Below are 144,179 nucleotides of genomic sequence, written 5' to 3'. Positions count from 1 at the left end.
TGTGTGTTTTACACCTTTACGCAAAGCAACAGCTCGTTCAGTATCTAACGCTTTCATCAAACATTTTCTTAAAGAAGTTGGTCATGTTGATAAGGTTATATCAGATAATGGATCACAGTTTCGTTCTAAAATTTGGCTTCGTACTCTACAGCGTCGTAAAATTAAACCAATTTTCATTTCACTTTTTCACCCTCAATCTAACGCTTCAGAGAGATGGATGAAGGAAATCAATAAATTGTGTCGTCTTTATTGTCATCAGAATCACAGAACGTGGGATCAGTATCTTCACATTTTTCAAAACATTCTGAATGAACTCCCTAAGGATTCAACTTCTTTACCGCCTTTACTGATATTAAAAAACAAAGCACCGACAAATCGCATATCTGAAATCGTTCCTTTTCCGCCTACATGGAAACTGCGGCATTCTGAAGTTGTCAACCTGGCCCTACAAAATATTGCATCTGCGGCTGCTAGAAGAGAGAGATCAGCTAAACGTCCTGGTCGTTTAAAAATCTTGTCAGTTGGTCAGAAGGTGTTAATTAAGTCTCATCGTTTGTCTCACAAAGGAAAAGGCTTGTGTCGCAAATTTTTTCTGCTTTATAACGGTCCATACAGAATTCGCAAAATTATACATGATAACACTGTTGAAGTAGAAACTCTTAAATCTCGACGCTCTAAAGGAATACATCATATATCTAACGTAAAAATTGTTGTGGAATGACATACTTTAGAGAAACTCACAGCTACATGTAAACATGCGGAGAGTACAAGGATACCGCGCTGTGTTTTGGCGGCGGCACATACTCAAAGCAACAGTCAAGTCTGCGCGCCGCACAAGGCAGTCGTTGACCGCGATCAATTGCTTCCTACGTCACGCGCCTACAGCTGATCGAGTGCTCAGTGCGAATGCACTGACAGCCGTAAACAAATACACAGTTTAATTTCTCCGACTAAATTCAGTATAAAGCTATAGTGACTTGATGAATTATGTTATTAACATTCAGTATTTTTCAGGATACGGTTCTATAAAATATTTAAGAACTTCAGGTAAATTCTGTGTGTCTCCGACGTTAAGACAACCTGCTATTGAGAAATTTTCAGGAAGAATGTAATTTCGAAGAAGAAACTAATAAACTAAAAAAGGTAACTATTAATTGAGTTTATTTTTCAGGCAACGTATTTCCACTTAGGTACGTACTTTAGACGTAATTTGCTGCTCGCGATTACGTGATTCATACTTTGTGCTAATTTCATGTTCTATGAATTTACTTGTGAAGCGACGTGCTTGCGTACGTTAACTGATTTTGACAATGATTATTAATGAACTGGGTTGTAATTTGTGTATATTATGCATCGCTTGGCTGCAATGCTTTTTCGCTGATGTTATATTTTTTTTTTATTATTTGCCTGCTGTGGTTATGTATTTAAATTATAATTGTCACCTGATTAGTTGTGCTGATATGTATGTAAGTTATACTTCGTGATTTATCTGCTTGCGCCTTCATGTTTACTTATTAAGATTACATATGAACATTTATTTGCTTATGCTGATATGATGCTAATGACCTGTTTATTACGTAAGATATGTTTACTGCTATGCGTATGGATTGCAAATTTATACATTTCTGTTTGTCGTCACAACTACTCTTTAATTTGGTATATAGCAATGCTGATGTACAGTGTACGAACATAGAGTTTAAGTTACACTATGGTATAGGTTACAGATTGTTTGCTTGGCAGAGCCTCGTTGTAAGGATTGTGCTGCATCCACTTGTTGACATTCTGTTCTCTACTGGTATATTTACTCGCTATTGTTTGTTTTGCTTACGCTCAGTGCCTTATATTTTTAAGGTAAGAAAATGAACTGCTATATTTCGACGAACGACATTGGTACAAGGAACTTCGTTGAAGTCACATGAGCTGGAGGTTTTATGGAAGCTGTATAACTTTATGCTAATAGGAAGGAAGCTAACGACATGACATACCATTACTAGGTTTAGACCATTAACAATTATTACACTGCATTGTTCGTGAGCAATTGAAATAGGAAGTGACACTAGACACAAGAAATACTCCACATGTTTGCTTCTGCCATAATTCTTGAAGTGGTGTACACACTGTGAAATATTATGATTATTCACACTCCGTAGTCGTACTTAATTACTGAGAGTTATTCGAAGTAAGTCTGTTAGAGGTCATGTATGCATTTCTTTTGTTTATAATTCATAATGAGTAGAAGATTTGAGTCAGATGGATTACACAGAGGTTGTGTGTTGGCAATGTGTCTTCGGATTGTATGGGATGATGAACTGAAGTTTGCACTAGGATTTTATCTGTACTTGTTCGAGGAGACTGACTAGAGGAAAGAGTTGTTATGGAAGTGAGATGATATTGGCAATAAGGTTTACATGTGTCGACGTATTGAAGAGATATTATTGCGGTATTGAGATTATATGAAGTTGATGATTATTGGAGTTTTTGTGGACAAGAGGTAAGGTAAATGATATTGATGATAAGATTTATATGTATCGACGTAAGAGGTATTATTGAAATATTGAGATTATGTGATGCTGATGATTATTGGAGTTTTGGTGTATAAGAGGTAGAGTAAGTGAGGAGCATATTTTTTTTTTGTTGGTCTTATGGAACAAGGAGGATGAAGATAGCAGACTAGAACACTAAAGTAGAAGGAAGATAGTCTATACACACACTTTGTTAAATCAATAAGCAGTATATACTTTTTTTTGGAGAGAGGAAGTATTTGCATATTTTGGCTCTCTGACAGTTGTTCAACAACAGTACATTTGATCTGGCTTGGCAAACATTGGTCTTGACATGATGACTATGACGTTGACTTAACTATTATTGACTGTTATACATTGCTGCCACTACTACTTGATACACATGATGAACATCAGATTTTGACAGAATTGCATTTACACAGTTAACACTATTCAGTTACACAGTAGTACTTAATGTGGATGAAAGATGAGTGAGTGTGTTTTGTGTGTTTTCCTTTCCTAATCCTACCCACCTATCTCCTAAATATTATTTTATTTGTTGTAGTGGCTTGCACTGACACCCATAAATATTATAGGTTTACTGATATTTGAGTATTTGTAATAGTTAATATGACAATTATCTGATATCATTTGTGTGTTTATTAGAATTTATATGTCTAGTGTGTAAAAGCATTTGTATGTGTATTCAAACTACTGTTCATGCCTGAACTGTCTGATTAGTGATGGTGAATATTATGAACTGTTACCTGCACCTCTTCAACATAATGGGTGCCACTTAGAAACGTTTTATTTCTGCTGATGAACAGTGTGATCAGTGATAGTGAATATTATGGACTGCTCTCTGGACCTGCTCATCATTGCTAGGTGCAACTGATGGACTGCTATTATTGAAATAATGTCACTTGTTGGTGTCCGCACCTACTCAGCATTGCTGGGTGCCACTAATGGAACTGCTTCTACTGAAATGAAGTCACTTGTTGGTGTCTGCACCTGCTCAACATTACTGGGTGCACAGATGGAGCTACTTCTATGGAAATGATGTCACTTGTCGGTGTCTGCACCTACTCAGCATTGCTGGGTGCCACTAATGGAACTGCTTCTACTGAAATGAAGTCACTTGTTGGTGTCTGCACCCGCTCAACATTACTGGGTGCACAGATGAAGCTACTTCTATGGAAATGAAGTCACTTGCCGGTGTCTGCACCTACTCAGCATTGCTGGGTGCCACAGATGGAACTGCTTCTACTGAAATAATGTCACTTGTTGGTGTCTGCACCTGCTCAACATTACTGGGTGCACAGATGAAGCTACTTCTATGGAAATGATGTCACTTGCCGGTGTCTGCACCTACTCAGCATTGCTGGGTGCCACAGATGGAACTGCTTCTACTGAAATAATGTCACTTGTTGGTGTCTGCATCTGCTCAACATTACTGGGTGCACAGATGAAGCTACTTCTATGGAAATGATGTCACTTGCCGGTGTCTGCACCTACTCAACATTGCTGGGTGCCACTGATGGACTGCTTCTACTGAACTAATGTGACTTGTTGCTGTATGTACCTCTTCAACTTTACTGGGTGCCACAGATGGAACTGCTTCTACTGAAATGATGTCACTTGTTAGTGTCTGCACCTGCTCAACATTGCTGGGTGCAACTGATGGACTGCTTCTACTGAAATGATGTCACTTGTTGGTGTCTGCACCTGCTCAACATTGCTGGGTGCAACTGATGGACTGTTTCTGCTGAAATGATGTCACTTGTTGGTGTTTGCACCTGTTGACCATTGCTGGGCTGGAATGATCAACTATTTGGTTTTTTTTTTTTTTTGAATAATTAAAAGTATTTTATGTGAACATTTGTATAAACTGATTTTCTGTGTATTGTGTGAACTCTTATGTAAAGTCACATGTATGAAAAGAAGTTGTATTGCTTACTGTATTTTATATATTAGGTTATTGAAAGGTCAGTGCAAAGCCAAAATTTTAACTAATTATGTGATATTTAGGTATTAATATTATCTTTTATTTTTGTCTGTATTTTTGTGGACGAATTTGGTGGTATTTTCACCACCAATGCTGGCAAAAATACCATCAAATTCTGGCCTGTGGAGGAGCGGCATATGAAAGGTGGCTACACTGAGCCACTGCGCCAGAGATTGCGCCAAAGAGTATTATTAAGCCGCCTCCACAGTGCTTGTCGAGAGCTCGTGGTAGTCAGTGCCTGTCGAGGACTCGTAATAGTCAGTGCTTGTTAAGAACTCGTAGCAGAGTGTGTTTGTTGAGATGTGCTAGTAGGCAGTGTTTGCTGAGATGTGATATTGGAGAGTTCTGGTTGAGATGTGATAGTAGAGTGACGGTGTGAGATATATTGTAAGGATTAGAGTGATTTTCATCAATATAAATGAGGCAATAAACTCCGTTTCCTTTTATTTCAGTGTCCTAAATAATGCGTCATTACAGGTTCAGTCAACAAAGCATCTGGCGTGTGTTCTTGTATTAGAGTTTAATTCTGCTTTCTTGCGCAATTATAGTATTTCTAATTTTCTTTTATCACGTCAGTATAATTGGTATTTAAAAATTCATGTCTTGTTGAAGAAGAACCGTGCCAGATGTGCGTTGAGTCATACTTCCACATACAGAACAGTTATACTTGTGCTTTGGTTTAGTAGGTTTTATAGTTGCTGGGGACTTAATTAATTAACTGTGTTTACGAAAATTTTCTTTCATTGTTTGTTGTTATTCTATGCAGTCAGATTGCGTAATAATACTAGTCAGGGCCAACCGATTACGAGACACAGCGTAATCGGACATACAGCTATTAAAAACTAAAAGTATTTTCAATCATATTTAATTAAGCCCCCATGCAGATGATAGGGCGCCTGATAATCATCAGGGAATGAGTCGCATGGCACTAGATGGAGTTACAGAGGGTAAAAACTGTAGAGGAAGACAGAGATTCGAATACATCCGGCAAACAATTGAGGACGTGGTGGGTCGTATCATACCTGTCAGGAGATTGATGACAAAAAACATTATAGCTGTAGCTTCGTTTTTAGGTTAGTTAGTGCATCCAAGTACATGTGGCAAGAGCATGCCATCAATATTTATGTTCCGTTGGGTAGCAGGGCATGTGAGGGAGTGTTGATGCGTGGACGCAAAACGGTTAGTCCATATTGACAGGAGTAGGCCACCTACTGGTGCAGTTATGACCGTGCAGAAAACGTCAGGTAGTAGATTATGTGACGTGTTTGCTGGAAGACTGTTAGACGCAGATAAAAAAATCAGCTAACACACTGACATGGGAACAAACTCGTGTTAAGGTACCAGTGATACAAATATCTGCACTTACATCCCAAACACCCTATATAGGTAAGCAGCGCTTGTAGTTGTCTTCCGTAATAACTCCCCAGCAGTTCAAGGAAGGCCACGTATATGCAGTACCATACTTTAAGCATTGGCAGATACGTCATCATCAAACCTTACTGCTTACACCACGCAAGCTCTCCGTTTTCACGTTATTACGCAGTGTATGCCACTAACGACAAAAATATTTGTTTGTACAAATTGAGACTGTAAGACGCAATTTATCACACCTTGTGACAGCATAGTATGGTGTCCGCATTCAATGCTCGAATTTATATGTCAGATGTTTTATTTCCGAGTAACCCATCCCCACCCCTTCCTTGTTTTCGCTGCGCTTTACCGTCTCCTGGACATAATGTTCGTAGTGGGATTACGTTCGTAGTGGGTCGCGTTCAGTTAAAATGGTTCCAGTGGCTCTGAGCACTATGGAACTTAACATCTGAGGTCATCAGTCCCCTAGAACTTAGAACTAATTAAACCTAACTAACCTAAGGACATCACACACATCCATGCCTGAGGCAGGATTCGAACCTGCAACCGTAGCGGTCGCGCGGTTCCAGACTGAAGCGCCTAGAACCGCTCGACCACTTCGGCCGGCGGTCCGGTCGCGTTCAGTGTATGGGGCTGTATTTTAAGGCATATAGTCTCATACGAACAGTACTGAATATTAACCGTCTTTCTCCAATACCGTTTACCTATTTATGCTTATGATTTCAAACATCATGCACCACTTTACGCTGCCGAACGAATTTTGTAGGTCAATACATCCTACAGAATTGGGTTGACTTTTCTGTAATTATGTTGCGTGTATCAAATGGCTCTGAGCACTATGGGACTTAGCGTCTCTGGTCATCAGTCCCCTAGAACTTAGAACTACTTAAACCTAAGGACATCACACACATCCATGCCCGAGGCAGGATTCGAACCTGCGACCGTAGCGGTCACGCGGAACCAGACTGAAGCGCCTAGAACCGCACGGCCACACCGGCCGGCTTTGCGTGTATCAAGTGCAACGTCAGCACTGCCTTTGCCGCTTGGGAAGGGAGGAAGGGAACGGAGAAACATTTACCTTGCATGGATGGGTACGATCGTTGAGGCTTGTTTTTTTTTTCTTTTTTTTCCAATACCAAACATGATCCTTGTTTCAAAACGATAAGTATTACTGCAATGTGCTGCAGAGCTAAGCAAAACCCAGGGACTCCATAAACAAGTTTGGAAATTATTTTCCTTCTGTCACAAAACATTGACATGAAACTGTTCGGTTATTTGTGTTGACTTCTAAAGTAATTTCCATTCTGTTTGACTGAGTGCAGGAGACGAGAAATATCAAAGGCGGGATACTTTCATGTACATATGTCCGCGTGACCACTATTCAGGTATGCTACTGGAAACGAATATTTACTTTGGTTATAGGCCCTGTGGTACTCGAATATACACATTCAATTTGTTTATTCGGATTTGTTAAGAAAAGGAAAACTTTATAGTTAAACTTTTAATGGAAGATCCGAGGCGATGTCAAATCAATATTTATTCGTGCGAAGTCACCCACATACAGAAATAAAAACTTTTCGAAGCCCTATATTCATTAAAGACAAGAAAACATCATTTCTAAAGCAAATCAAACTGATCATCTGTGTGGGGGACAGAAGAACGAGGATGATGAAATGATCGTTGCTCGTCCCATTCTCTAAAGAGTTGACAGCGAAACGACTGATTTAGTTCTACACGTCTAGTAGTCAGCATACATGTCCCATGTGGCTGAATTCATAAGGGATCGACAGTTAATTCGTGTGAATTCTGCTCGTGGATAACTGCGTATGACCTGGTGGAACTACTGAAATCATATTGAGAAACAAAAGGATCACTACGGAGTCCTATCTCACAGCCGTGTAATATTCTTAGGTCTATCTTGTACCACGTGTGTCGAAATGACAGGAATAAAATTAAATCACACTTCACTCAGTGTACAAAGACAATACTGTTGACGATCTACTTAAGACGGTGAGGTGCATGGAGCAAAATCCATCACCAAGTGGAATCAGTCAAAAAGAAAGCTAGCTTAATTATGAAGAGCTTGCATATCAGCATTATCGGAACTGTTAGAAAATGCTATTTAAACAATTGATAAATTTATATCGAAGGGGAGATAGCGTCTGTGTTTACGTAACACCATAAGCTGCATGAAGCACTACGTGGTCCCACGAGAAATGACTCGCTATATTACGAAAATTAAGTTCGCGAATTATTAGAGATGCAAGGGAAACATTATTTAAGCAAATATATCCGACAGGAAGAATTTTAGGGTTTGCCTGAAACTACACCACAAGGGCTTATTAGCCCCTTTAGAAAATATCTAGTATATTCAGCAGGAGAACGTTTGACAGATTGAAAAATATGCCGGTTACGTATTCTCGGTTTGTCAGACATCCAGATGAGGAAATATTTGCTTTTCATTTTTCTCTTAGGATCCAGATCATTGTGTGAGAAATGGACTTAAAAATTACAATTTGGGATTTTGTTTCAGAAAAGATTATACGTGCGAAGTTAAATTTTTGTAATTCTTGGGGGAGTTCTTACGGGAGTTCAGGGAAAGCTTAACTATTATTGAGGTTTCATTAAATTTTATCAAGTCAAATGATATATTAAGTTTATTTAACGTAGAGTCATTGTCCTCATCCCAAGTGTTAGTTAATTTTCAACTTATTTGAAACTATTATTAAAAATTATGAACCAAGAACGATAGCAATGTTGTTAGAGAACGCATTTTACCTTTGTGTATTTCAGTACTTAGATTTTGCAGCTTGGTAGTTACGAGAGTAGTTTGCGTGGCGTTATGCAGTGCAACCCAGGTAAGACAAATAGTGTAGAAAACAGATTCTTTCTTTAATTAAATTTCACGGAGACTACCTTTAGTTTCAAAGTAATCAGTATTTTATCAAAGTTCATAATTAAATTTTTGCAACAAAAGTAAGTTTCAGACAGGGCATGATTTTCTTAGAATTCTCGCAGTAAGATCTCTCTCTCTCTCTCTCTCTCTCTCTCTCTCTGCATTCTCGCAGTTTAATTTTGTCAACAACGGTTAGTTTAAGCAAGCTATTAATTTTACGGTCGATAGTACTGAATAGGAAAAAAGCTTGCATTCCACTCGGGTTCCGAATATACCTAATCAGGATGAAGTTCGCATACGAATTATTGGGAAATTGCAATTGCAACAGACGAAAATCAGAATAAGGGAAAATTTGTCGATAGAATTAACGTTCCATCGATGACGTGATCTTTAGGGAGAAATCGTAACTTTGTAGACAATGTACATGGTGACGGAAACTGGTCACGCTCTGCCCAATTACAATGTTGGGTAGGCGTTTCCGTTTCCTTTATTTGAACACAAACATTAGTTACACTTTCTGCGCAGGTTAAGAGTTCAGCGCACAATGGAAAGCTTCTTGGTAGCTGCGGTTACACCGAAGATGCACGCTATGAAATACTGGAAGTCCTCTAGTAAACCTCAGGTGCGTATTAGTGCAATGAGAAATCTAGCCAAACACCAAACAGAGTCTGGTTTTGCAGTGAATCTCGTCAACACAGTGGTAGCTGGCACGTATCTGGTAAGCATGCTTGTTGTCGCTGTGCGGGCAACGGTCAGAAATGGAGCGGGGTACGAGTCCATGGCGATGCGATCACTTCTTTATTCCTGAAGCATGCAGGAGTGTAAGGCTAGTAGCGACTTACTGCTAGTACGAAAGAAGAGTACACGATCTTGCTGCTACAAAGTAGCACTGACAAGGTGAAACGACCAACTGCCAGGATCAGATGGCCTTTAACGCAGGTCGCTGGCGTTGGCAGAAATGAAAAACTGGCGAAGTCGACATGAAGTGTTTCGGACTAATCCAAAATGTGACGAAATCGAGCGTGCAGTTACCGTTGTTAGCAAACTGGTCATCGCCAATCGTGAAGGTGCATCGTTTTCCCTTCCGTTCTTGCTCTAAGGGAGAGATGCAGGATGCTAGCTTGTTGATATACATAATATCTAATAATAAATCAGTAGTTAAATATACAGAAGTAAAACCAGCAGAACACTTACAATATGTAGCAGATACTTTTTATAGGCATGTACGTCGAGATTTTACAGTCGTTATATCAATATGTTTGTCAATATATCAAGAGATGATAATCATATTTTTTTAAATGTCGACATATTGGATACCAAATATTTTTTAATAATATCAACAGTTCTAGTGGGAAGAGGATTTGGACCCCGCTACTGCTGAGTGTAAGTGTGGCACTGTGATCACTCTACCACCTCCCTTTATAAGGGAGAACAGCAAAGCAAAACAAAACAAAAAACACTGGGATGTTTATTGCAGTAGAGTTTGCAATAAACGCAACTTCAAAAGAGATATATATAACTGAAATTAACCTTACACCACGAATTATTTGTGCAGACAATGCCGAAATTATTAAGATTATGTATTTTACACGAACTTTGTTTCTGAGAAATCAATGTAGCGCGATGCTGCAAGTGTTCGTGTAACAGTGTTTGAAAGTTACAGCACCTAACAAAAGATGATCCAAAGGCCAACAGTGCTTTGCACAGGACTACTTCAATATCTAATTCCTAAACTGTATTCTACAAATCACTGTCAGATTCATGCAAAGGTGTTTCTCATTTTACCACACCATCACCATCATCATCAAAGTGAACAGTTTCCGGCCCCAGGCTGGGAATATAAGCCTTGCGATCCAGTCCACCACTTTTCTGTGATCGCTCTGATCCAGCCCTCACCTCTTTTCTCAACATGTAAACAAAAATGGCTCTGAGCACTATGGGACTCAACTTCTGAGGTCATCAGTCCCCTAACCTTAGAACTACTTAAACCTAACTAACCTAAGGACATCACACACATCCATGCCCGAGGCAGGATTCGAACCTGCGACCGTAGAGGTCACGCGGTTCCAGACTGAAGCGCCTAGAACTGCTCGGTCACACCGGCCGGTCCTTCGCGTCTCCATTTACATATCTTCTTAGGAGTCCTCTTGTTTTCCATTGGCTTTAAGTGCCCATACCATCTTATCCATGGCTTTGCACTGTGATCGAATTGCACCCTACGAGTGTCCAAGCAATCAGCCGTGTTAAAATGTTCAGGCACAATTCCGTCCCATTACACGAGAAAGCCAGGACAAAACATAGATTCAATAAAATTGGTAATTACTTGTGGTAAGGCGCAATAGACTTCTGTCCAACCTCTCAGAAGAAAACAGGTTCCGAGAAACACTGTACGAGTAATAACCTGATAAATAGGTAATCATATGCTGTATCGAACTGGTAATTCTATCTCCCGACGCTAAAGCATACCTTCGATTAAATGAATCACCAAAAAAGGACCCTCAGCATAACACCTTTCAATTTAACCGTTATCTGTTCAATTGTCTATATCTTATCGCTGACTTGAGCGTGCTTACGCTACTTAATAAATGTCAGAACTAACAGTACAGCTTTTACTTTCCTTTTCAAATTCTTCTTTTTTTCAGTTAGACGCTGAATTTTGCCTTGAATAGGTGATAACAGGGGAGTAAAATTAAATTTTACAAATGAAGGTTTACTTTTCTTTCGTTTTACAATAACCAAATGTCGATTCTGAATGAGTGACTGCAAAAACCTAATATCCTCGCACTAAGCGACATGAACAATATACAAAAAACAAAACAAAAGAACTCAAATTGTAGGTGACACCACCACTTTATGTCTTAACTTAAAGTTCAGGTTTTCAAAACATCAGCCTCTTCAGGTATTGGCCTCTTGCGTAGCCACCACTAAATGTAATTCTCACTCATCACTTTCACCACAGAAACAACGGTAGCAGTTGGAATTTCCTCTCTTATATGGTTCACCGAGGGTAATGTGCTTTCAATGGTTACGTCACTAACAATACGTGCGGGTAAAAACGCTGCCTGTAATAGTTTTCCTCTGATCTATGTATATCTATGCTTGGTTCATCGATCAAGAAAAGCTTCGGGAATAATGCTCGACAAGCAATTACTCCACATACACAATAACGTTCCTACCTTGTAGTACGACTCTATACTGAAAACACTAGACTCAGGGCAGAAACTCGACTACCTTAGAGTGTGCCTTCTTAAATCTCCCTTAACCATTTGCAACACACAAATCCACTGAGGTGTGTACTAACTAATATCACAGGGAACACTACACGGACCACTTCAGACAGAATTACTGATGTCATAACTTTAGTATCTTACTATTTTGAAGACTCACGAATTCGTATTACCTTATACCAACACGACGTACAAGCCACTCTTGACTAAGCCCGTACCAACATAAAACCCCTTGACCTTTCGTAAAATGTCATTCAAATTACGAGGAATCCGACTCTGACAAAATTCAGATAATGATTATACTCATCATGTCCTAGATCAATTACTGCATTCTCCTAACCTTGCATTTCAAATGCAACTCAGTACATGAACGACTTCCTATACTTTTTCAACAAAATAGCACATTTCTCAAAACCATTATAAAGAACATCAAACGTGCACTGACACTTTTGCGTTATCAATTAAAAGAGATCATGTAGCAATATTAATAAATCAAAAACCAGTTACATTTCACACTGCAGAACAAAAAAAAAAAAAAAAAAAACAAATATTCTAAGCCATCAAAGATATATGTACAGAGTAAGTGAAGCAGAACGAACGAAAGAAGGAAAAATTTTCTCTCTCATTATCAGCAATTTCATGAAACGTCGAAGGTGAAGACATGAAGCAAAAATGAATGTGGGTGGAGTGCAGTAACGTTCAAGTAGTCCATAACCGTCATGGTGCCTTCGATAACGTCGGCAGGTGACAATGAAGTATAGGTGAATAGGTGAATATCCCCCATTCCATAAATCTGTGTATATTTGTGTGCACACCTGATAACGAATATTACGGGAACAGGTTTGCAATGGGTGCAGCGATGCAATGCACTGTAAGTACCAAAAACGTCATGAGATTTCCGTTTCGCAAGCGTTTCGTTACCGATTACTAAATTTCCGTCACTGTCGACAGCACCATCACCACAGCGTCGAGCTAAACTTGGTCCACGACACACGTTTATCTGACGATGAACCTGCAGTGGCTCGACAACTTGTTAATGGAACAATAAATCGTATCAAAAAAAAAAGCGCTGGTTGCATATTTATACTCAGATACCTCGCCAATTTAAATCACAGTAGCAGTTCGTCACCCGTAATGGATACAACGGAACTGTCTTATTCACCACTGATGCTATTGTCACTGTGGACATCCTCGGAAAGGTCAGGTCTCTGGTTTGCCATTAGATCCAACATATTTCCGTAATGAGAGAACATCCTATCTCTTCTTGGTAGTTTTCAGAGGAGGCATTTATTATTTTTCACGTTATGTTTTACCATACACGCCACATACAAAACTCTAATTATTCGATTTCATAACTGGATGATTAATAAATTGACGTTTTCGGCTACATCTGACGGTGAGTATGGTCATGAACAGAAAGATTCAGTATCAAGTTTATGCCCATCCTCGATTCTGAGTGTTGCCCAAACAGTCTCGCATGGAGCTTCAACTTCTATCTTGGTGGATTTGAGTTATAGCAAGTACACCACCTCCAATATATTATTTTGTTTTTACGATACATTTCACAGTGCTACATTGTAGTGTTGTGGAATCCGTTTGGAATTACGTAATAAAAATGAAAGAACATGATCTCCGTGGACAGTTTGCCTTTTTATCCAAACGGCACCTCCATTTCTCATTACCCTATTCTTTCGATGTACTCATAGGTCATCATCATTATCACCATCTTCACATCCAGGCGTTAGGCTAACTGCTTGTTCCGTCTTCAAAGGTTATTGTTCAGCTAATCTCATTTTCGCCTGCCCATGCTACACTTTTCCTCTCTGCTTGTATCTCAGCAGTTGCTCCTTCAGTCTTTCTTCTGGCTGTCTGCTCACGTGCTATTTCGTCCTTTCTTTACTGTCTAATTTGTTTCTTCAACCTTAGGTTCTTCTATAAATTTTGTTCATTCCTAATCCAGTCTTGTCCCGTGCAAGCTTTCGCTGTTTTTAGGAATCTCATTTCAGTTGCCTATATTTTGCTCTTAGAAACGTTGTTTAAGGATAGGAAAATGCAAATAGACATAATAACTGAAACCAAGAACAATCTGAAGGTTACAAGAGAGGATAAACAACGATACACAGCAGTGGTAAGGTGGATATACAATTAGATTTACTAAAAAAGAAATCTAACTGTTGTCAATGACAGGTTGCAATCAGTTTCCCGTACCGATAATACTATCAGACGAGCTTCACTGCACCTTAAGAGGGCTTCAAACCCTGGCATTTTTTGAAAATTTTTCGGCAGTTAATCACTACGATTTTAATAATCTCTTCTGTGGTGACTTTTACTTTGTATCTTACACTAACACTTCAGTGTCTTCTACAGCTACCATTATCTAGACTAGACGGAAAGCCGCTTAATCTGGTCAATGTGTGTTCGCCAAAAACGACCAATTGAGATTGCTTCTTTATGTGTATGAACAGCCGTACAAATGGGACATCTGTACTGGACGTAATGATCTGCCCTCCATATTCTGGTTTTAGTTTGCCTTTGTTAGGTGGCCAGTTTTCTCTGAATATGTCACGCAGCAAAACCGACAACACACACCTTACTATTTCTCATCTCATGCTGCTCCTTTCAGCTCCAACGAGAGCTTCTCCTGGATATCGTAGCACATATCCCTCTATTCTATTTTTGTGATAGGAATCTTCTATAGGATTCGCTCTTCTACCATCCTTTCTAGTAAGTCATCAATTTATTCTTTAGCAGTTGACTCATCTTTTAACATCGTCTGATAGCACCACACTTCAGACGCTTCCAGTTACTTCTTCGTTTCACTTGCGACGGTGCGCGTTTCTCTTGGATAAAATGCTATGCTCCAGATACAAATTTTCAGCAAACTTCTCCCTTATTCTCATATCAATATCGGATAGGAGAAGAGTTTTCCTACTGCCTATGCTACTTTACATCTGACACCTTCCTTACCTCAGCCGTCCTGTACTACCATGCATTTTAGGTGGGAGAATTATTTCACTTCATTCACTACTGCTTTGTTACCAATATTTGATTGTATGCAAGTTGTTATTCTGTATCACACTACTCCTTATCAACTTTTCTATTTTTCTAATCGTAAACAAGATTTTTGATGAATATGCTGCTGATTCGTTTTATTAGGTCTTCTAATTCATTCTTACTTGTTGCCAGAAGCTTTGCGGCTTCTGTATTTAGTATATGCAGCACAGTTATTTGTCATTATACAGTAGAGTCTCGATAGTTCGAGGTGAGTGGGACCGGAACCACCTCGAACTATCGAAAACTCGGACTATCGAAATTTAAATGGGAAAAAGAAATATTATGATATTGTGAGTAATACAGGTCCAAATATGAACTTTATTAAAATAGAAGTATTTACACATGCATTTGCATTGGCAGAATAACAATAATTATTTATTTAGACAAGTAATAGTGAAGTGTCTTTTGTTTGGCGAAGCTGCCACGTTTCCTCGCGGCAATGTGACGCCACCGTCTCAGGGGCATTAGGTCAGCTGGTGTCGCCTCAGGCTGTTGTTCCGCGTAGCATATGGCGGCCTCGAGAGCAGCGTAGCCATCGGTGTGACTCAATCATCGGTGCAGCCTCTGCCTCGTCACTCTCACACTGCGATGGAATGTTAACCATGTGAATTATAGAAGAGTCTGACACTTCCAACTGTTCGTCCGAATTTAACCACTCGCCTACTTTCACCTCCTCTGCCTCTTCACACCCTGGCAATCTTCTGACTAAGTTACACAATGGTTGATCGTCCTCATCTGCTAAATCTTCAGTTTCTGTGTCTGGCATACTTTCCTGTAGAATTTTCTCCATGAATTAGAAACTGTGTCTGACTTTATTTCGCTCCAAGATTCGCTAATCAAGTACACGACGTCCTTCAAAGTCACTTTCTTCAAAGCTCCTACAATGCTTTCGTTGTCTTCGGAAAGCAGGATTGACTGTAGCAATCGCCGTCGATACTTTTTTTTAGACATTCCAGAACACCCTGATCCATGGGCTGAATGAGACAGGTAACGTTTGGTGGGAAAAACAAGGCGCGGGTACCGTCCCACTGCAGTTCTCCTGCACTTGGATGAGAGGACGCATTATCCATGAGTAAAATTGCTTTGCATGGCAGTCCCCTTTCTTTTAAAAAAATCTTGCAGTCAGGCACAAATGAGTTAAAACACCAGTTCTTCAAAATTTCCTGATTCATCCAGGCATTATTCTGATGTGTATAGACAACCGGAAGAGCTGAGATGGATACATTCTTGAATGCTCTTGGCTTGGCAGACTTCCCAATCACTAGTTTTAGTTTGTGGTTTCCAGCTGCATTTGAAGCTGTCATAACTGTGAGCCGGTCTTTGCTTTTTTTGTGCCCAGGAGCACTTTTTTCTTCACAAGAAGCAAGTGTTCTCGCTGGTAACATTTTAAAATTTAGCCCAGTTTCGTCACAGTTATATGTTTGTTCATTAGACAAACTTCCGTCAGTTATGATTTTTTAAACTCGACGATAAACTTTGAAACGGCCTGAGCGTCACCAGAGAGTTTTTTTCCACATACATCTAGTTGACGCACTCCATACCTATACCTCTTCTTCCAGTTGTCGAGCCAGCCCACACTAGCGGCGAAATTGTCACCTCCTTTCTGCAGCTGGTTTCTGAAAAACAAAGCTTTTTCTTGCTAAGATTGGGCCAGAAATCGGAGCATCCTTCTGTCTCTGTTGGGTAAACCACATGAACAATGCCTCACTTGTTTCTTCGAAGTCTTACTTCTTTATACTTCTTCGACTGAGAGATTCGTGTGAGCATTTCTGTGAAGAAAACTGTTCCTAATTAAGTCGGTTTCTTCGCCAGTCACCAACAGTAACTTCACTGACACCATATTCGAGAGCAAGTTTTTTTATTGTTTCTCCTTTGTCAAGTCGTCTTAGTGCTTCTAATTTTAGATGCAAAGGTACAACTTTCCTCTTTTTTGTTACAGCACTCACCTTTGTAAGGTGTACAACGGAACACACACTCAACAAAGAAAACGACACACAACACTGTACAGTACAGGTACTGGGAACTACAGCAGCGTATAAACTCCCCAGTTTTGATCGGTTGCCATACTGACAACAGATGTTCGTGCAACAGAGCAACGAGCTAATCGTCGGTGTTGATTGCATTGTTGCCTGCTTTGTCACTGAACTGTACTCTCCCTATCTATCTTTTGCAATGATGTTTTCATTATTTATCATGTCAGTAAAAAAAAGAAAGTAGATCATTGCAACCTTTTTTTTAAAAAAAAAAAAAATGTGGCTCGTATTATTGGAAACTCGAACTATAGAGACTCGAACTATCGAGACTCTACTGTGTATAAATTAAAGGGGATCAATGCTGTCAGCTGCGGCGAGACATTAAGCAGAATCAGCGGCAACAAGTGAAAATGTGTACCAGACTGGGATTCGAACCCGGCGTATCCTGCTTACTAGGCAGATCGGTTAACCATTGCGTCATCCGGGACTCACGTATTAATGTCATTGCCACGTGGATGTAAAAGAAAAATGAAAAAACTATTACCACAAATTTGGCAGTTACTGTCGGTTGTTTCGATGTATAATCGTCTCCTTGCAGTTATAAATTTTTACTACTAATGGATGCTTTTGCAGATGCGTTTGTGCTTTCCTAAAAGAAAATTGTTGGAATCCAGATAAACATCGTAATTAAAACAAACTAACACTACAGTTGGAGACCTTCTATTTTCATCTTAATACACTACTCGCAATTAAAATTACTACACCAAGAAGAAATGCAGATGATAAACGGGTATTCATTGGACAAATATATTATACTAGAACTGAAATGTGACTACATTTTCACGCAATTTGGGTGCGTAGATCCCGAGAAATCAGTACCCAGAACAACCACATCTGGCCGTAATAACGGCCTTGATACGCCTGGGCATTGAGTCAAACACAGCTTGGATGGCACGCACAGGTATAGCTGCCCATGCAGCTTCAACAGCATACCACAGTTCATCAAGAGTAGTGACTGGCGTATTGTGACGAGCCAGTTGCTCGGCCACCATTGACCAGACGTTTTCCATTGGTGAGAGATCCGGAGAAGCTGCTGGCCAGGGCAACAGTCGAACATTTTCTGTATCCAGAAAGGCCCGTAGAGGACCTGCAACATGCGGGCGTGCATTATCCTGCTGAAATGTAGGATTTCGTAGAGATCGAATAAATGGTAGAGCCATGGGTCGTAACACATCTGAAATGTAACGTCCACTGTTCAAAGTGCCGTTAATGCGAACAAGAGGTGACCGAGACGTGTAACCATACCTTCACGCCGGGTGATACGCCAGTATGGCGATGACGAATACACGCCTCCAATGTGCGTTCACCGCGATGTCGCCAAACACGGATGCGACCATCATGATGCTGTACACAGAACCTGGATTCGTCCGAGAAAATGACGTTTTGTCATTCGTGCACCCAGGTCCCTCATTGAGTACACCATCGCAGGCCCTACTGTCTGTGATGCAGCGTCAAGGGTAACCGCAGCCATGGTCTCCGAGGTGATAGTCCATGCTGCTGCAAACGTCACCGAACTGTTCGTGCAGATGGTTTTTGTCTTGCAAACGTCCCCATCTGTTAACTAAGGGGTCGAGCCGTGGCTATACGATCCGTTACAGCCATGCGGATAAGATGCCTGTCATCTCGACTGCTAGTGATACGAGGCCGTTGGGATCCAGTACGGCGTTCCGTATTACCCTCCTGAACCCACCGATTCCATATTCTGCTAACAGTCATTGGATCTCGACCAACGGGAACATCAATTTCGCGTTACGATAAACCGCAATGGCGATAGGCTACATTCCGATCTTTATAAAAGTCGGAAACGTGATGGTACGCATTTGTCCTCCTTACACGAGGCATCACAACAACGTTTCACCGGGGAACGCCGGTCAACTGCTGTTCGTGTATGAGAAATCGGTTGGAAACGTTCCTTATGTCAGCACGCTGTAGGCGTCGCCACCGGTGCCAACCTTGTGTGAATGCTCTGAGAAGTTAATCATTTGCATAACACAGCATCTTCTTCCTGTCGGTTAAATTTCGCGTCTTTAGCACGTCATCTTCATGGTGTAGTAATTTTAATGGCCAGTAGTGTAATATGAGTGGCGTTCAGTAAGTTATGTAACACATGTTTTTCTCGGCCAATTTCGATTGAAAACATGTGGAATTTGTTCTTGGACGTCGTGGAATATTTCCACTTCAGCCCCTATTCTATCACGAAGTTCCTATTGGTGGCGGTGCTATACGTAGGCTTCAAAATGGCGTCTGTAACGAAGGTGCGATCCAAGCAGAGAGATGTGATTGACCTTCTTTTGGAGTAAAACGAGCGCATTCCAGGTATTCATAGGCGAGAATGTCTACGGAAATCTGGCAAATGAAAAAAAGAATGCTGAGTCGTTGGAAAACGCTTCTGTTATCACAGCTAGAAGGTCGCGCAGACATGTCCGACCTCCCGCGTGCCAGTCGGCCGCACACAGCTGTGAATCCTGTAATTTTGGAACGTGTGGACACTCATTTGAGGTGATCGACTTACCACGTCAAACAGCTCGCGGCACAATTGGACGTCTCCAACAATAGCGGTGGCACACTCGTCCACCAGTTGGGGTGTCGCCATTGGGTTTCTCGCAGCTTAACAGAAGACTAGAGAGCAACGAAGGATCATCTGTGTGAAGTTGCTTGCGCGTTACACTGCTGACCGTGACAGTTCGGTTTTTTTTCGAACATCGGCACAGGCGATGGAACATGGTTTCGTCACTTGGAACTGGAAACGAAACGGAATCCATGGAGTGGTGCCACACAACCTAACCTCAGAAGAAAATGTTCAAAGCTGTGACCCCATCCGGTAAAGTCATGGCGACTGTCTTCTGGGACTCCTGTTGATGTCCTCCTTCATGGTGTAACGATCAACTCGGAAATGTACCGTGCAACGCCCTCAGGAAATTGAAGAAACATCTTCAGCGTGTTCGCCGCCACAAAAATGCAAACTAACTTCTCCTTCTCCGTGACAAAGCAAGACCTAACATAAATCTGTGCACCCGAGAGAAGCTCACAAAACTTCGTTGGACTGTTTTTCGTCATCCACCCTACCACCCAGGTTTCGCACCTTCCAACTCCCATCTGTTTGTTCCAATCATGGATGCACTTTGTGGTATGCATTAAATAGATTATAGGGAGGTTACTGCTGCAGTAAGACGTTGGCTCTGACATCGACCACTGTACTGGTACCATACAGGTTCTCTCAGGAAGGTGGTGTAAGGCCGTCATATAGAAAGTATATTATGCCGAAAAATAGAGTCCTTATAGCCAAAATAGTTGGTGAATGATATCGTGTACTGGAATCCCGAAAAAAATCGTTCTGCATTCAAAAAAATATATGTTGCGTTACTTATAGTACGACCCTTGTATTTATTTCCTCTGGAGATACAATGAACGTAAATGAATTTTAATAGAATTGCTTGTAATTTTTTTGTAAATTTCTGGAACACAGGGATCAAACGAGCTTCACCCTACAACAACCAGACATTATACTGTATTGTAACGACACGTAATCCATCCCAAAGACTAAACAGCTAATATTTATTGTCTATATTTATAAATTCGAAGTACCGAAATTTATGCCTCCCTCTCAACAATAAATTGCTGTTTCTAGTCAACCGTCAATAATATTTTTAAAAAAAGGCCATAAATGCCGTGCGGAAAGCACCGCGATGTCTCAAAGTGGCACAATGTTCAGGCTGTATCACACATAGATACACATACGTCAGTAGAAAGGTAGAGCCCGCGCGGTATGTAAGCAGGCACGTAAAGATCCTGTCACGGTCGCCACATCGTCCCTCCTCCGCCCGGCTGCATCGGCCGGGCCATATATTTCAGCGAGCCGCGCCAATACGGCGTAACGGGCCGATGCACGCCGCACCTCCGCTTTCAATACTTTATCCTCCCCTGCCGATATCAACAGGTGGCCTCTTCCGCCACAGCGCAGCCGCAGCCCGTTCGTTCGGCCGACCGACCGATCGGCTAGAGGGAAATTTTTTTCCGTCCCCTCTTTTTCAGAGGCCGGAGTTTTCTTTACTGCCGCGTTTGAAAGGTCGGCGAGGGTGCGGCCGAGCCGCTTCATGGGCCATTGGTCGGGAACGCCGCAGACCACCTCGCCCCACCGGCGGCGGCCTTTCTCCCCTCTTGTGCCTCGAAAAAGATGCTTTTCCGATCAACGGCGCGCAACAGGTGCCTATTGAGTAGGCCTCTGGCCCGTTTTTTCCCCGCTTTTGTGCGTGTAGCCACCAAAGGAGAGCTGTTATCAGGGAATTAAAAGGGTGAAAACCTGGTGACTAATTACAGAGGCATCGCTAAACGAGCCCAAAGAAAGTGCGAGCAGTCAGAATGCCCCTATTTCTTTAAAGTGAATTATTGCAACGAACTGCTTCCAAACAAATGTCGTTTCAATTAATCATACTGCGCAGTAGAAAACCTCTGATTTCGCCACATATATGAAGTATGTTATGAATGACTGTGCGGGAAAAGATGCGAATTAAATTTGAGATTGAACTACTGTATCAAAACTCAATATCAAATCGCGATTCACTAATGCACTTGCTGATATCACCTAACTAGAAACATCTGTCAAGGAGTAAATAACACGTTTCTTGTAACTCGTCAGGCTTTCCCGGCGATCTAATGACATCTTGGGTTGTCGGGTGTTCTGCCGGATATCAGCGTCGTACTTGCACGATATTTCGGTCACGTAGCTCGTGACCTTCATCAGGTGAGACCTGAGACTGCTCCTCGAGTGGACCTGGTCCAGTATTTATGTCTATGCCCTTCCCCCTCCACCAACGGCAGCAGGCGCTTCCTCTGTGGTCCGCGCCCATTCCCTGCGACCTGCTGGAGCGTTGCTGCTCCGTAGTCGTGGTGAGCGGGCGCGGACCGCAGGGGGAACGCTTGGTACCCCAGACCGTAGATGTAACCCCCAGGAGCGGGTTTGGTGGGCGCGGACCGCAGAGGGAACACCTAGAACCGCAGCGGACGGAAAACGGAGCAGCAACGCTCCAGCAGGTCGCAGGGAATGGGCACGGACCACAGAGGAAGCGCCTGCAGCCGTTGGTGGAGGGGGAAGGCCATAGGCATAAATATTGGACCAGGTCCACTCGAGGAGCAGTCTCAGGTCTCACCTGATGAAGGTCACGAGCTACGTGACCGAAATATCGTGCACGAACGATGCTGATATTCGGCAGAGCACCCGACAACACAAGATGTCAACACGTTTCTTAATTGTTGTGAAACGTCCCCTTTGAACAATTCTACAAGACTGTGCTTAAACTGACACACAATATTTTGTTAGCGCAACGCAATCTGACTTTCGAAATTCCCTACAAAAGAATGGCCCTGACTAACATTAAACTATACCTTTCACAAATCACTTACCTCACAAAAATCTTCGCTGCTCAAGCTACTGCAATACAGCGAGCGCCACTACTGCCAGCTAAATAAAAGATTCAAACTACTGAAGGCACTAACTACTGATAGGGATAGTTAGCAAAATGAAAGATATTAATAGAGAACAAACAATGTATTTACCTTGATATCATCATATACAAATATAGCAGTTCATGACAAATTTCAAAACTCCGCCATCTCTCTCTCCACATCCACCACTGCTGGCGGCTCACCTCCAACTGCGCAACGCTACGCGCTGTTCACATCCAGCTGCCGCTGCCCAACACTACAATGGCAGACAACAATGCAAACTAGCCACAGACTGCACACAGCACAGCCAGTGATTTTCATATTGAGCGCTACGTAACGTTGCCAATAAGAAAACATAAACAGCCTACTTACAGTTGTTGTTGTGGTCTTCAGTCCTGAGACTGGTTTGATGCAGCTCTCCATGCTACTCTAACCTGTGCAAGCTTCTTCATCTCCCAGTACGTACTTCAGCCTACATCCCTCTGAATCTGCTTAGTGTATTCATCTCTTGGTCTCCCTCTACGATTTTTACCCTCCACGCTGCCCTCCAATACTAAATTGGTGATCCCTTGATGTCTCAGAACATGTCCTACCAACCGATCCCTTCTTCTAGTCACGTTGTGCCACAAACTTCTATTCTCCCCAGTCCTATCAGTACCTCGTCATTAGTTATGTGATTTACCCATCTGATCTTCAGCATTCTTCTGTAGCACCATATTTCGAAAGCTTCTATTCTCTTCTTGTCCAAACTAGTTATCGTCCACGTTTCACTTCCATACATGGCTACACTCCATACAAATACTTTCAGAAACGACTTCCTGACACTTAAACCTATACTCGATGTTAACAAATTTCTCTTCTTCAGAAACCCTTTCCTTGCCATTGCCAGTCTTCATTTTATATCCTCTCTACTTCGACCATCATCAGTTATTTTGCTTGCCAAATAGCAAAACTCCTTTACTACTTTAAGTGTCTCATTTTCTAATCTAATTTCCTCAGCATCACCCGACTCAGTTCGACTACATTCCATTATCCTCGTTTTGCTTTTGTTGATGTTCATCTTATAGTCTCCTTTCAAGACACTATCCATTCCGTTCAACTGCTCTTCCAAGTCCTTTGCTGTCTCTGACAGAATTACAATGTCATCAGCGAACCTCAAAGTTTTTATTTCTTCTCCATGGATTTTAATACCTACTCCGAATTTTTCTTTTGTTTACTTCACTGCTTGCTCAATATACAGATTGAATAACATCGTGGATAGGCTAGAACCCTGTCTCACTCCCTTCCCAACCACTGCTTCCCTTTCGTGCCCCTCGACTCAAAAGACGAGGGCTAGTAGAAATCCCTGGGTGACAGAAGAAATACTGAATTTAATTGACGAAGGGAGAAAATATAAAAATGCAGTAAATGAAGCAGGCAAAAAGAAATACAAACGTCTCAAAAATGAGATCGACAGGAAGTGCAAAATGGCTAAGCAGGCATGGTTAGAGGACAAATGTAAGGATGTAGAGGCTTTTTTCACCAGGGGTAAGATAGATACTGCCCACAGGAAAATTAAGGAGACCTTTGGAGAACAGAGAACGACTTGTATGAATAGCAAAAGCTCAGATGGGAACCCAGTTCTAAGCAAAGAGGGGAAAGCAGAAAGGTGGAAGGAGTATATAGAGGGTCTATACAAGGACGATGTACTTGAGGGCAATGTTATAGAAATGGAAGAGGATGTAGATGAAGATGAAATGGGAGATATGATACTGCGTGAAGAGTTTGATAGAGCACTGAAAGACCTAAGTCGAAACAAGGCCCCGGGAGTAGACAACATTCCATCAGAACTACTGACAGCCTCGGGAGAGCCAGTCCTGACAAAACTCTACCATCTGGTGAGCAAAATGTATGAGACAGGCGAAATACCCTCAGACTTCAAGAAGAATATGATAATTCCAATCCCAAAGAAAGCAGGTGTTGACAGATGAGAAAATTACCGAACTATCAGTCTAATAAGTCACAGCTGCAAAATACTAACGCGAATTCTTTACAGACGAATGTAAAAACTTGTAGAAGCCGACCTCGGCGAAGATCAATTTGGATTCCGCAGAAATGTTGGAACACGTGAAGCAATACTGACCCTACGTCTTATGTTAGAAGCTAGATTAAGGAAAGGCAAGTCTACGTTTCTAGCATTTGTAGACTTAGAGAAAGCTTTTGACAATGTTGACTGAAATACTCACTTTCAAATTCTGATGGTGGCAGGGGTAAAATACAGGGAGCGAAAGGCTATTTACAATTTGTACAGAAACCAGATGGGAGTTTCTTCATTAGCAGTAACTTAAGACAAGAACAGTTCTCTAGTACAAGTCTGAATAAGTACTTAGTAGGGAATATGTATACAATGGCTATGCGGAACGTAAGGCCCTATCTGTCGCGAAATGGAAACCACAGTGAAAATAAAAGACGTTTTATGTGCAACATTTTGCCACACGTTCCAGCTGCATCGCTGCACAATCGCCACTCAAACTTTGAAATTTGTCCTAGCGCTGTTCAAACTTTCCAAGAACCTCCCCGCCTGTGTTTGCCGGCGCTTCCCTACACTGGCTGCAGTTTGTTGTCTGTGCTAAAATGTTGTCTTCATAGCTGGCGTTTCCAGTGGGCAAAGATGAAGATCAGAGGAAGACAAGTCTTGTTTGCATCGTGGGTGACGAAACACTTCACATCGGAAACGCTGCAGGGACGTCCTTGTAGCACCTGCACAGTGCGGCCGAGAACTGTCGTGAAGAAAGGAATGCATGACAGTTACATTTGGAGGGGTTGCATGAAATCAGGCGAAACCTCTCAGCGGGCACCCATACTTCGTGCGAGACACTATTGTTCTAGGCACCCTTGCTAGCTTACTGCGTGCTCAGAACCGAAAAGAGCGAAGTGATGTGATCGACAGGCGTACTAAAGACACTGTCCAACACACCTGTGCTAAGCTTCATCGCATATTCACTTTCTTATCGTTTTTGCAACCTATCGAACGTTAGTTTCCGATAATCCCTCGTATATTATCAAGTCGCGACAGAGGAATGTCTGTGAATTTGTAAGTTTAAAAACTAGTGTCACATACTTCTGCAGAAGATAGTATTAAACAAAAGTTACTATAGTGATATGTCCGGAAATGAGTTCCTGTTCTGATATGGGCCGCTGCTCCGCATTTCACAGCCTGGCTTCTGTTTACAGACCAGGCAGCATTCACAAGCGTTGTCGTAGTAATTTACGCAACGTGCATATGTGGGCAGATGCAAATCCTGCAGCGGTCGAGGAGGTGGGGCATCCCGATCGCTTCAGTTTCAACGAATGGGCAGGAGTTTCGGTGACACGCTCTTAGCTCCACCTACTTTACAAAATAGATTAACAGGTGCTGCGTATCATAGATTTCAGCACTACTGAATAAAGTTATTCTTGCAGAAAGGCAATGGCTGCGGTTTATGCACGACGCGGCGCCAACCCATTTTCTACGGATCGTGCGACGGTACCTCATTGGAGCGTTTCAAATGGCTCTGAGCACTATAGGGCTTGACATCTGAGGTCACAGTCCCCTAAAACTTAGAACAACTTAAAAAAAAAATGTTCAAATGTGTGTGAAATCTTATGGGACTTAACTGCTAAGGTCATAAGTCCCTAAGCTTACACACTACTTAACCTAAATTATCCTAAGGACAAACACACACACTCTTGCCCATGGGAGGACTCAAACCTCCGCCGGGATCAGCCGCACAGTCTATGACCGCAGCGCGGTAAGACCGCTCAGCTAATCCCGCGCGGCGAACTACTTAAACCTAACTAACCTAAGGACATCACACACATCTATGCCTGAGGCAGGATTCGAACCTGCTACCGTAAAAGTCACGCGGTTCCAGACTGAAGCGCCTAGAACCGCTCGGCCACCCTGGTCGGCTTAGCTCCTCAATTGGAATAACTTGGCTCGAGTAGAACTGGTAGAATGGGCTCCTCGTTCAACGGACCTGAATCCACTGGGTTTTTCTCGATGGGGACATTTAAAGCCATTGGTGTGCGCCCATCCCATAGACCATGTGCAGACGTTACAGGAGCGTATGACCAATGCATATGACCCAATCCCAATGGCATGCTTGAAAGAGAGCCTGATTCACTGCGAAAAGGGGCAGAAGGAAGTGTCAGGATGCATAGTAGCCTCATGCAACAAAGCCTATAATTACTTTTACACAGCAGACAGATGGGAATAATAAGACAAATTTATTTATATGGCCTGGAGGTACTATTACGGAAGTTTTCGTCCAGCTTTTACCAACACTGCCTCCTATAATATGCGACATTTTTAAAAAAAGTCCTTCAGATCTGAACAGATCACGTTGTCTATTAAACCTGCCCACGGCCCATAGATTACTCCGAATCCCATTACGATTTCTCGTGGCCTATTTTCCTCGACCAATGAATTGCCGTTACCAAGCCAATTAAAAAATGCTTCAAATGGCTCTGAGCACTTTGCGACTTAACTTCTGAGGTCATCAGTCGCCTAGAACTTAGAACTAATTATACCTAAGTAACCTAAGGACATCACACACATCCATGCCCGAGGCAGGACTCGGTTCCAGACTGTAGCGCCTAGAACCGCACGGCCACTCCGACCGGCAGCCAATTACAGAGGGTGGAGAAAGGGAGGGGCATGTAGGCGTGATCTAACGTGGATTCCGAAACACGTGAACAATTTAGAATTCTTCAACATACACACCGAGCATGGCCAGGAGTTACATAGAGGTACGGAGGCATATAACCGACCGTACGGAATCAAGGACCTTATCCTGATACACCTTGTGACTGCCTCGTCTGTTGACAGCAGTTGAAAACTGGTCTTGGTTTCTTGTGTTAGCAACTGAGCGGTGTAACAAGTATTCTTACCATTGTCAAACTTCATTTTTCAAACGGACTAAGATTCTGCTCTGAACGTAGTATAACGAGAAATTGTTCCTTTCATTCCCTTGAACTTGCGCAATTCCTGTCATCATTTAGCTGAAAATGCTAGGCAAGTGGTCTTTAATAGGCCAGGCAGTCTACCCACAATGTGACACTACCTATTTCTACGTCAACGTGCAATAACCACTCACAGACGGCAGGTTGCGGCACCAACAGTGGTTGGTACTTACAGCACGTTGGGGAGACGTGGGAAACAGTGCAGTCGTTCCCAGGATGAAATTTTCACTCTGCAGCGGAGTGTGCGCTGATATGAAACTTCCTAGAAGATTAAAACTGTGTGCCGGGACGAGACTCGAATTCGGGACCTTCGCCTTTCGCGGGCAAGTGCTCTACCAGCTGAGCTACCCAAGCACGACTCACGCCCCGCCCTCACAGCACTTACCCGCGAAAGCCAAAGGTCCCGAGTTCGAGTCTCGTCCCGGCACACAGTTTTCATCTGCCAAGAAGTTTCAGTGCAGTCGTTATCGTATTGCGGAAATGGAGCTATCTGTCTTACGCCCAAAAGGGCATGATCGTTCAGTTTCAGGCCAAGGATGGTAGCATTAGCGAAATGCCTAGTTTTGTAAACTGTTCGCGTATCGCTGTTGTTAAAATATACTGTGCATGGAAAAATGGTGCTATTCAGAACCGGCGACGAGGCAGCTGTGTTGGACAACGAGACATAGATAACAAGGGTGAACGAATGCTGTCGAGTTGTGTACGGGTGAACAGACCGGCAGCTGTTGAGCAACTGAATGCCCAGATGAACGGAGATGCTACCAATAGTGTCTCCTCAACGACAATTCAGTGAACGTTGCCGTATGAGCGGCTTCCGCAGCAAGCGCCTGGTTCCTGCAGTCATGCTGACTGCGGTAGGTAGCCGTTTCAGATGAATCACATTTTATGCTCCATGCGCAGGTGGCCGTCGGTGTGCACAGCGGGAAACGTGTGAAAGCAAACACCCTGACACGAACGTCAGAAGGTTCTTGGTCGGAGGGGATTCTGTGGGTGATATTGTCGTTCTGAAAGTCACAGTGAATCAACAAAAGTATGCGCCTATTCTTTGGGACCATATCCACCCCTACATCTACATCTACATGGTTACTCTGCAATTCACACTTAACTGCCTGGCAGAGGGTTCATCGAACCATTTTCATACTACTTCTCTACCATTCCACTCTCGAATGGCACGTGGGAAAAAGGAACAAATAAATCTTTCCGTTAGAGCTCTGATTTCTTGTATTTTATTACGATGATCATTTCTGCCTACTTAGTCGGGTGTCACCAAAATATTTTCGCATTCGGAAGAGTTGGTGATTGAAATTTCGTAAATAAATCTCGCTGCAAAGAAAACCGCATTTGTTTCAGTGACTGCCATATCAGTGACACTGTCACCCCTATTGCGCGATAACACGAAACGAGGTGCCCTTCTTTGTACTTTCTCGATGCCTTCCGTCAATCCCACCTAGTAAGGATCCCACACCGCTCAGCAGAGGACGGGCAAGTGTAATGTAGGCTGTCTCTTTAGTGGGTTTGGCGCATCTTCTAAGCGTTCTGCCAACAAAGCGCAGTCTTTGTTTCGCCTTCCCCACAATATAATCTGTGTGGTCTTTCCAGTTTCAGTTGCTCGTAATTGTTTCGATTTATCGTGTACCCAAAATTTATCAGATTTCTTTTAGTACCCATGTGGAGGACCTCGCACTTTTCTTTGTTTAGTGCCAATTGCCATTTAAGCACCATACAGAAATTCTCTCTAGATCATTTTGTAATTGCAATTCCTCGTCTGATGATTTTACTAGACGGTAAATTACAGCGTCATCTGCAAACAATCTAAGGGGGATGCTCAGATTATCACCTAGATCGTTTATGTAAATTAGTAACAGCAGAGGGCCTATGACACTACCTTGCGTAACGCGAGATATCACTTCTGTTCTACTCGATGATTTATCGTTTATCACTACGAACCGTGAGCTCTCTGAGAGGAAATCACGAATCCAGTCACCCAACTGAGACGATGTAGTTTGTTTCCCCTCGGCACGAGGGCATCTAACTGCAGAACAATGCAATGTTTCACACAGGTCACAGTGCACGTGCGTGGTTCGAAGAGCACCAGGATGGGTTTTCCGTAATCTTCCGGCCACTAAACCCCCCAGATTTTAGCCTAATGGAGAATCTGTGGGACTACCTCGATTGGTGTGTTGGTGCCTGCGCAATTTAGCAACCTGGCGCTGCTTTTCACGACCGGTATGGCTCCACATCGCTTTCGGTACCTTCCAAAATCTCACCGAATCTCTTGTCCCACGTCTAGCGCTGCAGAAGGTGGTTATTCTGGCTTTTGGCAGGTGGTCACGTTAATTTAAAACAAAATGGTTCATATGGCTCCAAGCACTGTGGGACTTAACATCTGAGGCCATCGGCCCCTAGGCTTAGAAATACTTAAACCTAACGACATCACACACATCCATGCCCGAGGCAGGATTCGAACCTGCGACCGCAGCAGCAGCGCGGTTCCGGACTGAAGCGCCTAGAACCGCTCGGCCACAGCACGTTAATGTCACTGGACAGTGTATTTGTTTTATACATTTTTTCAGCTTTATAGCGTCCCCAGTAAAATAATACGAAAAGACTTAGAAAACAGTATTTATAAAGAAGAGACATTTAAAAACTGAATAATATATTTTTATCATGTACCCGTAAAATAAGAATTTCTGTGTGTAGGTTTCGAGTGCAAGGAAATATAACAAAATGATCTAAAGAGACTACAAGATACGATCTTTTGTTAATTTTTTAGTCGTCATCACTTCTTCTCTTGTCTTGATTGCGTGCAGACGTGTGCTGGCAAATGTAAATATATTTGTACCAATTAAGCAGATAATATATTCATTTAATAATATTGTGCACTTTTAATTTGTAATTGTAATTTCATGTCCGCCTTCCTTTGAATTAACCTGCATTCGAGTAATTTACAGTTCAACAATCGCAGCAGACGATGCAGCCAACGACGCCATTACGTGGCGATATTAACTTGTAAAATTTAGCGGAAGCGAAATACTTGCCCGCTATTAATATAATATACATTTTTCTCCACAGCCGCCGGACGTTGCCGAAAATAGGTAGCTTTAAGATACTTATTTTCAGTACAACAGCCAGGACTCCGACTACAATGCAGTGGCTAACGGAGGTAAGAAAAAATACTCTCGCGCGTGTGTGGGCCGCAGTTGTAATTAATAACTAAAGATTTTTTGCTTTAAAGTGAACTGACTAGCCGAGGAAATTAATACGAAAAGTTTATTCCATTGTTCAACTTATATGCTCATGTCTTAAGATTCAGCGAGTCTAACATTCATTAACATAACAAATAATTTAAGATTAATATTGTTAAAAAGGAGAACTTCACAAAAGCATTTAATCGTAAATCAAAATTGAATGAAATATCATTTATGAAGGCCCACCACGTTAAGTCGGCAACAATCAAAATAATAATAATAATATATTAAATTACGACGGCCGACGGACGCGATCGCTTGCTCGATGGCTTTAGTCATTTATAACTTATAGCCATTACGTGGCGATATTAACTTATAAAATTTAGCGGAAGCGAAATACTTGCCCGCTATTAACATAATATACATTTTTCTCCACAGCCGCCGGACGTACGTGAACTGTTAAAATAAATATTGTCACACGCCAGTGAAGTAAAGGTAAACCATACACACGTGTAGTTATTTTAGCGGTCGCTGAGTACACAACGTTTTGAAAGTGGAGTTATTCCATTCCCACAGTGTTCTTGAAACAGTAGCGCGCGTGGTACCCCCGTAGGCAGGGCAGTGGACTTCCATTCGTGAAGGGTTAGGCTAGAAGTGAGAGGCTACCCAGATTCAGGACGTCCGTGGTTACCCTAAATCACTTAAGACGAATGCTAGGATGGTTTCTTACGAATACGGCCGACCTGATTTCCCGTGCACTTTTACCCGAATGGCGTCTTACCCGAGTTTGCGCGCCCTCTCCATTGCCCTTCTCAGCGACAAGATGTTAGACTGCAGTCTTCCTTCCTCACTTTCTTGAAATCTCGTCTCTAAACTCGACGCTTCTGATGTAGTTACACAACCACTACACAAGAGCATTTAACAGTGATACAGCACTACAGATTATCACGAAACATGTGGCTTTCTGGCCGGAATCACCCGCATCAAACTATCGGGATTAGTGGTGACAAAATTTGAGGATATCATCCTTGAGAGAGCAGGGAACGAATGGCGTCTTACGAACATCTGTAACCAAACACCTTGTTTCTATGTAGGTCATTTTATTCTAAGCGTACTGCACCCTGGATGGTCTACTGGAGTTCACACGCTATTCTTCCTTGCCAAAGGGTGGCGGTATTGTAAGCCACGGTGACAGTAAGGTTGAGCCCCATTGATCGGCTAATATAGCTTTGTTCGATCTTGTTTTCGCATCTGTTCGAAGTACTGTATTTAATTTACAATATCACAACGAGGTCATGATAAATTCAGCTCGAAGCAATCGTTTAGAGGATATGACATCACGAGCGTATGAAGAAATAAATCTAGCAACAATTTTTATCCTGAGAAGTTGGACGCATAAATTAAAGCAGAAAGAAGTGGTATTGAGTCAAACGCGTTTGCATCGAAAACTCAATGTGTTCAAAAAAGTTCACAGTGAAGATTCCCCCATCTAATCCCCCGCCAATAAACTTCACGATATTGAAACAGAAAATACGCATCAGTTTAGAAAAACCGTGGGATTGAATGATGACACTACCACAAATTGCCAACAGAACAAGTGACAACCCGCACTGTGTAATCATTCGTGTCTCATATAAGGCGTAACAAATTTGACTGTCGTATACGTATTCCAATGAATCACTTTGCAGAACAACGAAGAACAGAGATGAAACTTCGTGGCGCGTTAAAACCGTGTGCCGCAACAACTCTGGAACTCGAGACCGCTGTCTTTCGCGGGCAATTGCTCTACCCACTGAGATACACAAGCACGACTCGCGAGACGTCCACACAGCTTTAGTTCCGCCAGCAGCTCATCTACAACCTTCCAATGTTCACAGAAATCCTCCTCTGAACCTTGTAGGACTAGAACTCTTGCATAGAGGATATTGCGAAGACATGGCTTTTAGCCACAGCCCTGGGTATGTATCCTAATGAAATGTTCAGTCTGCAGGGGAGTTGCGCTGATATGAAACTTCCTGGTAGATTAAAGCCGCGTGCCGGACCGAGACTCGAACTTGGGGCTTTTGCCTTTCATGTGCTTGTGTAGCTCAGTCGCTAGAGCACTTTCCTCGAAAGGTAAATGTCTCAGGTTTGAGTCGCGGTCAAGTACACAGTTCTAAACTGCCATGAAGTTTCATATCAGCGCACACTCCGCAGGAAAGTGAAAATTTCTTTCAGAAAAAAAGATGGCAGACAAGACAGACGAACAAACGTGACAATGGTTTCAAAACAAAGTCAAAACACTCTTGGACTGCAGATGAGGCAATACTAGTACAGCATAGCACACAGTGTTTAGTACCGAAAGTATTTACTGCATATGCGCATAACACTACAGGGAACGAATTTCGTCAAGTATACCAAGAAAGTTTCGCTACAATTGTAAGAAGACGCACACAAAATTGGGAATGAGTACGAACTTTGTAATGTATCATGAAAAGTTTTTTACGCCTGCGAGAGCACGCAAGATGTTTTGTGGTCGTAGTGATTCACCTTGTAGAGTAAATCCTGTAATAGAACGTACGCAACGATTGTAACTTTGGTTCGGAGATTTAACGAATACTGACGTGTATATTGATTAGCAACAATTTGTATTATCATTGACCACCATTAAGGCCTGAATTCACTCAATGTCAAATTTTCCACACAAATAGTGCGCGATTAACGTTATCTCGATATAAAGAACTGTGATGTTTTCAGGAAAATAGTGTGTCAAACGTTTAAGGTACTTAGCATTATTTATGCATTCAGCATGAGCAATTTGAGTGCGCACATTTAATACTGACATGTTCCCCGGCGGGTCTGCAAGCAACGTCACTTCGCCGGGAGAATTGATAGCCCGTTGTGGAAATCAACGTATCCAGCTAGGCCATCTATGAATTGAGTCCTGTAATTGTACTATTACAGGCTCCGAAGATTCTACGTCTTGGAGTTGAAACGCAGCTGTCGGGATTTTATAATTTAGTACCACCGATGTATGTAATAATATGACAGTGGGCATCGGACTGCCCAACGCCGTGTTATAAATAAATTTCAGGTACACGAAAAAGAATTGTTTCTCGCGCATCTACCGACAGTTTTGAAATCAGTAATATCTAAGACTTCGACAACGTTGGAGCGTTGGTGAAAGTCTCCAAACGATATTGCTTATTTCGCTTAAGACAACGCAGTAACTTACAAATGGTTCAAATGGCTCTGAGCACTATGGGACCTAACATCTGAGGTCATCAGTCCCCTACGACTTAGAACTACTTAAACCTAACTAACCTAAGGACATCACACACATCCATGCCCGAGGCAGGACTCGAACCTGCGACCAGACTGAAGCGCCTAGAACCGCTCTGCCACACCGGCCGGCTCTGCTCAACACACAGATATTCCACGGTCCTGATTGTGTGGCCAAAGAACGACATGCCACTGTCGCAAGTTATACGGCATCCATAAACCCCGCATCCCGAGGTTTTAAAAGTCTTAGCACACCATAGATACACTTGAGGCTTCAAAATGCCAGGCTCAGCACCTCTCGAAATATCGGAGGTTGTCAAAGACGTTAATCGGCTGCATTACCGTAAGTTTGAGTATTTTATACTCATATTTCACAGGGCATTAGGTTATTTTATTCTTAAAGGGTTAAACTGATTCACTGATGTGGGTGCCAGACTAATTACTACATTCAATTAAAAGGTGATACAGTGTGCGCACTACACTGAACCGAGAGTCCAGGATTGTGATACAAATTGTAGGATATTGGGCAATGAAATGTTAACGTTGGTAAGTCCATGTATTGAAACATTTCGTATAAGCGTAAACAAACCCACATAATCCTTACAACTCACCGAGTAACAGGAAACTGAATACTCATCAGTTCGTCTTGGAGATCAATATTCTATCAAGGTGATCTGCTCAGGGAAATACATAGACATGTTATACGGAGTTATGTGTTTCTATCTACGTAGGGGAGAGCATTAATAAAACCAAAGGATTAGTGCCTTCTGAACCAGATAGGGTCCTCCATGCAGGTAGGGGTGAGATCTAGGAACATACACTACTGGTCATTAAAATTTGATACACCAAGAAGAAATGCAGATGATAAACTGGAATTCATTGGACAAATATATTATACTAGAACTGACATGTGATTACATTTTCAAGCAATTTGGGTGCATGTATCCTGAGAAATCATTACCCAGAACAACCACCTATGGCCTTTATAACGGCCTTGATACGCCTGGGCATTGAGTCAAACAGAGCTTGAATGGCGTGTACAGGTACAGCTGCCCATGCAGCTTCAACACGATACCACAGTTCATCAAGAGTAGTGACTGGCGTATTGTGACGAGCCAGTTGCTCGGCCCTGACCAGGGCAGCAGTCGAACATTTTCTGTATCCACAAAGGCCCGTACAGGACCTGCATCATGCGGTCGTGCATTACCCTGCTGAAATGTAGGGTTTCGCAGGGATCGAATGAAGTGTAGAGCCACGGGTCGTAACACATCTGAAATGTAACGTCCACTGTTCAAAGTGCCGTTAATGCGAACAAGAGGTGACCGAGACGTGAAACCAATGGCACCCCATACCATCACGCCGGGTGATACGCCAGTATGGCGATGACGAATGCAAGCTTCCAATGTGCGTTCATTGCGATGTCGCCAAACACTGATGCGACCATCATGGTGCTGTAAACAGCACCTGGATTCATCCGAAAAAATGACGTTTTGCCATTCGTACACCCAGGTTCGTCGTTGAGTGCACCATCACAGGCGCTCGTGTCTGTGGTGCAGCGTCAAGGGTAACGGCAGCCATGATCTCCGAGCTGATAGTCCATGCTGCTGAAACCGTCGTCGAACTGTTCGTGCAGATGGTTTTTGTCTTGCAAACGTCCCCATATGTTGACTCAGTGAATGAGACGTGACTGTACGATCCGTTAAAGACATGCGGATAAGATGCCTGTCATCTCGACTGCTAGTGATACGGGGCCGTTGGGATCCAGCACGGCGTTCCGTCTTACCCTCCTAAACCCACCGATTCCATATTCTGCTAACAGTCATTGGATCTCGACCAACGCGAGCAGCAATGTCGCGATACGATAAACCGCAATCGCGATAGGCTACAGTTCGACCTTTATCAAAGTCGGAAACGTGATGGTACGCATTTCTCCTCCTTACACAAGGCATCACAACAACGTTTCACCAGGCAACGTCGGTCAACTGCTGTTCGTGTATGAGAGATCAGTTGGAAACTTTCCTCATGTCAGCACGCTGTAGGTGCCGCTTCCGGCGCCAACCTTGTGTGAATGCTCTGAAAAGCTAATCATTTGCATATCACAGCATCTTCTTCCTGACGGTTAAATTTCGCGTCTGTAGCACGTCATATTCGTGGTGTAGCAATTTTAATGGCCAGTAGTGTATTACAATCGCCTACGTAGGGATCGTACTAAGTTTAGACTAATTAAAGGTTCCATAGAGATTATTAAGTAAGTATCCATCCCACACAGTATATGTCAATGTAATGAGAAATAGCCATAAGAACTATCCAACGGAAAGTTCTCTCTGCCACAGGCTTCAAACTGGTTTGCAGAGTATGCATATAAATTAGAGGATATTACTTGTCGATAGTGACGCTTCATGTGGTTATCAATCCGGTCTGTAGATCTTTGTACAGCTGAAACCGATTGCTAAATATAGTAAATCGCTGTTTGGCTTGTTTTCAGGTTCAGCTTCCATAACTCGGCCACACACCATGTTGTCGGTGGCCGCGGCACTGTTTCAGGACTGGGGAACTGACGCGGCTTATACGCTTATGTGACTAAAGCTAATTTTCACTGTTACGTGCACAGACCAGTTAGAGCTGACTCCAAAACGACAGTGGAGGGAGTTTGGTTTTGACAGGGACGTGCCGTAACAGCCTTTGTTTCGCCTCTGTGAGCGTATAATGAGTAGTGCAGCGGCAGCGTTAGCAGGTGGACGGGTGTGGGGACCGCCGTAACTGGATCCGCCGTGTTTGATCAGACCGCCTGGAGTGGGGCTGGGGGTGGGGGTAGGGGTGGAGGCGGCCCAGCGAGGGCTCTAAAGCCACTTTTCCGATCAGCGCGCGGCAACAGGTGGCTATCGGCCGCCCTGGACACCGCACCTCTCTGGCGCCGAGCGATCTGTTGCGCTTCCTGCCCATGGCACATCCTTGCTAGCGAAACCACTGTTTTGTGGCACCGCGTCGCGACAAGTAGACAGTATGGCTGAGAGACCACACTGCGACTGTACCCAAACCGCCCTAAGTATAGTAAATACTTTCTATACCCTCTGTTGTTGCTGTTGTTGTGGTCTTCAGTCCTGAGACTGGTTTGATGCAGCTCTCCATGCTGCTCTACCCTGTACAAGCTTCTTCATCTCCCAGTACCTACTGCAACCTACATCCTTCCGAATCTGATTAGTGTGTTCGTCTCTTGGTCTCCCTCTACGATTTTTACCCTCCACGCTGCCCTCCAATGCTAAATTTGTGATCCCTTGATGCCTCAGAACATGTCCTACCAACCGATCCCTTCTTTTAGTCAAGTTGTGCCACAAACTTCTCTTCTCCCAAATCCTTTTCAATACCTCCTCATTAGTTATATGATCTACCCATCTAATCTTCAGCATTCTTCTGTAGCACCACATTTCGAAAGCCTCTATTCTCTTCTTGTCCAAACTAGTTATTGTCCATGTTTCACTTCCATACATGGCTACGCTCCATACAAATACTTTCAGAAACGACTTCCTGAGACTTAAATCTATACTCGATGTTAACAAATTTCTCTTCTTCAGAAACGCTTTCCTTGCCATTTCCACTCTACATTTGATATACTCTCTACTTCGACCATCATCAGTTATTTTGCTCCCCAGATAACAAAACTCCTTGACTACTTTAAGTGTCTCATTTCCTAATCTAATTCCCTCGGCATCACCCGACTTAATTCGTCTACATTCCATTATCCTCGTTTTGCTTTTGATGATGTTCATCTTGTACCTTTCTTTCACGACACTGTCCATTCCGTTCAACTGCTCTTCCAAGTCCTTTGTTGTCTCTGACAGAATTACGATGTCATCGGCGAACCTCAAAGTTTTTATTTCTTCTCCGTGGATTTTAATACCTATTCCGAATTTTTCTTTTGTTTCCTTCACTGCTTGCTCAATATACAGATTGAATAACATCGGGGATAGGTTACAACTCTGTGTCATTCCCTTCCCAACCACTGCTTCCCTTTCATGCCCCTCGACTCTTATAACTGCCATCTGGTTTCTGTACAAATTGTAAATAGCCTTTCGCTCCCTGTGTTTTACCCCTGCCACCTTCAGAATTTGAAAGAGAGTATTCCAGTCAACATTGTCAAAAGCTTTCTCTAAGTCTACAAATACTAGAAACGTAGGTTTGGCTTTCCTTAATCTAGCTTCTAAGATAAGTCGTAGGGTCAGTATTGCCTCACGTGTTCCGATATTTCTACGGAATCGAAACTGATCTTCCCCGAGGTCAGCTTCTACCAGTTTTTCCATTCGTCTGTAAAGAATTCGCGTTAGTATTTTGCATCCGTGACTTATTAAACTGATTGTTCCGTAATTTTCACATCTGTTAGCACCTGCTTTCTTTGGGATTGGAATTATTATATTCTTCTTGAAGTCTGAGGGTATTTCGCCTGTCTCATACATCTCTCTCACCAGATGGTAGAGTTTTGTCAGGACTGGCTCTCCCAAGGCCGTCAGTAGTTCTAATGGAATGTTGCCTACTCCCGGGGCCTTGTTTCAGCTCAGGTCTTTCAGTGCTCTGTCAAACTCTTCACGCAGTATCGTATCTCCCATTTCATGTTCATCTACATCCTCTTCCATTTCCATAATATTGTCCTCAAGTACATCGCCCTTGTATAGACCCTCTATTTACTCCTTCCACTTTTCTGCTTTCCCTTCTGTGTCTAGATCTATGTACTCAGTCAGCAAAATTCCGGTGTGTGGCAGCGGATACTTCCTATACGTCTATCATTAAGCCTATCTCCACTTCGTGGGAACAATCTCAGCGTCAGTCAACATACAACATTAGTTTTGTGTCGTGTTATGCTTTCCTGGTGAATCAACTGTTGGTATTGCTCTCAGGTGCCCAGACGGATGTAAGCATTTAATAAACACGATATTTCGACGGCGCATCTTCCCATTATCTTCGGGCGGTACCAAGGGAGCGACTCTGCTACATTGCGCCTGCTTTCTTCTCTGATCACTTCCAAACTCTTCCTTCACCATGTGGATGGAGTGGCAGGGGGGAGGGGGGAGGACGCTAACGCTGAACTTCGGCAGTGATTCCAGCTGGCTGCACACTCGGTTCCACGCTTTATTGAAAGTGAAGGCACTGTTTCTATTGATCAGGCCGCCGTCCACTCATTTCACCTCATTTAGAACACAATCCCAAAACTAAGACGTCTGTCTTAGTCCTTTTTCCACGTTTCAGTGATTTTCTGCAGCTATGTTGTATTCCTCAGTCGCAGATTTTGTTGATTTCTTGAGTCCGGTGTGTCTCCTGTGCTCCTTGCACCTTTCTTCGTCCGTCCGCCGTCTGTCCGATGTACGCCTTGTAAGTAGGCTGTTTAGGTTTTTATGTTGGTAACGCTACGTAGCGCTCTGCATGAAAATCACTGGCTGTGCTGTGTGCAGTCTGTGGCTGGTTGGCATTGTTGGAATATTCGCTATTGTAGTGTTGGGCATTTGGATGTGAACAGCGCGTAGCGTTGCGCAGTTGGCCACCAGCAGTGGTGGATGTGGGGAGTGAGATGGCGGAGTTTTGAGAACGGATGATCTGGACGTGTGTCCATTAGAGAGAGTAAATTTGTAAGACTGGATGTCTTGTTCTCTATCAATCTCTTTCATTTGCTAACTATGCCTATCAGTAGTTGGTGCCTTCAGTAGCTAGAATCTTTTATTCAGCTGGCAGTATTGGCGCTCTCTGTATTGCAGTAGTTCGAGTGACGAAGATTTTTGTGAGGTAAGTGATTCATGAAAGCTATAAGTTATTGTTAGTCAGGGCCATTATTTTGTAGGGATTATTGAAAGTCAGATTGCGTTGCGCTAAAAATGTTGTGTGTCAGTTTAGTGATGATCAGAATAAGTAAAGAGAGAAATGTCTGAGTACGGTCAGTTTTGCTCAGCTCTTTGAAAATCAAATAACGTAAGGGGTTTACCAGTACAGTAATTCATTAATTTTTCTAAGGCGACGTTTCAGCCTTACCGCATTTGCACGAAATAGCATAGATACCCATCTTACGAAGCCACAGCTCATCTATCACCTTACCTCTCGGAGGAGAACGCAAAACGCATTTACTATTACGTCGAGCCATTATTCCACAAAATTTGTTCGATACTTTCCCACCCGTACGGCAGACTCTCAATTTTTTATCCTTCTCCTCGCTTTCTATTTCATGGAGCTGTTTCTTCTGTCTGACAGCACGACAGATTTCTCTCCCGCCGTATCCGTTCTCACTGAACACATCGTCAAGCTTGTTGACCTCGCTTGGTAGGCTACCTTCGTCCGATACTGCACAGGCACTGTTGACCAGTGTATGTAGCACATCCTCATGTTGTGAAGGACGAAGCAACTAGAGGCATGGAGATGCAGTTCAGTGTTGGTGGCTTTCCTGTACACACTGTGTGCCATATTGCTGGCTGATCTGCGCTCCACCAGAAAGTCTAAAAAGAGGAGTTCGTGATTCTCTCCCACCTCCAAAATTGAGGGCTCTTTTATACGTGTTGGTTGGTCTACAAGTTTCCCCATCGCCCTCCAACAAAATCTTCTACGCTGTCATGGCTCCAGCTAACTCCTCTAACAAGAATTCCACGAGTTTCAGAAAGTCGTTGACTCTTCGTATGAATTATCCAGCACTGATATATGTCTTCTGGCAAAACGCCAAGTATCTTTGCAAGTTACATTCTACAATAAAGCTTTACCTCTTGCCCTAGTGTCTGCTGATCTTGAACGTGGTTATCGCATTATTATGTACATTAACAGACTCCGGGGATCAAAAATTACAGGTTGTACGGTGCCTCTTACGTGAGGAAGACATTTTTACCAGTTTAAATAAATTATTGTCTCTTATTGGTGTATTCACGATAGTTAGGAAGTGCTGTAGTCCGTAGCCGGCCATGAGTCGGAGAGCATTTCGCACCCTGGCTGGCTAGGTGACGAAGCGACCATATGTCGCGCGTAGTGGGGTGCGGCTCGGCGCTGGACCGTAGCAACAAGCGTCAGCCTGGGAAATATACGTGACGGGAAGTACCGCCATCTTGGCGCCAAAGTCACCGATTTTGTTCATTTATAATTAATAATTAAAGTTATTTATGACAACATGAATACTAGGAGGAGCCTCTGGATGTTTAAAACTATTTATCACAATTTTGCATCGTTTAAATTCACACCTGTTCATTAACAAATGCATATCTTAGTAAGTACGAACTTGGTCGGAAATCCACGAACTGTGACGAAACTAGTAAGAGATGCGGACTGCGCGCCAAGTCGGGAGTCGGCGTTAAGAACTCTTCCTGTCTTGTTCGGTTACGAGTAGTTTGTGACATGGGTGTTTCATGTTGGCTCTAATAGGAATAAAAGTGATATTACGGCAGTCTGAATGTTAATTTCGAATAAATAGATACCCCAAAGTTGATCGACAGCAATTTCAGATAATTAGCTTCCACCGACAGAGACATCCAATGCGCCAATGAGGAATCTGCACGGGACGACATTTACGATAGCTGCACCGCGCACAGGTAGGAGGAAATCCGACGACACGACCCACCAAGGCGGATCATGGAAGGTCCGACTTACACCCGCAAATTCCGGGTGGAAATGCTGACCAGATATACTGTACGTCACATGTATCTCCCTCTACGGACTCGCGGCTAAGCTGAGTAATAACAGTATCAGTTCAGAAGCGAGGGGATCTTGCAAGGTGTGATGTCTTCCAGTTAATCAGGATGCTCCTAGATAACTCTATCAGCATAACGCGCAGGTAAAATTTTGTTGGCTTGTTGACAGGCAGCTGAAGTTACACCCGTGTCTTGTACCAGATTCTTGGGTTCCTTCTGCAGATACCCTCGAAGGAATACACGTTAGTTGACAATTGACAAGTTCAAGTGAGATTTCGACTGTTGCCAGGAATGAGTTTAGTGGTCGGTGTCACTGGAAAATGATTCTAATTTGATCGACTGCAGTCCGAACGCTGTAACTGCACTGACGTGTAGAAACCCCCAAAGGCATCCAGTAGGCCGTGGCATCTGAAAGTAGATCCTCAGTACTGCATTTCGTCTTCAGGATCGTCGAATTTACAGAGTCTTTATAGCCCTCAAGTGCTAACTTTCGGCTTCGTATTGAGCGTCGTCAAGTAAATGTTGGGTAGCGTCGTCCAAGGCCATAATCCATCAAAAGTTATCTGCAGTTGATTGCTAACCCAGTGCATCTCATTCTTCGGCTTGAAACCGTCAAACGCATTTATTTTATTAACGAAGTGTGTAGCGTTGCATCGTTGTGTTCCGCAAGTACGTTTCAACTTGGAGACACAGTTGGGTGTTCTGGTATCTTTTCTCATTTGTAGCCGTAATTGTAGCATCGTTAGCAGGTGACAGCATTTGAAAACTCTAAATGCTAAATTTCTTCACCTGGAATGTTAGGCCACAATTATTCTCCTGCCCTCTACTCAAAACTAACTCCAACAGACAGTATACTTGCAACAGGCTGAAAAATTATAAGAACAAAGGGTCGTGACAATGCTTAAATTGCTTAGCGCTTTGTATGTTACACTTGAAGAAATTCCGACATTTAGTCGCTCAGAGTCGCTGTGTGAGTCTTCTTGAGTTATCGCAGAAGTCCCAGTGGTTTTCCGGGTTACAGCACCGGAGAAATGTGTGAGGGAAACGTCAGTCAGCATGTAACTTCACTGTGTTAACGGATTTTTCTGTCGCTTCTTGGCAGAACAACTTCATACTGATGAACGAAAAGCTGTGATGTCGTCTCTCCAACCACCAACTGTCATCTGTTGACATTTGATGGTTGGAGAGACATAATCACAGTTACAGATAGTCTGCATAAACCAGTCATATTGACCATTGATGGATCGTATACATGGATCCTGATAACCCCTTCAGTGTCAACCAAGACCTGAAGATGGCGCACTGAATCACCGAAACTGGTAGCTACACAATAAATAAGATTATGAAGACGGCTGTAAGCGTTTCCTTTCCTTCACTAACTGTCGTCAGTAGAGATAGGGCAATAATCGTGGATAACATCGCAAAAAAATGTTAAACATCCAGAGTGAGCTACGAACACAGAGAAAGAGTCATTTTTGACAGTTGTAAGGGGTACTGATATGATTGATGTCATGACGTAGCGATACTGAACTTCTAGCTTAGTCTTGGTTTCTGGAATTTTCGAAGCTGAGCGCGCTTTTCCTCTGCAGGGGGCGTTGTCTTGCTGTATAGTGTCAACAATATCCAGGCGATAGAGGTGACACGGCGTCTCAGTGTGTGCAATAGAGTTTTTGGTTTCAGCAATGCGTGTTCTTTCACAGGCCATGCAAAGAATTTGCTAGAAAGTATAAATAAGAGTTATAAAAGTTACTTTGTTTCGTAGGAGAAAAGTGTTTGAGTAATCCATTAATTTCGCGGAAAGGTGAGAGGAATTAGTCACGAGATTTGTGGCTTGAGTAGTTACGTGTTTATTAATTAGTAACCTTCGTGAAGGAACATATTGACACCAAGACGTAAACGTGATCAGTGATACCTGTTTAATAAATGTGGAAATTCAACATAATAATGATTACCTCAGAATTATTGTGAAGCGAGCTGAACTTAAACACAAGACTAGATGAATTTAGGCATTGTTAGGGAACAGTTTTACGAGCTAAGCGGACAAGAAAACAGAGGAAACTGACTTGTACTATTATTATTTCAAAATGACATCTTCCATTTGCCAAATGAACAGCTCTAATATTTGAAAAGTATAGGAGACACATGTTCATATTAGACACATGGCAACGTTTATTTCGTTACGAAGCGTTTTCTTTCAATAAAGCTACCAAACTCGAGTCCTACAGCCACGAAAATATGTTAACAAACCAAAGAGTGGGAGGTACAGCTATGTTACACTTGGCTTACCACGAAAAGACAGCTGCTATTTGGTGAAGAATAGAAATTAAGTTTCTTTATTGAGTGCAGCGGTAATGTAATCAAAATGTTGAAACTGACCAATACATAAATATCAAAGGGACGGACTAAAAAGAACAGTAATACTAAACTCGAAAAAGCCGTGCCTATTTACCAACTAAAATCAGAATAACTATTCTAAGAAAATAAAATTAGTACAAGAGTACTGAAGAATAGCTGTAAGAGGTAGTATACATGGAAGGTGATACACCAACAGAGTACGAGACAGAAATGACAGTTCTAACAAGAGAATACAGGGTGTTCAAAAATGTTATCTAATGCTTTGAGAGGTGGTAGTAACGATCAAAACAAGGAAAAAAGTGGAATAACCATGGGTTCTAGAATGCATACCTTACCTAAGAGCATTTTCGATACTGTGAAACACATCCCTTGAAAAAGTGCTCATAGCGATGAAGGTATACATTTTAGAGCCAATGTTACTAGGCACCTTTTTCTTGTTTCCTTACTACCTCCTCCAAAAATATGAAAAGCATGGAGCGTTCAGTAAAACAGATACATTTCATGGGATCGAAAATGAGTAAGTGTTCACAGCTCTTAAGGTATGCATTTCAGAGCACATATTTGCTGGAGGTTTTTTCCTTGTTTTGATGGCTATTACCACCTCTCAAAATATTCGACACTTTTTTTAACACCATGTATACTGAGTACATAGACATTTGACCCAAACTCCTGATTTAGTACTGAATAACCAAACACACTTCAATAGTTCTCCTCTTTACTTGATTCTCATTTTTCAATGCTACCCATAATGAGTTCTATTCCTCATTTTTTCTGTGTTTACTTATTTTATTGTGATTGTCTATGTACTCCATATAGTTCATATACGCTCCACATATGGTGGGAATATTTTGAAAATTTTGTCGTTTTGTATTTTAATTAATTAATTTCAAAATTTGTGATGCTAAAATAACATTTAGAGTTCTAAATATTGTTATTATTATTGTTACTGATTATTGAAATATATACAGAATAATGGAAGAATGTAGCACGTGAATAGTCTACTGTTGTTAACATTATAACCACGATCTTTTTTATGTGACATCGCTCGAAGTTATTTACTTGGTGGTAAAGAGTAGTAATGTGTAGAGCATGTTCGTGAAGAGTACTGTATTGAGGACCTTGTGTTGACTGGATGTGGGTATCAGATAACATTATTAATAATAAAATGAGAAAATGTGTGGAAAATGGCCTATTACTTTTAGTAGTGTGTATAAGAAATCTCGATCTCTGAAATCTATTTTTCTAAGAGAAACATACCACTGGAGAAGTAGTAATGTCCGCAGCTCGTGGTCGTGTGGTAGTGTTCTCGCTTCCCACGCCCGGGTTCCCGGGGTCGATTCCCGGCGGGGTCAGGGATTTTCTCTGCCTCGTGATGACTGGGTGTTGTGTGATGTCCTTAGGTTAGTTAGGTTTAAGTAGTTCTAAGTTCTAGGGGACTGATGACCATAGATGTTAAGTCCCATAGTTCTCAGAGCCATTCGAACCATTTTTTCACAATGAAGTATTTTAAAAGTCTTGCCAGGTAATGACCAATAACATTTTTAAATAGTTGCAGAACAGAAAATAAGTAAATAAATAAAAAATTTCGAGACTGTAAAATTTGTTACGAAAGAATCTCTTCAACAGAATATTTGAGGTTAGTACTAATGAGAGACAATGTAATAGTCTTCGATTACGTTACACTTTACATAATTCCGCAAAAGAAGTGAAGTTCATTGGAACACGTACATACGAAAATAAATAATTAGAAAGAAGACGATCTCTTCAGCAAAAAAGTGAGGAAGTAGGATTATTTCACAGTGTCTTCAACAAAACGATTCAAACTCTCTGAAAAGCTTTGCCTGTAAGGGCCATAGGCTTGGTTAGGCCACGCGTTGTCACACCTGGCAGTTCGCTGTTCCGAAACTGTCTCCTCCCTCCTCACCCCTTTGTCCCCCACACACCTAGTGTCTCCCTCCCCCCCCCCCCCCCCCCCCCACCCCTCCCCCATCATTCCGTCCTATTGTTCAGCCGCATTTATCTTGGCCGGATGTGTTGTTTCGTGGTCTGCGGCACGCAGTTAAAGCCTAATTTACAACCCCGTACTCGACTTTGTGTCACCTGCGGCAAGTGGTTGTGAAAATAGCACCTAAAATATTTCGCTGAATAATATGCAAGACATTACAGATCGAAATGATTACGTACCTAAAGGAAGAAAGGCTGTATGTGCTTCAAAAAGTTTTCTGATTACAGGATGGGCATAAAGGCTCGTTCCATTTCTAAGAAATAAAGCTTGCATTTACATAACGCGCAAGCATGCTTACTGTCAATCTAAATATACACTTTCAGTGCCCTCCTGCGTAGTATCCATCCATTTCAAAGCATTGCTTCCATCGTTGAAGAGCAGATCTGAGTACATTCTGAAGCACATCTTGAGGAATAGCCGATGCTGCTGCATCCTGGATTCGAACTCTTAGATCCTGGAGACCCCTTACTTTTGTTTTGTACACCCTTTACATAAATGCCTGCATGAGGGCCAGAGGAGGACCAACGCGTTATTGATTTGCTCAATTTGTGAACCTGTTTGTTTTTGACTAAATCATTCAATTTTTTTGCAACAGTAATAATTTGTTTTGCGTATTTGCATCACATCTATCGAATTCCGCCCCATTCCGATAATTCCTGGACTTTATTAAAACATTGTACCACTCTATACACCACCCAGCTAGAATTGTGAATTTATTGTGCAGCGTTGTATCTAAATTGCGATATGGTTAGGGGTCTTCAGTGTTACAATGATGTATATATTACCAGAAAATATGGAGATGCTGTTTCTGAATTCTGCTGGAAGTGATTAGTAATTTGTACTTTGTGACTTCCTCTGTTGAATAGTGATGAGGCACATTGCCATAATTTGAACTCAAGCTTAATTAGAGACAGTTTTGATATAGATTTAAGAGGAGTTTACACGAGTAACAGTTTACTTACTTGGTGACAGTGTCACTAGTCTTTAACTGCGGTAATTTTTCGTGTACTGGAATAGTCAGATTTCATTGATACAAGTCTGGGCTTATGAACGATTAGTAAAATGTTAGTAGTTATAGGGGTTCTATTAGAGGCCCATTTTGTGTCACTTCTCGCTGAGTTGCTGATTATATCTTGAAAGGTTTCCTGAGGCCTGTCGGTTGATCGACGACCTGCACCCGAGGAACATAAAAGGCTGCAGGACAAGAGAACCATCATACTGGCGAACCTGCCAGGATATCATCAATAATTAACGGTCCAGTTCTTTCTGTTACAAGGCTTTTATTAATACGCCAGTAGTATATGTCCAGTAGGTTCTTTTAATGCTGTTATTGGGCTGTTGTAGCAACTGGTGCAAGGCTCAATTATTCTCCATTTCATCATTACTTCGATTTCCGACGTGGCCAAGGAAATCGCATGTGTCCTAATTAAAAATGGATCATGGTCTTTTACTAATAATTCACGTTCGAAATTCTTAATAGAACCTGACGCCGCGACACTTCTTTACATCCAACCACGGTTCTACTGTCAAACTTCCTGCGGCATCTGTTTCCTACATGTCTGCTCAACTGATACCTTGGTAGCCACATTATTCTGAACCTCTGGCCTTGCCAATAGGACTCCGTTTTCAAATGGGAATTGAATTTCAGATTTTTAAAAAAAATATCCTTTCAGCGCGAAAAGTTTCTCGTATTATCTTTGGATGGATACTGCTGTTTAATATAAACACCTTCTGTTACAATGAATGTAGTTAGTTGTACCTAGAGAGCCTGTATAGGGAGAGAGTGGTCAACCGGACGATACGGCGGCCATTTTTCTGCCAAACTGCGGGCGGCACTTTTGAATGGCCGGTAGTGGAGTAGTGGAGTACACACTCACCGAATCAAAAGTACAAGACAATATGCCGAAATCATTCGTTAAATGCCTTTCTTTACAGCTATAATATACTCATAGTAGCCTACTACGTACATCACAGGAAAATTTGATACAATGGCTGTAAAAAATTATCGTTACTTGCATTTATCTCCTTTAAAGTTCGATTACTAGACATATTACAATGAAAGTAACGCAAATAAAAAAATGTAGTGTATAGCATTTGTTTTGTATCGGAAGTGCATAACGCTAAAGATTTAACGTATCTGTATTACGTCAGATGAAAGAAAGTCGTAAGCAGTTGTTTACTTGTGACTTGCAAAAAGTGTGAGACGTATTAGTACTTCTTGTCACGTCTTCAAACTTGTTGCACGTCACAAATAAACAACTGCTTAAGACTTTCTTTCATATATATATATATATATATATATATATACTGAATACCTCTCGTAGATAACAAACGAAAAAGATCACAAAAATCAGGTAATGTTAAATGTAGGCTACTGTAATAACAACCAAATATAACAAGAAAATTATCGTATCCCGTCTACCCCACAGTAAGTAGGCCTATTAAAAACTGTCTTCAAGAGTACCTACAATTATTTACTACAAATAATGTTTCAGCAACCACGACTACTGCGGAAAACGTGCCTACAACTTGCCTGCGTCAACAGTCAGGCAATAATACTGAAACGAAGATAATGCCTAGTGTTCTGATTCGGAGCAACCAAATGCAGCACAACCTGGCCTCGTTTACGAACGTCTGCAGAACGAATTACAGATGTCAAAAACAATACTGTACAATTACTAACGTGTTTTCTTCAAACATGTAGGCCCACCTACTTCATCACAAAACGCTTCATTATTTCAACTTGTATTTAAGATCGCAAACGCCAATTACGTACTAAAAAACGATCTACAACTAAATCGAACACGCATGCACAACGCATAACAAGTCGCTCAATAATTCAAATACCTTTTAATCTTTTCCAAAAGTCCTCTGAACTTCAATTCAACTCAAAAAGCACGGAGAACATAGGAAGCGCGAGAGACGTTTGGCAGAAAAATGGCGCCAAAGATAATTAACCAATTACGGGCAACTTCACCTATGGCCACTCTTTCTCTATACAGGGTGTTACAAAAAGGTACGGCCAAACTTTCAGGAAACATTCCTCACACACAAATAAAGAAAAGATGTATTGTGGGCATGTGTCCGGAAACGCTTAATTTCCATGTTAGAGCTCATTTTAGTTTCGTCAGTATGTACTGTACTTCCTCGATTCACCGCCAGTTGGCCCAATTGAAGGAAGGTAATGTCGACTACGGTGCTTGTATTGACATGCGACTCATTGTTCTACAGTACTAGCATCAAGCACGTAAGTAGCATCAACAGGTTAGTGTTCATCACGAACGTGGTTTTGCAGTCAGTGCAGTATTTACAAATACGGAGTTGGCAGATGCCCATTTGATGTATGGATTAGCACGGGGCAATAGCCGTGGCGCGGTACGTTTGTATCGAGACAGATTTCCAGAACGAAGGTGTCCCGACAGGAAGACGTTCGAAGCAATTGATCGGCGTCTTAGGGAGCACGGAACATTCCAGCCTATGACTCGCGACTGGGGAAGACCTAGAACGACGAGGACACCTGCAATGGACGAGGCAATTCTTCGTGCAGTTGACGATAACCCTAATGTCAGCGTCAGAGAAGTTGCTGCTGTACAAGTTAACGTTGACCACGTCACTGTATGGAGAGTGCTACGGGAGAACCAGTTGTTTCTGCACCATGTACAGCGTGTGCAGGCACTATCAGCAGCTGATTGGCCTCCACGGTTACACTTCTGCGAATGGTTCATCCAACAATGTGTCAATCCTCATTTCAGTGCAAATGTTCTCTTTACGGATGAGTCTCCATTCCAACGTGATCAAATTGTGAATTTTCACAATCAACATGTGTGGGCTGACGAGAATCCGCACGCAATTGTGCAATCACGTCATCAACACAGATTTTCTGTGAACGTTTGGGCAGGCATTGTTGGTGATGTCTTGATTGGGCCCCATATTCTTCCACCTACGCTCAATGGAGCACGTTATCATGTTTTCATACGGGATACTCTACCTGTGCTGCTAGAACATGCGCCTTTACAAATACGACACAACATGTGGTTCATGCACGATGGAGCTCCTGCACATTTCAGTCGAAGTGTTCGTACGCTCCTCAACAACAGATTCGGTGACCGATGGATTGGTAGAGGCGGACCAATTCCGTGGCCTCCACGCTCTCCTGACCTCAACCCTCTTGACTTTCATTTATGGGGGCATTTGAAAGCTCTTGTCTACGCAACCCCGGTACCAAATGTAGAGACTCTTCGTGCTCGTATTGTGGACGGCTGTGATACAATACGCCATTCTCCAGGGCTGCATCAGCGCATCAGGGATTCCATGCGACGGAGGGTGGATGCATGTATCCTCGCTAACGGAGGACATTTTGAACATTTCCTGTAAGAAAGTGTTTGAAGTCACGCTGGTACGTTCTGTTGCTGTGTGTTTCCATTCCATGATTAATGCGATTTGAAGAGAAATAATAAAATGAGCTCTAACATGGAAAGTAAGCGTTTCCGGACACATGTCCACATAACATATTTTCTTTCTTTGTGTGTGAGGAATGTTTCCTGAAAGTTTGGCCGTACCTTTTTGTAACACCCTGTATAGGCTCTCTAGTTGTACCATGTGGTGGTTGTGCCATGTGGTAGTTATACCACGTAGTGCAAAAAGACACATTAAAATGGTGCAGAAGCTGGAGTTCCGGAAGAGACGCTGCCAGTGCTGTCCGCCTGTGTTGCTCTGTAGACCGACCGACCGCTCTGGACGAACGGCCGGCGTAATGAATTGCCCATTGTTGGCGAACGCGCGATCGTGCCTTCCGTGGGAAGTATTTACGCCGCTAAGTACAGTTGCCGACCGCCGCGGCGGCGGGGGCGGCGGCGAGGCGACCGGCCGCCGACCGGAGGCAAGTGGGCGTCAGTTGACAGTGTGAGAACACTCGCGTTGCTGCCAACTGTCAAGACGCTAAGATCATATGTAATAGCTCTCCTTCAGTGAAACCTCAGACAACTGAGTTGCGAAACAAGTCTTTCGTAGGCAGTTGTTTATCACCACAGAGTTTCTGTGTACAGAAAAGCAAGTAACAAATTTCTCTTCATTCACTACTGTGTCGGGCTCAGCTGATGGAAGGGAAAAACAGAATCAGTCACGCAGAAGAGAACTAGTGTAACTCGTGGTAAAACATAAGCCGACCTGCTTGTATAAAGCGCAGCGTGCTGGTTTGGGAGACAGGGAGGTAGACTATTCCCCAGTGATAGTTCTAACGCTGACATAACAACAGAAACAAGAAACTAAACAATACAAAAAAGAAAGGAAGGAAGACTGAAATTTATTGCCTCGTCGATAAAGTGGTCATTAGACGCGAAACAAAAGCTGGAATAGGCCAGAATTTGAAAACTAGTCGGTCCTGCCTTTCGAAGGAATCATCCCAGCATTCGGCATAATCGATTTGGGAAAAACCACTAAAACATCCCCGGAACATGCCATGAAGGCCGCGTTGTTATCCTCAGCCCACAGATGTCACTGGATGCGGATATGGAGGGGCATGTGTCAGTACACCGTTCTCCCAGTCGTATGTCAGTTTACGAGAACGGAGTTGCTACGCCTCAATCAAATAGCTCCTCAGATTGCTTCACAAGGGCTGAGTGCACCCTGCTTGCCAACAGCACTCGGCAGACCGGATGGCCACCCACTCAAATGCTTGCCCAGCCCGACAGCGCTTAACTTCGGCGATCTGACGACAACCGGCGCTACCACTGCGGCAAGGTCGATGGTTTGGGGAAATCACAACAGATCGAAATATAAATGGCCGGAAGGAGATTCGAACTACTGTCCTTCCGAATGCGAGGCCAGTGCTGCCTCTCATTAAGTATAAACAGCACAGGCATCCATCATAACCATCGGCACGATACATGTAAACGCTCAGACACTTCCAATCAGGACAGAGGAAACTAATGGCAAAAGTGAGGAAATAGATTTCTTGGGGCTGGAACAGTCACTCGGCTGAAGAGTGTGGCAAATTTCTCTGTTGTCACACTGGATGTGTGTGTCAAGAATGAAACGTCACTGTGAGATGTCATAACCAGGCGATCTTCAACCGATAATGTGTCGTGGTATGACGTGGAAATATCGCTCAATTTTAAAGCTCGCATAAAGCGCGATGCCCTAGAATTATTTCTTCAAGACATCGGTCGATATAGATTTCAGTTTCACAGTGTCTCCTGTCTGTAAACTTACCCATCTAAGTTTCTGGAGCATCTCCATTACACTTTTGTATATGGAATGCCCGCAGTGTTTCAAAGGTTAAGACATCCGGAGGTACCGCAGTCACAGTACAACCGTTTTCTAGACTACTGTAAACACCGAGTAGTCGAGTGGCAGATAGACAGCCGGAAAGTAATTAAAAGAATTACCAAAGTCTGTCCTCAAGGGTCGATCTGCGGCCCCATCTTCTGAGACCTAACAATCGAACCCCTGCTACAACTTCTGGCTAGGGATGACAGGTCAGACGGAATTGTCGCCTACGCAGATGACTTCTTAGTTGTAGTCACTGCAAACAACAGAGCCCAGTTAGAAGAGAAAGCCAGTAGAATACTACAAACAATTACACAATGGTGTCACAACAATAAACTCAGGATAGCCGTAAACAAAACAACTTACGCATTACTGGAAGCACCACTTCAAAGGAATCCATCGGTTAAAATCGTGGACACAAACATCAAACGAGCACACGTTACGTGCTATCTTAGGGTACACATAGATGAAAAATTGAATTTCCATGAACACATAAGGCTAACGACAGGCAAAGCAGAAAAAATACTACACAAACTGGTGTGGCCAAATTCAAAACGTACAGATTACCTCTACCAGCCATACGGACGTACCACTGTGCGCTCCAGCTTCGCAGCTAGTACGTGGGCACATGGACCGCACGTGGTCACCAACAAAGCATCGGTCGGACGAGGGCAGAGAAAGTGTGTGGTGCTTGGAATATACCCCACAGATATCCCGATGAAATACAGAGCTGCAAGTCACTGGTTAAAGATGGGGAGACTAGATAAGTTACACACAATAACAGGTGTGCCGGTAAAGACGATACGTCACTTTAAAAGCTGGCGTTTGGATACATGGCGAGGTGAGTGGGATGTAAGTTATAAGGGACGTAGACTGCACTACTTCCTCCCCGGCATGAGGGAGCGGTTGAGAATGAAACATATCCCAGCAGCGGTATGGTACATTGCTTAACCAGACACGGACCTTATCCCACGCACTTGAACCACGTGAGTCTGAACAGACGCCTACATGAACATGTAAGGTTCCCCAGAACACATTGTCTTTTTCTGCGGGCACTGAGCGAACAACGGACATACACTACACTTATACTACACAGATACAGATATAGATAGCAATAGGAGACGAAAACAACGGGCACAATTAAACGTATTGACGAACAGTTTTTCAAAAACAACAAATGAAGAGTACACAACAGATATGCCAATGTGCAACGTAACAACAATATCCAGAGGGTTGACAGCGATACCCACAGTGACAGCGAAAACAGTGACAATGAGGAGGAACAGGAGGAGGAAGCCGAGATGTGACAGTAAATAAGCATAAGGTGCTGGCGATCTAGCCAAGAAATCACAAAATGTTGTACACGGATGTGCATCTAAAGTTAATAAATATGATTAGTAATAAATAGGATAAGCAATACTATTCCTGTATTAATAACCATTTGTATGTGTGTGTGTGTGTGTGTTCACCATCAGTCACATTCGGCGATGGTACTAACAAAGCTCTCCTCTATCGTATTATCTTTTTATATTCTTCTTAACTTTTTATATTCTTCTTTATATTTCAACCACAAATTGTTATTTTGGAAAGTATTATTCTTTGTAGATGTTGTAGATAAAAGAAAAGAAAACTGTAAAAGGTGAATAATGAAAATAGTAAGATGTACGACCTGTTTTAAAACATCAGGTAACAGGTCTATAATTTGGCAATAAATAAATAAATAAAAATATGGTATCCTGATCTAGCATAATGCCAACACTGCATACGAATTAAATCATGCGATTCTCGGAGAATTTGATTAGGAAACGAGGCTCTAAATAAAATAGATGAGACTTTCTGACTCCGAAGCGAAAAAAACTGATGACGGTCAAAGTTAATATAAAACGCGGACTAAAAGGCGTTTTTCAAAAAACGGAATTCGTTAAAATGTAATATAAATGTGAGAGAAAGGAATCCTTTCGTAGAGATATTTCCTGGAGTGTGAAAGTATCATGTCCAAAATTATCTTTAAAGGTGAAAGTATCTTACCCAAAATCGTTTCCTTTTTGATTAGTGAAAGTATCAATAATAAAATTGTTCCAAAATAATTATTCAACAAACCTGCATCTTACTGCGTCTTCGAAATTGTTTCCTTGCACTCCTCCATTTTCCAGCAATGAAGCTTGTATTTGACTCAGCAATCAAGTTTAAGAGAATAATGCCGTTTGTGCAATGGCATTAAGATGGTACTGTAAAATTGATATTTACTTAATGAAATTATATCTTGACTTGAATAATGCCAGTTGTGCAATGGCATAAAATTAGTTATTTGAAATAACTTTGCTCTGATAACTTTAGTTATACCAAAATCGATTTCAGACCATGAACTGCACATATATATTGCATAGAGGTCTCATTTTCTTTACGTTCATTCATTTGGTGGGTAACTTTACTTTACTGCTCATTTTCATATTCAATACAAGCAAAGGATGTGGATTATGATTCAGGCTTTTAGATTTAAACACAAAGTTGATCTCAAAATATATATATATATATATATATATATATATATATATATAGTTAAAAATTTAAGTCATGTACAAAAACTACCGTTTCCAACATTTTTGCAGCACAAATCACTCTTACAAAAAAATTTTCAAAGCACTTACGGTACTGCTTCAAAACTTGGACATGCAAATCCTAACTCCCTACATTTTCTAACAAAAAACATTTTGAAATTATTTTATAGCTTCTTCCATTAACGTGCTAAAGTTTTCTTAGTGTACAACCCGAAAACTGCGTAGCGCGAATCCTACCTTAAAGCTGTCACTAGACGTCTGCTTCTTCCGGGCACCTAGCTGCGAGTACTGAGTCTTTTACTGCTCGCAACCGGCTATCTTAACCATCAAAGAGCCTCGTACTCAAAGATATTATACTCATTCCACCTTGCGGTGGAATTTTCTGGATCTACCCTGGTCAGACCTTAGCACATACCTTTCAAGTGTTGCCTTGTACAGAAGTGTAATGCGTAAAACAAAAATTTCAAGCAAGAAGATAACAGGCGCTTTTGAAATGTGGTGCTACAGGAAAATGCTGAACATTTGCTCAGTAGATTTAATTACTGATGAGGAGGTATTGAATCACACTGAGAGAAAAGAAATTTATGGCAAGAGTTGACTAAAAGAAGGAACTGGTTGAGAGAACATATTCTGAGACCTCAAGGAATCATCAATTTGGTAATGAAAGGAAGTGTGGTGGGTAAAAATTGTAGAGGGAGACTAAGGCCTGAATATAGTAAGCAGATTCAAATGCATGTAGGCTGCAATGGTAATGCAGAGAGGGGCAGTGTAGGGTGGAGAGCTGCGTCAAACAAGACTTCGAAGTGAAGACCGCATCAACATATCTACCTGTTCCTCGACTAACAGTGGGCGTCATATAGTTGGCAATGGAAATGTAGACACCCACAGCAATTGTGCGGGATCTGGAAGACCCAATGGTGCGCGTCCGCTAGCCACGCCTCCAGAGGCTCTTTACCACGAGTGCCCTCTGCCGCCACAGTGTAGGATGGTCGGCGGCAACCACACCGCCTTCTTGCACTCGGAGCCACTTCGCTACGTGACGCTACGCAGACGCCGCACAGTTATGGCTCTGACACGATCATTCGTGCTTTAGCACAGGGAACTCAGGGAGCGACCTGATGGTTGTAGTCTCAGCAAATTCAAGACTAGAATTAGAAACAAAGACGACTGAAACTCCTTGAAAGTGTTAACAATTGGTACACAAATAATGAACTATCTATAACAGCTAACAAAAAAGTGTACCTGTTATTAAAGAGGACTCTTAAAAGGAAGCCTACAGTGAAACTAAACAATGTCTCAACTAACAAAAAGGAAGTAACTAGATACCTTGGAATACATCTGGACAACAAATTAAAGTCAATGAATACGCAAGACTAATTACTGACAAAACGATGACAATAATGCATAAAGTAGCTAGACTTAACAAGACCCATAGCCCATACGCTGCCAGTCTCCGTCGTGTAGGTCTAAGAGAAACTGACACTTGTGAATGTGGCGAACATGGCGCCGCTGAACATGTAGTCCTCCACTGCGGCACATTAAAACTCCTAGACCGAATGTAGAATTACAAGACCTAGCATACACACGAAGAGATCAGAACAAATGGCACATCCTGAACAGATTAGCAGATGACGTATTTCAAACCCTTGATGAAGCTCACACAGAAAATAAACCATACTTAAGAGAACTGCAGAACTCAGCACAAGCACGACAACGGAACATGTGGCACGATACAGACACAGACACTAACAATGACATTGAATCGGTTGAAGTAACAGTTGCAGAAACTGAACGTGACATTCAAATATCAATGTAACTATCCTTACGAGGTCAAAATACCAATGTAATATAAAAAACCTAACAATAGAACAAATTAAATAGCATAAAAAGGTCTGTAATAAACTTTACATTAGGATTAATTCATAACACAATTAATGAAGCAAAACTAGTGTGTAAAGCAAAAGCTGTCAGTTGTAAAACCAAATAATTCTAAAGCTGCTCCGGTGACGACAGGCTCGAAGTTTTCCGAGAGCTTGCCTCTGAAACAGTTACAATTTCAGGGACAAATTTTCTCTTTCTCTAACTTCCCTCACAGCTTTCTTTACTATTTGTAGTCTCTGTAATCATTATTTGTTGATGCTTTCCTATCTCTGAATTTATTTTGTAAACTGTATTTATATTTACAAAGAACTAAAAAGTAATTATGGTTGTTAACACACTGTCACAGTAGTAATTACATTAGTAGAATTGTATTACTAGTAATACTGCCCATAAACTGTTGTATACATAGTGGACTAATTGTAGTAAATGAATAGCCTCTTCCTTGTTGATACTGAGAGCTGTGATACGTGGTACTTACTGGAATTAAGGAAAATGTGGGAGGACCCACCAATATAACTTTCTTTTCACACAACCTGTTTATTTAACAATATATAAACTGTGTTTTACAGATAATCGAAGCATTTAACCATAAAAATTTTTTAACAAAATGAACAAATCTGCAAAATTCTTTTGACCTTAAACCTTAAGTTGAACTTACCTTTAATCTTTACAAAAGAAATCTGAAGTGCTGTACTGCAAAACAGCTAAGAATATGACAATGATTACAATACGGCCTGACCTGGAGCTCGTCCGTGATCGGGTGAAACGGCGGTGTTTACTACCGCGCTGGACACAATCTGTCTTATTAACTGCCCTTCTGCAACACATGAAAACTACATAAGCACCACTGATGACAAGAGTGATTCTATTTCTCAAAACAAATGACTTAACTTTTAATCTGAAAGCTGTATGTCGAAAGGTTCGTGGTTAAGACGCGCACCTGTGCTTATAGGTTAAACTAATTAGCATACAGTATGAGAATGATAAGGCTTCCTTCAAAGCAACCAACCTCTTAATTTCAATCGGCAACCAAGGTGCGATTGGATCCCAACCCGTCTCTTCTGACAATTGACTAAAGCTCTGGTGACAGTTGGCTGTTAATATTTTCAAGGTTAATCTGATTGTCAGCGATCTGAAGGAACGTCTTAGAATATCACTTGCGAACACTTATTACAAGAGAAATCACTCGACGGAACCACAAGATCCAGCTGAAATACATCAATAACGACGGAAACGAACAGCTTAGTACAACAGGTTGACCAGATTGTAACTAATGACTGAGAAATGCAATTACAATCAAAGTGTGGTGTCACCGCCAGACACCACACTTGCTAGGTGGTAGCCTTTAAATCGGACGCGGTCGGGTAGTATACGTCGGACCCGCGTGTCGCCACTATCAGTGATTGCAGACCGAGCGCCGCCACACGGCAGGTCTAGAGAGACGTCCTAGCACTCGCCCCAGTTGTACAGCCGACTTTGCTAGCGATGGTTCACTGACAAATTACGCTCTCATTTGCCAAGACGATAGTTAGCATAGCCTTCAGCTACGTCATTTGCTACGACCTAGCAAGGCGCCATTATCATTTGCTATTTATCTTGTGATGCATGTACCGTCAGACCGATGTTCACCAATTATGGATTAAAGTTAAGTATTTCAGAAGCTACGTACCTTCTTTTGCTAGTATAATTACTTTACCCGTTCCAGACCTCACGCCAGCCTGCGTGAGCTTAAACGCGTGCCTTTCGGCTACCCGTCACAGTGGATTGGCTGTCTTGCCAGTCCACAACACAAAGAAATGAACCGGTTAACAGCTAGATCTAACCACAAGGTCTCTCTTTTGTTTTACGGCAACCTATGTCTTAGTACAATTGTTCCGGCTGTATTTACGAGCAAGAGCTGATTAATTAGAACATTAAGGGTCGGGTACAACCCAGAAAGTAAGAAGGAGTGCAGATAGACAACGAAACAAACCACCACGACAGAATGTTACTTACCTTTATCAGCAAGCAGTTCCATGGATCCACGGTGCGTCGCAGCGGTTATTGAGTGGTGCCGATGAAAGCCAGGCAGAGGAGGGCGGCCAGGCCACGAGCGATCGTCCGACTTGAATGTTGCCAAGCAACCGACGGTATGTCGGCCTGCTGCTTGTAGTCGACGCTGACCCCGGTGAAGTACCCCGGTATCTTCGCTCTGCGCAGGCCCTCCTTGCGCAGCTCGTGGCTTCGGCCGCTCGGACCTCGTGATAACCTCTCATCGAGACGCTCTTCAGCAGTGCTCTTCAGCAGTGGGAAGGAAGAAGGTACTTAAAACATCAATGTAGGCCTTTGCTGTGTTAGTGCCATGCGGAACAACAAGGGGTGCAATCCCCCTCCTTGAAAAACACGACCACGCCATTACACCACCGCCTCCGAATTTTATTGTTGACACTACACACGCTGGCAGATGATGTTCACCGGACATTCCATACGCACACCTAGCTATCGGATCGCCACATTTTGTAACGTGATTCGTCGCTCCACATAACGTTTTTCCTCCGATCAGTCGTCCAATTTTTACGCTCCTTACACAAAGCGAGGGTCGTTCAGCATTTGCAGCGTGAAGTGTGGCTTATGAGAAGCCGCTCGACCATGAAATCCAAGTTTTCTCACCTCCCGCTCTAACAACCATACCGCAACAAAGGTCAAATATTAATTATGATTGTAGTGTTGCTCACATTGCTAAATATTGCATTTTCGGGCAACAACAAAGTTATATTATATGGCAGGTGTCATTAGAACACAGTTAATAAAGTCATTTCTTGAAATAATGGGTAAAATAGGCACTCATCTTTTCGCGTTTCCCACGCTGGTCTCGTTGTGAACTCATGGCTCAATCGTCAAAAATCTAGGTAGTGATGATTCCAAACTTGGGTGCAAAGAGGCCTAGGTGTTATTCTGCGATATTCAAAAGTTTTATAGATGTGTTTCATAAACCATTCTTGAAGATTAAACTTTTGCAAGTTAGGACAATGGTGATGTAAAAAAGTAATCAGCACTACGAATTTAAGTTACACTTCTTTTTTATTACTTTTGTTGCAGTATCACGTAACTCGTTCCAAAACATCACTTCACAATATAAAACATACTTGAAAATATCTTCCTCACTGTTGAAGCTCACATTTCATAAACTGACTACAATTTGCGTCTTTTTGACGTGACGACCAAAGCTTGACTCTCTAATAACCGCTTAAGCGCCCAAAAATCAGAGTTACATGTACGTCAAAGATCAGAATGACAAAAGAAAGAATACACATAAGAATAACATCATTGCAATATATACATATCGATGTATCGAAGTACCTCTACAATAATGAAATCAAATTTGAATGTTGTCACAGAGATATGTTAACTATTTTACAGAAACACAGTAGAATATGGCTGGTGTCGAGAGTTTGAGGTGAGGTGCCGTAATGGTTATGTAATTCAATTACCATTACACCGCCTAACTGTCATAGCACTTGCAGTGGATCCTGATGCAGTTTGGAATTCCTGTGTGATGGCCTGGATAGATGTCTCCCTATTATACATTACGACCCTCTTCAACTGTCGGCAGTCTCTATCAGTCAACAGACGAGGTCGGCTTGTACGCTTTTGTGCTGTACGTGTCCCTTCACGTTCCCACTTCACTATCACATCGAAAGCAGTAGACCTAGGGATGTTTAGGAGTGTGGAAATCTCGCGTACAGACGTACGACACAAGTGACACCCAATCACCTGACCACGTTCAAAGTCCGTAAGTTCCGCGGAGCGCCCCATTCTGCTCTCTCACGGTGTGTAGTGACTACTGAGGTCGCTGATATGGAGTACGTGGCAGTAGGTGGCAACACAGTAAACACAATATGAAAAACGTAAATTTTTCTGTGTGTCCGGATACATTTGATGCCGGCCGGAGTGGCCGAGCGGTTCTAGGCGCTTCAGTTCGGAACCGCGCTGCTGCTACGGTCGCAGGTTCGAATCCTGCCTCGGGAATGGATGTGTGTGATGTCCTTAGGTTGGTTAGGTTTAAGTAGTTCTAAGACTGATGACCTCAGAAGTTAAGTCCCATAGTGCTCAGAGCCATTTGAACCATTTTTGATACATTTGATCACATAGTGTATGTTACACTTCCGTATAGGCTATCCCGACCTTGTTCTGTGGTGAACAGAGCTGCTATGCCCTTTGTAACGACGTTAACGTTGACAGTACCTCGTGCAAACACCCCCGTTCCTTCCTTCCTCCCTCCTTGCGAGACTGCCGGCAGGGCAGTGTTTGGTGCCTCTATTGGCACAGTGCGCCAGTCGCTTCTTGTTGTGGTACTCCCGAGCAGCCCCGTCTCCGTGATCTCGCCGGTCGCACAGAAGACGGCGGCAGACAGGGGTCGCCGCTTTACCTACCGCAGCCCGCGGCAATTAGAACGCGCTGCCGTCTGCCGGCCGTCTATTTGCGTCCCGGCTGGGGTGGTCTGGTGGCGGACCTGAAAAAATGAACGCGGGGGCGCCGGCGAGATGACGACACAGATCGCTTTGAAGTCTAGTCGCGGCGAGGCGCTCCCCCAGGGCGGCCAACTGACAGTTATTACGGGTGGTCGCCCAGGGGCGTATCGCTTCGAAGCCTATTTGTCCAGCCAGGGGTTGTACATCGTCTTGCCTCCGAGACACTGACAGCCTTCAAAGAGCGATTGCTTCAAGCATATGACAGGTATCAGGAAACTGGCAGGTGTCCGTGTGGTCTTCAGCCTGAAGCCTGGTCTGACACTGTTCTCCACGACGCCTATTCCGCACAAGCCTCTTCAAGCCAACATAAGTGTTGTAACACACGTTCACTAGGATCTAACTTAACGTGCGTCATCAAGTAGCACACGAAATATGTGACCATTATATCGACTTGAATCTTTATCCAGTGCGGAACAATCACTTTTCTGTTCACAAATGATGTACTGACGCCTTTCAGGTTCTGCCCATTGTCAGAAATATCTGCCAAGGAAAAATCCAAAGTCATAACTACAAGTGCAGTCAACAACACACCACGTAAAGTAAATTTTATGAAATATCAGAAATTAGAGAATGGACTTCATACAGAGTATTGAGTCATGTGTATCAACTATCAGTGTTGAAATGTAACTGATAGCGGGGCGGCGTTGCAAAGCTTGGCTGATATCGCTCCGTGCCAGGTGACGCGAATCTAGGACAGTGGCGCTTCATGGAACAGTAAATAAAATTGAACAACCTTGTATTAAAACTAGACATAACAGAAAAACTGTAGGTATTCTTATTTTCTTTCGCTACTGCCTTTATCCCGCATTGTGCGCAGGGTCGGCAGGGTTAAGTACGGAGTTGGCATGGGTAATGTTAAGGGGTGGCCAGATGACCTTGCTGCCGCCACCCCATACCCCTCGGGACGGAATTAGTGTACCCCAGCTGTCTGCGTCTAGTGTAAATCGTGAAATGGTGCGAATGTGTTTCAAATATCTGCGAGTCGTGTAATTGAGGGGGGACGTGGGGACCAGCCCGGTATTCACCTAGCAGGATGTGGAAAACCGCCTAAAAACCACATGTAGGCTGGGCGGCACACCGGCTGTAGTCGTTAATCCGCCGGGCGGATTCGATCCTGGGCAGGCGCGCCTACCCGAGTCCAGGATGCAGCGCGTTAGCGCTCTCGGCTACCCTGGCGGATCAACAGAAAAACTGAAAGTATAAACCAATAATTCTGATAGAAACAAGTGTACATATAGTGGTGTGTACAGAATACAGGATTCAATAAGGAGCTTTACAAGAAGTAGCTGACAGGAACTGCCGCCAAGGGGTGAGACTGAATTGAAAACTGACGTTATCTGCGCCACATAGTAGAAATGGTAAAACACAGACTACTCACAAAGCATAGTTCATACAAAAACCAAAATATAAGTTATCTACTATGTAGCCACAAAGCACAGCAGTAAACAGACATATTTAGGATGAGGAGAAGTATCTTTAATGCGTAGGTGGTACCACCGTGACTAGTGAAGTGCGTGAACAATTATATAATACATAGAACTTTGTAATTCGGGCTGCCACAGCCGTTAAACGTCACACTGAATGGAAGTAAAATGAAACGCAAGCCCGCTTTAAATGATGATTTCTTTATTGTCACAATTGATTTAGCGTCATTAAAACAGCGTCCTCATGTGAAAACAGTGTCACCTGACCGCCCTCCGCGCTGCACGCCTGCAACCACCACAGGTACAGCACCGCACTATTCACGCCGACGTTCTGGTTTATTTATTTTGATGACTTTCTCTCTTCTGTGGTTTGCTACTTGACTACGAACGATGTGGGCGTGTTGGTGCGCTAATGTGGTACTGTTTCCACCTGAGAGCACTGTTTCACTGCAATGAAACCTTTGTGACAATGAAGAATTCACCAAATACAGCTGCCTTGCAGGTCATTTTGTTTCAATTTCTTAAGAATTTTATAATAATTATTCACTTAGTCATCCGTGTGTGCATTTACACTCAGTTCAATCTGTCGTTACAATGTTGTTGTTGTTGTGGTCTTCAGTCCGTAGATGGCTGGCCGAGGTGGCCAAGCGGTTCTAGGCACTACAGTCTGGAACCGCGCGACCGCTACGGTCGCAGGTTCGAATCCTGCTTCGGGCATGGTTGTGTGTGATGTCCTTAGGTTAGTCAGGTTTAAGTAGTTCTAGGGGACAGATGACCTCAGAAGTTAAGTCCCATAGTGCTCAGAGCCATTTGAACCATTTTTTTCAGTCCGTACGGGTTTGACGCAGTTGTCCGTGCTACCCTATCCCGTGCAAGCCCCTTCGCCTCCTAATAACTACTGCAAACTACATCATTCTGAATCTGCTACTTTATTTACATCTCAGTTTCCCTCTAAAATTTTTACCCTCTCCCACATTGCCCTCCATTACTATGATGTTGATCCCTTTCCGTCTCAGAATGTGTCCTATCAACCGATTCCTTGTTCCAGTGAGGTAGTGCCACAAATTTATTTTCTCCACTGTTCTATTCAGCAGCTCCTCATTAGTAACGTGGTATACTCACCTAATCTTCACATTCTTCTTCAGCCTATATTTCAAAAACCTCTATTCTCTTCTTGTCTAAACTACTGTCTAAACTACATGTTTGCCCGCATCTCGTGGTCGTGTGGCAGCGTTCTTGCTTCCCACGCCCGGGTTCCCGGGTTCGATTCCCGGCGGGGTCAGGGATTTTCTCTGCCTCGTGATGGCTGGGTGTTGTGTGCTGTCCTTAGGTTAGTTAGGTTTAAGTAGTTCTAAGTTCTAGGGGACTGATGACCATAGATGTTAAGTCCCATAGTGCTCAGAGCCATTTTTTTAAACTACATGTTTCATTTCTTTATATGGCTACGCTCCAGTTACCTTCAGAAAAGACTTCCTAACACTTAGTTCTATATTCGACGTCAACAAATTTCTTTTCTTCCGAAACGCTTTTGTTGTCATTGCCAGTCTACATTATGCAGTATTTCCTCTCTACTTCGGCCGTCATCAGTTATTTTGCTGCCCAGATAGCAAAATTCATCTACTACTGTAAGTGTCTAATTTCCTCAGCATCACCCGATTTAATTCTACTACATTCCATTATCGTTGTTTTACCTTTGTTGATGTTCATCTTATATCTTCCTTTCAAGACACTGTACCTTCTATTCATTTGCTCTTCCAGGTCCTTTACTGTCTCTGACAGAATTACAATGTCATCAGCAAATCTCAAAAGTTTTATTGATTGGCCATGAACTTTAATTCCTACTTCAAATTTTGCTTTTTTTTCCTCTACTGCTTGCTCAATGTACAAATTGCGTAACATCGGGGATAGGCTACAACCGTGTCTCACACCCTTCCTAACCACTGCTTCCCTTCCATGTCCCTCGACTTTTAAAACTACCGTCTGGTTTCTGTACAAGTTGTAAATAGCCTTTCACTCCCTGTGATTTACCGTGCTGCCTTCAGAATTTCAAAGAGAATGTTCCAGTCAACATTGTCAACAGCATTCTCTAAGTCTACAATCGATAGAAACGTAGGTTCGCCTTTCCTTAACCTGTCTTCTAAGGTAAGTCGCAGATTCAATATTGCGTCTCGTGTTCCTGTATTTCTTCGGATTCCAAAGTAACCCTCCTTGACGTCGGCTTCGTCTAGTTTTTTCACTCTTCTGAAGACAATTCGTGTTAGAATTTTGCAACGGTGACTTATTAAGCTTATAATTCGGTAATTTTGGCACCTGTCGGCAACTGATTTCTTTGGAATTAGAATTACTACGTTCTTCTTGAAGTCTGAGGATATTTCGCCTGTCTCATACATCTTGCAGACCAGATGGAAGAGTTCTGTCATGGCTGGCTCCCCCACGGCTATCAGTAGTTCTGACGGAATGTCGCCTACTCCCGGGGCCTTGTTTCGACTTAGGTATTTCAGTGCTCTGTCAAATTTTTCTCGCAGTGTCATATCTCCCATCCATCTTCCTGTAAGTCCTCTTGCGTTTCTATAATGTTGCCTTGAAGTTCATCTGCCTATCATAGACTCTCAATATCTCTACATACTCCTTCCACTTTCTAGCTTTCCCTTCTTTCCTCAGGGGTGGTTTTCTATCTGAGCTCTTGATATTCTTACGGTTGCTTCTCTTTTCTCCAAAAGCCTCTTTAATTTTCCTGTCTACGGTATCTATCTTTCCCCTAGAGAAATGTGCTTCTAAATCCTTACACTTGTCCTCTAACCATTCCTGCTTAGCCATTTTGCACTTCCTGTCAATATAATTACTTAAGCGTTTGTATTCCCTTTTGCCTGCTTCATTTGATGCTTTTTATAATTTTTCCTTTCACTGAGCACGTTCAATGGCTCCTGTGTTATCCAAGAATTTCTACTAGGCCTTGTCTTTTACCTATCAGATCCCCTGCTGCCTTTACTATTTCATCTCTTAAAGCTACCGATTCGTCTTCTACTGCATTTATTTCCACTGTTCTAGTCAACTGTTGCCTAATGCTTCTTCTGAAACTCTCAGTAACCTCTGGTTCTTTCAGCTTATCCAGGTACATCTCCTTAATTTATTAGTGTGATCAGACTACACATCTGCCCGTTGGAACGTCTTACAGTTTAAAATCTGGTTCTGAGATCTGTTTCCATTATGTAATAAATCCGAAATCTTTCGCCGTCTCCAGGTCTGTTCCACGTATACAGTTGCTTTAGTGATTCTTTAACCAAGAGTTATCGATGGTTAAATTATGCTCTGTGCAAAATGCTACCAGGCGGCTTCCTCTTTTATTCCTTTCCCCTCGTCCATATTCACCTACTATTTTTCCTTCTCTTTCTTTCCCTACTACCCAAATCCAGTCTCCATCACAATTAAATTTTCCTGTCTTTTAATGATCTGAATAATTTCTTTTATGTTAACATACATTTCTTCAGTCTCTTCATCATCTGCGGAGCTGGTTGGCATATATTCTACTACTACTGTGGTAGGTATGGGTTTCGTGTCTATCTTGGCTACGGTAATGCGTTCACTATTATGTTCATAGTAGCTTACCCGCAGTCCTATTTTCTTGTTCATTATTAAACCCACTCCTGTAATACCCCTATTTGATTTTGTATTTATAATCCTGTACTCACCTGACCAGAAGTCCTGTTCCTCCTGCCACCGAATTTCCAACTATGTCTAACTTCAACCTGTCCGTTTCCCTTTTTAAATTTTCTAACTTACCCGCCCGATTAGGTTATCTAACATTCCACGTTCCGACCCGTAGAATGAAAGTTTTGGTTCTCCTGATGAAACATCCTCCTGAGTAGTCCTCGCCCGGAGATCCGAATGGGGGACTGTTTAACTCTCCGGGATATTTTACCCAAGAGGACGCCATCATTATTTAACCATACAGTAAAGCTGCATGCCCCCGGGAAAAATTACGGTTGCAGTTTCCCCTTGCTTTCAGCCGTTCGCAGTACCAGCACAGCAAGGCCGTTTTGGTTACTGTTACAAGGCTAGATCAGTCAATCATCCAGACCGTTGCCCCTGCAGCTATCAAAAAGGATGCTGCCCCTCTTCAGGAACCACACGTTCATCTGGCCTCTCAATAGATACCCCTCCTTTGTGGTTGCACCTACGGTATGGTTATCTGTATCGCTGAGGCACGCAAGCCTCCCTGCCAATGGTAAGGTCCGTGGTTCATTAAATGGCTCTGAGCACTATGGGACTTAACATCTGTGGTCATCAGTCCCCTAGAACTTAGAACTACTTGAACCTAACTAACCTAAGGACATCACACACATCCATGCCCGAGGCAGGATTCGAACCTGCGACCGTAGCAGTCGCGCAGTTCCGGACTGAGCGCCTAGAACCGCGAGACCACCGCGGCCGGCCGTGGTTCATCGGGGGAGGTTAAAATACAAAGAACAAATAACTTACAGAACATTGACAAAATAGTTGGCTTGCAACTTCATCTCAAGACACTATGTATTCCGTTCCATTAATCTTCCAACACCTTTACCATCTCTGACAAAAAAGGAATGTCACTGGCAAAGATTAGGGGTTTTATTTCTTCTCACTTCAATTTCTCTCACTGTGACCGAGCATCCAATGCAATTCACACATCTGGTTAGGTCTTAGTGTCCGTGATTTAGTCGACTTGGAGATTTCGCGAGACATATGTAGGAGAAAGTAACGTCTGGCACTGCTGTTTGTCGATTGCCTCTTTAAATTTCTCGCACTTACTGAGCTAAGTGTCATGAAACACTTTGCTCTTCTTTGGATCTTCCCCAAAATTTCTATTAATTGAACTTTTTCTCTTACTGTCTGTAGGAAGAACAGTGTCGTTCAGTCGCGGGGGGTGGGGGAAGGGGCGGGGGGGTGGGGGGTGGGGGGGGGGGTAGCCGCGCGGTCCGCGCGGTCTCGGGCGGCTTGTCAGCGTCCGCGCGGCTCCCGTCGTCGGAGGTTCGAGTCCTCCCTCGGGCATAGGTGTGTGTGAGGTGTTCTTAGCGTGAGTTAGTTTATGTTAGATTAAGTAGTGTGTAAGCTTAGGGACCGATGTCCTCAGCAGTTTGGTCCCGTAAGAAATTACCACAAATTTACAATTTACAAAGTGTCATTCATTCTTAGCTCAGAATGTTCCTTATCACTGTAAACGGCGGAAAATGCGTTCCAACTGGGAGAGAAGTGGACAGTTTTTGAACAGAGCTAAGATTCGACATCAACTTCTATAAGACGCATTAATGTGTGGCACTTTCTCTTCCGCTGTCTCTTGCCCCTTTTCCTATGCACAGTCACGACGATTGTTAGCAAGCTTTGAGTGAGATCTAATTCCTCTGATTTTATGTGCATAGTGTTTACGCGTTATGTACGTAGTAGGAAGCAATATACTGGGATATTCAAAACTACTTCCGGGCTTACAGAAGACGACTACATGATAACCACAAGACATGCAGGAAATAAGCAAACTTCAGTGGAGAGAGCATCTCCCCGAGTTTTTAACTCACACAGCAGGTCCTCAGTATGGGCACCGTTTGCGTTGCTTCAAACGTCAGTCGCGTGTGCAGTTAATAAGTGAAGTCGCTGCTCCCGCCGCCCGGAAAGGCGCTGTTGTTTCTGGAATCGTGTAATCTTACAGTAACTGGTCTTTGCACCTGTTTATGCTCAATACGTTTTACATCTCTACATCTACGTCTCCATTGCCTATTTTATATTTTTTTGGGGTGGGGGGGCGGCGGTGTATCAGACTTCTGGTTGGTTTGATGCGGCCCGCCACGAATTCCTCTCCCGTGCCAACATCCTCATCTCAGAGTAGCTCTTGAAACCTGCGTCCTCAATTACTTGCTGGATGTATTCCAATCTCTGTCTTGCTCTATAGCTTTTCTTCTCTGTAGCTCCCTCTAGCACCATGGAAGTCATTCCCTGATGACTTAACAGATGTCCTATCATTCTGTCCCTTCTAGTTGTCAGCGTTTTTCACATATTTCTTTCCTCTCCAGTTCTGCACAGAACCTCCTCATTCCTCACCTTATCAGTCCACCTAATTCCCAATATTCTGTGTAGCGCCATATCTCAAACGCTTCGATTCTCTTCTGTCCTAGTTTTGCCACAGTCTATATCGCACTACCATACAGTGCTGTACTCCAGCAGTATATTCTCAGAAATTTCTTCCTCGAAGTAAGACGTATATTTGATACTAGCAGACTGCTCTTGACCAGGAATGACTTTTTCGGCAGAGCTACTCTGCTTGTTATGTCCTCCTTGCTCCGTCTGTCATCGGTTATTTTGCTACCTAGATAACAGAATTCCGTAACTTTGTCTACTTCGCGACTATGTGTCCTGACGTTAAGTTTCTCGCTGTTCTCATTTCTGCTACTCTTCATTACTTTTGTCTTTCTTCGATTTACTCTCAGTCCACATTCTATACCCGTTACACAGATCATCCCATTCAGCATATCATGTAATTCATCTTCATTTTCACTCAGGATAGCAATGTCGTCAGAGAATAGTATCATTGACATCATTTCACCTTGAATTTTAATTCCACTCCTGAACCTTTCTTTTATTTTCAACATTGCTTCTTCGATGTACAATTTGAAAAGTATGATCGAAAGACTACAACCCTGTTTTAATCCTTTTTAATCCGATCACTTCGTTCTTGGACCTCCATTCTTATTATTTCCTCTTGGCTCTTATCCGTATTGTATATGATTCGTCTCTCCCTGTGGTTTACCAGTATTTTTCTCAGAATTTCGAACATCTCTCATCACTTTACATTGTCAAACGCCTTTCCCAGGTCGAAAAATCCTATGAACGTGTTTTCTTTAGGCTTGCTTCCATTCTCAACCGCAGCGTCAGAATTGCCTCTCTGCTGCCTTATCTTTCCTGGAGTCACACTGATCGTTATCTAACACATCCTCAATTTTCTTTTCCGTCCTTATGTATATTATTCTTCTCAGCAATTTGGATGCACTATCTGTTAAGCTGATTGTTCGCACCTGTCATCTCTTGCAGTCTTCGGAACTGGTATGTCGTCAGACTCATATATTCTATACACCAAATCGGCCTTTTTCCAATGATTTTAAAAATTCTGATGGAAAATTATCCAGATCTTCTGGCCTATTTGAACTGAAGTCCCTCAAAGCTCTCTTAAATTCTGATTCTAATACTGGATCCCCTATCTCTTCTAAATCGACTCCTGTTTCTTCTTCTATCACATCAGACAAATCTTCCCCATCATAGAGGCCCCCAGTGTACTCTTTCCACATACCCGTCCTCTCCTCTGCATTTAACAGTGGAATTTCCGCTGCTCCCTTAATGATACCACCTTTGCTTTTCAATCCACCGAAGGTTGTTTTGACTTTCCTATATTCTGAGTCAGTCCTTCCGTCTGCATATACACTCAGCAAACCACCGTGCAGTGGTTACATTTCTTCGAGGCGAGAATTGACAGCAAGCCACTGCTCGTAGCACCGTTCTGCTACGAGCGTTTTCAGCTTTCCACCATCGTTTCTTGCATGATCTGGATGTGATACACACTATGTGACCAAAAGTATCCGGACATCTCCAAAAACATACGTTTTTCGTATAAGGTGCATAATGTTGCCACCAACTGCCAGGTACTCCATAGCAGCGACCTCAGTAGTCATTACAATCGTGAGAGAGCAGAATGGGGCGCTCCGCGGACCTCACGGACTTCGAACGTGGTCAGGTGATTGGGTGTCACTTGTGTCATACGTCTGTACGCGAGTCTTCCACACTCCTAAACATCCCTAGGTACACTGTTTCCGATGTGATAGTGAAGTGGAGAAGTGAAGGGACACGTACAGCACAAAAGCGTACAAGCCAACCTCGTCTGTTGACTGACAGAGACTGCCGATAGTTGAAGAGGATCGTAATGTGTAATAGGCAGACATCTATCCAGATCATCACACAGGAATTCCAAAGTGCATGGATTTCATGGTCGAGCGGCTGCTCATAAGTCACCCATCACGCAGGTAAATACTAAACGACGCCTCACTTGGTGTAAGGAGCCTTAACATTGAACGATTGAACAGTGGAAAAACGTTGTGTGGAGTGACGAATCACGGTACACAATGTGGCGATCCGATGGCAGGGTGTGGGTATGTCGTATGTCCGGTGAACGTCATCTGCCAGCGTGTGTAGTGCCAACAGTAAAACTCGGAGGCGGTGGTAATATGGTGTGGTCGTGTTTTTCATGGAGGGAGATTGCACCTCTTGTTGTTTTGCGTGACTCTATCACAGTACAGGCCTACATTGATGTTTTAAGCCCTTTCTTGCTTACCACTGTTGAAGAACAATTCGGGGATGGCGATTGCATCTTCGAACACGATCGAGCACCTCTTCATAAGGCACGGCCTGTGGCGGGGTGGTTACACGACAATAACATCCCTGTAATGTACTGGCCTGTACAGAGTCCTGATCTGAATCCAATAGAACACGTTTGGGATGTTTTGGAACGCCGACTTCCTGCCAGGCCTCACCAACTGACGTCGATATCTCTCCTGAGTCAGTACTCCGCGAATAATGGGCTGCCATTCCCCAAAAGATCTTCCAGCACCTGACTGAACGTATGCCTGCGGTAGTGGAAGCTGTCATCCAGACTAAGGGCGGGCCAACACCATATTGATGGAGCGCACCAAGAGCTTGTAAGTCATTTTCAGCCAGGTGTCCGGATACTTTTGATCACATAGTATATTAGCTGTAAGTTTTCTTTTCGGGTACGCAATGAACCCACCTTCAGCCGACGAGGACGGGACGTTAACGAGTCGCAGTTCCAGGGGCGGTAGACAGCCACCCCACTCTTGCGGTGTTCTAGCGGTGCTCCCGGAATCTGGCCACGATCAATCGCCGCCCCCGGCGTTGCTTGCCTGGAGGCGGCAAAGATTCCTGCGGCCCGCCGCCTATCAGGGGGCGCTCTCCACTGATTGCCGGTCGCTGCTGACGGCTGCCAGGGGAGCGCCATCTACCTTACTAACAATGCAGACTCTGTACAGTGCAGGTAGCGCAAGATGGTCGTGACAGTAAACATTCCATATCTGCCACGACACGGGTCACCACCGTCCATAGCATCACGTCCTGAACTACCTGCAATACTGGGTAAAAACTTTCTAAAACCGAGATAATATAAATGTTTTCTCATTTGCAACAACCGTTTTCGACAGACTCCGCTGCGATCTTCAGATTTTCAATAGTTTTCGTTATAATACGTGTCCATTCTGAGTTGGAACCACACTTTAAGTTATCATGTTTGTAATATCTCTTTATATTCGATGAATTAATCTGATACAATTCTACCCTTGAATGACGTTTACTAATTTTCTATCTTCACACTCGCAGAATCCATGCGCAAAGTAGTTTCATACAATAGCTATACCATGAGCGCATAATTATTCTTTGTAATACTCTCACTGGGGGTTGTTAGAAAAAAAGCTTCCGAGATTGTCTACGTGCCGATTAGCCTGAGCATTGTTTGAAGAATTGTAATCTGAATATTGAGATTTATGACAAAAGATAACTGATACGAAACTGTACGATTAAAAGCGAAATATATATATATATATATATATATATATATATATATATATATATATTGCTCCTTCATACAAAAGGTGTGTAACAATTTACATTATTTGACATTTGAGAATCGTTATATTGCGTAGTTGTTAATCAGAAGGGAACTTCCGAAAGATTGGATACGAACCTGCATTTAATAATCCAAGAGCTCCATTACTTCTTCGGAAGGTTAAACTTCATCAAAGCCAAATATCCGCTTGATCTGAGGTTTCCCGACCGATTATACAACGCTCCCAAAAATACGAGGCATTTTATTTGTACAGATTAGCAGACTGCCGCAAAGCACGAGCCTGCAGAGAAGAAAAATCATCGCCTGATTTCATTCTAACAAGTAAAATTTCTGAATCGTTTTGAGTGACTGAGCTATGACTGTGTTTTCCTATTACGAATGATTGATTGCTTGAACGAATTGAGAGCTGCATAACTACATAATTACATAGATAGGAGGAAAAATTACATGTTAATAGCTAAAATGTAGCACCTTATACGAAAGTTTGTTATAAATAAAACATTTATAAATAAAGCATTTAAAATCAAAACGACCTTGTTCACCTGGCCATGTACCGCTCACAGATGAGTCTTAAAAAGCAAGCACAAAACAAGATACACAGCAGCACACCTGTTTTCGTTAAGTGGACATTTTCTAATTATTGAAGATCCACCTTAGACCGCTCATACGGTGGAGCTCATGCCTTATACCTGTCTAGGGCGAATCTTCAGTGATTGGAATATGTGCAGCTAACGAAAATAAATGTGCTACTGTGCATTTTATTGTGTACTCGGTTTCTATGACGTAACAGTCATGTGTGAGTGATATGTATATGGACAGGTGAAGTGCACGAGACGCTCTTTGTTCAAATGGTTGTGAATTTCTAAGGGACCAAACTGCGGAGGTCATCGGTCTCTAGACTTACACACTACTTAAACTTACTTAAACTAACTTAACTTAACCGCAACAGCGAACAACACTCACCCATGCCCGAGGGAGGACTCGAACCTCCGGTGGGAGGGGCCGCGCAGTTCGTGACATGGCGTCTCAAACCACGCGGCCACTCCGCGCGACGACGCTTTTTCGTTTTAGTTGTTTCATTTATGACAAACCTTCGTGTAATGTGCTACATTTTAGCCAATAACATGACAACATGGCGTGAGTTTCCTACTCAGAATGGACACGTTTTATAACAAAAATTATTGAAGATCAGAAAATGGCAGCAAATTCTGTCGAGAACGGACGTTGTAAATAAAGAAACATTTCTAATATTTTGGCTTCAGAAATTTCTTACCAAGTAAAAGAGATTGCTTCTTCTGACCTCTCAAACGGTTCAAATGGCTCTAAGCACTATGGGACTTAACATCTGAGGTCATCAGTCTCCCAGACTTAGAACTAACTTCTTAATCCTAACTAACCCAACGACATCACACATATCCATGCCCGAGGCAGGATTCGAACCTGCGACCGTAGCAGCAGCGCGGTTCCAGACTGAAGCGCCTAAAACCGCTCGGCCACAGCGGTCGGCTTCTCTCATCTCAACATGAGGAAATACTATCGGTGAGGTACTGAGGGGCTTAGTCTTTTATCCAACATATTGGCACAGTTGTGTGGTCCTTAACTTTCCACCACTACCTCTCCGTCTCTTGGCGGCCAAATGCTGGTGACGAAAAGTTCTTTCACCGCCACGATTCTAGCTGGTTGCGTCTAGGCGTGCAAGATTCACCAAAGTGCGTTGCCGGCATTCGTGAATATTCACTATAGATGTGGGATTTGTTCTCAGTCTAAGCAGCAAAAATAAGCGTTCCTTCTGGTTTGATGAATCTGCATAATTTACCTTTTCTTTTACTCATACTTTATACGAACATCTCTATCTACGGTTACACGACAGTAACACTCTACAACCGCCGCGTTTTTCGACCTGGTTGAGGTTATTGTAGGTAATCTGAATGTAGCTTTGGGCAACATTACAGATTTTAATTTGTCAATATCGTCCTCGAAACAAAAGATACCGTAATTTAAGGTCTTAGGAGTCTGCTGAGTTTAATAGTTCGAATATTTATCTTATTGGCGGCTTAGTATACCTAACGACCAGTAGATGGCGCGGTAAGTTTCGTAGTACACCAAAGAAAAAGTGGATGGCGCCGTTAGTTCTTTTACCTCAGTGACAGAAGTATTTGTGGAAGTTTACATCAGTTACAGGATTAAGGGCCGCAGTCTTATCTTTAAAAATACAAACTAACATTGGATTCACTTGGCTACGATACCCGGATCTCCTAATTTCGCTTTGTATACTAAAAGCTTTGCTTCATTCGACAGGTTTTCTTTTCTTATTTTTCAATTCTTATCTAGGAAAAACTGATTTACTGACAAAACGATCCTATAAGAGTTCCGCTACAGCGAGTGAGGTACGAAATCCTAAAAAGCGGCGGTATGCAGAGGCCGCTGTTTAACATCCGTTGCGTAGCACGGGCATATAGCTCGTGCCACATATACGGATACATTCGAGAAGCTCACTGAAGACTGTTCTGGATTCACATACATTAAAAGTGACACTGTTTCTAATACGGCCGGCCGCAGTGGCCGAGCCGTTCTAGGCGCTTCAGTCTGGAACCGCGCGACCGCTGCGGCCGCAGGTTCGAATCCTGCCTCGCGCATGGATGTGTGAGATGTCCTTAGTTTAGTTAGGTTTAAGTAGTTCTAAGTTCTAGGGGACTGATGACCTCAGATGTTAAGTCCCATAGTGCTCAGAGCCATTTGAACCATGTAATACGAAGACGTGATGAAAATCAACGCCTCCGATTTTTTCATTCTGTTTTCAATATCGGTTGAGGTATTGTATGTCATGCATATCACTCTGTTGACTTTCCCTCTTCGCTGACGCAGTTGCAACCCTCTGCTGCTAGAAGAATCGTAGCGTGTAACATGAGTGTGTAACGCAACTACTGAAACGTCCCCTTAGAAAAATTATAAATGACTGTGTTTAAACTGACACACAATATTTTTAGCGCAACGCAGTCTGACTTTTAATAATTCCTACAAAAGAATGGCCCTGACTACCAATAACCTATACCTTTCATGAATCACTTACCTCACAAAAATCCTCGTTACTCAAACTACTGCAATACAGCGAGCGCCAATACTGCCAGGTAAATAACAGATTCTAACTACTGAAGGGACGAACAACTGATAGGCGTAGTTAGCAAAATGAATGATTTTGATCAAGAACAAACAATGTATTTACCTTAATAGTGTTCAAAAGTCATAATATATATAGCAGTTCATGACATCCAGTCTTACAAATTTACTGTCTCTGATGGACACACTTCCAGATCATCCGCTCTCAAAACTCCGCATCTCTCTCCCCACATCCACCACTGCTGGCGGCTCACCTCCAACTGCGCAACGCTACACGCTGTTAACAGCCAACTGCCCAACACTACAATAGCCAACAACAATGCAAACCAGCCACAGATTGCACACAGCACAGCCAGTGATTTTCATACAGAGCGCTACGTGGCGTTACCAATAAAAAAAACCTATACAGCCTACTTGCATAGCCCCCATGCTCCCCACAAAAAATTTTACAAATAGTTTTGGGCCATGGCCAATACAGATTTGAAGAAATATTTCATAATTACAATAACAAAGATATCCAATGCACACACTTATTGATACTTTGTTGGTCAAAAGCAAAGATTTTCTCACAGTCCATAAAGACAGTCATGATCATCCATCACAAAAAAATTGCAGTTTTTTTTTCTCAAAGTCTGAGCAGTAAACGAAAATACACACGGAAGTAGTGGATTTCCATGCAGTCTTGAAGAAGTAGTGTTGTCCTTCCAACGGAGAGACAGTGCTGACTCTTGACATGCAGACAGGTAATGAGCCATAACAGAGCAAACCCACCGCAGAGTCAGTCAAAGTTTTGAAGAATATCGGTAGGTCGGTCATCACAGAGCAGACCCACTGCAGTCCTGGTAGAGAGTATGGTATTGGTGGGCCAACAAAGGTGCAGACCCACTGTAGTCCTTGTAGAAATAATGGTATTGGTGGGTCATCAAAGGTGCAGACCCACCGCAGTCCTTGTAGAGATGGCCAGCAGCCATCTGTTGTGACTGTGCAGGTGCACAGTCACCATCGAAGAGTCTTGCGGGCAATATAGGAAGTCCATAAACCACCACTTGTGTACTCACAAAGTTTTTGGAATTGTCCTTAGAACCAGCAATGCTGTTAACCAGTCCCCTGCTGAATTATTAACACACGTGCAAACACGAACAGTTCCAACCTCTCACGTATTGTGCGTATACTATGACCAACAGAAACGTGTGCAGTGAAATGTAACTTGATTTGAAGAATTGATGTCTATACAATGATAAATTTACAACATAAGAATACAATTACAAAGGTACAAAATACATCATTAAAGAACATAACAGTACAGATAACATTTGTAGTAACACAGGCTTTACAAAAGAATAGAGATAAACATATACATCAGTGTTACAGGAATTATGACATAAGTAAATATATAAAATAATGAGAATAGTTTTCGAAACATTAATTTCACACATGAACATTGAATCAGAACAGAATTAATTATGTCTAAACATCTTTACAAAGTACATAACATATTATTCATGCAAATTATATTTGAGGATAACAGGATTCCTCACCATAGTGAATGTAGCTTAGTACTAGAAAAATTCTACAACATAAATCTTATTAGCTAAACACATATAGATAGGAAAAACACAAATGCACAAGGGTACACTAACACTAGCGGAATAATAAAAAAGGAAAGGATAGGGTTCGTTTTCAGTGTAACATTTGGTACTGCAGTCCAACCCAAAACTTCATTCCATAGATCTTCCCTCTTATTTCATTTGCTCCTGCAAAAAAAATACTATCTAACCCTACTAAATAAATATTTCTCGTTGTAAAATACCCATTTTTTGCCCAAATCTTTTTCATGTAACTTCTCAATGCATTCTTTCCCTATTCTTCATAGTTAGTTTCTTATATAGTCTACCCCCTCTTAAGCTAACTTAAATCTACTGAGCTCAGGTATATATACTAAGGGATGAGGCAATGCAGCAACACACAACAAATTAACACAAACACCAATGACAAAAAATACAAATTGGCAAAGCAACTAGCAGTAAATCTAAATTAGCAAACCAATTGCAATATTACAACTAATATAAGGCACTGTGCAGCAAACAAGAAAAATAAATCAGTAGTAAAACTGGCTTAACAGAGTAATACAAAGTGAAATTCAGTAACACTATGCCTGGCAGCAGCAAATGCAGTAACTTAATTGTAATCATGACAAACTCACAAGCAAAAAAAGTAGTACACTAAATGTGGTGTCACTGACAGACACCACGCTTGCTAGGTGGTAGCCTTTAAATCGGCCGCGGTCCATTAGTATACGTCGGACCCGCGTGTCGCCACTGTCAGTGATAGCAGACCGAGCGCCACCACACGGCAGGTCTAGAGAGACTTACTAGCACTCGCCCCAGTTGTACAGCCGACTTTGCTAGCGATGCTACACTGACGAAGACTCTCTCATTTGCCGAGAAGATAGTTAGCATAGCCTTCAGCTAAGTCAATTGCTACGACCTAGCAAGGCGCCGTATTCAATTGATATTTATTATATGAAGCATGTATCATCAAGAGCGATGTTATACAATTATGGATTAAAGTTCCAGAAGCTACGTACTTTTCTTTATAGCATTCATTACGTATCCTGTTTCAGACCTCACGCCAGCCTGCGTGAGTTTAAGCGCGTGCCTTTCGGCTTCCTCTCATTGTGTCTAGGCTGTCTTGTCTAGACACAACACTAAAGACAACAATGCAGCCACCACTGCTGGCGGCTCACCTCCAACTGCGCAACGCTACGCGCTGTTAACAGCCAACTGCCCAACACTACAATAGCCAACAACAATGCAAACCAGCCACAGACTGCACACAGCACAGCCAGTGATTTTCATACAGAGCGCTACGTGGCGTTACCAATAAAAAAACCTATACAGCCTACTTGCACTACGTCTTTAAGTGAGAAACAGCGTCCTGTAATCGAGTTCCTAACTGTAGAAAACGTCAGCCCATGGAGCATGACGGTGCCAGACCACACACGAATGCTGTGACGATCTGCAACAATCCGACGCCTTGGGTTCATTGTCATCGATCATTCTCCATACAGTTCCGAGTTGGCCGCATCCGATTTTCATGTGTTTCCAAAACGTAACGCTTTCGTGGACCTCACTTTGATAGTGATGAAGCCGTGCCAGCCGAGGTGGGGTTGTGGCTCCGTCAATGAAGTCGAACATTCTGCAGTGACGGTATCAACAAACTGGTGTCTCGTTGTAAAGGAAGGAATATTGGGTTTCACGTCTCGTCGACATCGAGGTCATCAGAGACAGAGCAGAAGCTCTGATTGCGTCAAGGATGGGGAAGGAATTCGGCCGTGCCCTTTCAAATGAACCATCCCGGCATATTGCCGGCCGGAGTGGCCGAGCGGTTCTAGGCGCTACAGTCTGGAACCGCGCAACCGCTACGGTCGCAGGTTCGAATCCTGCCTGGGGCATGGATTTGTGTGATGTCCTTAGGTTAGTTAGGTTTAAGTAGTTCTAAGTTCTAGGGGACTGATGACTTCTGAAGTTAAGTCCCATAGTTCAAATGGTTCAAATGGCTCTGAGCACTATGGGACTTAACATCTATGGTCATCAGTCCCCTAGAACTTAGAACTGCCTAAACCTAACTAACCCAAGGACAGCACACAACACTAATTCCCACAGTGCTCAGAGCCAGCCATCCCGGCATTTTCCTAGAGCGGCTTAGGAAAATCACGGAAAATAATATCTGGATAGCCGGATGCGGGTTTGAAGCATCGTCCTCGCGAGTGCAAGTCCACTGCCCTAATCACTGCATGACCTCGCTCTGTATCTCTTTCGTTTGGAGAAATGTGTTTGCCGCCAGATCCACTATCTTGAGAAATAAATACGTACACATGATGAACAATGATGTAGAATGTTAACATAGCTTGTTTTATTCAAACAGCTGTAAGAGTTTTCACATTAAAAGTTCGGAGCGGTTACTCTTCAGTACGTCCTTGTATATTGCGTTTTGTGCCTCTTTCACGACAGAACGTAGACGATTTCAGTTTTAATTCTGTGCTATAAACGAACACAGTTACTGAGCAATAATAACAAAAAACACGGCCAAGTTACAGATTGAAACCTTACGCTGTCTTTGATCGAAACAAATCTTCATGCGTCTGAGGGATTATACTGTTTCGCACAAAATGGTGAAATACATGTAACATGCCTTGTGAGATATTTTGCAGCACCAACACACTGTGAAGAGATTTACAAACTTTCCTACTCTAAAGTAATTTTTCCCTGTAAATTTAAGTAATTAATTCTATCCTCTTTCCCTCACTGTTGCAGATACAGACTTGAAAAAAGCGACGCTGACGGCGGCTTTTGCATTATGGCAGGTGAGAAGCAGACGTTTCATAATCTCATTCCACCTGTTAATTAAACAAGTATTCCGGAGCACATACAAACACCAGACGTAGCTCGAAAATATACGTGGCAGGCTTTGCTTGAGTACTAGGTTCATTCGGGATAAACGCGGAAAAAATAAACTACAGAAATCTGTGGTACTGCATCTGGTCTCCATTAAATTATGAAATTTGAGCACTGAAAGGTAAAAAAATAATTTTTCTAATTAGGAATCTAATTTTTAGGACTTCTTCGTGGAATGTTCAGGGCAGTAGTTGCTATTTCGAAGTAGAACCTTACAAATCCGAGAAGCCGACCACATATAGTGAACAACACAGAAATTGACAACCGACGTGCATTTCTTTGGTGATATATGATTTACGAATCATAGTTCGAACGCTAGGGTTTGATTTTGTTTCAGCTATATCCTTTTCTTCTGCAACAGACGTCATCAGTGATAATATCTGCTACTGTTTCTACGTGTAGCTGTCTGTCAGGAAGATGGGATGCTCGAAGTTTTAGCTAACACGTAAAAGACAGAAATTTTTAATTCCCAAATAACCTCAAATTAGTATAAAGTAGAAAATGCTGTCATGCGTGGTCGAAAGCTATGTCAAAGTCTGAAATAGATATTGTCACTTCGACATTTACGTCTGTAACAAGAGCATGACTATAGATTTCTCATGAAAGGTACCTTTTATTCCACCACATATTGATCTTCCTTCCCAACTGCATTAACGGACGGAGAGTGGAAAGAGTGCGTGCTTGAACGCCTCTCTACGAGTTGTTATTTAATCACTATGAGGTCGATAAGTAGGGGGTCAATGATTAATTTTGGTTTCCGTCATGAAATTCGATTTCTGGAATTTTTAGAGCAGATTATTATGAGATGCACTGTGTGTTTCCTTACGGACCTGCCAGTTGAAATTTTTCGTTTGTGTTACACCATCGCGTCGATAAAGAACAAGATAGTGGCCGTTCCCACTTCCCTTCTACGTCTACTATTAAAATCCTATATTAGCTAAAACTGGAATGTGTCTCACATACTTTGTCGTACAAATGTTTTACAAACTATCCTCTTGTAGACAAAATGCGGTTGCTCCATATCCTACCAATAAATCAAATCAATCAATTTGTTTTGCCTACAATTGAGTATATGATCGCTCCACAGTCATCATACCTCGAAGTGATAAATACTTACTCACTTTAAGGTATGACATGACAGATTCCAGTTGTGATTAATAGTCGTGCAGTCATAGGTTGCTATATTTTTATGTTTTGTAGGATCTTCAACTTTATATACTCCACATAAACAGCTCCGTCCTGATATTTTGTAATGATAATTTTTTTTTAGAAAATATCCTACAAAGAAAACGTGCCTCGTTATCCTCGGTCTCGAATACGTTTCGTAGAGCTACATAGTTATCGCTATTGTGGTGATTAGATTCTTAAAGATGCAGCTGCAGTGTCAAAACCGCACTTCCTCAGCCACCATATTTTTCTCTCATTGTAACGTCCAGTTTGCAGTTAAGGCAAAGTTACTTTAATTTCAAAGCCAGTACCTTTCTGCTCTGTTACTACATGTACGTTATATACTGTTTAACACACTGATGAGCCAGTCACACTACTGTCTGGAAATCTGAGAAACGAAGACAGAGATGTAATCACAATGAAATTTATTCCTAAACAGCACCTCCTGTAAGAAGACTATGTCCGCAGATGAATCATAAATGCACTGACGCAGTGAAGCCAATTGCAATGCTGATTCCACACGATTAACGTTTAAGGAAAGGAACGTGTAGGCTTGGTCATTGATCACAGCAGTACAGGGATGTACGGAACGTCTGAGTAGAATTAGGTGGACAGCTGAGAGTCAAGGTCCATTGCAGAATCCACAGAGGAATCAGACATCTGGGGAAAAGAACCCCCGTTGTCGCAACCTTTTGTCTTGGATTTCTTACGTGCCACCGCACGGTCGGGTTGTATACGCTGTTTCTGCCGGCTACGTGGGATGGCAGCCTCTGCAGACGGAGGTGTGGGAGGGATGATGGGCACAGCTTCCTGCCCCTAGTTAAAAAGACGGAAGCATTCCATGGAACTGCCAATGAACAGGTGATACTTGGTTGCTAATTTGATTCTCCTCGGCAAATTCAGGAAACCGTCGGCGGTTGAAGACGAAGGAGCAGGAGGACATTCCATCGTCTCAGACTGTAACGGAAGACACAAAGACGAAGGTGGGTCTCCGCTTCCTCTCCACACACAGGCAGCTCAGAAGGAGCCACTTCGCGAGCACGAGGGGTGCTGGAGATAACTTCTTCGCCATTCACCGTACCACGGCCGAAGGTATCGTAGCATCGAGAGGAGCAAGGGACACAATCGATGCGCAGGACGCTGGTGCAGAAGGCACAGCCAAATCCTCACCATCACCATTCTGAGTTCGACGTTTGTCGCCGTTACAGGTTCTGTACCGGGGCCATTAGCGCCACCTCGTGCACCAATCATAGCTGGTAGTCGTCATGGCATAGAATCAAAGAGTGCCAGAATATACTATTGGGGAATACTCTGTCACTTTGTTTGTAAGCACGTCCACGAAGCAACAGCCGTGGCTGTAGGAGGAGCTGATCGAAGAAGTTTCCAACCGACCGGCCATGTTCGATGGACGACATGTAAGGCAAACGGACAGGCCAGGGAAGCTGTGGTACACGTCGTTCTTCAAAGAAGGTTTGCACATTCCTCATCACATATGGTCGGTCGTTGTCCTGCTGAAGTATGAGATATGGAACGGCCTGCATAAGGGGGAGTGTTCCAGGCTGTAAGATCTCCCTCGTGTGGCAGTAGCTGTTCAGACTGCCCTCAAGACATAGGAGGCGAGATCGTGCGTTACAGACAATAACGCCCCAAATCATCTTACTTGCCGTTTGTCCGCTATGCTGCCCAACAACATAGCCTGCCTGACTGGGTTCACCGTGGCGGCATCGAAGCCGTATGCGGCCATCTCTATAGGACAAAATGAAGCGGGACTCGTCCGAAAACACTACATTTTGCCACTTAGCGCGGCAGTGTTGGCGTTCACGTGCTCAGTGCGGGATCCACATCAGATGGGACTGACGGAGGACATCGAAAAAGTTTCGTATTATTGCGATATAGGGGAGAGAATGCCACGGGTATTATACGTGAGCTTGGGTTGCATTCATTAAGACAAAGGCGTTTTTCGTTGCGGCAGGATATTTGTGAAATTTCAATCACCGACTTTCTTCTCAGATTGCGAAAATATTCTGCTGGCGCCCACCTACATAGGGTGAAATGACCATCATGATATGAGAAATCAGAACTCTCAAAGAAGGATTTAAATGCTCTTTTTCCCCGCGCGGCGTTCAAGAGTGGAAAGGTAGAGAAATAGCTTGAAGGTGTTTTCGATGAACAGTCTGCCACACACTAAATTGTGAACTCTAGCTAATCATGATTTCTTATCTCTGTATGAGGGATAAGGGTACCGAAGCCAAAGATTAAGTAATAAATTTTTGGAAAAAACATGTAAAAGGAAATGTTAGCTGCAGCAGTAAATAATAACCAATGGGTCTCTATTGACAGCCTGACTCATGAAATGGGCGTTAGGGTTTTGCTTTCGACAACGAAGTCGTTAGACAGAGCGCTAACTGGTTGGTTCAAATGGCTCTGAGCACTATGGGACTCAACTGCTGTCCCCTAGAACTTAGAACTACTTAAACCTAACTAACTTAAGGACAACAGACACATCCATGCCCGAGGCAGGACTCGAACCTGCGACCGTAGCGGTCGCGCGGTTCCAGACTGCAGCGCCAGAACCGCTCCGCCACCAGCGGCCGGCGAGCGCTAACTGTGATGGGAAAATGATGAGAGAGGAAATAGTCCGTTTCCAAGAAACCGTTGTAGCATTCGTCTTGATCGATTTAGGGGCTCCATAGTCGGATATAGGTTTCAACCCGACTCCTCTGCGGACCAATCTCTTGGCGACTACACCGGCGGTTGAGGGGTAGCTTCGTCGTGACGTAAACGGAGAAAATCGCCGAGGTAGCAGCTGCTCGAGGTGGCACAAGAAGCAATGAGATGTAAAGGTGTGGACGTTACGTCAATTAGCACCGACCCCACGACAGGTGTTGGAAGGTTCCTGATTATCAGACAGCAGGTGTTACGGCGCTATGACGCGCACTTCCGCCAGTGTACGAAAAGAGTAACGCCATCTGAAGTGCGGGCACTGTCGAATTTGTTCTGTAGCCTTCAGACATTCGCAGTTCAAATTATACTGAACCAAGTACAGTGCAGCAAAACAACAAAGAAACGTCTTCCCTTAAGACAATGGGTAGATGTGATTGCTTTGCAATGCTGCATTCGGTACCTCAGCTAGAAATCATTCCTGCACAGTTGCGTTTGAAGCGTTAAATCCACGATTAAAACTGCGGTTTGTCTTTTGAAGATATCGGGTTCACCACGAGGGTCTTAACTGAAGTTTTCCGTTCTGTGAGTCAGTGATACTGCAGCAACAATTTGGAAAGTTCTCTTTAGCAGGGTCATCCTGTCCATTGCCTCCGAAATTTGTCGATACCTTGTTAAACATCCCCTTCAGTTTATCGTTTAGCTACAAATCTTGTGCTTAATTTGAAGGACAATTTAAAATCAAAGATTCTAAAATAGTATATGTTGACCTGAGTGAAAATCCAAATCCGCAATAGCTGTTAATGGTTTTTTCCCCCTGTAAGACGATCGGTGTCATACCCTGAAGGTATATCTTGAGTTCATACAAAATCAATACTTTAATGCCACGACTTCCAATTGCGCATAAGAATATGTCACTCTGCGGAAAAACAGTGGATAAACCGACAGATGGGCATCCGATCCGAACCGTACATGATCAGTAAAACATCTCTAAAACTCTGTCAAAAGACAGGCCGGACAGCACATGAGAATCCACGTCTGGCAGGATAAAACCGTTGCCAAACTCTACTGCGGAAACAAAGAATTAAAGTCACACACTCCTTGGGAGTCTTCAACGTACTGAAACATATAGGTGGGATCAAATAGAACTGCACGTCACAGTCCTAGCCGCACACTGTAGTTACAGATCTGTTACTGTCTCAAGTTTCATAAGGATTTCACAAAAGCTTATTTGCTCCTTGCGTTGCATCAGAGAAAGAAATTTGTTGTATCGCTTTCTCTCTTTCGTTTTGTTATGCCCATTATCTTTGAGCTATAGAGAGCTGCTTTACATTACACCAAATGTTTGTACTGTCTAGTTTCTTTATAATCATTCAGCAGTTATACGTTTCTGCAGACGATAGCAAAGGGTGCTACTGGCTTGTTTAAATACACGGGGTGAGTCGCCGAAGACATAACACCCCCTTCTTCGGCGGCTTAAGACAGCTGAACGAGGTTTCCGGCGATGAATGGCACACTGAAGTTTGCGTCATTTTCTTATATATTAACCTCTTACCGCACGAGTTAAGTGTGAACTGCCCGTGCCCGAAATGAAAACACGATAGGCCGGCCTTCGAGCCATTCCGCGGTTTGGCAAATAGGTCCGTTGTTGTACCAACCAAGCACTACTTACGGAATGTAAGTGGTCTAATTTTGTAGATGGTCTAATTTTGTGAAATATCTGATAAGTAATCACAAGCTCATGTAATAATCGTGTTAGAAATACTACAAAATAGTTATTATCATTCAATACAATATAATGTAAATCACTGCCACTTATCTCCAGTTCCTGAAAACTCACAATTCATATAATTAGCACCATTACGAAAAACAATAACACAAGTTACTAATATTCTTGGATGTGATGTCGTTCGAAACATACAGGTAAACGGAACTTTGCATCTATTGCAGTCCCACGTTGTTTCACTGATTTCTTTTTTTCATTTTTCGGGCAACGTTTACCTGACCGACGTACCACAGGGCAGGCTCGTGATAATCACATTTTACCCGAATACCGGACCACGTGACTCACACGCGGTTGCAGATTAAGGGGTTAAACGAGTTTCACTTTTATATCAATTGCGATATTGAAGGAAGTATGTCTTTATGGAACAATATAACCGTTTAAAAAATTCGAAAGCGCAGCGATATAAAGTTTGTTAATGTTAAAAGTTATCCCAAAAATGTCCGAGGTGTGCTTGAAGTACGTCTCCCGCCCCAGACCCCGTCTTTGTATGAAGCCTGTTTACCTGGTTCCATGCAAGCTGACCACTTAAACGTATGTCTGGAACGGTGGTGCAATAACTGCCAGTGTCTCTCGGTAGCCCTTTGTCTAACCGTTTCTGCAACGTTCCTTACCTGTGCCAAAGGTATCCCCCTTGACAAGTGATCACAGATTCGGCTCCGCTCGAATGTCACTTGTGTAACACAGCGCACCTAACATAGTACCTTCGATCAACACGTGTGGCATAATACGCGCAAGGCATGAAATACTGATTACGATTCACGGGAAGCTGCGTCTCAGCTCGTTCATGTCAAATCTACATGGGACATCTACCAAAATAGGTACGAATTTTAAAATATCGCATGAAAACTCATATGTTTCACTGTTACCGAGTCAGCCTCACATGCCAAATACCTTTCGACGTCCTGTTGATACCCTGTATACGTTTTTAGAACATTATGAAGTAAAGAATGTGGAAAGGAAGGGATGGGATGGATAGGAAATCTTGTAATATATATGTACATTGCTAGAACATTTCGGTTGAAATTTGTTTTCGTCCAGTATACTGTACTAAAAATTCTTTGAACCAGTCTGTCGCGCGATCTTTTGTAGGCAGTTTTCCTTGTAGACTAACTGCACATCCTTAGTATTACACCAATGAACCACAATCTGTCACTTGCTTTACCTAAAACGGAGACTGTCCCTTCGTTCCATTTCATATCGCTACAGATTTTTACATACACGTATTTGCATTAATTGACCGATTAGAACTGGGACTCGATGATATTTTAGTCACCGAATATTACGTCTTTACGTTTTGTGAATTTTACATCTCAGAACATTTAGAGCTAGTTTCCAGTCCTTGCACCACCTTTATATCTTGTGAAGATCTGACTGCTATTTCTGCAGGTTTTTTCACAGTACTTCAAGACAGTTGGATCATCTGCGAAAATTTGAGAATAGTGATGTTACATGTAAGATTATTAGTATTCATGAACTGCAAAAGCCTCAACACACGTCCCTGGGGCACAACTGAAGTTATTTATGCAACTGTGCGTAACTCCCCATTACAGTTGCACTCTAGCGAAACTACTTTGGTAGTTTTGGTACAGCAAATAAATGATATAGTAAATGTTAAGATTACCGGTATATTGTTGGCTTGGGAAAGGAACATAAATGAATGTGTAAGAGGCATACTAGGATCCGAAGACGTTTCTTTTTTTATGCACGTAAGTTCAGTACAACTGCACATCACTCATAGATAGTCCATAGTGTATTTTATATCCTTACAGTATATAAATTGCCTTTTATAAATGACGAAAATTAGTTGGCAGCTTAACTTATGCATTTTATGTAACCAAGGAAATTACTTTTGATGTAGGCACAATTTACGTGCACGACCACAAGGTTATGGTTGTTATTTTATACTCCGTGGAATGTTCTTCATAATGATGAAAGGCAAGAGTTTCCTGCGATTATTGATAAGTGCAAAAGTTGCGTATGAATAACATAAACATGTTTTATATACGTTCTGTGAACTATTGAACCGACATTTCATATATTTCTGGTTTACAATTTTTCTAATTTTACCTTTTTTAAGAAAATTGCGTTTCCTAGCGCCGTATGATAAAGTTATACTGTTTTCTTTATTTTTGCTGCAATATCCCTCTGTGTCACATTACAAATCAACAACTTTCGAATAAAATCTCAATTAAATACTGAAATCTTCAAGTTTGCTACAGATGCTGTTTATGTTTAAGTAACAAACTGCAGGATAACTCTGTAGAATAAATATGTTCCATAGGTTACACAGCCGTTTATATGTTGCCACACAGTCTCTAGACGCTTCACCGTTTTCGGCTTCAAGTGGAATCTAGTAAGACACTGATGGCACACGCAGAAAAATCGATCGTTACACTTGATAGGTAAGCAACACACCTAATCTACAGGCAACGTGGTGTGGGGCGGCGAATACGTTTCCTCTTTCACTGGTTTAAAGTTTTGATGCCGTCTTTAATCACGTGACCTTGGCAACTAATTTGGTGGTCAGCCAGAAAGCGAAGAGAAACATACTGACCTTAGTTTCCAGTCTGCACGGCCACATTCCGGTCCAGCCCACTGAAAGAAAAGTGTCGATTTCCCATTTCTTTGCGGGATCAGGACTAAGACTTCAGTAAAAGTGTAAAGTTCCAATCAAGATTTAATTTAATCAAAGTTTCTCACAAAAACACTTAAAATTGCGTTATGTTCAATTGAAAACAAGTTTTTCTAATCTAATAGAGCCTTTAGCAGTTCAGAGGCGACCTCTACGGTAACTTCCTACCAGATTGTTTTTCGCCCTAACCAACATCACTCAATTGAAAGTTCGCAATAAATGTTCAAAAATTAATGCTCGCCATAAAAGTGGAAATAAATTCACCACCTGCCACGCGGAATTGAATTTCGCACGGACGTCACACGAACAGTTTTTTACGGAATTCTAAACGATCCAGGGCGGTGTACAGTCCTCGCGAGTTCACTGTCCGTTTTCACTGCCAAATACGCGCTTGTCACGGCTCGGCTCTGACGTCATCCGAGGCAGAGCGCGACCAGACGTTTAACTGGCGTGGACCTCACAGTGTCTGAGAGCGAAGTGAACCTTCCTACTGCTTCAGGGGCTGTATTTATAAGGTGCCGGTGCGGACTGCCGAGAAAACATCTGTTGTCTCTGTCTATTTGCATACGGCGGCAGTCTACAAACGACCGCTATCTCGGGCACATAATCTTTAATAATATAGTTACCAATTACTTCAGAAGCTTCTTAATTTTTGCAGGTATGCAGATAAGCAGTTTGAAAGCATGTAGAAAGTTTCAGCTCGCTAGAAAGAAAACATTGCTTAATAGAAGTTAATTAGTGGAACTAACAGTAGATTTTTACCTCTGAACCATACCTTTGATAAGACTTATATCAGTTACTATTTACGTTACAAGTCTTAAACTTGGTGTAGCCCTATTATTTGATATATTTGATCATCTGGTTAAAAATAGGTACATTTTAGTTACAAAATTAGTTTATATTTAATTACTCAAAAACTATAAGTGGTAGATTAACGTGGACACACTGTTATTATTTTTGGGGTGTACGGGAGCATATAACAGATTTTCAAGTTTCTAAGTCCATTATTTAGCGCCTCTGATTTTTCCGAAAAACGTGGATTCTGGCGTTAATTTTTGTTTTATGGTTTTGGAAACCAGCATCACTTATTTATAACTTCTAACTGCACCTTCTGACCAAATTCTGGCTTCCTAGCGTCATTATTTAGCGCCTCGGATTTTTCTCTTAAAACGGCATTTTTCCGTAAACTATTAAGTTTAGAACATCAAGACTTGGTATTTGGAACATTATTACACTAAACTATAATTTAACAAAGTCTTAAACATAAATTTTAATTTTTAGTTTCATACTAAATTGTGGTGCAATACTTGTGCGCTATAAATGGTTCAAATGGTTCTGAGCACTATCGGACTTAACATCTGAGGTCATTAGTCTCCTAGAACTTAGAACTACTTAAACCTAACTAACCTAAGGTCATCACACACATCCATGCCCGAGGCAGGATTCGAACCTGCGACCGTAGCGGTCGCGCGGTTCCAGACTGAAACGCCTAGAACCGCTCGGCCACACCGGCAGGCACTTCTGCGCTATATGCAGACGCGTTAAGGTGACGTGGCGCTGCTACCAGTGAACTGGGGTAAGTCACGGCGCACTCGCTCGCCTCTGTATCTCACACATGATAAAGCGCTTGGTTTGCTTCAGTGGGGACGGCTTTAACTGATCAAAGCTACCGGGAAACCTAGCACAGTCTGCGTTTATTGATGACAGTGTGTGGTAGCCTACAGTAGATTTACGATTTTACTCTCCATCCAAGACAACATGCTTCATCTTAGCTGCTAAGAAGTCATCAATCCAAATTTCGCTTGGAACGTTGAAACGTCCCCTTGGAAAAATTTATGAATGACTGTGCTGATAAACCTCTTACATTATTTGATTTTCAAACAACTGAGCAGAACTGAACGTACTCAGACATTTCGCTCTTTACCTGTTCTGATCAACACTAAACTGACACAAAATATTTTTAGCGCAACGCAATCTGACTTTCAATAATCTCTACAAGAGAACGGCCCTGACTAACAATAACCTATACCTTTTATGAATCACTTAACCTCACAAAAATCTTCGTTACTCGAACTACTGCAATACAGCGAGCGCTAGTAGTGCCAGCTAAATAAAAGATTCTAACTACTGAACTCACTAACTACTGATAGGCATAGTTAGCAAATGAAAGATTTTGATAGAGAACAAACAATGTATTTACCTTAATAGTGTTCAAAAGTCATAATATATATATCAGTTCATGACATCCAGTCTTACAAATTTACTGTCTCTGATGGACACACATCCAGATCATCCGCTCTGAAAACTCTGCCATCTCTCTCCCCACATCCACCACTGCTGGCGGCTAACCTCCAACTGCGCAACGCTACGCGCTGTTAACATCCAACTGCCCAACACTACAATAGTGAATATTACAACACTGCTAACCACCCACAGACTGCACACAGCACAGCCAGTGATTTTCATACAGAGCGCTACGTGGCGTTATCAATATAAAAACCTAAGCAGCCTACTTAAAACGTTTCCTATAATAAGTGTGTGAGTGGTACTGTATCAGAAGTTTCTCAGAAGTCAAGAAATACTGCATCCACCTCATGGATTGATCCATAGCTTTCAGGAAGTCATGTGGGAGAAACATGTTGTTGGTTCCACGTGATGGATGTTTCTTGGGTATCCGGGAGTTATCTGGAATACTTTGTCCAAGCAGTGTACGACGCTGGATAATTTTGTCCAGTTCTCGTACAGTCCGTGTTACGAGTAAACTTCGACAGGGAGACTATTGCTGGTGAGGGAGAGAAGGCCTTGGAGGATCCACGTGGGTCGCACGGACGGCGCTCCTCTGCAGGAGGCCGCCATGAGCAGACAGGGCAGCGCAGCGCAGCCGTCCGAAACACCTGTCGCTGGGGCGTTAGCAGCGAGCAGCGAGGCGCCACCCCGGGGTGAGCTGACCGGGCTGGTAGCCATTGGCAACGGCGCCGTAACAAGTAGGCGCTGCTGTGAATCCCTGTTTTCTAAGAGAAGTCTCAGTGTATGTACATCTGAAGGGCATATGTATTAGGGACGTCTGCTATAGGGGCAAGTAACAAAAAATACATAGGATGTAAGGGGTATAAGTGCTGCTATTCATATTGGTGGCTGAGAACATTGTATTGAATAACATTACTCCAGCATTTACTTCATTTGAAGACTAATAATTATAATTATCACAAGTCATATGTTTTTTGGTTGGGTAGTATCTCCAAGTACTTGTGGCAAGAACAAGCCATTGAAGTTTATTTTTCTCTCTGAAGCATGTGAGACGTTGAAGTGTGGACGCTTGGACAAAAGAGTTAGTTTCTACTGACAGGTGTAATCCACTTACAAGAGGAAGGCCTCAGACATGGCCAACCTGTAACGCCGGAAATGCATATCCTCCTATTTCCATCTATTGTACAGTAATTTGTTTTCCTTATTTTTGTTACCTGAATATATGACATTTCTGTGTCTTTACATATTGTAATTGTTTTACTATTTGTATATATATATTTATGCATTTATGTCGATGTATAATTGGTTTGTTTCGGAAATATTATTTGTATTTTTACGCTGGGTCTTGCCTAGGGAAAACTGCTATCGAACGATTACATCGATAGGTCGTGTGAAGACTCAAAGTGTGTAGGATCTTTGGTAGTGTTAACTCTCCCGCGTGGAGCGCGGGCAGAGCTGTGGGAGTCTGGCTGGAGTAGCGAGTGGAGCAGGTGTGTTGTGTGACGCTCCCGCGAGTTGCCGCGCTTTCGGGGTTTGGCAGCATGTAATTGCGCTCGACTCGCGATGATAGTTTCTGACATGGTGTCGCGGACGGGAAGCATTAGCTGGCGCACATCAAGAGCCCGTTTCGCCTGGTGACCGTGTTGAGAAGAAGGCGCGCCAACATCCAGCTTCTGCAACAGCGACGGCCGACAATGAGTGACTGTCGCCACCTCCTCGATCGACGGCTTCAAACCTTCAATCAACCAACAAGGAAGACTAAAAGCACGTAAAGTTTCAGAACTGTATGCCAGACCTCAGCTTTTCAAATTGTTCCATTTGCCTCGCAAAATTACAGCAACTTAGCATGAACCTTTGTTGCTCATTGTCCCAATTGCATTGCCAAGCAGGGTCCCATCCTTTTCCGAAATGAACCCGAGTGTCGTTGAAATTCAAACGCCAGCATAATTCCATTTCACTGCTTTAATTTCAAAGTTCAATGTAAGTATACATAGCTGGCTACAATAGTTAGATTACACAAGCACAAATTAAGAGTGCGAGTTTTGTTACCGTATTTTAGCTTACCTGTGACTGCAGCTCAGCTTGGTACGTATCAAATTTTACTATTGTTAATTGTTCAGAATCGTTTAATTCAAGTTCAAAGTTAAATCTCTTCTTTCTAAATTGCGTAGATTCAAGTAGCTTTAGAAATGATTGTTGAGGTAGTCCAAGACTAACTGTATTTCGATGTGCTTCAAAAAAAAAGCTCACTATTAACTTCAGTCACTAAATTAACTTTCGATTTTCCGGTTTCATTAATTCTTTTGCTAAATTGAGTGTAGCGAAATTTATTACTTCTGACAAACTTTCAGTTTTCACACTACACGCGTCAACCTTCAGTCGCCACGCTTCTAGTGCTAATTATATGTGTAATAACCTTTCTTTTTCAGTTATTATAGTAATTGTCCATAGGACTGGCGACCGTAATTTCCCCCAAATCTCAAATATCTAATTACCGCTAGTTGATTGTTAACGTAACGGCCGCACATTTACTTTCTTTATTAACTTTATCCCTATTTCAAAATTAATTTCCACCAGTTTCACTTGCATTTTTCCTTTCATTTAGATGTAACCCTTTCCTCCCTCTTTACCGACAGGTTAACTTCGGTGACGATTGCTTTTCCAAAATTCCCATTAGGTACACGTGGTTTCATTTTTCACTGTCATTAAGGTCGATAAGTGAGGGGGAGGTTACACGTGGCGACCTGGTGACAGGACAATCTTCAAATTTGAGGTTGTTCTGGACGTGAATTTTGCATTGTACAAATCTCGTAACAAAGTACTGGTTACGAAATGGTCGATACGTCAGCGAGAATATTAGTGTGAGGAATCCTAATTAGATTTGAGATTTGGCATTTATATTGAAAATTATTAAAATGAGTGAAGGCAACAATTACCAAAATTTGGTAGGCCTGGATAAGGAACAATCGGTCGAACAGTGGGGAACGCGCACCGCGGTACCCATTGTTCAGGGACAGGCGGCTAGCATGAAAGACGCGACCGCCGAAACGCAACAAAGAGCAGAAATGGAATTCCACACTTTAGAAAATGTTTCGGAGTCGGAAGTGAAAATCAAATGCGAATCCCTTGATGACGAATACGGGGGGACAATTAAAGAGGAAGCCGCTACGGATGTAAAACTGGTAGTTTCCGGGAATTTAACTGATTTATTGAATGTTTTGATTAACGAAATCAAGAGTCAGTCGCCCAAGCAAGAAGCTCAGTCTGAAAAAATTGAACGAAAGCTAGACAGTCACAACAAAGCTATTAATGTTGTTAACAACAATGTTGGAGTTGTTAACACAAAAGTTGATAAAATCAAAGTAGATATTGCTGTGATTAATAGCGAAATCGGTAATCTTAAACAGGAAATGATTGGCGTTCAGGCGGAAATTGCGAGCACAAATACTCGTTTTCATTCCGAAATTAGCAGAATCGAGAAAAGTGTAGGAGAATCAGTTGCTCCGATCATCGAGAATAAGGTGACGGAACAAATTCAATTAGTGAAAAAAGAGGATCAAAAGAAGGTGGAAACTTTTAAGGCTTTAGTATCCGAAGTAGATACCAAAGTGACGAAGCAGGCTAATACCTGCGAAGAGAAAAAAAGGGAAGTAGAAACGCTTGCGACAACCACTTGCCAAGTAATTACGAGAGTGTCGGAATTAGAAAAGAAACTTGACCAAAAACAGAGCTATGTGCCAATCTATGCACATAGTTCGGAATTGTTGACGAAAGAGGAGCGGTTCGACCCCTTGAAAAAAGGCGGTATACACCCGACGGATTTCATTAAGAATTGTGACAGAGTTTTACCCAGATCATGGACTAATGAGAGAAAAATTAATGCGGTTATTGATGTGTTGGCTGGTGATGCCAAGCGTTGGGGCTTAAACCTCAACATTACGGACCTGACTTTTGACGAATTTAAAAATTTGTTTCTGGCTGAATACTGGTCAGAGCAAAAACAGCAAAGTGTCTGGCGCGAATTTGTCGTATCGAGGCCTTTCGATGCGAATTCGCGCGGTTCGATGAAGGAGTTTTGTGAGGGCTGGATCCGCAAGTTGGAATACTTGCGTGATCGCCGCACGGAATCCGAAATAGTCTGGGAACTCTACAAAAAGCTTCCAGATGATACAAAACGCTACGTAGGAAGCAATTACAGAACAATAAATGATTTCCTGGAAAGAGTGGAGGACGAGGACAATTGTCGCAATAATCGCGACAGTGGTAAAGGCCGTGGTAACGACAACGGGTACCACAGCAACCACAACAACGATAACCATGGGAATAATGCATACCGCAACCATGGCAGCAATAACAATAATGGTTCGGATCGTAATAACAATCGGTACAATGCAAATAATAACAGGAATGACGGAAACCAGTATCATACTAACGTGATACGGGCTTCACAGAATAGTAATAACGCCAGAGGGTGTGATCAGCCGCCTCAGCAGCATCCGGGGACCGTATCTGCTGGGACGAGACAGGGAAACCATTAGCCGCGCCGGTGAGGGGCCGACTGGACGTGGAGAAATTTTGGCGGCCCAATAGCAGGAGAAAACCCAGGTGTCGTCGATATGAAAATTCCGTGTGGAATAATCAACGGCGGGAGAGTGTGCCAGTGTTAGGAGAAAGGAGTGCGCCCACAAGTAGTAGATCAGCTGTATACACGGCAGTAGGAAGTACATTCACTGTCAGTGAGAACAATTTAAGTAGTGTTCCGGAAATCGATTATAAAGTGGCAGCTGTAATACCCACAGCGGAACTGGAGATTGAGTTTAAGAATGATTCGCAAGTGTTGAAAGAAGATCAGATGTCGGATAAAACGTCCGTCATCGAGCGAGGGGATGCAGAGAGGGATGAGGTCTGGTTAAGGCAGTTCGGTCGCTTATACGACGAACTAAGAGATTATAGGGGCCTGTACGGGAGAAGTGTTTATGGGGAGCGTGGGCAGGATTTGCTGCGTCTCGTCCCGCAGGAAGTTAGTGATTGTGAAGTGATAGAAAGTTCTGGCCCTAACCAGCAGACTTTACTAGAAATAGTTGATGTTAAGGGGGAGCACGAGCAAGATGCGTCGTGTTTCTTCCCGCAGGAGTTGAATGTTGAAGTAGTAACGGAAAGTTCTGGCCCTAACCGGCAGACCTTACCGAAAGTCGTAGTGGTAGAAGTAGCCGACCCATCCGACGCAAACCTCCAGTTTAAACATTGCGAGAGTATTAAGGAGAAAGATTACGAAAATTTTAGTGATAGCCGGACACGATTGGTAGAAAAGCACATAGATTACGGCGTGTATGAGGTTAGAGTTGACGTTATGCGGTCAGATGGTAGCAGTGTGGGTTGCGCAGATCCAGAGCAAGTAATTTCAGATGCGACTGGGCACATTCCTCCAGGTAGATTGGCAGATGAGATCAATCTGGCCAAAGAGGAATCAACAAAGGTGACAATTAGTGAATTGATAGCAAAGCAACACTCACTAGTTGACAAGTTACAGGAAAAGGTTTCGGTATTGGAGGCGAAGCTACAGACTAAGCCTCAGGACAAACGTGTTGAAATTAAAACTGTGTGTAAACAGAGGCTGAAAAAGCCGCCAGATAAGCCGAATTTAGGATCAAAGCCGGATGGTTTTTTCTGGAATGACCAGGATATAGACGAGGATTTACTGTGGGAAAATAAAAAAACAGTCGAGGACAAGTGTAGACAGGTAGTAGGGTCTGTTAATATGCACGACCTACAACTAAACGTGTTGATTGACACCGGTGCAGAATTGAGTGCTGTATCTGGGAAAATATTTGAGTTACTGAAAGACAGACCCGGCATCGTAGTTATGCCAGTAACAGGAGTGAAAATTATCGGTGCTACTGGGAAGGCCAGTAAACCGGTCACAAAACAGATTTTTGTCAACTTCGAGATATGTGGGGCACGATTTGAACAAGAATTTGTCGTCGTGCCAGACTTAACTACGGAAGTAATTATCGGGTTAGATTGGCTATTAAAGTACCTTGCAGTGATTAACTGCGAAAGCAAAACTTTGACATGTATGTCACTAGATAAAACAATGGTAGTTGGTTTTGACGAGGCAGGAGACGGTGTGCATAGGCAATACCAGCCTATACACATTGTTAACTGGCCGGATGACATTGACGTAGGAATGAGTTTGAACTGCCGTAACATGAGGAATTTCGGCATTGACAAAAGTGTAGAAAGTGAATTGGAAGAGATAATCAAATTCCCTCCACGGATTAACATTAGTATTGGTGTGAAAAAAGATCGTTTGCGAGAAGTAATGAAGCTAAAAGCCGATGCTCGCATACGTCGTCATGACGCTAATGCGCGTTTTGCTAAGTTTGCAATCGGAGACTTAGTACTTGTAAAAGCTCATGAGAAATCGAGCGAGATAGACAATGAAATCTCTAAATTTAAGTTAAATGGACCATATAAAGTCATTGGTATACCTCACACAAATGCGTATTGCTTAGAGTATCCAAGCTCTGGAAAACTATTAGGTATATGGAACATTGTAGACCTGAAATTGTACCAACCTAGGATTGATTAATACCACAGAATGGGTAATTTGTACAGTATGTAAAATAGAGTGTAAGATCTAACGATTTGCTAGATTGCCATGCTTTTGACTGACCAAGGTCATTAAAGAAGTTGTAATTAATAAGTAATTAATTTTGATTAATCAATTTAATTTTAATCAATTTAATCATGATCTAATCAACTGAAAAATCCAAGCTGCTAGTTTAAGTTTTCAGCTGAGTCACAGTAGATTAAGGAATGTAAATATGGTTTTGTAAATAGCTGTAAGATTCCATGAATATGTGATATGCTAGTCATTGCCGATGTACTTAGACGCTGTTTTAAGTTTCAGGCTAGTACATGCGTGTGCTGATGGACAGTGTTGAGTTATCCACTGTGATAGTGTTTATGGACTCCTTGAGATTACTCGGGAGTGAGTTTTACCGAAAGAATTCAGTGAAACGGACGTTCTGGAAATGCCGTTACAAGGGCGAGAGAGATCAAGCGTGCCGCACAGGCGGGCGCAACAATACTGGCGGGGCGGAACTGCTGTCGGCTCTTGTGCCGCTGTCGGCATTCTTTGTACTTGCGAGTACGGAAGGCGGAGTTGTTTTTCTTCCCGGACAGCTGATATGAAAGAATTCTGTTGTCAATATTTATGTTTTTATCGATCTGCTGTATATTATTTTCTTGATTAGCGTTAAGTGCACACTCATGACGAGAATATTAATTATAAAAAGTTTATATAAAATACGTATTCTATGTAATTAATTATTAATTTGCGTATTTTGATATACCTGTTTTCTATGACCATGTAATCTGATTATTTTTGTAAATAGTATTCCATTTCTTGACACTGCTAGGAATTTAGATTTTTAGAATAGCTAAACCATTTTCTATGTCTTCTATGAATTTTAATATGTTGTCAACCTGTTTTATTTTGATCAAGATGACAGAGTGGAATAAGATTAGGAGTGTCTCCACTCAATTATTATCGTCTAAAAATTGGTTTATGGTTAATTAGGCGAATGCTAAATTTTGTTGATGTTTTGAGCATATGCATTTCCGCTGTTTCTTTTTTTTTGGACATTTTCTGAGTCTGTTTACGTTACACGAACATCCTCAGACAATGTGGGGCACGTGTGACGCCGGAAATGCATATCCTTCTATTTCCATCTATTGTACAGTAATTTGTTTTCCTTATTTTTGTTACCTGAATATATGACATTTCTGTGTCTTTACATATTGTAATTGTTTTACTATTTGTATATATATATTTATGCATTTATGTCGATGTGTAATTGGTTTGTTTCGGAAATATTATTTGTATTTTTACGCTGGGTCTTGCCTAGGGAAAACTGCTATCGAAGACTCAAAGTGTGTAGGATCTTTGGTAGTGTTAACTCTGCCGCGTGGAGCGCGGGCAGAGCTGTGGGAGTCTGGCTGGAGTAGCGAGTGGAGCAGGTGTGTTGTGTGACGCTCCCGCGAGTTGCCGCGCTTTCGGGGTTTGGCAGCATGTAATTGCGCTCGACTCGCGATGATAGTTTCTGACATGGTGTCGCGGACGGGAAGCATTAGCTGGCGCACATCAAGAGCCCGTTTCGCCTGGTGACCGTGTTGAGAAGAAGGCGCGCCAACATCCAGCTTCTGCAACAGCGACGGCCGACAATGAGTGACTGTCGCCACCTCCTCGATCGACGGCTTCAAACCTTCAATCAACCAACAAGGAAGACTAAAAGCACGTAAAGTTTCAGAACTGTATGGCAGACCTCAGCCTTTCAAATTGTTCCATTTGCCTCGCAAAATTACAGCAACTTAGCATGAACCTTTGTTGCTCATTGTCCCAATTGCATTGCCAAGCAGGGTCCCATCCTTTTCCGAAATGAACCCGAGTGTCGTTGAAATTCAAACGCCAGCATAATTCCATTTCACTGCTTTAATTTCAAAGTTCAATGTAAGTATACATAGCTGGCTACAATAGTTAGATTACACAAGCACAAATTAAGAGTGCGAGTTTTGTTACCGTATTTTAGCTTACCTGTGACTGCAGCTCAGCTTGGTACGTATTAAATTTTACTATTGTTAATTGTTCAGAATCGTTTAATTCAAGTTCAAAGTTAAATCTCTTCTTTCTAAATTGCATAGATTCAAGTAGCTTTAGAAATGATTGTTGAGGTAGTCCAAGACTAACTGTATTTCGATGTGCTTCAAAAGAAAGCTCACTATTAACTTCAGTCACTAAATTAACTTTCGATTTTCCGGTTTCATTAATTCTTTTGCTAAATTGAGTGTAGCGAAATTTATTACTTCTGACAAACTTTCAGTTTTCACACTACACGTGTCAACCTTCAGTCGCCACGCTTCTAGTGCTAATTATATGTGTAATAACCTTTCTTTTTCAGTTATTATAGTAATTGTCCATAGGACTGGCGACCGTAATTTCCCCCAAATCTCAAGTATCTAATTACCGCTAGTTGATTGTTAACGTAACGGCCGCACGTTTACTTTCTTTATTAACTTTATCCCTATTTCAAAATTAATTTCCACCAGTTTCACTTGCATTTTTCCTTTCATTTAGATGTAACCCTTTCCTCCCTCTTTACCGACAGGTTAACTTCGGTGACGACTGCTTTTCCAAAATTCCCATTAGGTACACGCGGTTTCATTTTTCACTGTCATTAAGGTCGATAAGTGAGGGGGAGGTTACAAACCGATTCGGGTCAGATTTGGCAGGCCGCTTGTGTACAACCTAAAACGAAAGAATCTGAGATATTTTGTGTCAACGCCCCCGTGTTTTTGAGAAAATCACCCCTAGAGATTATGGCGAGCAATCGACTCAAAACTGGAACGATCGATAGATAATTGTAAATAGAGCACTTTTCATCACCAGGTGCAAATGGTTCAAATGGCTCTGAGCACTATGCGACTCAACTGCTGAGGTCATTAGTCCCCTAGAAGTTAGAACTAGTTAAACCTAACTAACCTAAGGACATCACAAACATCCATGCCCGAGGCAGGATTCGAACCTGCGACCGTAGCGGTCTTGCGGTTCCAGTTCATCACCAGGTACCGGGTCCGGAAACGCATACTTTTCTAGAAATCGAGGTAAGAAACCTTTACAACGGCCGCTCCTGTACCCAGATGGTAAACGCTTTTTGCTGACAGCACCGACAGCGCAACGGTCAAGGTAACGCCGGCACGGTAGCTCAGCGTGGTCGGTCAGAGGGGTTAGCTACCCTCCATAACAAAAAAACTGAGTGAATGAATCAACATAGAATCTAAACGGGTGCCATCGGAAGTCCGCACCAAACAAATTCAACGAACAATGTGGAACAAAATGAGATAAAAAAATGTAACTGCCTGGGAATCGGAGAACCCGGGTTCGAATCTCGAAGAAACCTACCGGATGTTCTTCTTTTCGTTTGTCTTTTTCCATATCTCAACTGATAGGGATAGAAGGGTTAATAAGGTAAGTAAATCAATAAGGAATAATAATAATAATTAACCCTCCTATCTCTATCAATTGAGATATGGAAAAATACAAACGAAAAGAATAACATCCGCTAGGTTTCTTCGAGATTCGAACCCGGGTTTTCCGATTCCCCACCAGTTACCTTGCCCGTTGCACTGTGGGCGCTGTCGACGAATGGTGTTTACCGTGTGGGTACAGAAGCGGCAGTTGTAAAAGTTTGTTTCCTCGATTTGTGGAAAAGTTTGCGTTTGTGGACACCATACCTGATGATGAAAAATGCTCTATTTACAATTATCTATCGATCCCGCCAATTTTGAGTCGATTGCTCGTCACAACCTTTAGGGGTAGTTTTCTCAAAATTGCGGGTGTGTTGGCCGAAAATATCTTAGAGTCCTTCGTTTTAGGTTGTACACAAGCGACCTGCCAAATTTGAGCCGAATCTGTTGGCCATGTCTGACGCCTTCCCCTTGTTAGTGGTGTAGTTACGGTCGTACAGAAAACATCAGGTCACAGAGCTTGTGTCATAGTCTATCCTGACAGGAATAATTCACTTAGTGGTGTACTTACGACCGTGCAGAAAACATCAGCTCATAAAGTCTGTGACATAGTTGTGGGAAGACCATTAAACACAGTGTTTTCAGCTGTGGGCCTTGTTGTGAAGCTCTGTCTTACAAGAAAAGCCTGTGTGTGTTTGTGTGTGTGTGTGTGTGTGTGTGTGTGTGTGTGTGTGTGTGTACTAGTGGCGAGGAGGGAGGTGCAAATTACAAATAAAAAATGTAAAATGTGTAACAGGTATAAGTGCAGACATTTTTATTCATGACTGAGGGTGGTGTACTGACAACATTACATCAGTATTTTTTTCATTTGCAGAGTAATAATTGTAACTGCCACAAGTCATATGTTTTTAGGTTGGGTAGTACCTAGAAGTACATATGGCAAGAGGTGGTCATTAATTCTTATTTTCCTCTGGACAGCAAGTCAGGTGTTCAAGTGTAAATGTGTGTACACAAAAAGGTTAGTCTAAAGTAACAGATGTAGTCTACTTATTGGTGCAGTTATGACTGTGCAGAAGACATTAGGTCGTAAAGGTTGTGATGTGATTGTGTTAAGACTGATCAGCACAGAGAAAAAACAATCAGTACACTGATGTATCTACATATTAAGGTGCCACCCATACACCCATTACACCCTGTGTATGTTCCTCTCTGTGACTAACCATATTCTTTATTACTTAATCACTGTTCCTATTGGAAAACTGTCTCAAAGTACAATCATATTCAGAAAAAAATAGAACGCCTTGAACGACTAGAGATAGAACGTTCACATTCACAGGACATGTGCATTGGTATGATCTGAAGCAAATGATTAGCATTTCAGTCACCTAGGATCAACATGTGCCTTGTTGCGTAGCACACACAGGGTATGTAATGGTCCCTGATAACTTGTTCCATGCACAATGGCACGAAACGTATAAGTTGCGAATGGGTCCTGTGGTATAGCTATGCTGCATTCACCTCGTCCCAAGGTTCCTCTATGGTGGTTGGCACTGGGTCTTAGCGCTGGACCCATTGATTCACCATACACCACAATTTTTGACTGGCGACAAATCTAGTGATCTGGCGGGCGAGGGTAAAGGGCTGACATCCTGTGAAACTACGCAGGCACATGTTTGAAAAGCAACATGTAGTCGTGCATTGTCTTGCTGGAAAATGGCTCTCGAGTGTTGTACAGAATGGGTATGGCTACGGGAAGAAGGATGACATCCGAGTAGGTCACACTGGCCGCAGTGCTCTGGACACGCACCAACTGTGATTTGCGATTGTAGCCAATAGCACTCCACACCATAAGCTGGCGCTGTATGTTTTGTGCGAATGCAGTCACTGCAATGGCGCTCCCGCTCACTGTGACGAAGCGAAATGCGTCCATCATTTTCAGACTAACCTGGATGCGTCCGAAAACACTACCTGATGCCATTCCTGTCCCCAGCGACGCCGTTACATACGCAGTTGCCGTCTATCATGTGTCTGCACATTCGTCAAAGGTAGGCGAAGAAATGTACGACTAGCTCATAACCCATGCCGTAATAAACTGCGACGAATTTTCATCCTTGACTGTCTACGATGTGTTACGCTGTTCCACTGTTGCGCCAGAGCGGTGGCGAAAGCAGATCTGTCCTGCAACGCCATTCGCATGAGGTGATGATCTTCTCAGGGGAGGGGAGGGGGGGGAGGGGGGAGGGTGGTCTGGGTGGTGCGACTCGACCCATCTCGTCGTGTTCTACATCTTTCCGTGAACCATTCTGTAAATACCCGATGCACTGCCGAAACACTTCGTCCCAGCAATTTCCCTGATGGATGTATCACATTCTCTCATACCATACTCACTGATTTGACGGTACAGTTCGTTCATAAATCTGCGCAGCATCCTGCACGTCTGCTGAAGTCAGAGTGATCCATTTCATTCGGTTTATAGCGACAACGAGAGCTGGAAGCACTTTTTGCTAGTACGTGGTGCTGCGCCACGATATTGATGTGGACCTTGAACCCGCAGGCCGACATGGTTCAGATGGTAATCATTTACGCAGGACTTGTCCTGTCCTGTGGTTATGAACGTCCTATCTCTAGTCGTTTTGTTTTTCCTGAATCTAGAAATATATTCGGGTAGAGTTGATACCTAATCAATTGGAGATCATGGGTACCATTCTCACCTAGGTAGTATGTAATATTTAGATTGTTGTTACCGGTCTTCTGACTGCTATTATACAGCCCCCCACGACTTCTATCCTGCGCCAGCCTCTTCATTCCGGAGAAGCGTGTAAACCAAGGTCCTCAGTTATTTGTTGGACATATTGCAGTCTCTGTCTTCCCTTACAGTTTTTGCCCGCTACACTTCCTTCTAGTGCATGGAAGTTATTCCTTGATGTCTTGACACTCGTCGTATTATCGTCCTCTTCTAACAGTCAGTATTGTCCAACCACTCTTTTCCTCGCTAATTCCAAACAGGGACTCCTTATCTATTACGTGATCATACTACTTTATTTTCATCTTCAAACGCTTTTATTTTCTTCTCTTCTCATCCCGCCCCCCTCCCCCTCCGTCGATACTTAACGTCCTTATAACTCTGCACTCCAAATGCATGTATTCGTATTTTCTTCCTCAGTAATCTAACTACGAATTCTGTCTTTGTCTTTGCTTGCTGCTTCTTATACTTTCCTCGCCTGCTCCGGTGTCAGTTATTTTGCTTCGAAGGTAGTAGAATTCCTTCGCTTCCTATGTCGCATGCTTCCCAATTTTTATGTGAATTTTATCGTTAATCTCATTTCTTCTATTTCTCATTACTATCTAACGTTGTTGCTTATAATATATGCACAGTTGTGTGATTATGCACAGACAGCTGCAGCGTTGGAACAAGAGCGCCTTTCGCCAAGGCGTGTAGAACAGTCACTTCAGTGAAATGCAGTCGGATGTTGCACTGGCCGTCAGCGGGAGAATCAAGTGTGTATGGTTTTGATGTGCGATTGTTAGGCCACATAGAGCTCTCCTAGGTCGAACTTTCTCTCTGGGGAGTGGGGGGGGGGGGGAAGGGAGAGGGGAGGGGGGGGGGCAGGTAGAGATGGGCTAACGTATTTACAGGAGAATGGAAAATAGAACAGAGAATCTGTTAGAAGACGTTCATTTTGGGATTAGGAAATGTAAAGGCACAAGAGAGCCAGTTCTGACGTTGGGTTTGATAATGGAAGCAAGACAGAAGAAAGATCAAGACAGATACACAGGATCTGTCGCTCTTGAAAAAACATTCGACTATGTAAAATGGGGCAGAATGTTCGAAATTCTGAGAGAAAAACGGATGAGCTGTAAGGAAAGGCGGGTTATATATACAGCATGTGCAAGAACAAAGAAGAAAGAGCAAGACTGGATTACCAAGAACGAAGTGCTAGGATTAATAAGGGTGTACAACAGGAATGCAGCCTTTCGCCCATACTGCTCAATCTAAACATCGAAGAAGCAGTGACAGAAGCAAAAGAAAAGTTCCAGGGTGGGACTAAAGGCCAGGACAGAGAGAGGTGGCGCAGTGGTTAGCACACTGGACTCGCATCCGGGAGGACGACGGTTCAAACCCGCCTCCGGCCATCCTGATTTAGGTGTTCTGTGATTTCCCTGAATCGATTCAGGCAAATGACGGGATGGTTTCTTTAAAAGGGCACGTCCGTCTTCCTTCTGCATCCTTTCCTAACCCGATCGGACCGATGACCTCGCTGATTGGTCCTCTCCCCCGGAACAACCAATTAAAAGTCAGGGTGAAAGGATATCAATGACAGGATTGATTCGCTGATGACATCGCTAACCTCACTGAAAGTGAACAAGAATTACAGGACCTGTTGATCGGAATAAACCGTTAGTGAATTCAGAATATGGATTGAGCGTAAAATGGAAAAACGAAAGAAGGGAGAACCAGGAAAATGGGAACAGGTAGAAACTTAACATCAAAATTTGTGATCACAAAGTAGTCGAAGTTAAGGAACTGTTGTACCTCTCTGTAAATGTGGTAATACTTATTTGGAGATTTATGTCTGGGATCCTCACAGTGTAAGTAGGCTGCTTAGGTTTTTATGTTGATTATAATGTCACCTAGCGCTCTGTATGAAAATCACTGTCTGTGCTGTGTGCAGTCTGTGGCTGGTTGGCATTGTTGGAATATTCGCCATTGTAGTGTTGGGAAGTTGGATGTGAACAGCACGTAGCGTTGCGCAGTTGGAGGTGAGCCGCCAGCAGTGGTGGATGTGGGGAGAGAAATGGCAGCATTTTGAGAACGGATGATCTGGACGTGTGTCCATAAGGGACAGTAAATTTGTAAGACTGGATGTTATGAGCTGATATATATATATATATATCTTTCATTTGCTAACTATGCCTATCAGTAGTTAGTGCCTTCAGTAGTTAGAATGTTTTATTTAGCTGGCAGTATTGACGCTCGATGTATTGCAGTAGTTCGAGTAACGAAGATTTTTGTGAGGTTAAGTGATTCATGAAAGTTACAGGTTATTGTTAGTCAGGGCCATTCTTTTGTAGGGATTGTTGAAAGTCAGATTGTGTTGCGCTAAAAATATTGTGTGTCAGTTTAGTGTTGGTCAGAATAGATAATGAACGAAATGTCTGAGTACGTTCAGTTCTGCTCAGCTGTTTGAAAATCAAATAATGTAAGAGGTTTATCGGCACAGTAATTCATAAATTTTTCTAAGGGGACGTTACAACGGCAACGAAAGCACTTCCCAGAGGAATATGAGCACTGAATAGCACAAGTCGTTGTCCGGAGCTTCCCTTAGAATGCACAAGACCTCCACGAAAACTGGTGCCGCGTCCTTCAGCAAAACAATCAGCGTGGTGTCGTCTCTCTGCTCCCCACCCACATATATAAATGTCTCTCACTCAGTAATGAAGGCCGCGAGGAGAGAGAAGTCTTCACTGCCCGCCAGGGGGCGTAGCAGGGCGATCCACCAGCGAAAATTCGGAACAATGGAGCGTAACGCGTTCGAGCAGAGCTCGGAAAACCGACCGCCGATGAGAGCAGAAATAAAGTCAGATTGGAAGACGAGGGCTGGTGGTGGTGGGTGGGGGGTGGAGAGGGGGTGGGTTGGGAGGGGAGGATATCACGGGAGACGGCGCGGTCGCGCCTGCGAGCGTGGCGGCGTCCTAATCACCGAACGTCTAAGTACGCCGCCCGAGGGCGAGATTACATTTCCGGATCTCATCCAATAGTCGGTAAGTAATTTCGGCCCTCGAGGCGGAGGCGGAGACGCCGGATCCTTCGTCCCACCCTCGGGCGCCACGGCGCAAACTTACAAGGAAGGCGCCCCCGCTCTCACGTTGGGTGTCGTCCTTTTTAAATAAAGTGGATATTGTTCGCTGGCGAGCGGAAGACAAGGCCCGGGGCAATTTTAATTTCGCAGAAATCGCTGGCTTTCAGTTAATGAAAGGCGCTTGGTGTGGGGTGCCTTCGCCAGGCGAGAACCGGAGGTGGTGGTGGCGGCGGCGGCGTTGGTGGTGGTGGTGGTGGTAGTGGTGGTGGGGGCTGCAGTAGTAGTAGTTGTAGTAGGTGTAGCGGCAGGCTGGAAGGCGACGGTGCGGCATCGCCGGTGGGGGCGGCGGATTTCTTGGGAGAACCGAATGGCAAGGCGCGAAGAAGCGGGGACAATGTCGTTAAGATCGGAGCTGGCCGAAGGGCCGCACCGACGCCGAAGCTGCCCCGCCCCCGGGCGTCGCGACGACCCGACCAGGTGGGGGCGGCTAATTAAAATCCATCGTCGCGGCATGCAAATACGCGAGGCGGGGGCATTCTTAATAATCTGGTTGCTGCGATCCGGAACAGCTGCACGCTCCGGTATTATAGCCCAGGGCAAGGTCTGTTCTCTCCAATATTAACTTAGATTACCGACCTGCTTATCACGACTTGTTCAGCGAACGGGCGGAAATTCAGAAGGAAAAGGTGTAATTCGACACGTAATAGTGGTTGTTATGGCAGTGGATTTATTATTGTTCTCTTCAGTGCGATGATCGATTTCCGGCAGCTATCAAATTAAAGATGTCAGTAATAAGGTCAACTGGTGACAACTGTTCAGTTCAAGCATTAAGCTATGTCTCCTGTGGATCGAAATGAGAACAAAGCATGATTTTAAAGGATGCAGGATGACGAGCAACTGGACATGTCAGTGAACAGTACAGCTCAATAACTTCACTTTTTTAGTACACTGCAGTATCAAATGTCATAGGATACCTCCTAATATTGTGTTGAACCTCTTTTCCGCCGTTGTGGTGCAGTAACTCGACGTGGCATAAAGTCGTTGGTAGTCCCCTCCAGAAATAATGAGCCATGCTGCTCCTCTAGCAGTCCATATTTGCGAAAGTTTTGCCGGTGCTGGACCTGATCTCTCCATAATGGCCCCTAAATGTTGGATGGGACTCGTGTCAGGCCATCTGGGTGGCCAAATCATTCTCTCGAGTTGTCCAGAATGTGCTTCAAACCAGTCGCGAACTATTGTGGTCCGGTGACACTACATCGTTGTTTGGCAACTTCAAGTCTATACATTGCTGCAAATGGTCTGCAATTAGCCGAACATAACCATTTACAGTCAATGATTGGTTCAGTTGGACCAGAGGACCCAGACCATTCCGTGTTATCACAGCGCACAAAATTACGGAGCCACTATAACTTTAGACGGTGCCTTGTTGACAACTTGGATCCATGGTTTCGTGAGGTCAGCGCCACACGTGAACCCAACCACGAGATGTTACCAATTGAATCGGGGCTCATCTGACTAGGTCACGATTTTGAAGTCCTCTAGGATCCAACCGTTACGATCAGGAGGCCAGGAGAGGCACTGCAGGTGATGTCGTGCTGTTAGTAAAGACACTCATGTCGGTCATCTGCTGTCCTAGCCCATTAACGCCAAATTGTGAAACACTGTTACGCCATGTACGTTCGCCGTACGTCCCACATCGTTTTCTGCGGTCATTTCACGCAGTGTTTCTTGAATGTTTTAGCACTCACTCATAAAGTGAAGGCCGTTGGCTATTGGGTTGTCCGTGGTGAGAGGTAATGCCTGAAATTTGGTACACGCGGCACACTCTTGACACTGTAGATCTTAGAATATTGAATTCCCTAAGGATTTCCGGAACGGAATGTCCCACGTATCTAGCTCCAACTATCATTCTGCATTCAAATTCTGTTACTTCCCGTCGTGTGGTCATAATCATGTCGGAAACCTTTTCACATTAGTCACCTGAGTACAAATGAGAGCATTGCCCTAACATATCTTGTGTACACGATACTGCCGCCCTTTGTATATGTGCATGTGTGCATATCGCGATGCCATGACTTTTGTCACGTCTGTGTATTTTAGACTAAATTTAAGCAGTGTCTTGGAAGTTTCAAAGTGGTGGCATTGCATAAGGCCGAGGGTGAAAGGGAGGAGATGTAATTCCATTCTGGACGTTGTACAGAACGGACTTTTGATGCTTTGCAAAGTGTCTCTTTGCTGTTGTTTTAGAGCTTCGTTTCCGGACGACATAAAGAATGTATTACTTTTGGGTGATATGTCGTGTCCTTGTGCAGAAGGCCTGAGACAATTACGAAAATTCTGAGTGCCTTTATAAACGGTCTAAAGGGTCGCTTAAAACCAAAGAACGCTTGTTATTAAACAAAAATAATATTTGACGCCCTTCTAGCCTAGCCTATCCTTAGAACATCTGCTAAACGAAGAACAAAAATATGGTAGCACAAGCATAAAGTACGTTAGATACTGAGTGCAAATGTATTACAAGATATTTAAAAGAAAAAGAAAAATTCACAATTACGTCATCATACCCAACAAAATGCCTTAACATATAGCATAACGTCTTATGAGTACGTTCTCAACATCTGTGCTCAACTGACGGTGAGCCGCTCTTATAAGACATCTACCGATACACGCCAGGTCAAGATGAAGGATAGATGTTAATTGCAGGCTTTCTCGGCGTATTTCAGCCGAGTGGCGTGGTCTTCTATTTGCAACGTTTCAATGGATTGCGTATCCATCATCTTGTAGCGTTGCTCTTGGGGGTCAAAAAAAAAAAAAAAAAATTGTTATTTAATATATATTTTTTTTAAATGTCGAAAAAGTGAATATTTTGGTGAGCCACTTGGCAATAGAATTAGGCATTGATTACACTATTATAATAACATATGTTGAACATTAAATACCTGAATAAGAGAAACATTATCATTTATGTGCATTTTTAGATTCGCGATGTAGTCATACCCGGAACAACAGTAAGGGACCACAAAATTTATAGACTTTAAAATAAATGCAACACTACACAATTTAAAAAAAAAGTTGGTTCAGGAATAATAGGAAAACGATAATGTTCCTTCTGCCTCATGCTGCGTTCGGCCCATCAGCGTGATCGTAATTCTGGTGATGAACTAAGACAAAATAATTATCAATTAAGTAAATGAGGAGATGGAAATCATCAAGGTTAATTTACTAAAATAAGCACACTTATCTTTAACACACTTTTTTTAATGCTGCGTATCTTTCTATATTAAATTACAATAGATGACCTTTGTGGTTAAATACTTTATACATAACAGTCAAAATGTCCTCTAGATGCTATCTGTTCGTAATCAGTTACAAGAAACTACATGTTTTCTGATTGGAAAAATAGCAATTAGCATATTCACTCAATATTTTCACATGAAATATAAATACCGTTGCGGAACGCAGCAAGTCCGCGTCCGCCTTTCATGGAATACAAACAGTAAAAGGTGAGGCGCCAATTGCCTCATTTGTCTTGAAACAACAGAATTCTTTTTTTTATGTCATTAATCGATACATATACATAGAGATTTCCAGGCACCGCGCAAGAACGACAAAGATAAAGAATAATAGATTCTGTCGCTGCTATGCGATGGTTCATTTCTTTTACTTTACAATTGTTCGATAACTTTAGGCCATCAGGCGTGTACTGTTGAGCGTATATTAATGTTTGTTAGGCGATACTTACTAATATTACAATCTTCAGGCGAAGTGTCGGGATGCTGTCTGTAGGTAATCAGTGAAGAGGTTCTCCGGATAATCGGCGAGGAAAGGAATCTATGGAAAACACTGACAAGAAGAAGGGACAAGATTATAGGACATTTGTTAAGACGCCAGGGGATAACTTCCATGGTGTTAGAGCGAAGCCGGCCGAAGTGGCCGTGCGGTTAAAGGCGCTGCAGTCTGGAACCGCAAGACCGCTACGGTCGCAGGTTCGAATCCTGCCTCGGGCATGGATGTTTGTGATGCCCTTAGGTTAGTTAGGTTTAACTAGTTCTAAGTTCTAGGGGACTAATGACCTCAGCAGTTGAGTCCCATAGTGCTCAGAGCCATTTGAACCATTTGTTAGAGCGACCTAAAGAGGGTACAAAATTGTAGAAGAAGACAGTGATTTTTATAGACCTGAAAATAATTGAGGGCGTAGGGTGCAGGTTTTACTGTGAAATGAAAACCAGTCAGAAGATTGACTCAAAAAAACAAAAAAAAAAAAAACAAAAAAAAAAAGGAAAAAAATCCGGTGGTCGCTTGTGGCAATGGATTTACAGCTCATCCTGAACAGAGAACACGAGAAATCCAAATGTGGATGTTCAGATTTGAACCAAGCTCAATGCGAGTCCAGTGCCTTGATCATCGTGGGACCTCTCTTGGTATGAATACGGATTCCAGCTAAAGGTGAACCTGCACGCTTCAGGAGGCTGAAGCTACTTGGCTTGTCATTGCTGTACTCGCAGCTCTAGGGTCAGCGGCGGTCACGATCCCTGGAGCGGATACTAGTGCGAGTTACGACTCTGTTCACACGGAGCCTTTCAGAGTAATTGGAAACTTTAAATTTGGACCGCTCGCCGCCGGGTCGCACCGGTGGCCATCCTGCGCCTGCCTCCACCCCTGGCAGTTTCGCGGCGACGCCGCTTCGACGACCCCGTGCGAAAAGTTTGCGCCCCGAACTCAGCTCGTACCCAACCCGCCCTTCGACTCCTGGAGCGGAGAGTTGGGAGCTGTGAACAGCGGCGCGGCGTAATAGATACGTAATCCAGGGGCCGCGCCGTCGCCCGTCCGCCCGTACCCCTGCCACCTTCTGCTGCTGCTCGATTGAAAGGCGCAAGATGTTCCTCGCCTGCAGCTAACTCAAGTAATATTACGGCATCGCGTCCCTGTCTCTCCTCCCGGCGCTGTCGTTGTATCCTTCCAGTCCTCCCTCCCTCAACTCTACCCCCCACCCCTCTCTCTCTCTCTCCTCTTTCTGTCTCTGTCAGCACTGCGCGATCCGTCGCCCGAAATTCGTTCTCCGACACATCCCTCAAGAGCCATCCTGTCCCCCCGAACGAAGCGGCGATGTACGGTGTTGTTGACAGCGAATACAATTTTACTAACAGTAATTAGTTTTTTGCAGTAAGAGATTTTCACTCTGCAGCAGAGAGTGCGCTGATAACTTCCTGGGAGATTAAAAGTGTGTGCCGTATCGAGACTCGAACTCGGGACGCCGGCCGGAGTGGCCGTGTGGTTCTAGGCGCTACAGTCTGGAACCGAGCGACCGCTACGGTCGCAGGTTCGAATCCTGCCTCGGGCATGGATGTGTGTGATGTCCTTAGGTTAGTTAGGTTTAATTAGTTCTAAGTTCTAGGCGACTGATGACCTCAGAAGTTAGGTCACATAGTGCTCAGAGCCATTTGAACCATTTTTTGAACTCGGGACCTTTGCCTTTCGCGGGCAAGTGCTCTACCAAAGGGACGTGATACTGGCAGAAGTAAGGCTGTGAGGAGGGGGCGCAAGTCGTGCTTGGGTAGCTCAGTTGGTAGAGCACTTGCCCGCGAAAGGCAAAGGTCCCGAGTTCGAGTCTCGGTCCGGCACACAGTTTCAATCTGCCAGGAAGTTTTAGTTTCTTGCAGTGTTACCTTTAATCGCCCTAGGTGACTTACATATTCACTTCAACAGATTCACAACACCATGCTGCTCTAAATCGTCCAGCACGTAGAGTTCAACAGTACCGATGTGGACTGTATTTTCACACACAGCCTCCTCTTCATTCCTCCGCGCTTTTCGTACTGGGGCAATTGTGGCCTGTTAAGCTTCCCATCTTTTCCTCTGTCTTCAAGGATCTCTCTTCCATTTTGGCATAAGGATCTTTAAATGATGTAGTAGTCTCTTTGGATCCATTCTTTGTAAATTTTCACTCTGTTACTTTTTGTTTTCATACACTTTCTCTAGAATATCTTCAGTTTCTGTTATATCTGTTCTTTCACGTCCATTCACCACTCTAAGATCTCTCATTTCTATTCCTCCTATTTGCTTTTCTTGTCTTTTATTCACGATCTACTTCCGTATACCATAGTTGCCAATGAGACTGTTTTATAACATTTCAGTTGTCTTTCCTCGTTTGACGCTCGTAAGTTCTATTAATTGCTCCATAAAGACTTCCAAATATATTCAACTTTGTCTCCTTATCTTCTCCGTATTCATACGATATTTTATATTAGATACAGTTAAATTATGTTAGTGTGAAGAAAGCTTCAGGTATGAGGTGTTTATTGTCTTGATGGCGTTTAGGTACACTGGTTTAATAGTTTCGACAGGACTAAGCTGCCATCTTCAGATCCAGTGTGTACAGGTCACGAAATCAAGCTTTATACATATTTTTATAGTTGATATAAACTGTGAAGATTGTCTGTGTTTCGAGGTGGAACCATCCTATGGTTTCGAGACTTCTTCTAATATAGCTCAGCGTCTAGCGAGTTTTGAACAGCGTGTTAGCAGTTACTACCTGTTATTTATTGTGGAACTCCATTACTCTTTCACCGCTGTTATCCCTGCCACCGAACTGATGATCTCCGTGCCGGCCGGTGTGGCCGAGCGGTTCTAGGTGCTTCAGTCTGGAACCGCGCGACCGCTACGGTCGCAGGTTCGAATCCTGCCTCGGGCATGGATCTGTGTGATGTCCTAGGTTAGTTACGTTTAAGTAGTTCTAAGTTCTAGGTGACTGATGACCTAGTCCTAGTGGACTAATGACCTCAGATGTTAAGTCCCATAGTGCTCAGAGCCATTTGAACCCAATTCAACTGGCGAAAAGGCGGTGTAGCTGCTGCAGGTGATAATTCTTCCATGAGGCGCACAGTGTTGGCCAATAGCTGCTGCACCTTGTTGAGCAATGTAGATATTTGCTGCGTCTGGAACTGAAACATCGGTGTAACCTGTGTTGCATCTAACGCTGGCAGCTGTGACGCCTGAGCGGGGGTTGGTATTGGAAGGGTGGGCATGTTGGAAGAGACACATGCAAGAAAAAGGCAAGAAAGCAAGAAAAAGAAGTAAAAAAGCAAAAAAAAAAATTCTGCAACGCCCACCTGCAAACACTGATTAGCAACAACACGATAATAGACTGTTAAAGCAAGTGAATATCCCTACAAAGTAAAGACAAGGGAGAATAAGGCGTCAGCAAACCACAGAAGAAAATTCTGAGGCCGCGAGGAGCGGGGTTTGTTTGTGAATCCTCGAGGTCTAATAGAGGGCGCATAGGAAGCTGTTTTCTCGGACAGCTAGACAAGAACTCAAGCAAATCTTATTACAGTACAGTCTAGATAGTTCGAGTCTCGATAGTTCAAGTTTCCAATAATCCGAGCCTCTTTAAAAAAAAAAAAAATTGCAACGATCTACTTTCTTTTTTTACTGACATGATAAATAATGAAAACATCATTGCAAAAGATAGATAGGGAGAGTACAGTTCAGTGACAAAGCAGGCAACAATGCAGTCAACACCGACGATTAGCTCGCTGCCCTGTTGCACGAACATCTGTTGTCAGTATGGCAACCGATCAAAACTGGGGAGTTTATACGCTGCTGTAGTTCCCAGTACCTGCACTGTACAGTGTTGTGTGTCGTTTTCTTTGTTGACTGTGTGTTCCGTTGTACACGTTACAAAGGCGAGTAACAAAAAAGAGGAAATTTGTGCCTTTGCATCTAAAATTAGAAGCACTAAGACGACTCGACAAAGGAGAAACAATAAAAAAAACTTGCTCTCGAATATGGTGTCGGTGAAGTTACTGTTGGTGACTGGCGAAGAAACCGACTTAAATTGGAACAGTTTTCTTCACAGAAATCCTCACACGAATCTCTCACTCGAAGAAGTATAAAGAAGTCAGACTTCGAGAAAACAAGTGAGGCATTGTTCATGTGGTTTACCCAACAGAGACAGAAGGGTGCTCCGATTTCTGGCCGAATCTTGCAAGAAAAAGCTTTGTTTTTCAGGAACCAGCTGCAGGAAGGAGATGACAATTTCGCCGCTAGTGTGAGCTGGCTCTACAAGTGGAAGAAGAGGTATGGGGTGCGTCAACTAGATGTATGTGGAAAAAAACTCTCTGGTGACGCTCAGGCCGTTTCAAAATTTATCGTCGAGTTTAAAAAAATCATAACTGACGAAAGTTTGTCTAATGAACAAACATATAACTGTGACGAAACTGGGCTAGATTTTAAAATGTTAGCAGCAGGAACACTTGTTCTTGTGAAGAAAAAAGTGCTCCTGGGCACAAAAAAAGCAAAGACTGGCTCACAGTTATGGCAGCTTCAAATGAAACTGGAAACCACAAAATAAAACTAGTTGTGATTGGGAAGTCTGCCAAGCCAAGAGCATTCAAGAATGTATCCATCTCAGCTCTTCCGGTTGTCTATACACATCAGAATAATACGTGGATGTATCAGGAAATCTTCAAGAACTGGTTTTTTAACTCATTGGTACGTGATTTCAAGAATTTTTTAAAAGAAAGGGGACTGCCATGCAAAGCAATTTTACTCATGGATAATGCGTCCTCTCATCCAAGTGCAGGAGAACTGCAGTGCGACGGTATCCGCGCCTTGTTTTTCCCACCAAACGTTACCTGTCTCATTCAGCCCATGGATCAGGGCGTTCTCGAATGTCTAAAAAAAAAGTATCGACGGCGATTGCTATAGTCATTCCTGCATTCCGAAGACAACGAAAGCATTGTAGGAGCTTTGAAGAAAGTGACTTTGAAGGACGTCGTGTACTGGATTAGCGAATCTTGGAGCGAAATAAAGTCAGACACAGTTTCATGGAGAAAATTCTACAGGAAAGTATGCCAGACACAGAAACTGAAGATTTAGCAGATGAGGACGATCAACCATTGTGTAATTTAATCAGAAGATTGCCAGGGTGTGAAGAGGCAGAGGAGGTGAAAGTAGGCGAGTGGTTAAATTCGGACGAACAGTTGGAAGTAACAGACTCTTCTATAATTGATATGGTTAACATTCCATCGCAGTGTGAGAGTGACGAGGCAGAGGCTGCACCGATGATGAGTCACACCGATGGTTACGCTGCTCTCGAGGCCGCCATATGCTACGTGGAACAACAGCCTGAGGCGACACCAACTGACCTACTGCCCCTGAGACGGTGGCGTGACATTGCCGCGAGGAAACGTGGCAGCTTCGCCAAGCAAAAGACACTTCACTATTACTTGTCTAAATAAATTGTTATTCTGCCAATGCAAATGCATGTGTAAATACTTCTATTTTAATAAAGTTCATATTTTACCTGTATTACTTGCACTATCATAATATTTCTTTTTCCCATTTAAATTTGGATAGTCAGAGTTTTCGATAGTTCGAGGTGGTTCCGGTCTCGCTAACCTCGAACTATCGAGACTCTACTGTAGTGGAGTTTACCACAGTAAGTTAAATTGACAATACTTAACTTTGCATATTTACAAAGATGGCTCACAAGCAACTGGCGACAAGCAAATAATCAATGTTATTCGATATATACAACTTCCATGTAAGCAAATAACACAGTTCACAAGTCACAGCTATAGCGTTTATATCACGACTCGTCTTCTAGTTCGGCCACGGCTAGGCGGAGGGGCGCTTATATTGTCTTCGTATAGGGGCCGCTCCTGTTGTGGTGTCGTCGTAGTCTGCGTACAATTGACTGACGTCGTCTCACAGCCTTCTCTACTGTAACGTTCCAGGCAGACATGCCCGCGCTTGATGTTACTCCGGAACAGTTAATATACCAACAGTCGTAAATACAAAGTGTACACATTGTTAGAACTGTAGACAAATCGATTACACACTGTTGCCATCAAGAAAACAGATAATCGAGTACAACTCCGTTTGCAGGCGACTTTCTCTTTGTGTCCGTCTATCGTTCATTTGTTTCTCTCTTATGTACCTTACTACAGGAAACACAGCAGGCGAAATAACTGTGAAACCGAAAGAAGATACTCGATAGTGTTTTAAATGTTAACAGTAATACCGATATGGGCAGAAGGTTAAGGCGTCCTTTAGGAACTACTTTTCACACGAGCGAATATTGATCGTTGCTCTGATACTGAGAACTAGCGACACTCATTCATGGCAACTGGACAACGATAAGGAGATTCTGAGTCGTAGAAATTTAAACTATGTAACGGAACAGAGAAAGCGTTGCGCGGCCGTTTGCAAGACAGGTGGAACTACATTGCGGACATTAATGATAGCCTTTATTAATGAATGTACTACATGGTGGTCTGCTTAATCACCTACTGGCATTCACTTGCTTGTGATTGCTTCCGATAATTTTAAATGTACTCACATAAATCTTTTTTGACACATGGGCTTAAGCAAAGCGATAGCGATCTGTGATACAAGGAACGGAAACGTGGCGCATGCGGGAAGTAAGGATTAACGAACGCCGTCAAGGAAACGATTTACCGTTATCTTTGATGGGATGCTTTTAATATCGTCTATTTAGTATAATGTTTCCTCTCTGTAAGATCGAGCTGTTGCGGCGAACGGTGTGTAATACGTGACGTAATGTCTGAAAATTACGGGAGGTACTGTGAATATGAGAATCAGCTTTTGTTTCCATATGGAAACAATTATACCTAGCGACTGTATTCATTATCATTATTCATTTAAAGTAGTAAATGGTAGAGTAATCAGTCGCTAATTATATTTGTTGCATAAATAGGTTTCAGTCATTGTGTTCCAATCTTCAGCGCAAAAAAAAGCACATTATCATAATTGGACTAATGTCGAAGGGTGAATTCACACTGCTGCCGCTATTTATAGTTACAATAATAGCTCGCTTTAGTGTATGTCATACTAATCTACAACACCCTTCTTACTTATATGAGATATGGAAAACATGAATTAACTTTATTTTGCATCAACACTTAGTATTTTGTATCATTTTATTTATTACTTTAACTTTTGAAAACTTATTCTTAAATGCAACTGGAGATTGAATCTGGGCAAAGTGTAGGGTAGCTTTTTTCAGATGAGGGCTGCAGCAATAACAGTAGTTTGCAATTTTCTTTTTTTTTTGCGGATGGACACATCTAGGTTACAGCATAAATGAGCTACTGTGTGTGTTGCGATCAATGATGAGACAGAAGGAAGGCACGTGATCTCTCATGCGAGGTACGGTGGTGCATTCGCACTCAGGAGTCGGTGAACCAGCCATGGAAAATAACAGTAGTGCAATTTACCTGTTCACATATATCCCAACTGCACTTAGGAATCATAGACGTGGTCCAACAGACAGATGTTGCAGATATAACGCATACAGGCGCTCATGGTTAATTACAACAGTCTACATTTCTCACTACTCATGTTGTGGTGGATCATATCGCAACAGTGAAGGTTAGACAGAACGAATCACAGAACAAGTTGGCGTTTTACTTCGTGTGGGAAATCCATTCAAAGATTTACGGAGGGAGTAGAAGCAAACGAAAGTCTTTCTATACATTGAGACTGTATTTTCTGTCCAGTTAAGGTGGCCACCCAAATTAACGCTAAAGATTTAAGCCGTTTTTAGTACAATATTAGTTATGGAGGTATATTTCAGTGCAAGGGCTCATGTGCGTGTAAGCACTGTGCTGCTGTTTTTCCTGGTATTTGATTTCATTGTAAGAGTACGTAGTTCCGTTTGGAATGCTATAGTGTCTCATTTGGTGGAACAGCAACGCGCGCTCGCGATGTAACAAAATAAAAACCCGTTTGGGTGTTTCCACTCATACCTATAACACTGTAGAAAGCCGTGTTCTGCGCGCTAATTCGCAGAAAATTGTAGGCTTTAACTCCTGTTGACATCGGAGTCAGTGGTTGCTACAGTTCCGTGTGATGGAACGTTGGTAACATACATAATACAGTGTCCACTCGCATTGGGGTGGCCACATGTCAAACGCCTCAGCAAGGCGGGTCGCTGCGAGGAGCGCGGGAAGAGTCGGTGAGGTTCTGGAAGATACAGACAGGGACGTTGTGTCATGCCGACTCCAGCGCCGTCGCCAGCTGCTGTAGGTTTCTCCGTTGAGGATCCACGGCTCGGACAGTCCGATCGAGGTGGTCCCACACACTCTCGATTGGGTCTAATTCCGGGGGTTTTTTGGCCAGAGGAGTCCGGTAACCTCATTCTGGTGCTCTTCGAACCAAGCAAGTACACTGCGAGCTGTTTGACTTGTTGCATTGTCATGCTGGTAGATGCTATCGTGTCCTTCAGAATGACGACATCACCCAGGAACGTCACGAATACATTCCCTGAACCATAACGACCCCTGCTCCAGCTTGGATCCTTCCGACGATTATTGCCAAGTGTTCGCATTCAGACGTTTCACGCCATACACGCCAACGACCTGCTGGCCAATGGAACATAAAACGTGATTCACTTGAAAACGCCACCTGTCGCCACTCAGTGACGTCAGGTTGTGGTACTGGCGTTTAAATTCCAGTCTTCGTCAGCATGGGTGCGTGAACAAGGCACCTACTGCAGAGGTCCAACCGCAGCAATATTCTCTCAACGGTCGTTGAGGAGACGCTGTTGGTAGCCCCTTGGTTCATATGGGATGTCAATTACTCAACAGCTACACATCTAGTCACCTGTGTGAGGGACGTAGCAAGACTCGATCGATACGTGCCAGCATCATGTCATCCGACTCCTACCTATTCCTCTGCTGCCATAAAAGTGCCAAGTTATTTTGTGCCTTCTGTAGCGTGGTGAGGGTAGCGGTGCGGTTTGGGGAGTGGGGTGGGGGTTGGGGGAGGACTGTTTATCCCTTCCGTGACCAGCCGAGCCGCATACCGGAGGAGCGCGCTGGCCACGGCACGGTCGGGGACGGGCGGCCTATCTAAACCGAAACAATCACACAGTCCGTTAAGTTTTCCCTCCGGGCCGGCGGCTGCTGCGGCGGCGGCGGCGGCGGCGGCAGCGGCGGCGGCGGACACAGACAAGTTTGGGCGTCGCGCGGGCCCACTAGTTTAATTACACAGTAGCGGAGCGGCGCGTCGGTGGGGGCGGCAATGGAGATGTCAGGGGGCGTCCCGCGCAGGCCCGGCGCAAAACAGCAAGTGCGGCGGTTTAATTCTCGTGTTAGGCACGCGCCAGCACACATGTCCCGCGATCGCCCGCCTCCAGTGGCTGCCTGGAGCTGCTCTCTCTGCGACGTCTGCTCTCCAGCTCCGGCTGCGAGCGTGCTTCTGATGCCTCGCGTGTCCACGCGTCACTTCAGATGACATAACCGTACTGCGCAGCGCCGGGTGGTACCGAGCCGTCTGCTGGGAGGACCTGCTGCCCCGCGCTCCTTGACACACACACACACACACACACACACACACACACACACACACACACATACACATACACGCACTGACGCACGAATTGCGACGTTGTTACCACTTGATTACTGTATATACAGGGTGTAACAAAAAGGTACGGCCAAACTTTCAGGAAACATTCCTCACACACAAAGAAAGAAAATATGTTATGTGGACATGTGTCCGGAAACGCTTACTTTCCATGTTAGAGCTCATTTTATTACTTCTCTTCAAATCACATTAATCATGGAATGGAAGCACACAGCAAAAGAACGTACCAGCATCACTTCAAACACTTTGTTGCAGGAAATGTTCAAAATGTCCGCCGTTAGCGAGGATACATGCATTCACCCTCCGTCGCATGGAATCCCTGATGCTCTGATGCAGCCCTAGAGAATGGCGTATTGTATCACAGCCGTCCACAATACGAGCACGAAGAGTCTACATTTGGTACCGGGGTTGCGTAGACAAGAGCTTTCAAATGCCCCCATAAATGAAAGTCAAGAGGGTTGAGGTCAGGAGAGCGTGGAGGCCATGGAATTGGTCCGCCTCTACCAATCCATCGGTCATCGAATCTGTTGTTGAGGAGCGCACGAACACTTCGACTGAAATGTGCAGGAGCTCCATCGTGCATGAACCATATGCTGTGTCGTACTTGTAAAGGCACATGTTCTAGCAGGCCAGGTAGAGTATCCCGTGCGAAATCATGATAATGTGCTCCATTGAGCGTAGGTGGAAGAACATGGGGCCCAATCAAGACATCACCAACAATGCCCGCCCAAACGTTTACAGAAAATCTGTGTTGATGACATGATTGCACAATTGCGTGCGGATTCTCGTCAGCCCACACATGTTGATTGTGAAAATTTACAATTTGATCACGTTGGAATTAAGCCTCAACCGTAAAGAGAACATTTGCACTGAAATGAGGATTGACACATTGTTGGATGAACCATTCGCAGAAGTGTACCCGTGGAGGGCAATCAGCTGTTGATAGTGCCTGCACACGCTGTACATGGTACGGAAACAACTGGTTCTCCCGTAGCACTCTCCATACAGTGACGTGACCAACGTTACCTTGTACAGCAGCAACTTCTCTGACGCTGACATTATGTTATCTTCAACTGCACGAAAAATTGCCTCGTCCATTGCAGGTGTCCTCGTCCTTCTAGGTCTTCCCCAGTCGCGAGTCATAGGCTGGAATGCTCCGTGCTCCCTAAGACGCCGATCAATAGCTTCGAACGTCTTCCTGTCGGGACACCTTCGTTCTGGAAATCTGTCTCGATACAAACTTACCGCGCCACGGCTATTGCCCCGTGCTAATCCATACATCAAATGGGCATCTGCCAACTCCGCATTTGTAAACATTGCACTGATTGCAAAACCATGTTCGTGATGAACACTAACCTGTTGATGCTACGTACTGATGTGCTTGATGCTAGTACTGTAGAGCAATGAGTCGCATGTCAACACAAGCACCGAAGTCAACATTACCTTCCTTCAATTGGGCCAACTGGCGGTGAATCAAGGAAGTACAGTACATACTGACGAAACTAAAATGAACTGTAACATGGAAATTAAGCATTTCCGGACACATATCCACATAACATCTTTTCTTTATTTGTGTGTGAGGAATGTTTCCTGAAAGTTTGGCCGTACATTTTTGTAACACCCTGTATATTGGTAAGGATAACTACCAGTCCCATCAAACCCCTAACCACCTTGATATCGTAAGAACGTCCTACAACATTTTTCTCAGTTATGTCCAGTTCATAATCCGTGGTTTGATGTAAATCCATACATACTATAAAAGTGGACGTATGTATGTATGTGGAAAATTTCTTCCTAAACCACTGGATCGATTTCGACCAACCTTGGTACGCCTTCAACTTACTGCCTGGAGAAAACCACTGAACTTCATGATCGTGTGGCGCCTGTAGCCGGCAGTCTCCACCTGGGGAAGTTAGGCCAGCGAAGTGTAAGTCTTTTCAGTTGACGCCACCCCGGGCGACTTGCGTGTCAATGATGATGAAGTGATGGTCGGTACAATGGACAGTCCCCGACTGGAGAAAACTTCCGATGAGGCCGAGAATCGAACCCGGGCCCGCTGTTTGGCAATCAGAAGTGCTGAAAACTAAACTAAGCTGGCGGAATAAGGACCACTGTTGAGATAAGCACCACTCTCAAAATCGGGGATGGGGGAGGGAGCGCAGGGGTGAAGAAGTAGCATACCTCACGACACGCAGATACTCATCTATATTCATCAAATAGTCATACTATATTCATCCAGTATTTGAGAAGGAGAGAAATTAGAGACCTGCAACCAATGTGCAGATAATTTCAAACATTTACGAGACTTTTCCTTGCTGACACTCCTACAAAATACCGAAAAAGTTTATCGCTTACGACATTTCCGCTGTTCAAGCAATAAAATGCCGCATCAGGCATGACCTTTTAATTTGTTACTTTTAACCCGCTGGGCAGAACAGGTGATTAGGATTGTGGAAAGCGCCAAATAAGGTTGGGGTCAGTTTCACCTTAAAATTGTAATTTATTCCAAACAAGAAATCATAAAAATGAATAAGATAAAAAGCAGTTAAAATAGCAAATAAAATAATTTATATATATTCAGGGTGGATATATAGGGTGGATAGACAAATATAAACAAGATGCAATACAAACAGCTGAAGACTCACAATAAAAGTTTCAAGATTTTAAAATAAATTACCATAACATTTCAAAGGCAGAAGGCCGCAATTTTTAAGTTTGAAATGTAATTTTAAGAATAAGGTTCGAAGCTGCAATGTTTAAGCTTGAAAGGTAATTTTAAGAAAAAGGTTCCAAGGCTGAAGACCCACAATTAATTTTCCAAAATCTGAAAGAAATATAACCGTAAGCCCTAAATTTTAAGTAGATGAAACCGAACTAAAAGAAAAGACAACACAACGGCAATAGCCTTTCAGCAAATAACCACTTGCCGGAATTCAAACTTACTTACATAAAACATGGTAAAACCAAGACTTTTTCTTTTATCATTGGCTCTGATAGATTATAAACAGACAACTCAACACCGGTGAGAAAAACAGTAGAGACAACAGCACTCAGAAGCCTCCAGGGAGTCGGTCTGCCCTCGTTCACTTCGGTGAGACAGGTGGTGAGTTCAACTACACTTGATCCGTCGGAACCCAACCAAGGGACAGTCACGGACCGACCGACAAAAACGACTTGATTGTCACTAATCGGTACATGAGAGCTCAAACATCAGAATGTTGCGGGTGTGATTATCCACAATCAAATATGTATATGTATTAAGCTGTCAAAACTACATATCGCGTTGGACAGTGACAACAGGTGAGGAAAGGACACTGCCTGAAATTACGTTAGTGGCCAGGGCTGGTAACCGGAACACTAACGGCCACAAGGCAGAAAATTCCGCTGGCACACTTCAATTGTAGTCAACCAATATAGTTAATTCCACCGCATGGCGGCTAAATCTCAGTAAAACGAACACTCGGTGTTGCTCACAGGAAAAACTTTGCCAACAGCGAACCACCGAAACGAACCACACAAAGTGAGTGGACGTGGCTTGGGTACTTGAAACCACTACTCAACTTTGACGTCCTGGGTCGGCGAACCACGAAGCTCGTAGTGATCGGACAGCTCCACACACGTTCTGACACTGCGCAGGGACCGCCAGAGGACCCAGCCGACTGCACCGCGCGAAGATATCCTGACTGGTCCGCACCAACCGACCGACTGACTGGCAGTACGCCGTCAACATTTAAAACAAGTTGTCAGTGGAAACGACACCAAGTACACACACAGTTTGACACACACTTGCACGAAGACTTGAACGACACTAACAAGGGAACCTCCCATCGCAAATCCCTCAGATGTAGTTATAAGTTGGCACAGTGGATAGGCCTTGAAAAACTGAACACAGATCAATCGAGAAAACAGGAAGAAGTTGGGTGGAACTATGATAAAATAAGCAAAATATACAAACTGAGTAGTCCATGTGTAAGATTGCAACATTAAAGATAACGTGACCCCAGGAGCGCAGTGGTCCCGTGGTTAGCGTGAGCAACTGCGGAGCGAGAGGTCCGTGGTTCAAGTCTCCCCTCGAGCGAAAATTTTTTCTTTATTTTCGCAAAGTTATGATCTGTCCATTCGTTCATTGACGTCTCTGTTCACTGTAATAAGTTTAGTGTCTGTATTTTGCGACCGCACCGCAAAACCGTGCGATTAGTAGACGAAAGGACGTGCCTCTCCAATGGGAACCGAAAACATGTGATCGCAAGGTCATAGGTCAACCGATTCCTCCACAGGAAAACACGTCTGATATATTCTATACGACACTGGTGACAGCATTTGAGTCACATGACTGGAATATGTTGTCGACCCACCTAACTTGTACACTTGGCGAATGGGTAAAAACATTCTTCTACGTTGCCCGATTTAGGTTTTCTTGTGGATGTGATAATTACTCCCAAAAAAGTGATGCAAACATAAGAGTTTGTCACATAAACTGCGACAAATGAATGCAACAGTTTCCCTGTGCTCTGTCAAAACGTTTTCAAATTTTTCCGTGTGTAGACCGTCAAATCCTGCATATGTCCAAGCAAATCTGAACATGTCCTGGAATTTTGGAGAGCGAAGTGTGGAGAGTGTGTGTGTGTGCCTGAACTTTGATAATTGTCTGAAAATAAAAAATTAAAATTTTCACACGAGGGAAGACTTGAATCAGGGACCTTTCGTTCCACAGCTGCTAACGCTAACCACAGGACCACGGCGCTCTTGGGCTGATGTTATCTTTAATGTTTCGTATCTTACACATGGACTACTCAGTTTGTATATTTTGCTTATTTTTTCATAGTTCCACACAACTTCTTCCTGTTTTCTCGATTTATCTGTGTTCAGTTTTTCAAGGCCTATCCATTGTGGCAACTTTTAACTAAATCTGAGGGGGGTGCGATGGGGAGGTTCCCTTGTAAGCAGTGGCTGGGCAATCACGAAGACAAATGGAGAGTCGATGCACACACACACACACACACACACACACACACACACACACACACACAGCCGACTCATGAACGATCGGCGAGCCAAAAAGCGTCGTCCGGTAGGACGATCCACCAAGACCGTGGCGCGGCTCAAGTGGTGCGTGGCGGCAATGGTCTGCCGAGCCATGTCGACGCAGACCTCACTGCTGCTCCAACCCGACTGCACTTGCGCCGCATTGCAACTCCCCGACCGGCAGGTCCGCACTGCGCTCCAGACGCATTCATACTGACTGGCAGACCCGAACTCGCAACCCGAACTGCGACCAACTGACTTACAAGAGACAACGAGCGGGAAGTAATAGCAGGCGAGCAAAGATATTAAGAGAGGGGATATATCGATCCGCGCTGCTGACGCCGCTGACGGTCAGGCAAAGCAGCAACTCAGTGACAGTATTAATTTAAATTAACGTAGTGAGGTGGAAGTACGTTAAAAACAGGGTGTAAAATACATGATGGCGGGAACACGAGCCACGCACGCCTCACTCTACTTCCAACACCCCTTTTCAGACATTAATCGCGTATACCACTGAATTGACTTGCAAAATTATAGCATTGTACCACACACATTATCCAGGAGACATGACGTCATGAACTCCGAGATGCGCCTAAAACTGCCGCATGATGTATGGCGTTTTAATTTATTATTTCTTTATTGTTACCTCAGTCGCAACACATTTCACACACAGTATCCCAATATACCAATGGGTGTACCTTAACAATTAAATAGTGGTACATCACTCAGTTCAGGAGATATGACATCATAAACATTGAGCTAAGTGAAAACGAAAATGCAAGGAAAAATTCGCTAGACATAAATATGTGTGGAACCTTAAAAAGATGTGAAATATATGCGACATGTCAGTAAGCGGGTAAAGCCACGAGTAAGAGGTTCTTGGATCACTTTCAAACAAATTTCGTATACACAGTAGTTAAGATCTGGAAAGAAAACTGTGGAGGTAAGAACCACCAGTCTGTTACTGGGGTTGTGGTGATAACTTTGAGAGAGTAGGGGGGAGAGGGGGAGAGGAGGAGAATGACACAGATAGTGGGTGGAGGCCTGGGGCAGAGAGAGAAGGTCGGGGAAACGGACTGAGAGGGAAGAGGAGGACATTGACAGAGAGATGAGAGAGGATGAGATGGGCAGAGAGAGGGGCAGGAGGAAATGTACTACACTACTGGCCATTATAATTGCTACACCACGAACATGATGTGCTACAGACGCGAAATTTAACCGACAGGAAGAAAATGCTGTGATATGCAAATGATTAGCTTTTCAGAGCATTCACACAGGGTTGGCGCTGTTGGCGACACCTACAACGTGCTGACATGAGGAAAGTTTCCAACCGATTTCTCATACACAAACAGCAGTTGATTGGCGTTGCCTGGTGAAACGTTGTAGTGATGTCTCGTGTAAGGAGGTGAAATGCTTACCATCACGTGTCCGACTCTGATAAAGGTCGAATTGTAGCCTATCGCGATGGCGGTTTATCCAATCGCGAAATTGCTGCTCGCGTTGGTCGAGATCCAATGACTGATAGCAAAATATGGAATCGGTGGGTTCAGGAGGGTAATAGGGAACGCCGTGCTGGATCCCAACGACCTCGTATCACTAACAGTCGAGATGACAGGCATCTTATCCGCATGGCTGTAACGGATCGTGCAGCCACGTCTCGAACTCGGAGTCGACAGATAGTGACGTTTGCAAGACAACAACCATCTGCACGAACAGTTCGACCACGTTTGCAGCAGCATGGACTATCAGCTCGGAGACCATGGCTGCAGTTACCCTTGACGCTGCATCACAGACGGGAGTGCCTGCGATGGTGTACTCAACGACGAACGTGGGTGCGCGGATGGCAAAACGTAATTTTTTCGGATGAATCCAGGTTCTGTTTACAGCATCATGATGGTTGCATCCGTGTTTGGCGACATCACGGTGAACGCACATTGGAAGCGTCTATTCGTCATTGCCATACTGGCGTATCACCCGGCGTGATGGTATGGAGTGCCATTGGTTACACGTCTCGGTCACCTTTTGTTCGCATTGACGGCACTTTGAACAGTGGACGTTACATTTCAGATGTGTTATGACTCGTGGCTCTACCCTTCATTCAATCCCTGTGAAACCCTACATTTCAGCAGGATAATGCACGGTCACATGTTGCAGGTCCTGTACGGGCCTTTCTGGATACAGAAAATGTTCGACTGCTGCCCTGGCCAACACATTCTCCAGATCTCTCACCAATTGAAAACGTCTGGTCAATGGTGGCCGAGCAACTGGCTCGTCACAATACGCTAGTCACTACTCTTGATGAACTGTGGTATCGTGTTGAAGCTGCATGGGCAGCTGTACCTGTACACGCCATCCGATCTCTGTTTGACTCTATGCCCAGGCGTATCAAGGCCGTTATTACGGCCGGAGGTGGTTGTTCTGGGTACTGATTTATCAGGATCTATGCACCCAAATTGCGTGAAAATGTTATCACATGTCAGTTCTAGTATAATATATTTGTCCAATGAATACCCGTTCATTATCTGCATTTCTACTTGGTGTAGCAATTTTAATGGCCAGTAGTGTAATTACAGATTTTAATGTGACAACCCACCAGTGTGGTTTGTCTCTTAAGGTAGATAACTTACCGAATGGTGGGACTCCGTAATTGTCTATCTACGTTATGATATATAACCATTGTGAACACTTGTCATGTTTTTTATTGGATGCCAATACTGTGATTCTGTAATTCTATCATTTCAAAAAAATTTATTCAGTGATTTGCATTACTGAGAGATAGACCTGACGATACGTCTATACTGCCGTGAAACTGGCAGCTGATAATAAAACACCTCCATAGAGCTATTCGGCCTTTAGAAATTGCTCATCACTCTTGACTTTTAATTGTTAAAATTTTTGTGATAATTTCAATGGTCATTTAGCGTTGAGTGCTTGTATTGTCATTCATAGTATCTACGAGCTGTGGTTGTCCGCTCCAGAAAGTTGTCTGTAACAAAAGATTGGAATAAATACATACTGAGCTAGTACATAATGTTCAGTGTGTGTATGTGTGTGTGTGTTTGTGTGTGTGTGTGTGTGTGTGTGTGTCTTTGTTTGGTGCTTACGGGCGCTGATCGAAGAGGTCGTCAGCGCCCTTACACTCGTTAAATGAAACGAATGTGGAAAAAAATTACCAAAATGTGATCATACACGCTAAGGCAACCGGAAAGAATAAAAAATGCTGTACTGAGAAAAATGTTGTTGGACGTTCTTACGATATCAAGGTGCTTAGGGGTTTGGTGGGACTGGTAGTTATCCTTACCAATATACAGGGTGTTACAAAAATGTACGGCCAAACTTTCAGGAAACATTCCTCACACACAAATAAAGAAAAGATGTTATGTGGACATGTGTCCGGAAAGTAAGACGAGAAAGGAGCTGAATGGAAGGCACAGCAAAATGTCAGTGGCTGACCATTTACGTAAAATACGGGCGAGCCAGTCACTCTGTGAACATATTAAAATCATTTCTGTAAAATCTTGGTAAAAACGTTAGACAGTTCACGAAACTTAAAAACTCTAACCGCGTTCGTTCGATCGTTACCTAAAATAGATTGCTGATCCGACGGCAAATCAGCCGCTGGTCGGCAAATAAAATACAGTCCATGTAGTATTCAGCGCACTTGAATTACACAACACGCCACACTATACTTAACACTGATGTCGACATAACAAATTGCTAGTAATTAAACGTGTGTAGGGCTCAAAGGCTCTTTGCAAGTCTTTGGGTGCCATTTCGGCGATTTGTCTGCCGCTAATCTGTCCCAGTCATCCAACTACGGACCTCCAGTTTAAAGCGGGATCCTAACAATGTGTCGTTCCTAGTGACTCCTCACATCGCTGAAAGGTGAAGGGTAGATTAAATGGCTCTGAGCACTATGGGACTTAACTTCTGAGGTCATCAGTCCCCTAGAAGTTAGAACTACTTAAACCTAACTAACCTAAGGACATCAGACACGTCCATGCCCGAGGCACGATTCAAACCTGCGACCGTAGCGGTCGCGCGGTTCCAGACTGTAGCGCCTAGAACCACTCGGCCACCCCGGCAGGCGAAGGCTAGATTAAAGTCAGACAGAAAATTTCCGAGGTCTGTCAGTATTCGATCCCGCAACCTCTCTGGTTTTGAGATACACGCTTATTAGACCACCGGAGCCGCTTATCAATTTCCACTTAAAAAAACAAACGTAAGTATAAGCAAGAAAATATCTCAATGTACGCCAATCGCTTTACGCAATTGTTCACAACAGCACACACCCGCTCGGACAGTCGCGCTTGTAAAGCGCGCCGCCTCCGCGACACTGGAGGGCGAGCGTATCCCGGTTCGAATACTTCTGGTGGATTAACGAGGAGGCTTAGTGAGCCGTCGAGCCTGCATGCGGTTTTTAGGCGGTTTTCCACATCCGGGTAGGTGAATGGTGCGCTGATACGTAGTTTCGCTGCAGCTATACGCACGCAATCGTTTGGAACACATTCTCATCGCGCTTAACTGTAGACTCAGATAGATGGGATACACAGATGCCGTACTGGGGGATGAACAAGACACCCATAACGTTTGATATTTAGCCTCTTCAAAACCTTGATCAGCAGCAGCAGGGCAACAGCTGTGTGAGCCGACGAGCTTCGCCGTTTCCACGATGATCATGCCCATACGTTGGGCTATTACAACCTGTCATTTGTCGAAGTCGCTTATGTCAGTGGATTTCACCATATGTGGTCCCCAACGTCGCCAGAGTGATTCCCCATTCGTCCCTGCTCTGATTATAAATGCTGATTCCATGATGAAGTTACAGACTTTCCTGGATGATGTGGAAGGATTAATGTGCCAATTTGAGGTAAGGGGCCCTGGTCCGGGTACGACTGTGTCGAAAGCCGTAAGCGAAAACCGTTCTGATACCTCTGACTGTGGAATACGAGATGTTTGAGAAAAGTAATTAGACTGATTTTTCGTCTACCAAAGTTTTTATTTTTGTCACCTTCAAAGTTGTTCCCTTCAGCAGCAATACACCAGCGGAACCGTCGTTTCCAGTCTTGGCAGAAGCACTGGAAGGCTGCAACTCGTAGGGCCTTCAACATGTCGGTCACATTCTTGATTGTTCTTCGGAGGTCCTTTTGAGACATTTTCGATTTCGTTGAAAGAAAAAAGTCACAAGGACTCTCATCAGCCGGCCGGAGTGGCCGAGCGGTTCTAGGCACTTCAGTCTGGAAGCGCACGACCGCTACGGTCGCAGGTTCGAATCCTGCCTCGGGCATGGATGTGTGTGATGTCCTTTGGTTAGTTAGGTTTAAGTAGTTCTGAGTTCCAGGTGACTGATGACCTCAGATGTTGAGTCCCATAGTGCTCAGAGCCGTTTGAACTACTTGAAAAAAATGGTTCAAATGGCTCTGAGCACTATGGGACTTAACATCTTAGGTCATCAGTCCCCTAGAACTTAGAACTACCTAAACCTCACTAACCTAAAGACATCACACACATCCATGCCCGAGGCAGGATTCGAACCTGCGACCGTAGCAGTCCCACCGTTCCGAACTGCAGCCCCTAGAACCGCAAGACCACCGCGGCCGGCCTGAACTACTTGACTCTGATCAGCTGCACAGGGGGCTGTGGAACATCAGGAATGCCTCTTGAGGTCAAAAGTTCCTTGATGAAATTGGGCGTGTGATTTTGGGTGTCGTTAAGAAGCAGCATCTTCTTGAAACTTCCTGGCAGATTAAAACTGTGTGCCGGACCGAGACTTGAACTCGGGACCTTTGCCTCCCGCCGGCAAGTGCTCTACCATCTGAGCTACCCAAGCACACAACCCGCCCTCACAGTTTCAATTTTGCCAGTCCATCGCCTCCTACCATCCAAACATCACAGAAGCTCTTCTGCAGACCTTACAGAACTAGCACACCTGGAAGAAAGGATATTGTGGAGGCATGGCTTAGCCACAGCCTGGGGGATGTTTCCAGAATGAGAAGTTTGTAAGGTAGGAGACGAGGTACTGGCAGAACTGAAGCTGTGAGGGCGAGTCGTGAGTCTTTCTTGGGCAGCTCAAATGGTAGAGCACTGTTCCGCGAAAGGCAAAGTTCCTGAGTCCGAATCTCGCTCCGGTAAACAGTTTTAATCTGCCAGGAAGTTTCATAGCAGCGCACACTCCGCTGCAGAGTGGAAATCTCTTTCTGAAAACGTCCACTTGTCTGCAGTGTCCGGTCTCATTCGATTTACCCTTTCCCTGAGCCTATTAAGGACAGCTTGATAAAACACTTGGTTGACAGTTTGTCCTGGAGTAACAAATTCTTTAAGCAAGATAGCCCTACAGTCGAGAAAGCGTATCAACATTGTTTTGATCTTTGATGTGCTCATTCGATCTTTTTTCGGTCGAGAAGATATCTCCTTGTGCCACTCCTCACATGTTGCTTCGATTGTCCTTCTGCTCAGTTCTGAGGTTTTTCGTCACAATTTGAAACAAACCTTTCGCAAGTGCAAATCTTCGATCAAAATTTGGTGTACGGTGAGAGTGTTTAACAGGTCACCCGTGATTCTTATCGTTAAACGTCGGTCTGATCTCACAAGAGCACGTCACCTTCGGCGTTTTCATCGGTTTTTGAAGTTGAATATCTCCCTGAGCGAGGTTCATTTTCATCATGTTCTCTGCCTTCCAAAAATGATTTGTGCCAGGAAAAAACTTATGCTCTTGACGAGGAATGTTCACCACAGTGGTGTTTCAACTTTTCAGAGAATACACTCGCGGATTCCTCAGGTCTAACACAAAATTTTATTGCATAACGTTGCTCTAAATTCCAGCGTTATAATTTCCTAACACACAGCAAAACCACAACTTCACTGATGGCGCTCTCAAAAATCACGCCTTGGCTGCAAGGAGCAAAAGCTCGGACTGAATGTTTGGAAGAGATTGACACATCTGTCTGCACAAGTAAAGCAACACAGCGCCGCGAGATTGCTCAGACTGCTGTCAGTCTCATCACTTTCCTCACAAACCTCGTACATGTACTGCAATGGTTCTTGCTAAGACTGTGGGGTAAACAACTTTCAGGGATGGTAGTAACGACAAACTCAAGAAACAGGTGTCTAGTATCATAGACCATATAATACATACTTTAAGAGCTATAAGCATTTTATTACCTTTTATGCTGTGAAACACATCTCTTCTAGTGCATGATATTTGGTTTGCATATTTTTTAAGCAGGTGGTATGGACCAAACTTAGGAAAAAATGTTCAGTAAATATTTCTGAAATGCATACCTTAAGAGCAATGGGCACTTGTTGAGCAGAAGAGATGTATTTCACAGTATCGATGATCAAGTGCCATAATCCTTAAGGTGTGCACTTTGGAGCCCATGTTTACTGGGCTGTTTTCTCATATTTTCGTCCACACCACCACTTGTGGTTGTTAAACTAAACTGTGCTGGAAGACTGCGACCATATTGCAAGTAAACTGGAGTACTGCACCATTACTGTACTGGTCACTAAGTAAGAAGCCAGTAGCTGATAAACCAATATCTTTATTTGATGCGTTTCAGGTAGATAGCTTTGTTTCTTACATACTGTCTTTACAAATTTGATCAATATTGTCTTTACACATCTGATCACCAAGATTTACGTGGCAGTCTAAGTATGGATTCTACACCAAAACGTCAGATAAAATTATTGGTCTATCAGCTGGTGGCTTCTGATTTAGTGATCAGTACAGCAGTTGTGCAGTACTCCAGCTGATTTCGATATCACCATATTTTAATATTGCCCATCCTAAAATCTGTCAGATGCATCAGAACGATTTTCGCTTATAACTCTCGACTGGCTCGTTTCTGGAGCAGTGTCCTTTACCTCATGTTGATACATTTATTTTTCTCCATCAAGCCTGAAAATTACTAACACCATCACAGAATTACCCTGTATGCTTTCCTTACCGCGTCATGTGCCCACACCGGCAGCAGGCGGCATTCAGTATCACCGTTGTTAGTGGTCATAACATTTTGGTAATCAGTGTTTATACTCTCTTTGATTCGCATAATTATTATCGATAGGGATAGTTCTCGCAGCCCAAATAGCGATTTTAGTGCAGTAAGCAATTTAAGTTTAAGCGCACGCTGTAAATAAAGCGAGTGTAACCTGTAAACCCCCGTGGTGTTCGTAACATTTAGTATGTGTGTGTGTGTGTGTGTGTGTGTGTGTGTGTGTGTGTGTGTATGTGGTTATATAAAATTTTCTGCGCAGTAGAATTCTCTAGCCTAGAAGCGATTTGGGCTACCGTGCCACTGACAGCCTACACCTAATGATTTCCGTAAAACGAAGTATCATGTTGCGCTTTTACTTCAGTTTAATGCAACAAACCAGTGGTTCCTATCGGAATGCTGCTACAATGAATTACAAAGTGGATATCGTAAAATATTTTTTCTCAAAAAACATATAGAGTGAAAAATAATTGAATACATAGGAAGCACACAATAGCGGATGTGTGTGTGTGTGTGTGTGTGTGTGTGTGTGTGAATTCCTAAGGGCCCAAACTGCTGATGTCATCGGTTCCTAGACTTACGCATTACGTAAACTAACTTATGCTAAGAACAACACACACACCCATGCCCGAGGGAAGACTCGAACCTCCGGCGGGGGGGGGGGGGGGGGGGGGGGGGCCGAGCAACCCGTGACATGGCTCCTCAAACCGCGCGGCCACTCCAAGCGGCAAACATACACGTAATTTCGAGATGGACAGAAGACATGTTTGACTTTCTGTATACCATATCCCCCTTTATTAGACGGACAAAAAGTTGGCTGATAGTTATTAGCCAGCCTGACTGGCACTTTGAGGAAATGCTGAGTGGACAAGCAAATGGACCTCAGCAAGTTTAATGCGAGTGCAGTTCTATCGGCTGAACCGAAGTACGGATAGCAGTTACACTGCACCTACCACCTCCTCACTGGGGTGTAGGCCGCAGTGCAGACGGCGTACGTGTCGTACCTGTAATTCTCTGCCTACACAGTGGACGGAATATACCGTCCAGAAACTCTAAGGGCAGCAAATACTTCACTGCGAGGTAGAACACGGGTCAAGATTTCCGTTTGCTCACTAGCTAGGATCAGAAATACGACTCAAGTATTCCTCCGCAGAGGAGCATTTCAATGCAAGTCGGACTACACAGAGAGGTAAAGAATCATCACTCGAGTACACAGAATAACATCTACACTACTGGCCATTAAATTTGCTACACCAAGAAGAAATGCAGATGATAAACGGGTATTCATTGGACAAATATATTATACTAGATATATACTAGATATATATAGATATAAATATATTATACTAACACCGACATGTGATTACATTTTCACGCAATTTGGGTGCATAGATCCTGAGAAATCAGTACCCAGAACAAACGCCTCTGGCCGTAATAACGACCTTGATACGCCTGGGCTTTGAGTCAAACAGAGCGTTTACAGGTACAGCTAACCCATGCAGCGTCAACACGATACCACAGTTCATCAAGAGTAGTGATTGGCTTATTGTGACGAGCCACTTGCTCGGCCACCATTGACCAGACGTTTTCAAATGGTGAGAGATCTGGAGAATGTGCTGGCCAGGGCAGCAGTCGAGTATTTTCTGTATCCAGAAAGACCCGTAGAGGACCTGCAACATGCGGTCGTGCATTATCCTGCTGAAAAGTAGGGTTTCGCAGGGATCGAATGAAATGTAGAGCCACGGGTCGTAACACATCTGAAATGTAACGTCCACTGTTCAAAGTGCCGTCAATACGGACAAGAGGTGACCGAGACGTGTAACCAATGGCAACCCCTACCATCAGGCCGGGTGATGCGCCAGTATGGCGATGACGAATACACGCTTCCAATGTGCGTCACCGCGATGTCGCCAAACACGGATGCGACCATCATGATGCTGTAGACAGAACCTGGATTCATCCGAAAAACTGACGTTTTGCCATTCGCGCACCCAGGTTCGTCGTTGAGTAAACCATCGCAGGCGCTCCTGCCTGTGATGCAGCGTCAAGGGTAACAGCCATGGTCTCCGAGCTGATAGTCCATGCTGTTGCAAACGTCGTTGAACTGTTCGTGCAGATGGTTGTTGTCTTGCAAACGTCCCCATCTGTTGACTCAGGGATCGAGACGTGGCTGCACGATCCGTTACACCCATGCGGATAAGATGCCTGTCATTTCGACTGCTAGTGATACGAGGCCGTTGGTATCCAGCAAGGCGCTCCGTATTACCCTCCTGAACCCACCGATTCCATATTCTGCTAACAGTCATTGGATCTCGACCAACGCGAGCAGCAATGTCGCGATTGGATAAACCGCCATCGCGATAGGCTACAATCTGACCTCTATCAGAGTCGGAAACGTGATGGTGCGCATTCCTCCTCCTTACACGAAGCATCACTACAACATTTCACCAGACAACGCCGGTCAACTGCTGTTTGTGTATGAGAAATCGGTTGGAAACTTTCCTCCTGTCAGCGCGTTGTAGGTGTCGCCAACAGCGCCAACCTTGTGTGAATGCTCTGAAAAGCTAATCATTTGCATAACACAGCATCTTCTTCCTGTCGGTTAAATTTCGCGTCTGTAGCACGTCATCTTCGTGGTGTAGCAGTTTTAATGGCCAGTAGTGTATTTCACAGATGAACGAGTTTACGTGCTCGTGGTGGCAAGAGCAACACTTCTCAAAATCCAACCGCCAGATTGTCCGACATGGCTGTCGTCAGCTTAGTCCCTAGGTCGACCCCGCAGGGAAATGTCTTCGATCAGTCCCCTCAAGGAAATACATCTCCACATAGTATGTGCGCTCCTTCCTGCAAATTCGGTGCCTAAATTTGTGCTGAGGGGATGAATCCCAGCATCCGTTACAAAAATACTGCTTCCCACAACCTGAGTCATGAATCTGGCAGCCAATCAGGCGAAGCTCATATTACTTTCACAAGATTTTCTAGAAGGTTCCATTTCTCCTCTTACATCCTTAGTCCCCCCACCAGTCAAAAATGATTCTCTGCTTTTCAGCTGGAAGCTTGCCCCAGCACTTCCTATGAGAAAATACCTCAGAGGCCATGAAACGGTACAGTAGTTTCCGCTCTATAAGCAGCAGGTTTCGCTTCTCGCTCGCACCGGGAAATAGAAACAGAGGCGGCTCCGCAGCCAATTTTATTACACGATGCGGCCGGCCGCGGGTGCAACAGAACCCATGTGGACGGGTGGAAAGAAATGTGTCAGGCTTCATAATACGTATTTATATGTGTCGTCTATTATGCATTTCTTGTACGTGAATGTGAATCTTCATATGAACTTTCCTAATCCTCCTCACACCTTTCCGTAAAGCGTGGCCAAATCTTTGTTGGGAAGTAGTTCTGTAGTATAGTAGTGCCAACCTTACTCCTGGGTAGGGGATCAGAGAGACAGCACAGGCAGGTAAAAGTCAAAGACTTTCCAGTGTCACAAGATTTGGGGTGGAGAGGTCGGTCACGGCCAAGTGGTTCGACCACCCCCTCCACCGGGGCCCAGGAAGACCCCGGGTGCCCACCATATTCTAGAAGGTTAGAGAAGACGGGTAAGTGAGCAGACGTGCCCTCAGTGCGTCTGTCTCAAAGTTCACGCATGGAAGAGAGGTATTTGAATATTTGTACTAATTCTTTTATTTCCAGCTTCGGATTGTGTGAGGAAATGAATGTGCTCGTTTTATTCCGGAAATTTGACCCCCTGTGTTAAAGTATCTGGTACCCAGTTTGCCCGTTATCCTCCTCACATAGTGAATGTCCTACGTAAAATATTGGGAGAGTTTGGAGGTATACATTTGGCCAACGCAATTCCGTCTTAACCGTAGAAATGTGCGTGCAGATTAGTATATGATATACCCGAGCTATAAGTTGTAAAATTGTAATATCTGTAAACCGAAACAATTGTTGCAATCGCTGTAAAGTCGAGTGATAATGTCATCAATCTTTAACATGCCTTAAAAATCACAAAGAAGTCAAGTTAAAGGAATTTATTTAAAATAAAAGCTATAGAATGCAGGGACCCACACATCAGCGTGTGAGCCCTCCAGCCCCTTGCCTAGTATCGTACAGTAAAGGGCACGCTCTCTAGGTAGCGCTCTCAAGCTCCACTCCCCAGTTATCCGTTGCGCAATTTTCATACAGGGCTTGACGACATCAACTTCCATCTGGCATCCCTAGGCAAGGAGGTTAGACGATAAACTTTCAGCCAGCTTGAAACCATTGTGTGTGACCCTGCACATTCCTTGGCACTAAAAGTAGGTCTTTTCGTCTTGTTCCATCCCTGACGCTCTTTTGCCAGGTATGCAATTCTGATTTTTTTTTTGGTCCCGTTAGAGAGCAACCTCCCATCCGCTCTGTCTGCACTGTGAGGGTTCTGTGGTCTTCAGGAGTGTAAACCACCTGTTCGACACTCTGCTCTCTCTCAGGGCAGTAAATGTCCACCCCTGCAGAACACAACAGCTCTCTTCCTAGACCGTGTTTAGCCAATAACAGCTTCTGAGAAATGCGTAGCTCATGTCGCCCTTCCTCTCAAAGCTCAGCCCTACTTAACTACCAGACATGCAGTATTACAGAAGTTCATAGTACGTGGTGCTAGCCAGTATCAGCCAATGAAATGGTTAATAACTCGATTGCATAAATGCAAATAATACAGAATATTAAATGTATGGCGGTAAAATCTTGCTATCTTACAGCCTTATCTACGAACAGATGGGTAAAATATTTAGTTAAGCATGCAGTTCATTACAGAACTCCAATAACTGCAGTACATAATGGTTGAAATGCATTGCATCATTCGACATAGTGACTGAAGTAGTGGACCGCAAAGAAAATAATGCTAGTCACATCGTCGAAAACCTAAATGCCTACTATTTGGGCTGGGGAGACTATCGCTGTAGCCAATAATAACGTACATCAAAGAGAATATATACGAGTACAATGGTGAAACAAAACGTCATGACCACTACTCACTGGGTTTACTGGTGGAGAGGCGCCACATGACTCGGTAAGGACCGTATATAAGCAGAGCACATACTAACAGAGAATTACGTTAGCGACGATACGGGTGACAAATGAGAAAATCCACTGACATAAGCGGCATTGACAAAACTGCTGATTGTTATTGTTCGGTGCATGTTAAACGGCGGAAACGGCCGACCTGGTCGGCTGTTCACGTGCTGATGCCTATAACACGCCCGGGGTATAACATTTCCTGAAGAAACTTATCTTTTTCGCTTCGAATTCTGCACTGCGTCGCGTAAAGACAGGGACGAGATTAGATACTTTATGACCGTGTGCCAGGTTTCTCTGAAGCTGTTGGCCTCTCGGTTCTCCCAATGCCAGCTAAAACAATGGTCCTGTAATTTTAATGTGTCCAGTTGGGAAAACATCCACACAGTAAGATCCAAAGTTATGTGCAAAATCCGAAAATATTCAGTTAGTAAAAAGACTGCAAATTTGGGCTACACTGTCCATAACGGATATTATGATGTGTTGGACGTAGTTATTTATTGACACTACAGCTACACAGTCAACAGAAGTATACTGAAGTCTGTTGTCGGGACGTTAATCTCTCTTCTCAGATGACTGGAGTACTAACACACGAAATCCATTGCTCAAATAGGTTCTTACCAGGTAGACAAGTGGCACAGTTCTTGGAAGTGGTACTGACAAGGGAACCTCCCCATCGCACCCCCCTCAGATTTAGTTATAAGTTGGCACGGTGGATAGGCCTTGAAAAACTGAACACAGATCAATCGAGAAAACAGGAAGAAGTTGTGTGGAACTATGAAAAAATAAGCAAAATATACAAACTGAGTAGTCCATGGGCAAGATAGGCACCATCAAGGACGGTGTGAGCTGAGGAGCGCCGTGGTCCAGTAGTTGGCGTGAGCAGCTGCGGAAGGAGAGGTTTTTGGTTCAAGCCTTCCCTCGAGTGAAAATTTCAATTTTTTATTTTCGGTTTACATGACAAACTCTTATGTTTTCATCACTTTTTTGGGAGTGATTATCACATCCACAAGAAAACCTAAATCAGTCAAGCTAGAAGAATCTTTTTACCCATTCGCCAAGTGTATAAGTTAGGTGGGTCGACAACATAATTCTGTCATGTGACGCACATGCCGTCACCAGTGTCGTATAGAATATATCAGACGATTTCCTGTGGAGGAATCGGTTGACCTATGACCTTGCGATCAAATGTTTTCGGCTCCCATTGGAGAGGCACGTCCTTTCGTCTGCTAATCGCACGGTTTTGCGGTGCGGTCGCAAAACACAGACACTAAACTTATTACAGTGAACAGAGACGTCAATGAACGAACGGACAGATCATAACTTTGCAAAAATAAAGAAAGTAAACTTTTCACTCGAGGGAAGACTCGAACCAAGGACCTCTCGTTCCGCAGCTGCTCACGCTACCCACGGGACCACGGCGCTCCTGAGGTCACAGTATCCTTGATGTTGCCTATCTTGCGCATGGGCTATTCAGTTTGTATATTTTGCTTATTTTTTCATAGTTCCACACAACTTCTTCCTGTTTTCTCGATTGATCTATATTCAGTTTTTCAAGGCCTATCCACTGTGCCAACTTATAACTAAATCTGAGGGGGGTGCGATGGGGAGGTTCCCTTGTGAGTGTCTAGTGGAGTCACTAGTTATTTTCACGAGTCTACAAGTGACCGATCGCGACGCGGTAGTTTGAAGATTTCACGGTACGGTATCCGATCAAAAAGTATCTACGCAAGTGATATTTGATGAAACTGATTATCCGTCCCTGAGAATATTTCCGTTCTGTCGTTACAACTACAAGAAAATGCGTGTTTTTTTTTTTTCTTTCCACCAGATGCGTTTCGCTTTACTGAGGTAAAGCATGATCAGTGGTGGTGATTTCCGCTTGGTTTCTCGCTCCATCGGGAAATGCCGTCTCCTAGCACATCTTCGGTGTTTTTCTTCGTTAGACACCAAAGATGTGCTACCGGACGGTTTTTTCCGAGGTAGGTGAGAAACCAAGCGTAAATCACCACCAGCGATCATACTTTGAGCCGTGTGGCTCGATCAGCGATATTCCCGCCGCCGGTATGGGTCATCTTTCCGGTGGTGCGCGCAGAGCGCGCGGTGGCGCCACCTACCGGGCCGATTGGGGAGCGAGCGGTAAACTCTGGCAAGTAGTGGGGAATTTTGCTTTGTGACGCCTAGCAGTAGCGTAGTTTGCCAAGTCTGGCGGACAGTACAGGTGCCGTGCGAGGCAGCAGGAAGAGCACATCTAAAAGAGGCTGTTTACCAGGGTGACGGCTCCGTAGGAAAAATCGCCGGCGTGGAGGCAGTCACGTTACTGGGAAGCCGTTGGCGTATTTCGCTTGCTATATGTCTCCTGACCCCGGGATCTGCGGTGGCTGGTTTCGTCGAACAAGCAAGAGAGTAAGGGCCTTGCTTGTGCTGTAAATTGTGGCCGGAATCGACTACTGGGTTCTGTGCTATTGACTGCAATTTCTTGGCCGGCCGTTGCTACTCCTGCTGAGTCAGTCCTCGAATGTGTTTAATTTCAACTTGCTTAGTACGCAGTGTTCTACTGAGAGCTGTATGTGATGCGATGATTAACATTTACTAGGGCCTGGAGTGCTGATACGTTCTGTTTGTAGCTTGCTACTGTCAGTGTTTAACCGTCATTGAAAACAGTTTCGCTCGTCCTTGGCTAAGTGCCGCCTAGTTATTGTGTATACGTCCGTAGCTCGTGGTCTTGTGGTAGCGTTCTCGCTTCCCTCTCACGGGGTCCCGGGTTCGATTCTCGGCGGGGTCAGGTATTTACTCTGACTGGGTGTTGTGTGTCTTTCTTCATCATTTCATCATCATTGACTCGCAAGTCGCCAAAGTGGCGTCAACTAAAAAAGGGCTTGCAATACGGCGGCCGAACTTTCCCGCATGGGGCCTCCCGGCCAACAATGCCATACGATCATTTCATTTCATTGTATATATATCACACGACGGAGTTAAGCTGGCCAATTGCTATAGATATACATGGATAAAATTTTCCCTGGATATATTTTGCCGTGAATTGCCATAACATTACTGTTACGTTTCTATCTGAAGTAATAGTGTGTCTAAAACGTGTCTAATTCTAAATGAGTAGTTTTACAAATTGTTACGAGTTACTGACAGGCCAGTTCTTACTGTGTCTTCAAATAGTTTGAAACTAATTCTACTAATGAAATTACAAGAATTCCTTCAACGACAGTATGTGGATATTGTAATTAATTCTGATTTGGTCACAGATTTAAGTGTGGCTATTTGCTGTAAGTCGCTCGGGGAGGTGGGGGGTGGGACTTGATTTACCGATAGCCTTCACGCTAATTACTTGCATTTTGATTTCGTTTTATTGGGACTTCTGCTGTTTGTTTGGTAGCGGGTGCGGGGTCCCGGGCTGTGTCCTGCTTGTGCTGTTGTATATTTTCCGCCCCTTTTGCCCGCGCGTGCCCGCTGGCCGTATTATCTAGTTCGCTCGCGGCTTAATGTATAATTGGCCTTACGCACTTAATAGATTTGCTCTGCTTAGCTGATGTTCATTAATAGGTTGATTAATTCTACAGATGATGTGCTGTAATGAATTATTGTGTTTCTAGTTACTTAAGGCAGATGTCAGTCTGTAGTAGATACCCACTAGTTCTGGGACTTTTCGTGCCTATTTGTGACCGTTGCTGCTCCCGTTTGGGGGCCCATGCCGAGTCTGTATTGGTAACAGCTGAGTGAGAGGGCGTCCGCTTCTGGGCGTAGTTTGTTGAATCCCACGAGGTTGCTTAGTAACATGAAATTTCATATTTTATATCCTACATTGTAGGGTGCCTGCCATTTAAGTAACGTGGGTGTGTACCATGATATCTGATTTGTGTTGCCTTTACTCTGAATTACTTTGGTAATACCAATCACGGCGGTAACGAAAGACTACATTTTCTCGTTAAATTTCAGTAAATTGTTCTTCAGGTTTATCACAGTTTTTGAGTAAATAATTTTTAACTCATTTCACTAAATGTGTAATAGGCCATCAGTGCCGTGGTTTATGAATGTTTAAATTTTGAAGTAACTTGCTCTCATCTAACTGGTAAATTTAAAGATGTGTGGTAATTTTAAAAATATGTTGATGGTTTTATTTGTTATTTGTCTTGTTTAAATGTGCCAAATAAATGTTCACTGCAACTGTCGATGGTGATTGCCTGATGTGTTACTTGGTCCAGTCCTACCACCCGACAGCCTATTGTGCTGAGCTTGTGTCGTTGTGTAAAAGGTTGAATTCCATGCTGTGCTGAGACATCAGCCTCTGTTAAGCGAAACGCCCCCGATGGAACAAAAAACCACACGTTTTCTTGTAGTTGCAACGGCAGAACGAAAATGCCCAGTGGAATGCTAAAGCATCTACGGACAATATGACGACACAAACGAAGAATCTGATTATATATATATATATATATATATATATATATATATATATCAGTTTTGATGTTCACACAGATAACTGTCCTGTACGTGTTCCGTAAGCGTCGCGACACGTTTGATTGTTGTTCTACCGACACGACGCACTACTTCGTAATTATCACTCTGAAATAAATCGCCAATACCGATCTGTCAGCACTGAATGAAATTCACAACTTACATACCAAGGATTTTAATTACTTCGACAAGATTGCTGTAGACTGCGTCCTGCATCCGCGTCGTCAACATTCATGACACACGCACCACGGAGGTACAGCCCAGACGCCCTCTGGTACAGGTATGCGGGATAGATAGCGATACTACAAATGTCGTGAGCATTTAGGGAAAATCGTTAAGTCGACCATGAAACTATGGTTAGGCGACAAGATACTGGACGTCTACGCCACATCACAGATAATGGCAGTCGGAGGCTTTCCTGTTCTGTAAAGCAGAATACTGGCAGGCGACGATCTCTGGAAGATTTGGCGCCAGAGAGTAATCCCGGGGCACATTGTTCAGGGTTCGTTGTCTAACAAGCCGCTCCGGTACAGACGACCCCTATCTGATCCCTTGTTGACGACCCAACATTGTCGACAGTAACGATTGTAGCTGACACGGGATCAACGACGCTGGACCGTGGGCTAATAGAAATGTCTCACCTTATCGGGTGTCCGCCCCCGGTAGCTGAGTGGTCAGCGCGACAGACTGTCAATCCTAAGGGCCCGGGTTCGATTCCCGGCTGGGTCGGAGATTTTCTCCGCTCAGAGACTGGGTGTTGTGTTGTCCTAATCATCATCATTTCATCCTCATCTACGCGCAAGTCGCCGAAGTGGTGTCAAATCGAAAGACTTGCACCAGACGAGCGGTCTACCCGACGGGAGGCCCTCGTCACACGACATTTCATTTCATACCTTATCGGGTGAACCAAATTTCTTGTTATACCACGTCGATAATCGTGTCTAGATACACTATCACCCAGGCTGCTCGGAACATGCACCATACCATGGACCCAACCGGTGAGAGGGGCAGTATTATACTAGGGGGGGGCTTCCAAGCGACTTGTGGTAGTAATCTGAGCTGTGGACTGAGCCAACAATATTGCAGACCTCTGCTTCTCCTCATGTTAGACGTCTTTCACTCACAGCGATGTCATCTTCCGGCAGAATAACCGGCCTAGTCAGAAGACGAAGAATTCCAATCAAGAACAACTGCCAAGATGAGGAACATAGAAGTAGATATCCTCGGTGTAACAAAGCAGCTTAAATCACTTAATAAAGGCAAGGCCTCCGGTGCAGATTCTATACCACTCAGATTCCTCTCTGAGTATGCTGATAAAATAGCTCCATATTTAACAATTATATACAACCACTCGCTCACAGAAAGATCCGTACCTAAAGACTGGGAAATTGCTCAAGTCACACCAATACCCAAAAAGGGAAGTAGGAGTAATCCGCTGAATTAGAGACCTGTATCACTAACATCACTTTGCAGTAGGGTTTTGGAACATATACTGTATTCGAACATTATGAAGTACGTCGAAGAAAACGATTTATTGACACATAGTCAACACGGATTCAGAAAATATCGCTTTTGTGAAACACAACTAGCTCTGTATACTCATGAAGTAATAAGTGCTATCGACAGGGGATGTCAAATTGATTCCATATTTTTAGATTTCCAGAAGGCCTTCGACACCGTTCCTCACAAGCGCCTTCTTACCACACATCGTGCCTATGGAATATCGCCTCAGTTGTGCGACTGGATTCGTGATTTCCTGTCAGGAAGATCACAGTTCGTAGCAATAAACGGAAAGTCATCGAGTAAAACAGAATCAATATCCGGCGTTCCCCAAGGAAGTGTTATAGGCCCTCCATCGTTCCTGATCAATATTAACGAAATAGGAGACAATCTGAGTAGCCATCTTAGATTGTTTGCAGATGATGCTGTCATTTACCGTCTTGTAAAGTCATCAGATGAGCAAAACGACTTACAAAATAATTTAGATAAGTTATTCGTGTGGTGCGAAAATTGGTAGTTGACCCTGAATAAAGAAAAGTGTGAAGTGATTCACACGAGTACTAAAAGAAATCCGCTAAATTTCTATTACGCGATTAGTCGCAAA

Source organism: Schistocerca serialis, chromosome 9 (genome assembly GCF_023864345.2).
Source record: "Schistocerca serialis cubense isolate TAMUIC-IGC-003099 chromosome 9, iqSchSeri2.2, whole genome shotgun sequence".
Lineage (NCBI taxonomy): Eukaryota > Metazoa > Arthropoda > Insecta > Orthoptera > Acrididae > Schistocerca > Schistocerca serialis.
This window is presented reverse-complemented; position numbering follows the sequence as displayed.